Source organism: Apteryx mantelli, chromosome 1 (assembly GCF_036417845.1).
Source record: "Apteryx mantelli isolate bAptMan1 chromosome 1, bAptMan1.hap1, whole genome shotgun sequence".
NCBI lineage: Eukaryota > Metazoa > Chordata > Aves > Apterygiformes > Apterygidae > Apteryx > Apteryx mantelli.
The window spans coordinates 215,714,964-215,859,142 of record NC_089978.1 but is presented as its reverse complement, the minus strand read 5'-3'; the positions used below and the strand labels follow the sequence as shown (position 1 = coordinate 215,859,142).

The following is a 144,179-nucleotide window of genomic DNA, read 5'->3' as shown; positions in this document are numbered from 1 at the left end:
GGTCTGTTTAATGCAAAGGGGAAACTGCAGCCAAAAAGAGGTCTGTAATGGGGGTGGGTGTGAAAGGAAACATGAGGTTGTCAATCAAAGTGAAAAAGAACAGAATTTCCAGGGAGCGGGAAACACTTTATATCAAAAAGAAGCTATTTGGAGAAGACCGAAAAAAAAAGATTTCATTGGAGATGGACAGAAAAAGGACAAGTAGAAGAAGAATGGGAAGGAACTGAAAGAAATAAAAAAAAAAGATTGTAATTCACAAGGCCAGCTTTAAGAGGAATAGGCTGAAAGAGGTTACTGATGGGGGGAGAAGGAGATGCTGAACACCTCCCAGAGCTGGGACATGCATTGCATTTTTTGTGTGTTGACCTTTGCCACGCCAAGCAGAGACTTTGAAAACCACTTGTGATCAATTTATAATGATCTAGTTTTCTCCTAAATGGGCAATTTTTGCCACCACATATTAAAAATAATGTTTGAAAGAACTTTTCAGTGTATGACCATGAGGCACAAAGAACCTTGAGAAAATGAAAACAGGAAAGTGGGGAAAGCCCAGTCCAGGCCTAGTTCTCAGTGTCCCTCAACACTTACTGAATGCACAGAAAGCCATTATTTTTATTACAGTAGAGCCACAAAGCAGTGATCAGACAGATCATTGTTGTTTTAGGCAATATAAAAACAGTAAGCAAAAAGTGCATCACCACACTAAGCTTGTTACTATTTTATAAGTAAATATATTAATAAGCACAAAATTGCAGTAGTTCTTTCATGAGGCTGATGCTGAGAACTGAAAAGCCGCAATTACTACTACAGACAGAAGAAACTGCAGGGGTTCAATGGCCACTGGTGAAAATCAGATCCACTTTTGGAAACCCAGAAGTGCCTTGCAAGACTACAGCCACACTCACAAAAATGGGGAGATAAGGAAGTAGTAACACAGATTCATATTTACAGGGAATATATGCTGTAAATACATCTATCTGTTTTGAGTACGTAGGGCTCTGACAGAAAAGGGAGGCACAAACAACGGAAACTTGCATTTGCATAAACCACTTGACTTACTAATATCTTCCTCTGGCATTTAGGAAACGATGTGTGATGAGGAGGTGTGATGAGGGAAGAGCAGGGAACCATTTCAGGGGCATCCTGTATCCCCTTGAACACCGCCTCTTGGTCTCTGAGCCCGTCAGCATCTCACAGCAGATGAGGCTGTTTGCTAGGCACCTCATTCACACAGCTGCTTCTTTCCCAGGAGACTGCCTGAGCCAGATGCAAACAGAGAGAAGAGATCACTCTTGTGAGTAAACAGAGAACAAAAGAATGAAAGAAGCCTGAGAGGCGATACTGAAAAGTGAAATTTTCTGGAAGAACAATGGTTTAAACGATCAGGGTGTGCAGACAGTTGTGCATCTCTCAGACTCAAAAGATTCACTATGCAAGATGCCAGGAGGTAGCAAAGCAGAGCTTTGGGGTTTTGTAAAAACACAGACAGGAAAGGGAACCACCTCCCCAGATCCAGCCCTCAGGTATCCTAGACAAGACATCATATAATCCCTTTTAGAAGCTTCTTGAGCTCCAGCTTAAAATAGCCAGATTTTATCCATGTGACTTCCATTCTAAGGCTGTTACAATCTCACTGCTCTGATGGCTGCAATTCTGCCTCTTAACTTCTGGGTCAAATATGTTAATGTTCAGTTTATACCCATTTACTCTAGTGCCAGCATAGTTCTCCATCTTACATAGCTTTTTGCCTTCTCCAGTTATAAAATGCATGTGCTCTGGAGACATCAGTCATAATTTCTTTGATCTCTATTTCGCTAGACTCGAGGACCAATGCTCTCATCTGTCGTAACAAAGAGTCGCCACTCTACAACTATTCTCTCTTCAAGTTTGGCTTCTTGAACGTGCATGACCAGAAGCATACGCAATAATCCAGGTGAGCTATGGATGGTATGGATGTACCTTCACCTGTCTGTCCCTAAAATACATTGAGTCCTATCTCTTAAAATCACATAAAGAGATTTCACCAAATAGCTGCTGATCTTGTTATTAGTTCCTAAATATCTGACCCTGAATTTTGAGTACTGAATTTCATCCCCTGTCAGTTACTCTAGGCCTCAAAGTGATCTCATTCTTTCTGTATAACACAATTGTCCTCTGTACTGTTGGTACAGCCTAACTGCGTGTCACCAACAGGTTTTCTCAGCATAGTCCTAACCTCTGCCCTATGGTCGTAAGTGCAAACACTCAGTAAAATCCATTCCAAGACTAAAGTACTTGGAAACTTCACCAGTAACCTCCCTCCAACTTAATATCCCCAAAGGAGCTCTAGCAAAGAGATGCTGAAGAAACTGTAGTGACAATGTCAATATTTCCTAGCACCCCCAGCCCTCCAACGTCCCTTGATACTCCCGTTACTTAACGTCACCTTGCCGCCCAACGCAAGGCCGTCCCAGGCAGCCGAACTGGCTCTAGGTCACGCACAGATACTCCCGATCCCCCCTCAGTCCGCATCTGCCAGCCCAGTCAGGAGAATACACCTCGTGGGTTACTCTGCAGGAGGAAGCGGATCACGCTCCTGATTTTGTCAGCAACGTGCAGGCCGGTTTGGGAGGGGAGAGCTGCTTCTTCTTGCAGCCCTCGGTTCTGAAGAGGGAGCGATTAACACAGGCGGCGTGCAGGAACGCAGTAGAAATGTCTGCAAAACCTTTAAATGCAAGGCTCAGTGACAAAGAGCGTAATGAACTGTATATTGTAAAACACAGAAAAACGATTCCTCAACAGACGCGTGGGATTTATTTAGTCGCTTCCCCATGTTCAGTTTCCCAGAATTTCCCACCCTTGGTGGTTTCTCCTCCTTCGCTGTTCTTACAGCGAGCACGCCGGGGGCAGCCGCTGCCTCGGCGCACAACCGAGCCGCCCCGGGCCTCCAGCTGCTGACAAGTTTCCTCGGACCTGAGGCAAGCGACACCGCCGAGGCACCACGCGCCCGCGGCGCGGACGGGGAGGGCGCAGCCCGCCGAGGAGCGCGGCGGCCGAGGCGGCTCCGAGGCGGCGCGGGGGGGGGGGGGGAGGGGGCGCCAACGGCCGCGGGGCGGGGGGCCAACGGCCGCGGGGGAGGGGCCAACGGCCGCAGGGGGGGGCCAACGGCCGCCGGGGGGGGGGCAACGGCGGCGGAGCAGCGGCCGAAAGGCGCCGCCCCACCAGCCATCGCCATGGCCGCCGCCGCTGCCCGCCTGTGGCGGCTGCGGGGCGCCCTCGCCGCCCCCCGCGCCGCGGCCTGCAGCAGCGCCGCCGCGGGAGCCGGGCGGCCGCCACCGCCGCCGCCGCCGGAGAAGCCCACCACCAGGCGGCAGGCGGACGGCGTGCGGTGAGCGGCGCCGGGAGGGGGCTCCGCTGCCGCCGGGGCCGTCGCGGGGCGGCTGAGGGGACCGAGGGCCGCGGCGGGGAACGGCGGCGGGGGCGCCGGCAGCGAACGGTGCCTCCCGCCGCAGCAGCGGCCGCCCCGGGGCCTCTCCGGGGCCTCTCCGGGGCCTTGCAGCTTGTCCCCTCCCCCCCTTGGCCTTGCCCTTGCCCGCCGCGGCAGGGAAGCGCCCACAGGCGGACAGCACTTCTGTGACAGGCTGCCCAGAAACGGCTTCTGGGGAGCAAAATCTAACAATAACGGAGGTGAGGCGTTCATTGGATTCGCCAGCGAAAAGGCCTCCAGTCCCCTCCAAAGCCTCATGGGGTTCTGAAATACAAATATATTTTAGCAGTGTCAGGAGTTCAGCCTTACTTTCGCTGAGGCTTTGAATGCAGTTTTTATAGTAATCCTCCTTTTATTTTTACAGAAACATTATCTTGAACAATCCAAAGAAAAGAAATGCTCTGTCGCTGTCTATGCTGCAGTCGCTTCAGGAAGACCTCCTGCATGACATCAAAAGCAAAGATCTCAGAGTTATTATCATTTCAGGTATTTCCTTGAGTTAAGGCGGATGGAAGAGAACAGGGGGGACAGAGGGAAGAAGAAGAAACGGGATAATACAGAGTTTAAAGCTAAGTGTATCACACAATTACAGAAAATAGAACAGGAAGGAACTTACATTTTATTTTCTTTACAACTAGCCAGGAACATAAAGGGTATCTCATGTGTGCCTTCACCATTCAGACTTTGCTTTCTTGCTGTTTTTTTTATATTCATCCCACGTTCCACTTCCATATACTTACTTCCTCATTCTTGAACATGACATTAACAATTGACTGTCTATTTTTGTTGATAATTAACATTGCTAACAAGAAACACTGTAGAAACCCTTTTCAAAATGTTAGTATTTCAGTCAGGTTACATAGTATGTTCACATAAGCTTTCTTTCTTCTTTTCTTAAATAATCAGTAGATTAAATAATTGGTTTTAAAACTATATATAGATGACAGTTTCAACAATTTAAAAAAGGTTCTAATGGTTGTCAAATTACAGAAGAAACATTTCTAATTCTTTTTTGTGTGTGTAAAAAAAAAAAAAAAAAAAAAAAAAAAACAGGCTGAGCTTCCATCACTTTCATTGCCTTCAGTGGCAGAATTGTGGGATCACAATAAACAAAGTATAAAAGGTTTCTTCAAATCATGTGGTCTGTTCCCCTAGTCTAAACCTGCTCTAATCATAGGATCATCCTATGTTACCTTTGCCAGTGGTTTGTCAAAACTGTTTTTAAAACTCTCCAGCAAAGGAGAGACCATAATACTGATGCTGCAGTCACCGATGAACTGCAGATGTAGAACATTGTCTCTCAGAGCCTATTATAGATTTCTTCCAGTTAGGTATTTATCTGTAGAGTTTTTAAATACAATAAACATTGAGCTGTTCTTAAGCTATCTTTTTTCCTGTGATATTTTAAGATAATCTTTTTTCCCCCTTTTGAACATCTAGGAGCTTGATTAATTTAGAATGCTGTAGTTTCCTGTACTGAGAGGGAAACACTGTGCACACCTGTGTAAGTGCACGCATATGAGAATAGAAGTATGTTAACTTCTGAGGTGAGTTTTTTCCCTTAATTCTGAAAATCTATTCTCCACTTCCAGCTCTTGGAAGAATAAGTTCCACAGGTTAGACCCAGTATTATGAAGAGCCTGTGTCCTCTATTTTTATAGCCTGTGTCCTTTCTTTTTTCCCAAGAATGGATGGTTAAATGTACAGAAGAAATAAATACATACATTCAAAATTTCAAAAAGCAGTAACAAATTGTATGAAACATTTCAGATTCTTATTTGGGAGTACAATGGTTTGGAAGTGCAGTGGTTTGTTTTCCCATTTTAATTTCAATTAAAAATAAATTGCACGTTCCTGTTGATTTGCGATTCCACTGCTGAGTGGAATGCAAAAGAAGACCTCTAAAGAAAATGAAAGACTTGTCAGGGGATGCTTTGAATCTTTGACACAGACCTTGCAGTGGATTCTTCTTTAATGAGACGTAAACAGATCTGATTAGTTTTCAGATAATGTGTTGCTGATCCAACAAGTTGATGTTAAGTGTGTGGTTATTTCTAGATATATCGTGTTACAGTAATCTGGTCTATAAGGAACAAATGCATAAGTAAGGTTGTGTCTGCACAGTTGTTGCAGTTGAAAGTATCATGTCCATATAAATACCTAAAAAGCTCTGAAGGCTTCAAAAGCTTCAGATCAGTTTATTCTTACAGCAGATATCCTTATGAGAGAGGAATACTATTGTGGAGGTAGTGATCTATGCTTTGATCTTTGATCTATGCTGCCACTTCAGACAAGCAAATCCAAAACTTAGGCCCATAGTATCATACTCTGTTCCCACCCAAGCCCTGGAGAAGCCTAAGTTTCCAGCACTTAAGTCCAAGAGATGTCTGTGCATCTGTCCAGCAGCAGAACCATAATCAGCAAAGGCACAAAAGCTGGAACCGCGTGGAATTGCCTAGATGATGGTTTGAGCAGTGGAGGAGCAGAAGCCCAAACAACCTTTCTGGCTCTCCTCTAGCTGAAAGACCTTCTTGTCCATTGTCGCCTTGAACACCATGACACCAAAATCTTGATGTTTATTTAGCAGAAGTTAATCATTAATTTTGGATGCAGAGCACTAACTAAATAGGGAATAACTGTAGTTACTAGTCTGGAAGCAGAGCAGTCCCTCCTTGCTCCAGCTGACTAGTTTACATTGTGCCAAGAAGCAGTTTAGCACAGTATCTTATGAAAAACTGGGCTCGGGGGTGTAAAGTGCCTTATTTTTAACCAAGTTAACTTGGAATGGAAGACAAACTAGGCTTCTAAAAATGTTTGTTGGTGTTAATGTGGCTAAATATTTCATGCTGGCAATTAAAAATTATTATAAAAGCCAGAATGCAGTATTTAGGAACTCCATGTAAAATTCTCCACCCCTTTCCAGGCTCCTTCTTTTTACCATTATTGATAACTCTATACCTTTAACAAGTAGGGCATTGATACTGCCACTACCTCTGGTTTCTGAAGTAATTCAGATTGACAACTATTTTTAAACCTCCATTTCATGAAATCCTTTACAGCTGAAGGACCCGTATTTTGTTCTGGTCACGATTTAAAGGAACTGTCAAGTGAAGAAGATGCGAAGCATCATTCCAAAGTATTTGAACTTTGTGCAGAGGTAAGCAGTTCTTCACAAATGCCAACCCCTTTTGCCTGGTATTAAGAGCAAGCAATGAAATTGGTTTAAGTAGGATCAGCATTGCTCATCTGCTGGCTGGAGCACAGGCTGTTGCTCTGGATTCCCTGCTGTTTGCTGTTCTGCCGTTTTAATACCTGATCCTGGTCAAATTATGTTTTCCCTGGATTTCTTTCTCTATGTGCAAATAAAAATGCTAGAATGTCAATATATAGGTGTCGTAAAATGGGTACAGTCATTGCATGTTTCTTGCAGCTGAGTATTTGTGTAGTATCTTTCCTAAAAATACAGGATTATCCAACTTCACGCCACTTGTGATCTAATGTTCCTTCCCAGCATGTAGCTAGTAACTCAAGACCAGCTGAAACATTAAGTAGACTGTGAAAGTAATATATCAGAACACATCTGTGACTTTCTGGTTGGTTGGTCAGCAGAACACACAAGTTCTTGTTGCAGAGGCACAGCCCTGGAAGTCGGGAACTTAAAGCGAATCTGGGAGCCTTTGGAGACAATGGCAAAAAGCCCTTTGTAATGGCACTAGAATTTGCCCCCTAATCCTGCTCAGTGTGAGTACAAAAAATAATTTTAGATTTCTTTTCTGGTTCCTCCAATAGAAATAATGATCCTTATACACACTGTCAAGCTGCCTTCACTCATATTTAACAAATGCTCTAAAAGCTATCTGTGAAAGTTACCACTGAAGGCGCTTTAGTGTAATATGTAGCAATAATCCTTGCAACTTTGCCTGTATTTCTCACTTACAATTCCCTGCAACTGCAAAATTAATATTAAACTGAGACCTTTGCTCCTTTCTGATGACGGGACTAATTTGTCATTCAGCCACATTTGTGCCTACCTCTTTGTGGGCAGCATACTACAGTGTGGTCAGTGGAAAACTGAACCATACAGCTTCTGGGTCACAGAATAGGAAGGATCAGACAGAAGAAACGTAGAATTTATTCCGTGTAGCATGAAATCAAGAGTTTGTAAATTTCTCACTTTAAGAACCAAAGGAACTTAAATCATCCCTTATGTATTTCTAGCATCGGAGCTATATGCAGGATTAATGGCAAGTATAGCAAGCTAGGTTTAGATCTAATAAAGGAAAAAAGCAAAAAATAACAGAATATCAGTGTGTAGAGTTAAATGTTTCTTTGTGAGAACAGTGCACTACTGTGTAGTAAATTTAGTAAGGAAGCCATCATTATATATAAAAAATGAGGTACCACATCTCAGATAAATATTCCTGAGACCATGAAATTGGCAAAGAAGAAATGAAATGTTAGAGATGAAGTGACGTTTGATGTAATCCCTTTTCTGATGATGATGGTGGTAATGATAAAAGTGCTTTACACTTCCTACCTGAGATTCCTAAAGGGATTTAAATTTTTCTCATAAATCACAACTCAGTGTTATTCCTTTGTAGGAAGAAGATCTCATGATAAATAGTAATGACACTTTACAGACAAACTGAGAAATACAGAAGTTAATTTAGGCTTTGTATAGGATCCAAACCTATCTACATTTTAGTTGTCTGGTAAAGTAACTGACTTTGCTTTTTGGTCCGCAGAGAAAGACAGGTACTTTTGAAGGCTTCCAGAAAAGGGAGTATGTCTTTTCAAATTTAGATACCTAAGTTAAGTAGAATGGATCCTATCCTAAATGACATGCCCACAACTTTGTGGCCCCGTGGGTCCAGAGCATTGGGCTGGTATTCAGGCAGCTTGGCTTTCGTGTCTGTCTGTGACTGGTAATCTAGGGCAGGTCACCTCAGCTGCCTATGCCTCTGATTCCCCATGTGTATGACAAAGCTAGCAATAGTATATAAAATACAGTATCCAAGAACTAAGTGCTCTCCACACGCAAGTTCGAGACAGGTATGAATATCACTTCTCCAGAGGCTTTTCAAAAACAAAACCGTAAGTACCAGGGATTTTTTAAAGAAGCATTTGACTTAAAATTTTTAAAACCACAAACAGTATTCTCTCTGTGTTTCTCTGCACACATGCATGTACTCTTACTCGTTTGTTGTTTGCTTTTCAAGATGCGCTTAAAATTGTTTTTAAACAAAAATAGAAAAACTGAGACAAAGGCTGGCCAAATTCAAAACTGAATTTTTTTTTTTTTACCTAAGGGACGTAAAACTTACTAGGCTTCATCCATTGGTGAAAATGAATTAGCAAATGAAAACTTGTTATCTTGCTACACTGTGCTAATATGAGAATTCTTTAATCCAGGTAATAACAGTAATCAGTTAAATAGTGTTCTGTATCTGCAAGCATTAAATTAGGTGAGTTTGATCCCCTGCTTTTTGGAAGAAGAAACTGAGTTAGAAAAGTTAGGCAGATTCATCTCTCTTAACTTCAGCTCTCTAAAAGCTGGCTATCCAGCCTCAGAAAATGGGACACGCCGTACAGAATTCCTTGCCGCAATTCCTTGATTACACAGTCAGTTTTCCATTACAGGCGGTAATGAAGGTGGGGAGGGTTTGTCTTAGATATACATCTTAGCTCAGCCAGCAACACAGGGCCTACAGTGCAGAGACACCCGAGCTCCATGCAGAGCTAATACTCAGGTGTCTGCCGTTCGTTCTTGTGCTTTCCATCGGAGCTGCCAGGATTAACCAGTGCTACGTAAGCACAGCTGTGCAGCTCCTGGGCCAGCATTGTTTCTGTGCATTAAAGCAGACTGAGGCAGGTTTTGCAGGGAGAGCTTACATCTGTCATTAAACTCCAGTTGATGAAGCTGGGAAATACAAACAGTGACATCAAGCTTGTGAAGCAACTGCAAGTTTTAGAACATCCAGTGCTTAAACTTCAGTGGCTAACTGACTGCTTTATTTTCTGCCTACAGGTTATGACTTTAATCCAGAAGCTTCCAGTACCTGTGATTGCCAAAGTAAATGGCTTGGCTACAGCAGCAGGCTGTCAGCTAGTGGCAAGCTGTGACATTGCAGTGGCAAGTGAGAAATCCCAATTTGCTACTCCTGGAGTAAACATCGGGCTGTTTTGCTCCACCCCAGGTGTGGCCTTGGGCAGATCTCTTCCAAGAAAGGTAGGCATAGGCTTCCTTCCCAGTTATTCTTTGCGATTTTGCAAGAAGTAGGATCCGGTTAGGAGTTTTAGTTTCATTACCTAAACTTCATTTTCTGCAGTAGAACATTCAAAATAATCCATTCCCAAAGACATACTCAGAACAAATTCTGTGGACTGGGACTAAGTAAGAAAGGGATGACCTCTGTTCAGGGAGAGCAGCTTCCTACCATTCTGATTTCAATCAGCAGGGACTCGCACCAGCAGCACTCCAGCACAGCAACCGCTTTCCTTTCCAACAGACAGCTCTGGACTTTAGACAAAGAAAGATGTTCTCCCCTGGTGAGAAACCCCTGCAAACTCAGGATATCAGTCCACTGAGGTATCAACTCTTGCCAGGCAGTGATATTTCATTGTCAGCATGCTCTGCCTGGGTTTAGATCAAGATACTTTAAATAGTATCTAAAACCCTCATATGCCTCCCTCCTGCTCTATTTCCTACTGATTGTGACTACACATCTCTCACTGCATAAACAGTAGTATGATCTGAAAAGCCTTGACCGAGAAATGAAGTTTTAAGTTCTGATCCATTTGGATTCATGTGGGCAGACTCATGTTCTTCAAGGCCAGCAGGGCACTGCTGAGATGCAGGGACTTACCTGCACAGATCCAATTGCTGGATAAAAACTTTAATTTCCTATTTATAATGCTGTCATGTTCAAATGTAGCCTATTTGTGTTTCTGAAAAAGCATGCTAGACTGTACAGTTACAGCTGATTCTGAATTAGTGTTTCTGATTTTACAATTATCTTTTTAAAATGTGTAGGGTATACTTTTCTCTGCTGCTTTTAAGAGTAGCAAGAAATTTTCCTGCACTTCTCAGGATTACTGATTTTACCTCTTATCAAATGAAATATTGCCAAGATGATTGTCTGTAGCAACAGAGTGAAGATGCTAATAAGGATAATCGAGTCTTACAATTCATGGTATCAGCCAAGTGCATCTGGGGTCACAGAAAAAACTTCTCAGTGTATGTATAGCATCAATTAGTCAGCTGAGTATTTGGATATTTTAATTTGAAACTTCAAGTATAGGATGCTGGAAGCAACAGGAGACTGGGATAGGTACAACTATAAGAGGGATGTTTTTAAAAACACCCAGACCAAACTTAAACTAAGACAGATATTTTCAAATCTATGTATTGACTGAGGAAGTCTCTGTTTATTTACTATTATACGCTCAGTTTAAAATACTGAATTCAGTCATTTGACTTAGTGATACTAAGTCATGGATACTTAGTCATTTGACATAGTATCCACATCTCTCCTGATTCCTACTGCAATCACTAGAGGTTCTGAGCTTTTGAAAAGAAACACGGATGCATCAGCCTAGGACAACAGTTCTGAAAAGTGGGCAGTTCTGAAAAAAGGCCCACTCTAGACCCAGTCCTTCTCTTGTAGAAACCTCTTCACTTCCTTCAAGTACAAGCAACTTATACTTGAAGGAAGAAGCTGAAATTCCTCAGACAAACCAAAGCAATAAGGAAGCTGAATATACTTAATACAATTTTTTTTTTTCCTGTTCAGGTGGCATTAGAGATGCTTTTCACGGGTGAACCTCTTTCTGCCCAAGAAGCATTAATGCACGGGCTTGTCAGCAAGGTGGTACCAGAAGACAAGCTAGAAGAAGAGACCATGAAAATCTCTCACAAGATATGCAAAAGCAGCAAGTCTGTCCTGGCATTGGGGAAAGCCACCTTTTACAGACAGATGACACAGGACCTTGATACTGCTTATAAAATCACTGCCCAGGTCATGGTAGACAATTTGACATTGAGAGATGGGCAGGAAGGTATTGAAGCCTTTATTCAGAAACGTAAGCCTGTCTGGTCACATTCTCTGGATCAGAAGAAATGAATCCTGTCTCTAAGCTAAGCTTAGCTGCACTTCATGATTCTCCACGCAGTTGCCTCTGGGAACTATATTTTTGCTGTTACTAAAAGTAAAACTTCTTATATATGCCAAAGCCACAATAAATTCTTTCTAAGTATATAATAAATTTAAAAAAAAATCAAACCAAATGGGCCTTTTTAGCAGTGAAACTCATCTAATAATAAGTTTGGTATGTTCCAGGTTACTTAGGGCATCACAGGGATCAGAAGAGCACTCAGAGTCTGTCAGTACCTGTCCCTCTAGTTCTAGATGAGAATTTCCACTTGTTATTATTAATAGAGAAATAAAGGGTTTGCATTCATTCCAGAGAGGACAGTTGCACATAGATATATCGTAACTGATTTCACTGTTAATGTACAGTATGATACAGACAAAAGCCTGTAACAGAAGCCCATTTCTCCATATGAATGTATGTTTATGAACCTTATGTACTATTCATCTGTCTCCCTCAGCAAGTGCTTTTTTTTCCCCTTCAGTTCAACCTAGTGCTCTGCCTGTTCCAGCTCTGCAGAATTTTGCTGGTGACTCCAGTGAGGCCGAGCATGGCTTGGGGAGTTCAGTGTTGCAAAGGGCACACTGCAAAAGTCACTGCCTGTAGGCTCCAGCAGAGAATCTCCCCTGGTAGTGGTTAGACCAAGCCGTAACTTTCAGGATATGTCTTCAGTTTATCACAGAATCATAGGCACATTGTTTGGAAAGTCCAACCTTGTGCTCAAAGCAGGACTTTTACCGACACTGGAAGAGGTCAGCCACCAGTTTGAGGTCGTGACAACCTCCAAGGAGGGGGTTCCACTGCCCTGCTGGGTAAGCTGTTCCAGTGCTGTGCAATGCTCCTGGTGGAAAAGTTTTTTCTTAATGGCCAGTCTGAGCCTCTGAAGCAGCAGGGTTTGGTCTTTAACCGTTGTTACATTATCTGCCATTATTAGAATTTCGGCTCTATCCTCTTTGTAACTGCTCTTCAAGTAGTCACAGGCTGCTGTTAGACCAGCCTTAGACTCCTTTGCTGAATTAAAGAAGTCCCTCAGCTCTCCTTGGAGGTCATGTTCTCTCGGTTACCATCTAAGTAGCTCTCCACTGGACCCGTTCCAGTTTCTCAACATCCCTTTTGCACTTGGTGTACCAAAACTGACAGTATTCCAAATATGGCCTCTCTGGTGCTGAGCAGGGAGGAATAAAAAAATTCCTTCAGATCTGCTGGGCACTTTCAGCCAGTCAGTACTGCTCAGGATGCGTTTTGCCTTCTTTGTGATGAGAGTGCACTGTTGGCTCATACTCAGTTTGGCATCCACTGTAACTCCGGTTTACTTTTCAGCAGAACTGCCACTCAGCCAGTCAGTTCCCAGCCTGTACTGGTGCGGGGGGTTGTTCTGCCCCAGGGGCTGAACCTTGCATTTCTCCTTAGTTTATGAATGTCCTTCTTGATTGAAGCTGGGTCATTCAGTGTGTCAGCCATTCCCCCAATCATCTGCAAATTTGCTGAGGGTATTATCAATGAAGATACTGAACAATATGGGTCTCCGTATCAATCCTTGCAGATCACTATAGGAAGGCATTTCAGCAAAGGTGTTTTTTTCTGAGCCTCTACATAGTCAAATCATGAAGGCTCATCCATTTCATCCTTAAATAGGCATCTAAGAAAGATCAGATGAATCACTGGATGGATATCCCTTTTTCTCTTCGTCGACAGTAAAAGTAGACTAAAGTGCTAAAGAGTTAAGACTCAGATGTCTTAAGTTCGGTCAGATGAATCCCACCTGGAGCTACTAAAACTCACAATGTGAAGGTATCATGCATCAAGAGGGATTTTTTTAAGGTGTGTTTGCTCCTGTGTCTTGGTTCCCTGTTTGTATGTGTGTCAGCTCATTCCTCAGTTCTCCTCTGGAGTGAACCAAGCACCCAGTAAAGATCTGGGATGGTTATCTCCAGGGCTCATCCCTCCTATGCAGTATGGATGAGTCCACACCAGCTTTGGCTACCTTTGCTTTTGCAGTGCTCTGCTACAGTCCCTGTAGGCCTTGCACAACACTCACAACCATCCTCAGCATCATGCTATAAAACATCCTGGTGGCAGGAGTGCCTGTTATTTCAGGCGCTTTGAACTGAAAAACCTCCACAACAAAGAGTCAGCATTTTTGTCTTTGGGCCGCAAAGGGCCCTACGGAGCTAACGGACACCAGGCCAAGTGCTTTGCAGCGTAGATACAGCCAGTCTGCTGCAGAATGGCCTGACCACAAGGGCCTTCTCGTAAAGGCTGTCATTGGTAGCGTCAGCGTTGTGCTGATCCTCTTGTTATCAGCAATGGTCACAGTGCAGTCAGTCCACATGGCGTGATGGGCCTTACTCTGTGGGTGCACTGCCAGGAGCAGTGTGTTGAACAACACTCTGCTTCCTAAGTAACAGTCAAATTCTGTTCCTCCTTATACTGGGACAAGACAGGCTAGGCTGGAGCAGAAGTTAACCTCTTGCCTTTCTAACTAACTGACCCGTGTATTTTAATTCAAATCAGTGGTATCAATAGTCATTTATATGTGTATAGCCCCAGAAAGCTCTTCTCTTTTCTTGTCCACAGTGCATACTCAGCATGAAAAGAAGGTAATTTCCAATTCTCCTGCTATTTTTAATTTTAAAAAGGGAAACTTTAACTGTAATTCACCATTGAAAATAGTTTGTCTCATCGGAATGTGAAAAAATGTGGATGACTGGGAATAGCTGTTTTAAAAATATAAACTTCTATTGTAATCACTAAGAAAGAGTTGGGTATGTTTTATATAAACTCACATAGTTTGTATACATTATGAACTGTTTATGAACAGTTCAGAGAGAGAAGGGTTAAATCTGGGGCCAGCTGACCTTCATGATGTCCTTTTTAATACAGTAAGATGCAGTACTTAGACTGTGTTCCCACATGCTGCTCTAAAAGCATTAGGAAAGAGTAAATTGTTTTTAAGAATATTTATATTTAATGGGTGTCTTGCAACTACTCAGCAAATCTTTACTGGCTCTTTTGTTCTAGGCTTTTAGGAATAAGTACATTATCTGATTTTTGCAGAATAGGGCTCTTTCCAGCTAACTGCAGTAATAAAATGGTTTCACTGGCCATCTTAAAACATGAGCGACAGTTTAGATGAGCACATTCTTTCAGATATCTAGAACTCCTCCTTCTGCCATGGATGCCATCTACACAAGGCAGGGGTTGGCGTTACTATTGGCTCTGGGTTTCAATTTTTGAAGAAAAATTCTGCATTTTTTAAAAATAATTAGTTATACTGAAATATAATCAGATTCTGGTCACCCCTGTGCATGGATTTGTTGACTTTGAATGGCCTAGTTATGTCAGGCAGGCATAGAGCCTAAGAACCTAATCTTAAAAAGACATGTAGGTATCCTTGGTGGTATTCACTGCGAGCGGACTGTGCTGTTAATGGAAGTGCTAGGTGAAGTTAAGAAGAGGCACGCTTTAGCAAGGTGAACTGGTGGTGAGGGGGGAAGCTGAGCACCTGGGAATGTGCACTGGTTGTTTCTAGGGTAGACAGAGGGTAGGGGTGTTACGTTAGCACTGGCTTTCCATGTGAAAGACCAGACCCTACGATGCCTCGAGCCCCTTCACAGTTCAAATCTATGGAAGCTGGGGAAGCACAGCGCTGTGGAGGGCTGAGTTCAGATTCTTAAGAATGCAGGTTTTCCAGGGCTGTGGTTTTTTCAGACTGATTCACAGGTGTACTATGAGGCATGACAAACGTTTGTGTTGTGCTTTGAGATCTTTAAGAGAAAAGTATTTGTAAATACATTTTTAAATCAGTTGTCACTGTATTTGCTTGTACTAATTCATGCAGTACAGCAATTATGTAGTTAGGATTCATCAGTTCCAAAATTGGTGGCATCCCTAGGAAAATCTCCCTGTTACTTGAATTGCCAGATAGAGGAAAGTTTCAGAGGTCTTTAGAACATTCCTGTACTGGCCCCTATAGATTGACAAAGCAACGTCATTTTTCATTTCTGACTTGTGTGTGAATTTTTATTTTTGTCCGTGTCTTCCTTTATTATTTAATTTAATAGATTTACAGGCTATTCCTGGGAAACAGAGCGGTTCCAGAATTATTAATTAAGTTCTACAGCCAAGAAACAGCAAACCAAATGATAGATTGGGAGCCCTACCGCTGTGGCTATCTGCTGCCTGAGGAGAGAGTTTGTCCTAAAATAGCTAGGCGTCTGTCCCTTGTCACCCCATTCATTTTTATTAAAGAATCTGCTCTGCAGCAATGTCTGCCAGGTAATTAGCCTACTTTCAAGTGACCCTAATAGCATGTGGCATACACTCAGCCATCTCTGAAACGAAGTACTGTCTCCTTCTGTGTAGAGCCTCCAGGATGCAGCTTATTGCTGCAGATGATGACGGAAAGGGACAAGCTTTCAACTAATATACGCAGGAACAGCTGGAATGGAAAAATGGTAGAGAAAATGCAAGCAAGGAATTGCCACTCTGAATGTCATGAACCATCTGGCCAAGCGGTGTACCTCAGAGTGCCGCTGGGGAAGCAGCCTTAGAAGAACGCCTTTCAGCCTTTACCTGGAAATTTTAGGCAACGTATACAGGCAAAATCTGGAGGATGTGGGCATATCACCACTTCTGGTGTAACTTCGGGCTCCACTCAGGAACAAGGCAACAAACGAGCCAGGGTGCAGAGATCATTACAGTAACATCCAGCACAAGGTTATTCCTAATTCATGGATTCTGCCTCACCCCGTTATTCAGGGGATATATGCTCATGGTACAGTTAAACAGAGGCCTCAGGATGAGGGGCAAGATATCTGTTACCTTCCACAATCCACAGAGCTGGAGGGCAGACTGGGACTCAGTGTTCGCCACAACTTTGTATGAGCTTCATGATAGTCCGTGGTTTTCTTCAGGCCACCCAACCCAGAACTCAGCTGAGCGGATAAGAATTAATTTTGTGCTGGTTTGAAGTAATCTCCTGTAGCTGTGGCAGAAAAACTTGAAAATATGTACAACAAAGGCACAAAAAGTTGGGCTTAGTTAATATTAAAAATACACGATTAACTCATTGGCAAAAGTCAGCATCATAGTTTTTATGGTCCAGCTCAAGGGTTTTGAACATTTGGATGGCAATACTGTGTCCTTCACAGAATTGCCTTCAGGTAATTCCTCTGTTGTCATTCCTGTATTACAGATGGGGAAATTGAGGCCAAACATGTTCTGCTCAAGGTGTCACAGTAAGCCGGTGGCATTGTAACAGTGACATCCAGGATGCAGACACCTGCTCCTTGTGCTTCAGCAGCAAAGTTTTCAGTAAAATCAGCAGAAATGCAGGATGATTGCATGCTCCGAAAAGACTGCAAAAGCTTCCGAACAGGAATTATGAGCTACTGCATCAAAGGCCCCATGCTTGACATTTATTGGCTTTTTGATGAATGTTGGGGTAATTTTACTGTCAACAGTTTCTCATTAGGAGCCCAGCAATGTTCTTTCTGACCATTATCTTGCTCAATATCACATCAGGTTGCCACAAAGAGCAGAGATTTTATGTAAAACCCATCTATCTCTGTAGCTGCAAAATGTTCTAATAATTCTGCATTTAAATAATTTCATGGAAATGTTGGCTGCCTCCTCTAAGCGATAAGGCACATAGACAAATGGCTAAATTTCCATGAAGACCTAAAGCTATTGGACAAACCTCATACTGCAATGAGCAGGATTCATTTGTCTTGATTTCACTGGCATTGCACCTAGATTATACTAATTCTGAATTTAGCCACTGGGTAATGGGTTCCCATACTGTTTTACACATTTTTTAAAGAAGACTCAGGGGAAAAAACATTAGAGCTATACCTTTCACATTCCCTGTTATGTGATGTACAGTTTCCTGGCTCCTTGTTGTCAATATTAAGAATATGTACCTTGTCAAACCTATAGTTTTTATAAAAAGAAAACAGTAAAAATGTACCCCTAAGGCCATTGGTTATTTGACAAAGGTGAAAATAATTCATTAATCTTTGATGTTGCCAGCTGTATTAATTTTCATTATATGACTTTTAAAATGTTAATATTTACTTTAAACATTTGGGTCCTGGAGCCATGTGATAATGGAAATATCTGAGGGTTGTTGTATTTTTGATTTTTTTGTTGTTGTTGTTATACCTAAAAATGGAAAATAAAAGGCCTAGAATCTAAAAACCAGATGATGAATTAAAGAATCAAATTTGTACTACTAAAATTTAAGCCCTTTTTTATGGGTTTTGGAATCTTGATCCATGATTTTTCAACAGTGCCAGCAATATAGACACTCTGATATTTTAACATAGTTTTGTCATAGCTACTTAATAGAACGGACTTTATTTTTTTCCCCTTAGCAAGGTATAGTGTTTTAAATCTGCCTAGACTGAAACTTGTAATACTCAGAGTTGACTGAAAATAGGAAACATTCCTGTCGCATAGGTTGAATCACAGCCAAACTCTTTAAACTAACTTCCTTAGCAGTGAAAGTTAACCTGTTGCATTTAATACAGATATTGATAAGACATTTGATCCTTTCTGCCGGTCCTGCTGAAGGGAAGCCACCTCCAGAAGAGGCAGAACAGGGATGGATGGCGACATCTTAGCCTACTGCAGCTTGGCTCATTAGAGCAATCTGTCAGTGTGATCTGATGTAATGGGTCATGTCTAAGAGAACGGAAGCTGTAACTGTAGTCTGCTTTCTGAAGGAGTTTTTAAGGACGAATTAACTGCAATAACAGAATGTTGACATTCAGGCTGCCTCAGCGGCTGATGGCGGCGAAGGCGTTAGGTCTTCCAAAGGGCCACTCGGGTTTTGTTCCAGACCTGTCTTCTCTAAACAATCACAGTGGATGAAATCATTTTAGGAAAGATGATGAGTGTTGTTTTCCCTGCTAACTGTCCCCCATCAATGTCAAGGGTAATGTGATAAATACCTGCTCCAGTCTCCTCCATTTTCTGGCCCAAAAACACTCTCAGTTTGGACACTGAGTGATGCTTCTGGGAAGAAGCAATAAAGAATTAGTAAGATGTATATAGAACATGGGGGAAGGGAGAAAGCAAATGAATACATAGCAATTCTCCCAACATGGCCTTCAGGCCGGATATAGTATTTTAAATCTTTGTACCTGTCTAATTAAATATACACTTCATGGAGTTACTTCTATAGTAAAAGTCTCTATTCTGTGTAGTAGGATATAATATAAATATATACATGGCCAATATTTATGAGTTAGCCTCCCTTCCCTCTCAAGACCTCACTAGATCAAGTTAGAAATAATATTTTTTAAATGATTGTGCTTTTTCTTGCTTTTTTGTTTCTGAGTCCTTAACATGAAGTCAAAACAAGTTTCCCTTTTTTTCTTCTCTTCCCCTTTGGCTGGGGGTGTGTGGTGTGTGTGTTAAATGAATGCTGAGATTCTTATATAACTACATAAATCTGGTAATCTTTACAAAATACCACATATCACAATTTAACAACTGGTAACATTCTCATAAATACTGGAGTATTTAATACTGTGTGGGAAATCATCAGGTTTTAATGCAAAACCCATAAGAGATGCAACAGATGACAGAGCAGGGTATTGAGAGACTGTGATTCTCTGGAAGAAGGCCCAGCAGGAAAAAATTCTGAGGTTCAGGGAACTCTGTGGATTTTTACACCAAAATGTTTATTCAGCTGGAAGGATAAGGAGTTTGTTTTTTCCTGCCCACAGTGCGGCTGAAGCATGGACTCCTTTTACAGCACAGCCTCGGCGCATTGGCATATGCTACAGCAGCCTGGTCATCTGGACTGTAAAGGTCTCGCCACACATTTCCTGCCCATTCTCTTCTGCCTAGCTTATCCCCCCTGGCAAACATTGCCAAGCTTCCTTAGGGAAGTTTCCGTCACACAGCCTTCTGCCTGCACTATTCTCTATTACTAGGAAGAAACTGTGGTTTTGCTGAGGCTGAACTAGGTTCTGATGCACTGCCCCTTGTACATTGACCGGAGATTATTGTTAATTATCAATAATATTACTTGGTATTATTGTTGTTATTATTATTGCTACAACCTACTTAATGCAGGAACACCACTACAGTTTGGGGATTGAAATTTTGATGGCTGCTCTCCATACTTGGGCTTGGAAACTGTGGTCTTGCTTGCTAAAAGCATGAGCCTCTGCTGCTTGGTTTAGGGGAAGAGTATTTGTCTGGCAGCAAGAGAAAACTTTTATCCTTTATATAGCCTGTGAATAAAGAATATACTTAGTGTAGTATAACGGAAGCTGTCAAAGATAACAGGTTCCTCTTTGTTTTGTCATCTGTGGATATTCCTGAAAGCTTTTAGTCTTTTTCAGTGTGAATATTTATTCAGAGTAGACAACCCAGGAACATTTCTGTGGACAGCCTGAAACCTTTTTGAGGCACTGGATAGCTGAAATAGAATACCAGTTTATTAAGATATCTGCTCACTACTACCAAACTACTGAAGTCCAAAGAATAAATTTTACCACAGTAAAAGTCCTGGTGAAGAGCTCAGTAGCAGTACATAGGCTAAAAAAATCTATTAAGCTGTCTTAGCCCTTCCTGTCCCATTCATCACTGTAATATTTAAATACATTCCTATAAGCCATTTGTTAGATAGTTCTGAAACATAAACAAAAAAAAAAGCCCATGTGTTTAAAGCCCTGGACCAGAACCAGAAAAACCCTGGATTCACTTCCTGGCTTTCTTACAAAGCTCCAGTATGACCTTGGACAAGCAGATTTGATAGAGGCAGAAAAGAAACACCAGACTGTCTAGTCCAACCTCCTCTTATCAATGGTCATTGCTTCTGGCCTGCTTACCCCAAACTGGTATTTGACTGAAGTGCAACCTTGTTTGAGCTGAGTAAATGTATAGCCTTAAAAAAAAGAAGAAGAAGAAGAAGAAGAAGAAGAAGATGTCAACAGTGTGATCCATTCTCCTTGCAGTTAGAACCTGAGCCTTATTTCTGCTTCAAACTCACCTACAGCTTCCAGGCAGGGTAAGAGAGCTGCTGTTTTGTAAGCTCAGCTTGATCTTTCGGTACCTCAGCAACCTATTCATGAAACGGGGCTGACCATTCTTTTTGTTCCTATCTTTTGCCCAACTGGTCTCTGTAGACTGCGAGCTCTCTAGGGGGAAATGGCTCTCACCATGTGCACACTGAGTGCCTTGCACAACAGCTTTTTCACCTAGGACTCATCTTTGATGAGCGATGAGTGATTCACAGCATCTAAGTTACAACAGTGGGGAAAGACACACAAAATCAAGCAACGCCAAACCAAAATCTCTGCCTGAGAGAAGTTTCTTTCATTTTCGAAAGAGCCTCAGAATTCCTCGTTTCATCTACAGCAGGAAATACTTATTTTTAAAGTGAAGGCACAATGTAGCAAACTGTCAGCAGAGGGCAATAACAGCTCACATCTTGAAGCAATTCCTGGTCATTACTTTACGCCAGTTCTGCCAGTGTTGTTTTTGTCCTTAACTGCTCAAAGGGAATGAGCCCACGATTTAATCACACAGCTCTCAGCCCAACATGTGTGAGAGAGCACTCCTGTAAGTCAAGAACTTACATGGGTCTAAATTCTCTTCTCTTCCACTTTCCCTGCCGCTCGTGTCTTTGCACCCTCTGATTATGCTGGGGGACCAGTTGCAAACCAATAGTCAAGAAGGGCTATTTGGTACCAAATTCTAGAAGGATCTTTGGAAGCAAGAGCTGATCCTGCTCTGCTCTAAATACACCTGAGAAATACAGATGCATTAGGGGACCTGGACCGTTAAGTTGAGCACAGTTTGGGAAAGCCTAGCTGTTCTAGGCTTTCTAGAGTGTTTTAGCTTTAGATCCAAATGAGGTTGTGCAGTGCTGCATCAGGTTGGTATGAGGCTCTGGAGGGAACAGGTAGTTTGCAAAGACCTTCCAGGAGAGCGGGTCTGCAAGTCCAGCAGAGGAGGTGAGCAGAGTGTGACTATGGCACCTCTGATTTGCAGGAATGGGCATCAGCTCAGAGGACAGTTCCCTCAGCCAGCTCAGCCGACCAGGATCTCATTCCAGGCTCTTCCACCCTTTTAACAGGTGACCTAGGAGTCATCATCTCTGCTCTCCATGACTCAATTTCCCCATCTGTTAATGGGATGCGATAAAGTTATTTATAAAACACTAAGAATAGTGAATGATAAAAACAGATTAACCATGCTAGTCATTGCTTGGTGATTAACTCATATGCTTGTCACACTGCTGGCCCAGAGTCCACTGAAGGTGTCAGTCCAGATGGACTGTAAATGCCAAAGCACAGCAGGAACTGTTGAAAAATAAAAATATTGTCGCAAGTCCTCTCCCCAGAAGAACAATGTTCCAACTGTAGTGCAGATATCCTGCCAGAGTCATTCCAGTCCCTCAGGGCAGGTGAGCATTTTGCAAGTCTGCAATGGTAATCATTAGACTTTTGTAAATATTGAAGTACACAAATGCCAGCTGTCTCTTTATCTGAGCTTCAGTTTTATGCCTGGCCTCATGAAAAGTAATAAAGCATCACTGCCCCTGGTCATACCATTAATAATACTTGGAATTTCAGAGAACACTCATTGTTTTACCAACCTGAATTAACCAAACCTCCTTCTGTTCCCATAGTGTAGGAAAGGGATGGGGAGCATGGTTCAAGCCCACCACTCAAAGCTGCTTCAAGTATCAAAACAGTGCAAATGCTGGGCTTTGCTGAAACTGCAAAGGAATTCAAGTGAGCAACATTCAGTTCTGTAATGAAGCGAACCCAGGCAGGTCAACCAGCACACTGGTAAGTGCAGAAGGTGACAAGTGGGGTCCAACCGCGGCTGATCCTCCAAGAGCATGGGGTAATGGGACAGAGCTTATGTCAGTCTTGTGCGAGGCAGTTTCTGGACAACTCTCACGGGTTGACTGAGTTGAAGATGTAATTTAGAGACTGCTTTGTCAGCTTTTACTACTCAGACTCCACTCAGAGCAGTCTCATCTCTGCCAGGTGTGATTCAATGCCGTTCCACTAGACAACCTCCAATCCTGTTGTACTACTATGCAGTTGCTACAGAGGTAATCTGTGCCCTGTTTTTCATTTCCCTCTCCGCCACTTTTGATCCTTCTCTGACTCAGTGTGGCAGCTTAAGCTAGTTCACACGGAAGCCAGTTCAGACTATGGCCGTTGGTGAAATTGAGTCACAGGCAGCAACATCACTAAAAGCAAGCAATTAAAATTTTGAAACAAAAAGAGAATGTTAAATAAGAGTGATGAGCAGCTTGCCAGGCTTGGCAATACAATATCTTAAGCCCAAAAATGTGCCAAAGAAAAAGAAGTATTGTTGCAACTTTTTTCAAAATCTTTTCTTCAAAAAAGCTGAAATGTTGGTTTTAAGGAAAAGGAACTGAACATCTGTTTTTAGCAAAGCCAGTCCTCTTTTTTGCTTAATTGAAAACTTACATTTTTAAAGGTCTAAAGCTTAAACAAAAGTTTCCATATAGATGGAAAAACACATTTTTTGTGTGGATGGAGAGCCCATCGAGGTGGTGGTTGCATAGGGGATATAAAAATGGCTGGTAACAGAAGTATATATGGAATACCATTAAGAAATCAGGTGATAATGAGATTGCTCAGGACTGATTCACAGCTGCCCAGTGGCCATTCCATGAGGCTCTTCCAGGAGGTGTCTCTGAAAGTCATGAGTCAGATAAGTGCCTCTGTGTAACTCCTTCTGCAGGAAACTCCCATACCGAAAAGTTGGCAGGTAAATCCTTAAAGGCAAAGGAAGTGTAGCCAAGGTCTTCCTATGCCTTAGCTCTTCGAACTACCAGAGGCAGCTTGGAGTAAGGCACAGAAAAAAGCGGCATGAGAAGTCTCTGTACACTGGCACAGGCAGGAGCCACTCAATATTGTAGAGGTACAAAAGAAGGCGGTGAGCCAGCTTTGCTCCTGTTGGTCCCTGAACTTACGTTAACTCTGACACTCTTGTGATCTTGAATGCTCATGCCTAGAAGACAGACTTTCTATTGCCTGAATTAAATCCTGCCCTCAGTTACCCTAGGCAAGGTTAATGACTATAATCTATTAAAAGGCCTGTAATAGTTTGTTAAATGATGTTGAAAATGGTAGTTTCATGAAAACAAGTTACAATGTGCCATTACAAAAAAGGCGTGCACTGCAATTCCTTTTAAATGGAACCAAACAGTTACTGGAAGTGATTCATGTCTCCCCCCCCTTTTTGCCCCCCCATACCATTTGCTGATGCTCCACAAGACACTGCATGATGGTTTCCTTCCCAACATCTGCACTCCATGGACTTCAGAACTGCACCGATGGCAGAATCTGCACAGAAAGCAACAAATGAGCAAGCCATAATCCACCCTTTTCATTACCATTTTCCTCTAGAAATGTGGTCTCAATGAAGAAGCATCCTAAGGGCTACCTAGGGCTACCAAGAGAGGAAGAGCTTAGACCTCACCTGTTTTGTTTGTACTGACCTTGTTCATAAAACACTTCTACAACTCTGAAAGAAAAACTCTGTATTAAAGACGGGTAATGTTACTTAGGTATTTAGCATTTGCAAGAGACCTTGCATGGCTGAAACTCAAAAGAGCCTCTAGAACCGAAATGATCTTCTCCTGTTCCCAGGGTTGTATTCTCTCATTAGTTTATCTCATATTTGGTGCCTGCATTTTAGGTGCCTGGCCAAAAATGAAATCCAAATCCAGAGCTAATTGTCTAAGCTCCTTCTGTAGCTGATGAAGAGAAATAAGTACTTCAGAAGAGTGATCAAAAAACCCTGAAATGTTGGGGAAGACCTGCCTAGCAATAGCCTGTAGGGAACTGATGTCCCTGAATGCTTGACGTTCACCAGTGAGCTGGTCAAGGTTACATGAGAAGCACCTCCATCTCCTTGGGAGCTGGAGTCTGACACCTTATCCTAAGCATACAAATATTTTCAACAATAGCACGTGGCTATTGTTTTCCTCTTAAAATCCATGAAAAAATGTTAAAACACACTTATTTTATGTTCTTTTGTGCTTATTTATAGTGACTAAAGTATTGTTTTTTTCTTGATAGGTCTGCCAGGCTTTTAGTCAAGAATGTCTCTTCCACTCCAGTTTTGCAGGTAACATGATGTTAGTATCCTGACATTAGGAACCGAGCTGTTAGTGCAGTGTTAGTTACTAACTGTAAAACCACTTCTTCCATCTTTCTTTGCACAGCATCAAGAGGAAGAGGAGAAAAGTTGGTAACAAATGTGCTTTCTTTCCTCACTTTTAAGGGTGAGATTTCCCTTTTTGGGGGAGATCTCCCAAATTATTTACTATTGGAAATGGGTGTTTTTAATGGTACCTTCTTTTAACAGAACAAATTAATCTGTAAAAAAGCCAGTACTTTGCTCATTGCCACTGCCAGCTGCATGCAACTACAAAATTACAAAGCACTCACTTTGATGAAGTGAATACTTCATTAAACAATTAAGCAATAAGGCAGAACAAAGGCTGTGGTTTCCAGGCCTTATTCTGTAATTGTATCCAACAGCATTAGGAGAACCAATGCTCAAGCACAGAGCTGCAGTTTAGGCTAGGATTATCCTCTAATAACCTTGTCCCATGAGATTAGAGGATTGCTGCAATGGGGAATTTTTTATCCATTGATTGTTTAATGTAAAATACATAATTTGTCCTTGAAGAAGGGACTAGAGATGAGGATTTCCATTCCTCTTTCCTCCTTTCATCTTCTTGCTGTAACTTCTTGATTCCAAGCTTTTATCTGTGCTTTCACTTTCTGAACCATGACAGTTATACAGCAGCCCAGTTTCTTTGAAGATAGGGTGCATGGCAACCCAGTTCATAAGTAAATATCAGCAGGTGTCCCCAAACACACTGCAGACACTTTGAGCCTGAGCTACACTGAGGATGAAAAATGTGCAAGCCATGATGTTCAACGGGGTTAAGTTCCTGCTGAAATTTTCTGTTCACCTCACACAGCGTGTGTAAATAGTGAACTTTCAGATCAAACAGATGCACCTATAGAGCTAAGGTACATGCAGGTTTAGATGGCTGATAAGAAGAGGTTGTTTGGATTGCAAATGGAATTTAAATGTCTAAAGTCCATCTGTATTCTGCTGCAGAAGTATAAATCCTTTCCTTGATCTAGTAAAAGCTTGATTCAAGTCTAAATGAAATTACCAGGATTTGTTTTACTGACTTGAAGTTGACCTTGCATGGAGCCCTGCTGCCCTAACAAAAAGCCTGGAGAGAAGCCCTTTCCTGAACGGCTACAGAACATCCTGGATAACAACGACGAGGCCTTCCCTCAACTGACATACAAGAAATCCCTCTATGCTGCTGTCCTCCTGAAGCCATTCAGTTGTGCTGAAACTTCCAGCAAGTATGCAAAATACAGCTCACTATGTAACAGGACATCCTGTCCTTGGAAACTGGAAATAAAGATCTTCCAGACTCATGTCACGGGCCAACAAAAGGCCATCAGAAGAATTAACTTTCATTCTGAACAGGAATCAGACCACAAGTCTAAAACAACAATGTAAAAAGACAAGTTTATTTTTGAATTTATGTGTTTTACTTTTTTTAGAATAAATCATTTTACACATTTCTTTGTTTATACTTGCATTCCTCCTCTTTGGAAAAAAAAAAAGATTAATATTTAATTCAATTCAGTGATATATTTTTCCATTCCCCACAGGAAAGAAAGTCGCACCCATTTCAGACTTGCTGACTCTGGTAAATAACTAGCTTTATACTCATCAGGATATACAGGAGAGCAAACTAGCATTAAACCTCAGAAAATGTAAGTTTTAAATAGAAGAAGCCAAGGAAAAGCTACTAGGTGTACCTTTCTACCACATTACTGCTATGGGAGCCTGCTAAAATTGGACCACTTTGAACTGGATACTGCAAGAACAGTAGAAGGCAGTCCCACCTCAGTCTAAATAGACAAAACTTAGGAAAAGGGAAGTATTTGCACTAAGAGTAGGATCTGTTGAAGGGGAAGATTAAGGACTGGATCCAATAAAGGATTTAGGTGCCAAAAGCAGGATTTAAGGGCAGTTGAGGTGCTGAATTCCAAAAATACGACCCAGCTGCTCTTTGTCTGCCCCCAGGAGCGCTGCAGACAAACGCTGAGGGCAGCCCACCTCACAAGGTACCTTCTGCTTCTTTGAGGAGAAACTCATCTTCTGTGAGTTCTCCTCACACCTGCAAATCTTGTCCCACCACTGAGGTGCACTAACATTAAAAGTAAGGTGTGGAAATTCAGTCCAATGTACTGTACGTATCACACTGTGTGATACGTACACATCCAGATACACATCCAGTGTATCTGGATCCAACTCCACGGAAAAGGGACAAGAAGGAAGCAGCTTAATGCAGAGAGAGGAGAAGGCAGCGGTAAGTCACTAAGGCAATATAGAGATTTCTGCGGAAAGAGGATGGGTCAAGAAGCAATAGTGGATGGGGGTGAGGAGGGAGGAGGCAGAAGAAATGGTCTGGGGACAGTGAGATGGCCTCAGCAGTACCGGAAGGGGATAAAGTGCTGAGGAGAGAATAGGGGGAGCAGCAACCTGGGGGATCTAGAAGACGAAAGGAGGACTATGAAGCCTGGCTGGAGGAAGGTTAGTAAACACAGTTCTCGATGCCAAAAGCTCTGCTTCTGTAGATACAGAACTGCACTGGCCACAACAGCTTCAGGGCTATTTCCCAATTAAACTGGAACAGGACCCAGAAATTAGGTATTCTTCTGGCATAAACTCAAACCTGAAGAATTCCTGGAGAATGCCTAATAAACACTGATTGGCTTCACTCTCCAGATACTATCTTGGCCATTTTTACAGCAAGTGATGGTATCTCAAATGTTTGTCTAGGAAGTGCCAGTCTAGGAGGTTCAGCTGTCACTTAACTTTCAGACTGTTCAAACTCATCTCTCACTTCCCACAGAACCACGCTAGTCACCCGGCTATATAGTATTCGGGGGAGGAACAGAGGTTGCTCTCTGCAGCTCAGAGAAGGCTGGGATTTTAGATGTTCCATCTTTTCTTATTAGAAAATTAATTTTCGTAATTCTCTTACTAGTTCTTGACGGGTTTCTGCTTGGCCTGCAGAGTTTCTTGGATCACCATTTTTGGAGTTCCATATTCCTAACCCTATGGCAGCAGATCTGGTTTAAGAGATGTCTCCCTCAGCCTAAAGTGTTTGTCCCGCTAAACTCTAACCAAAATCTGAAATTGTCTAGGTAAAACAGATATAGTCCCACCCCCAAAGCGTTTGTTTGTTTTAATCTAGATCACTACTCAGACCTTGCAGCGCCACAAAAGCCACTGAACTGGCACAACTGAGGCAACAGTGACATCTGGGTTAGGATGTCACTCTGTTCCCGAGTCACAGACAAACCCCAAAGTTTTGAATACTCCAAGTTTATCTCAGGGTTTTTGAACTCATTGTGGCAGCTAGGCACTGAGAAGTTAAGTGTGGTGCGGCACCTAAGTCTTTCACTGGCTCTAGCTGTAAGTGTCTTGCCAAGAAAAGGGCATGGAAAATCATAAGGAAAAGTTGTGTAAATAAATCATGAAGAGTATCTCCTGTGGGATTACTGCTTGACTGTAAACAAGAATAACACTGACTATACAGTCTACAGTCTGTGTTTGTACAGGACTTGATACAATAAGCCATGATCTTGTCTGAGGTTTCTAATTGCTGCTCTTGTACACATAACAAATCATAGTATCATGTTTATCACAACAGCAAGTTAACAATAATGACCATGAAAGTAACTCAACCTACACTTTGGCTAAACTCTGTTTCTTTCATGGTTATGTCATATCCCAGTGCACATTGTTCCCTGTCTATTTTGTCTGTCTGTTGCCTCAAGTTGAAAATGTAAAATACCGCTTTCTAAAACAGGAACTTCTAACTTTATTTATAATGTGTGGCACAAAGAGGCTCTGAATTTTAACTGTCAAGCTGCTTTCCAGGCCTACTGAAGTTCAAATAAATAACGGATAGCTTTCCAGCATTTTACATTTTCACTCTGACTGCTCAATTCTACCAATTCCTTGTCAAATCAGGCCACATGTAGAGAAAAAAAGACCCAAAATGAAAACCTTGTGAAGAAAGCCCAAAATAGGTCAAGAAGATCCTCTTTGACCACAGTTCCTTAGTTCAAAGTGTCTAGTCTCAGCCATTTGCAGGAATAAATTAACAAGCACATTCTATCAGAAGAAACTTGAATTTTGGTCTGTAACAGGAGGAAAAGGAGTCAGCTTGCCAGGAGGGAGTTTTATAAACATGGGCTTGATCTAGCGGTGAAGGTTCTGGCAATATTTCCAGGGGGATCTGCAGGATGGACTCACCATACATAGGGCTGTACTGGCACTGACGGTTGGGTATGCAGTGATGTTGATACTAGAATAAAAGATAGAAGAGGCTAGAAACACACATAAAATACTATCTTGCTTTATTAAGTAGCAACCAGAAATGTCAGTATCACATGTTAATTAATGATTAATGGTACAGGAAGGAGATGCATGCCTGACATATTTTTAAACTGGTATAACAAGTTTTTACAGTGCAGAGGAGGGAAGTTCTCCATAACACACAGTAATGGGCTGTGCACTTGGAACCAAACACCATAAACTTCTCCACCTTCAGGACAGAATGTGTCAACACACAGTTGCTCTCCTTGAATAAATTCAGCGCCGGTATTACCAGTTGATAATGTGAAGAACGAGGAAAGAAGGAAAACATACAAATGATCAAAAGGAGAAAAACTCTTTCAGACACACCTGTTGTAGAAAAATGTTGACAGAACACATTTTTTTTATGTGAGACTAAACCTGATATCACACGGTGCTAAGGAGAAATCAAGAAATACGGCAAATGATACTGTGGTACTGATGAAGGACTGTGATACTGTGATACTGATGAAGGACTGAAACTGTGTGATCTTCCCCAGGGTGATCTCCCACTCAGCAAGAAAAGCTTTAGCTCAGGCAAGGTGAGTTAACATATACTTTAAAATATGCTGTAAGAATAATACATTTAAGTTATCTAATGTCCCACAGTGATGAATCCCAAAGCACTTTGCATCTACGTATTAATGTTCCCCCACAGGAAATCAGCAAAGTACATGCTTGACTTTAAGTATATTCTTCAATTAAATTTGCGCTTCCCGAACGAGGATGCTTTCCTTAACCAGGGTCTCCATGCTGTACATCGTAGACATCGCTCCCACTTCGTCCCTTGACAAAATGACGCACTTTCTTCTCCTGTACTGCTGTTCAACATATGTTATATGGGATAGTCATAGCCTCTAGTCCTATACCAAGCTGCTGGCAGAGCGAAAAATAAAAGGTAGAGGTGGGATTCGTCTAACCTAACGTTAGCTAGCTATAAACTAGGCCTCCAGTCAAGCGGGACACCTAGCAGCCTGGTCACTCCGTAGCCACTGGAGACGCATGCTTCCTCCAGACGTGACTTGTCCAACCCATCTTAGACCTGCGGAGACACCCTCACTCTTGATTGTAGAGGGAGGCTGACCAAGCAGTTCAGACCAGACACCAATTTCAAACTAACTAGCATTACCCACGGTAAATCTCTCCCTGGGAATCCAACCATTGCTGTCCTCGCGGACACCGCTCCCGCCGCTCTAGAAAGCGCTGGGCGCGTTGCAGCGGGCTGGGGACGGTGCCACGGCTTCCCAGCCCCTGCCGAGCCCCGGCGCACTGCCCCCCCGTCTCCCTTCTCTGCCAGGCCGCTCGTTGCATGGAGGGTCACGTCTTTGCGAGACACCTCCTTCTCCCGCACCAGGAGGCACTTCCCGCTCCAGAAGTGATTCTGCCACCACGGCCTGGGCAGGGGTAAATAAAGTATGGTAAACAAAACAAATAAATACCTGGGAGTATTTGAAACACAGTACGGTCGGTACAAACAGGCAGCGTTTGCTGCCGGGCGGTCAGGGAGGTCAGGGAGGGGGGCGGTTGTGTGGCGGTAGTGCTTTGGGGTGAGTCAGTCAGGGAGGGGGCGGTTGTGCGGCGGTGGTGCTTTGGGGTCAGTCAGTCAGGGAGGGGGCGGTTGTGTGGCGGTGGTGCTTTGGGGTCGGTCAGTCAGGGAGGGGGCGGTTGTGTGGCGGTGGTGCTTTGGGGTCGGTCAGTCAGGGAGGGGGCGGTTGTGTGGCGGTGGTGCTTTGGGGTCGGTCAGTCAGGGAGGGGCGGTTGTGTGGCGGTGGTGCTTTGGGGTCAGTCAGTCAGGGAGGGGGCGGTTGCGTGGCGGCGCTTTGGGGTCGGTCAGTCAGGGAGGGGGTGGTTGTGTGGCGGTGGTGCTTTGGGGTCAGTCAGTCAGGGAGGGGCGGTTGTGTGGCGGTGGTGCTTTGGGGTCAGTCAGTCAGGGAGGGGGCGGTTGCGTGGCGGCGCTTTGGGGTCGGTCAGTCAGGGAGGGGGCGGTTGCGTGGCAGCAGTGCTTTGGGGTCAGTCAGTCAGGGAGGGGGCGGTTGCGTGGCGGCGCTTTGGGGTCGGTCAGTCAGGGAGGGGGCGGTTGTGTGGCGGTGGTGCTTTGGGGTCAGTCAGTCAGGGAGGGGCAGTTGTGTGGCGGTGGTGCTTTGGGGTCAGTCAGTCAGGGAGGGGGCGGTTGCGTGGCAGCAGTGCTTTGGGGTCGGTCAGTCAGGGAGGGGGCGGTTGTGTGGCGGTGGTGCTTTGGGGTCGGTCAGTCAGGGAGGGGCAGTTGTGTGGCGGTGGTGCTTTGGGGTCAGTCAGTCAGGGAGGGGGCGGTTGCGTGGCAGCAGTGCTTTGGGGTCGGTCAGTCAGGGAGGGGGCGGTTGTGTGGCGGTGGTGCTTTGGGGTCAGTCAGTCAGGGAGGGGGCGGTTGCGTGGCGGTGGTGCTTTGGGGTCGGTCAGTCAGGGAGGGGGCGGTTGTGTGGCGGTGGTGCTTTGGGGTCAGTCAGTCAGGGAGGGGGCGGTTGTGTGGCGGCGCTTTGGGGTCGGTCAGTCAGGGAGGGGGCGGTTGCGTGGCAGTGGTGCTTTGGGGTCGGTCAGTCAGGGAGGGGGCGGTTGCGTGGCAGCAGCGCTTTGGGGTCGGTCAGTTAGGGAGGGGGCGGTTGCGTGGCAGCAGTGCTTTGGGGTCGGTCAGTCACGGAGGGGGCGGTTGTGTGGCGGTGGTGCTTTGGGGTCGGTCAGTCAGGGAGGGGGCAGTTGCGTGGCGGCCCCGCGAAGCGCCCCGCGCTCAAGGCTCCTGCCCTGGGCAGGGAGGGAGAAGCGGCGGCTGCGGCCCTGCCCGGCGGGCCGGGGACAAAGGCTGCGGCTGCGGTTGCCGCCGCCCGGGCGAGGCGGAGCTGCGCCGGGCCCGCCCCAGCCCGCCTCAGCGCAGCCCAGCCCGCTCCGCCCCGCCGGCCCCTGGCGGCGGCGGGCGCAGTGCGCATGAGTTGGGGCCGGCAGCGCGCCCGGCCTGAGGCAGCGCGCGGCACCTGCTCGCAGCCGCCTTCCGCGGGATGGCGCCGGGGCTGCGGGCTTCCTCCTTCCCTCCTCCCTCTTCCCGCGGCCGGTGAGTGCGGCGGCGTCCCCTGGGGGCGGCGGGAGCGCCGAGCCGAGCCGAGCCTGGGCGCTGCGCTCCGCGGGGCGCGGCGGGGCTCGGCGCTGCCCGGCGGGAGCGGGAGCGGCGGGAGCGGCGCTCGGCGGCGGGGGAAGGCGGGAGCGGCTCGGCTCGGCTTCGGCTTCGGCTGCGGGGGGGAGAGTCGAGAGCAGCGTCTGCGAAAAGTTTTAGTCTTTTCCCCGCTGCTGAGGTAAGAGCAGGGTGGTTTTCCTTTTTTCTTTTTTTTTTCCTCTTTTTTTTTCTTTTTTTCTTTTTTTCCTTTTTTCTTCTTCCCTCCCCGCACGCTGTTTAAAAACAACTCGCTACTGAGCGCAATAGCTGGCAACTTCCAAAAAAAAAACAAAAAACGAAGAAGTGGGAGGGCAGGCAAGTCTGGTACCAGCGCGTTGTTAACATTCGGCCGCGGCGGTGTTACCGGCTCACTGAGGGCGACGGGAAGGAGCTGCCCTGCTCCTCTCATCGCTCCCTGATCCCGCACGGTTGAACGCTCCTGGTTTAATGGCTTGAAGGGGAGCAGATCCTCGCGCCCAGCATCTCGTTCCTGCCCTGCGCCAGGTGTCCTTTCGCTCCGGAGATGGTCGGCGCGAGGTGGCTGCTGCTCCTGAAGATCCTCACCTAAAAAATCAGTTCGGGGGAGGCCGGGTATGTGTAAGAGCAACCACAGCCTTAAAAACATTATCTGGATTTTGCAGTAATCCAGGCTCTTAAGGACGTGTTTTCCTAATAGCTTTTTTGTCTTAGCATTGCACCGAGAGGACGTAGCTGGAAATAGAGCTCTGTTGTGCTGGGTCCTGTGCAAGGGTGTAGCAAGAGACAGCCCCTACTTCAGCAAATGCAAAACAGGCAAGAAATGGGGGAGGGCGGCTTTGTCCAATTTCTTTAGTCCTCCAAGGACTCTAAAGCTCTAACAAAGTCTCAAAAATACAAGCAGCATGTTTCTCCTTTCCCCTTGCTTTTACGATGAAGGGAACAGAGGAAAGACCTATTTCCAAACCCTCTTACTTATGGCATAAGTCTGAGTCTTTACAGCTTTTGCAATTTCTGGCTTAGGCTAATAAAAGGTATTACTTTAAGACTCTTTATAGATCCTTGACTAATGCATAATTGCGGATGGACTTCACCTTACAGAAACAGTTACCTCTGTACAGAACAGGCACTGGGGTTTTTTTTGCTGCCTTTGCAATAATTACTGCTATGTAAGGGGGGAGCTAGTGATTAAACAGCAAATTGTTGATCACTTGCAACTCAGACAAGCTAAGACGCTAATTACTGCTCAGAAAAGGAGTAGACTTTCCAGCTGTGTCCTCTTAATCGAGAGTTTGCTTCAGTTTTGTAAAAACCGAGAGTGAATGAGTAACAAGTTTTCCTGAACAGAAGTACAAATAATGGCTGAAATTGGAAAGGAACGGGGTAATTCTGCATTATGGCTCTCTCCTCTGTGAATAGCAAAACTGTTCTCCTCCTGTCGGTTGTAGTTGCTGTTTCTTGTTTGTATGCATGCCTCTGAGAGAAATATTAACCGAGAGTGCTGGCAGAGGGGCTCGCTGGTTGGCTGTAGTACCTGAAATGACTTAACTCCTTCGCTGTGGACATGGTCTCAGACTGACTGACCTCCTAAAATACTGGAACATGGGAATAAAGGAGGCTGTGAATGTGGTTTTCAGAGCCAGACAGGGATGGACTGTCAAATACTGTCATCAAGTCCCTTTTTTTAATTTAAAAAAAAAGGGTGGGGGGAGAAATTCTGATTTCCAATATAACCAGCTGCTTCAAGATATCCCTCTCAATTAGGTATGTATTGATTATCCCTATACTAATGAAAGAATGGAGCAAGAAGTTGCTGCTTTGTTTTGCCAGTGCTCTTTTCAGCTCTGCCTTGGGTCAACAGACCTCTGTGTTATGGTATAGGAAGGAAATGAGTGTTAAAGTAGCTCCTTTTTGAGGCAAACCTCTCTGCTTTGTGCTTCAGCTGTCTTCTGCCCTCCTCCCTATTCCCTCACAGCACTCACCAGCAGAAATGCAGGAAAGCAGCCTAAATCCAGCTGCGAGACTGACACAGAAGCACTGGGGGCTGAAAATTATCTTACCCTCTTAAATGCTTTGTAAAACAGGATTTGCTTCACCTTTGCTATGACTGTGCCATTAGAGTTACATAATGAAACCCTAAACCCCAGTGATGCTGCTGTAACGAGACAGAAGTTGGCTAATTACAGAGAAGTCCATGCCTGAAATTGTTGATGTACACTTCGTGTTTCCAAAGCGTTGGTTGTTAGAGAGAAATCTCCCCTGGTTAACATCAGGGTGGTGCTAAAACGAACAACTTAAAGAATTGGGCACTTTTCTTGTTGAAACTTTCATGAGCACGTCTGAAGTCAGAGGAGACCTCGGCTATCTCCTGGGTGTGTTTAAAGCCCCATGTGATGTTGGACTAGACAGTATTGTGTATAGTTTTCCTCTTAAGTAGACGCTGGCTGTCAAATCTCAACCGTAGACTATGAGTGAGAGCCTTATCGTTATCCTTGTGTAAGACATTAATCTAAGGAAGAGTAATTACTCGTCACTGGGTATAGTTTTATTTTTAGTTGGAGCAGGGAGGGGCCCTATTACTGCAAATGCATGGGAAATGAGAGCACTTGAGGGATCTTTGTGTGGTTCAACCTACTATTTTATGTGTGAGCCTTTGCCAGTGGCTGCCTTGGCTTTGTGCAGCAGGCTTTAGCTGAAGCTACTGCTGATGCAGTGAACTGGGGACACAGTTTTCTTACAGGTTTTTTTTCCCCCCCGGATAAATCCTCTCTTGAGGCTGGACCAACGCGCTGAGTGTCCTCAAATCCTGTAAGGGTAGGACAGAAACCTGTACTGGGGTTCCAGTGTTTCTTTTAAAAGAAGTGGCATTTCCCAAGCACCAGAGGGAGGATGAGGAGATGATAATTATCTAGACTTTTGCAAAAGGTTTCTTGTCTTGCCTTGGTGTAGTCACCTTTGGTAGGTGAGGTAACAAAGTTCCAGAATTATAGGGTCTCAAAAACTAAAAAGGCTCTTCTTGAAAATCCAGAAAGCCCAGTTAAGAATGAAGCATGATACTGAGCCCTCGTTTTGCTCTCTTGAGGCTTGGATTAGTTTGGTCAAAGACGCGACCTTAAGCATTGGTTTTAAGCAATGAATGATTTGGAATATTCAGTGTAATAATTGAATTATTACTTAAAGGAGGTGAGGAAAATGTTGGTTTGTGATTGTTTTCTTTCTAAGGGGGTTGCTACATTTAATTTAAGATCCGATTTATCAAATCATTTAAGCATGTGATGAAATATCCTAGTAAAGTCAGTTGGATTTAAGTTTTGCTCAATTGGTGCCTTACCCGTCTAGTTCTTTAAAAACTTATGTATGAAGGATTAATTATTTTACTGTTGGCAGCTTTTGCATGTTCTAGTGAAAGCTGCATGAATGACATCCAGTGTCTCTTAAGCCTGAGAGAATCTTTGTTTTTAATTTTGAAACTAACGGATTTTGCAGCTCTCAAGTCTGTGGAGGGAAAACCTGGAAAATTGTCACAAATGCACTATAAAAACCCAGGAAACGGATTTAAAAGCAAATTTTGGGGATGCTCGCACTGAAGTCCCTGGCATTCTGGGAGCCCGCGTGTTTGTTAGCGCTCATATTATTTAGGTTGTGGCTCTGAGGACCATGCTGTCTTTCCACTTGGTTGAATGTACTATGGTGACAGTCGCTCCCTAAACAAGAGCAGGAACTTTTCCTGGTTACTGGATGTTAAGCAGCCATAACTCTGTCCTGGACGGCCAAAGGTTTCGTGTGCCCATTAACATGATGCACGTTCTCTACCTGCTAATGCGTTTTAGTAGGATGGTAAGCATCTCCGTTTATGATACGGAGAATGCTCAGAATTTAACAGCGTTGGCTAGTTTTGGCTGCCCTCAGCTCACAAACATTGAGTCTTGTCAATTGTTCCTTTGCTTTTTTGTAGAGAAAAATATGGGATTAAGCAAAGCAGTTAATATGTTCTAAAATGGGCTGAGCAAAGTGCACTGAGATACAGTAGTGCTGTAAGTTGACCTGAGAACAGCTTGTAAATTTACTGTTTGATTTCTAGGGTTTTAGGTTATTAGATACAAAGATACCTGCCCTGTTCTAGGAAGCCCCTGACCACAACTTGCAGGAGGATGAATGGGTTATTCTTAGTTTCTGCTCGCTTTGCTTTATCTGCTCTTCCCTAAGCGTCCACTGCTGGTAGTGATACAGGTCTCTGATCTGCCCTGTACCATCATTCTTATAAAACCTATCATACAGTAAGGTTTTGAATGACCTCTGAGTAATTTCAGATGTTTTCTAACATGCTTAACTCTCCAAACTCAGGTACCGCTGCTGAGTACAAGACTGAGGGTGTGCCTGGAGCTGAGCGTGTGCGTTAGCATGTGTGTGCACAGCTGACACGAGACAAACCTTGAAGTCCACCGGGTAGTTCTTCTGTTTGAGTTGTATCACTGAGAAATGGTGGTTTAAAAACAGTAAAAAGTGTGTGTGATGGGTTCAGAGTAAAATCTACACTTGGAAAACTATTTTAAGAAACTTTCTTGCAAAGATTGTTCTGGAGATTGTGTATAATGGAGAGAGAGGAAGATTAATATTGTGTCCTTCTGGATGCGTGATAGTTCTCTAAAAATTGTAGACTGTATTTGCTCCAATATGTTGTGCTGTAAATGGGGTGATGCTGTATGTTTGTTGGCTTTTGGCTCCTGGCTTATGCAGTGGTTGACTTTTGACCTTTGAATGTCTTCCATTTTTTTGTGGAATTGATCTTTTGCCTATTAAGCTAGTCCTCAAGCAGGATTATTAATAAACGATTTTTTCCCCTTCCCCCTCGTAATTCAGAAATCCCAGTCCCCTGTAAATATTTCTCCACTGAAGGTCAATTCTGACACTCTTAGTCAGAAGGACTATTAAAAAAAAAAAAAAAAATGTACAAAAGACCTTGTAGCAACTTTGTGCAGTCTCTCTGAATTACCTAACTTTGACAAAGTAAACTTAACGCTGAATTTGACCTCCAAGAATTTAACTTCAGAACATTTCAGTTTCCTCCTCCTAGCCTGTGACTAACATTCATGATTTGTGAATGATGTGGTTTTAAATCTCCTGCAAAAGCTAACTCTGGAGTGCCTGGGAAGTGATCACTTGCACTGGTAGAACCACAGCTGCTCTAGGATGGTTTTTATGCTAAGATTTGGGGTATTCTTGCCAAATATTACGTTCCTGTAAAACTTCCGCACTCTTGTGTCATGGTCTGGTTTTTTTATCCCTAATGGTACAGGCAGCACACTTTAATAATATTTCTATAATATGTGTTGAATAGGCCAACAAACAGGTCCTGTGGTGAACAGCTTCCATTTTTAATGCCTCTCTGAAGGTCAAGAGGAGCAGCTGCCTGTTGTCCTGCTGTTCTGCCTCCCTGAGGATGGTTGCCTTATTTTTGAACCCTTGCTGGTTACTGAGGCAATCCCACAGAAACGTACTGCAGGGTCTTTTTGAAGCTGGTTAGATTCTTGGCTGCTTCTATCCTAAATCAGCATTCTTTCAGTTGCTTAACAGAGGAGACTTAAAACAGGTGAGGGCACTTCTGCGTTATCCGGAGTTAGGAAGGGAATTTGTCTGTAAAACATGCTGTATGTGTTGCAGCAGTGCTGGGCAATGTCAAAACAACTGTCACTGGTGCTAGGTGCTGTACAAATAGGTAGGAATAGCTTCTCCCTTCAGGCATATTAAAAATGGTGTGAAAGGTGTGCTTGTTTTGTTTTTCCCTGTCTGCAGGCTCAGTCTATCACACTGCTCCCGAGCCGCTTCTGAAGCGAGTAAAACCTCTAAAGAAGTGGCAGCTACACCACCAAGGCAGGACCATCACCATGGTGTCTGCTGCTTGCTCTTGTGTGGGAGGCTCCTACCCAGCTGCGGTCACTGGGTTTGTTCATTGTTCAGGAGCTTTGTGAAACATCCGAGCTTGAACTCCAGGATGAATGACAGGAACTTGCTGGAAGCAAAGTAATTCATTGTTATTTAGAGCTTCTGGCTTTAGTGTTTATCACTGCTGAATCTGGGTATTCCTGCTGTCCTGTATGCAGATAGCCCACTGCGAGGCTCAGACTGGTTCTGCCAAGGTTTTGCTGTTGGAAAAAGCAGAACAGTACCCTTAAATACTTTCTCGTCCCACAAAATCTTGGCCTGCTGGTTGGTTTCTTGGTAACTTGAATTAAAGTCTTCATTAGGTTAGTCTTTAAATTGGGGTCTTGTCCCTGATGTCTGCAGTAGTCTAGGTGCAGTGAGCTATGAACTTTTGTTATAAAAGGTTTGTGGTAGTGTATAAAATGCTCATGAAGAGCTGTTGAGTATGATTCTGGAAATCTAGTCGTTGTCTGTAATGCATCATTGAGGGACAGAACAAATATGACATGTTCAACTTGTGCTGGGACTCCTGGAGAAAGATTGAGGTAGCTTCTTAAAAGTGCCACTGAGAAATAATACCCGCCCTATGCCAGATGTCAGTAGGAATACTCACTTCTCGCTGCTTCCTCCTTGGAAAGATATTCTTCTCCATCTATACATCACCTGTAAAGACGTGGGAAGAAATTCGAAGTCTGTGGGCATCTTCTGTGAACCTCAGAGGGGCCACGATTTTCACCGATAATGTTGCCTTCTAAAATTGTTGCTTTCATTTATGTGCTGCCATTCTAGGCCCCAGCGTTTGCTCTTGAAGATGGAGCCACTACTGCAGTTCTAGGCTCGGGTGGCTTTTTCTCTCATTTAGTTCCCTCTAGCACAGCTTCTTGGTTTGAGCCTAGGTATATGGCAACCAGAGCTACAGCAGCTGCAGCAGCGCTCTAGTGTGTGCCTCTCTTGTGTGATTACAAACGCCATGACTGAGAGCGTGTTTCTACCTCTGCAGCATCACCAAAAAAAAATTATCCTGAGGATGCATTGTAATTATTTATAGCTAATGTTATTAATAGAAGAAAGGAAGGATGTTCTTTCCCACGTGAAAGCAAGCTGAAATCTTCATCGTTAGACTTAATGTTCATATGAAGGGCTATCAGATCCTTCTGTTGTGGAAATCCAGTGCTCTGTTTACTTGGGTTGTGCTCGTACGACTGGCGGGACTACTGCCTAGCTACACCGCGTGGGAGCCTTCCCGCAAAACACATGTTGGCGTAGATGAGGGAGTGCTCGTAGGTACCTCTAGTAATGTCATAGCCCTCTCCAGGGAGGAAGCGATCAGCAGGGTGGAATTGTTGCTCCGTATTGGTAGATGTTATCTCCTCGCTATGAAACGCCGATCAGCTTACCGGGAGGCTCTGGTTTCCCAGCCCTGAGCTGACAGGGCTGGGGAGGAAGGAGAAATAATCCAATTGAATTGGAAATGCAGACTCGACTTTGCTTCTCATGTCACCTCTCAAACCATAATAAAAGGAGAAGCACTTGGGAAGCAGGACCATCTCATTTTGTTTGTGCAGGGTCGGGGTAACGGTATCCCGTTGCCAGCTTTTTGCATATAATGCGGTACCTCAGAACTGACTGTTTTGAGGAATGTCACTGCTATTTCCTAAGCAGGACGGTTGGAAAGAAGGGCTGTCAAAGAGCGAGGCATTTCACCCTGTGGTATAATGCAAGTTCATGTTGCGAAGGATGTCTGAATGCGTTGGAGCAAGTTGAGGTTCCCCCTTTCCTTCCCTCCCCCAGCTTGCGCTGTTACTGCAAAAGGGTGATTTTTGTCTTCGTGGTAATTTGAGAATGGAGGAAAAAATTCTGCCAGTGTGTTTTGGGAGATTATAACAAATCAGAGAGGTATTACAAAACTGAACATTAGGATGCCTTTAAAAAACTGGTGGCTTCTGCCTCCAGTAAATGCTGTTGTATGTCTGTTCCCCTAAGCCTCTTCCAAATGTGCAAGTGCTGTTTTTTTCATGGCTGAGTGAAATAAAAGCTCTATAAGCTTTTAAATTGCAATTTTGCTATGTAATGTGCTGGCATAAAAATGGCACTCCATTCTGTTCATGGATCTCTTCACCAGAAGTAGTCAGCATAAAACCACTTGACCAACAAATGAGTTAACCTCAACCGTGCTGGGAAATGAGTTAGACTGTTTCCCTTATGTGGTCTGATAAATAGAAACCTCGCCTAAAAGCTCATAAAAGATGAAGGTGTTGAAGCAGAGGCAGTAGGTCTTTCAACCTGTGGGATCTTATTTCTGTTAATGATGTATCATAATGGAAAACCCAAACTGAATCTGTAGGACAGGTGTGTATGTAGGGTCCATGCTTGTAAATGGAGATATCTGGTTTGGAGGCGTGTGAGGTGGGATACAGAGCCCCGTTATATCAGATTTTATTAGGTCACCTTCTAGAATAAGACCTTTTCTTTTTTTTTTCTTTCTTTTCTTTTCTTTTTTTTTAAGATGTCCATAGGTGGTGGACATGTGTTCTAGACCACTGAACGTAGGCCTTTTATTACCTTGCTTAGGACCTTTTCTTTTACTACTTAGTTTCCCCCGCCCTTTAAAGTATTTTAAAAAATGAATTTAAATATAACACACTGTTCTCTGCTTTCAGAAATGAATACAGCTTACAGCCCTACGTAACACGCTGATGACGTTCTGCACTGCATCGGGATCAATAAGTCAAGAGGGTGTGATGCCTAGAAATCTCCTGTCAGACTTTTCTGAAATGGCATCCGAAATCTCTCCAAATCATGTGCTTGGGAGCATGGAGAGGGGTGGCAATGTGGAGAATCGCAGCACCCAAGCTAGGTGCAGAAATGTTGCCTTGGTAAGTGTTTAATGAGCCTTATGCTTAATGGTACAAGTTACATCAGTAGCTTGGTTTGCATCACAGTATTTTTTTTCTTAAATGTTGATCTTTGTCAATTCTAGTCTTGAGTGGTTGGTTGCTAATTGCTATTAGCAACCCGGTTGCTAACACACTGGGAGGCCAGAAATAACTGCTGTGATCTGGTGCAATGTCTCGTTAGTCTGGTCAGGTTGTCTGTAGCCTGGAGAGTGCTTCTATCTGGCCATCGCTTCCCAAAGAGCGGGGCATGGCCCTTAGGAGCACGCATTGCACCGGGCAGCTCGGCGCCACCGCCAGTACGTGCCTTGGATGGAGTTCAGTGAGCATCTCTGCCCTCGCTTGCATCAGTAGCTCGTAAAAGGATCTGAGGATAGTGCTTGCTGCTTTGTGCTATTTCTTGCTTAAGCTTTTTGTTGACACTTCTGAACAAAGGTCTTGGCTTATTCCACCTTCGTATAATTAGGTGAGTAACAAATATATCACCGTAAACAAAGCTGTCTTCGCATTAGTGAATATGAGTGTGTGGCCATTTAAATAGTATGTGAGTAATTGAGGGAGTAGGATGCGCTCCTGCATTTTTTCCAATTAGCAGGATGATTCAGTGAACTCGGCAGTACTGTTTTGCTCTGTGACAGACCAAGCCTAGAAAGCAGGTATGGTTTCTTGCATGTTCTTTGATTATCACGGCCATTTGGAAAGCATCCACTTTTAACTGAGGAAAGGGCACTGCGGTTAACATGCTTTTCCTAAGTGGGAACCTCAATCTGTCTTGCGTAAAGCACTGAATTAGATTGTTTTCATATTTTTCCCTCTGCTGTCCCTCCTGGCTTCCTTTTAGTAAAGTAGTTTGTTGCTACAAAAGCATAAGTGCTGAAAATAAGTAGACAAGTTGATACCCGTATTTATCTGTCTGCCTCAGAAATGCTTAGTGTTTTGTGTTTCTTCTCAAACTTTTTGGTAACTGGAGGTAGTTCTTAGGGTGTTCCTTCTTGGTTGTTTCTAATAAAAATATTACAGCTTAGTTAATATTTTGCTGTATCCTGCTGTTTGTATTGCTAGTTAAAACACAAAAATATTGCTAAATTTAGTCCCTTAGCTGTTTCTGATCTGCCCTAGAAACAAGTCAGGAAGGCTTGGGGGTGGAGGGAAGAGCTAGCTATACTGTTTTTGACTTGGGTATTCACAGTATGTTGTTTATTATATGGAAACCGATTAAAATTTAGAATTGCAGTGGGAGTTGCATTTTTTTAATAAAGAATTACAAGTTAATTTTATGCAGTACGTTGACTCTAGTCTTCCAGTGTCTCAAGCTAGTAGCCAGTCATGTTTCCAGAGGGTTTTATTCTTAGCTGTGGTAGCAGGTGTTAGACTGGTCATTCAAAAAATCAGTACTGAATAACTAGGCGATGTATAAATTGGCATGTTGTGCAGTTGCGTACTGAGTCTCCTGTGTTAGGAAGTGACACAGGTTACCTTAATCTAACTGAGTCTTGCCATGTGATAATCCATGTGATGATGCATCAGCTGGAATTAGAAACCTTTCCTAATCGGTAATGAAGTGATTTATAGGTGGAGTAAAAGTTGGCTGCAGGTTTGGGCAGTTCCCATGAGACTTGTGCGTCAGCTAAAACAGCTCCCAAAGTCTGTAGTCCTGCAGTGTCTTGTATGGGTTTGTGCATGCAGAAACTGAAGCATGTGCTGAAAAGATTAATTTTAGTGCCACAGATTCCTTTCCGTGACATCAGTAGAAGCTCTTCCAGCAGCGTAGTGGGTGGCATGGCTGAGAAGGCGGAAGACTAGCATATGTGGCATAACAGATTGGGCAACCGGGACTCCTTTTCACTTGTTGAGGAGGGGAGGGAATGCCCTGCTCTCCTGGATTTCTTTGGATTCGAAAAGGGAATCCATTGCCTGTATTTCAACCTATTTTCCCTGAGTTTTCAACAAAAAGAGAAATACAACTCCTGACATTCTCTTCTCCATAAAGCTGTAATTTCCGCTTTGCGTTTGAGGGGGAGGTCCACGAGGAACAGAATGCGAAAGAAGTTCTGCCAGTTGTGGTTGAGTAACCAGATTGCAAAAAGGAAAAGTGAGAAGTACTAAAGATTTGAGATTTAAGAAAACTATTGTTCTGCTGGCTGATACCTTGTGTCTGTTCAGCACTGAAACAGGCTTTAGAAATCCTCAGGATAAAGAGTTGTATTCTTTCAATATTTCTATATATACATATATATATATATATATATCCTTGTGTGACTGTATATTAAGAGCAGGATTTTTGCAGTCTACTGAGTAGATCGGGGATTGGTAAGGGGAAAAAACTGATTGCTGGAACATGTTCCAAGAGACGTTAACTTCTTGCTTCAGTAGCTTTGCTCTAAAGGTCCAAAAGGTGCACAAGTTTTGATGTCCTAATGATATAGGAAGGGATAGGTAAGTTTGTGTGGACAAATGATTTCTTATTAGAGCAACTGTGAGAAAGGAGGTAAATTGGAACATTTTTGGGGGGCACACCAGATTTTTCTTAGGTCTGAAACAGAAACAGCTGCAGACTTCCCTGCCTCTTCATTTATCACTTTTGTGGATCTAGTCAACTAGAGACACAATAAGGAAGTTCAGGGTTTGTTTTGAATTCTGGTTATGGCCTTGCAAAGGGGAAAAAGTGCAGCAGTGGCTTTTATGGCTTGCCAGTGTTGCTGCGGGTTTCTTCTTATTTGACTACAAGAAAGAGGCTCTTAGGCTTCTCAGAGTGTCAACCTACATTAGTCACCAAATATAACCTTTGTATTATCTCTGTGGAATTCAAACAAACCTGGGGAAGTGATAACGGAGACAAACAATTGGACTGGCTCTAGCCCACGCCGGCTGTTTAGAACTGGTTTGGTTGTTGGCTGTTTTGCCTGCTGCGTGTCTACACTGGCATTGCATGCTGTGGGACTGGTTATCAGTTTAGGAATGACTAGGAGATGTGCATGAATTCCCATGTGCTGAAGTGAGCTTAAAACAACAGAATTAAATCAGCCTGGCTTTTGCCAGTCAGCTGTTGTCAATTTGGTTTCATTTTGCCAGATTTCTCAGCTTCAGCTGCTTCTTCTACATGATGGTGCTTTGAGTTAATCTTTGACAATAGTTGCAGTCCTTAAAGCAAAATACTATTTTTCAACCGCAAACAAGGTGCCAGTGTCTGTCCGATCTTGTTTGCAGTAGAATTTTTTTCCATATAAATGTTAGATGTTCAGGTTTGCATTTATGCTGCTAAATTTATCACAGCAGCTGATGACAAATGCAAATAAGATGTTATGTTTAGATGGGAAGAATGCTTGCATTGATGTCTCCTGCCACCACTTAGGGTTTCTTCCCCCTTCTTTTTATTGTATCTTATGACCATAAAAGTTCTTATTTGTGAGAACAGACTTGTACACATCTCCTGGCCTTTTTTAATAAAGCTGGTGTCTAAACATATCCTTGGCAAAGGTGTGAGAGAAGTTTACTTCTCAATACATGGAATCCATTGCACTATCCAAGTGGGAGTGTAAACAACCTTACTCTATTCTGCTTGCGAATTCTGACTTCTGAAAGCCATTCTTGAATGATATTCTCTCTTACACTGCTGTAAGAATTAACTTGCAGTGAAATACAGGTGCGGAAATTTAAGGACACATAATATGGAGATAAAACTAGGTCTTAGCTTTTTTGGAGCCATTTGTCTTGTTCCATAGACCAAATACACACAGGCTGACTTCTTAAAGCCAGGCCTTCTTTTTCACTGCTTCACTCCTGTAATTGTACTGTGTATCTATCCCTGGCAGTGAGTAACTGCTGTAGTTTCTAGGTGTGAATAACATGCTATGCTAATATTGTCACCTGCTGAAGCCATACCAGAAGGTGCTGGGTGTACCTCAGGTGAGCTGTGCTGACTTGGGACTGCATTAGTAAGAAGTTATATCGGTGCTTTGGATCTGCTGATATGATTTCAGTCCTTCCCTTACTTACGTGGACATGTCTTACGAGTACTGTGAGTGTTCATCGGCTGCTTATTACTGTCAATAGACCATGCTGTACTTCTTTTATTTTTTTGCCTTTTGTTCAGACAGCTGCTCAGTGAATGCCACCATTAGCCACCACTCTTTGGGGGTGGGCTTGACTGCCAGGATTTGGTCAAGTGACTGTTTCTTTTGGTCACTGATCAGGTGGCTGAGATTGGAAGAGGCTTGGGACTGTAAAAAGGTATCTTGCTTGTAACAGGCTTGCTTTTCAATTATGTGCCGAATTACCAAGCAGTTGTATAGTATTCCATCTTTCGGATGGCATTTCTGATGGCTTTTCATATTTTGATTTCTTTCTGTTTGTTATTCTTCAAACCAGCTTTCTTTGCAGTTCTGTAGCTCTAGCAAGACATGATACCTGGTTACTGGAAATAGATTGTCCCCACCACCTTTTATAGTACAGGTGACACTTTGAACATTGGTTAAATAAATATGAAGAGTATCTGTCTGAGTAGTTTGATCTGGCTCAGTGTCCTGTTTCCCACTACTCAGCCATTTAACTTGGGGTCATTTTGCAGTTACAATGTCCCTTGGAGCCTAGAAATTAGTTGCTATGACCTTTATCCCTTTTGGATCAGTACAGGTAATTCAAATGCAACAGACTTTTTCCAAGTGCACTTTGTTGCTATATCTTTGTCCCAGCCTCTCTAGAGAAGTCCTGTGAGTCAGTGTGGTTTTAGAAATTACTGGGAAAGGAGAGCTGGTATGTGTGTTGACCCAGTGCCTTTGCCTTCCCAATCTGAGAATGACTCCTCTCATAAAATCTGTGGGGGGGGGGTTTTTTTGTTTCTTTGTTTTTGTTTTCCCCCCTTGCTACTGATATTCTGCAGGCTTTGCTGTAATGCAGCCTCTTTCACCATGTCTAAATACTTTGCCAAATAAAGATGCACAAAAAATGAGAAGAATTTTTCTGTTTGATTACTTTCTGTGGGTACGGCTGTCCTTTGGGCAGGTGACAGGCATTCATTACAGGGCGTGGAGAGCGCCATGCTTCATCCACTTTAAATTGATATTAATATGACTTTGAAGACATGGGCATTGGAAAAATAACTGAGTCACTGTTGCTAGCAGCAGGGCAAGAAGTCAAGAGGGAGATGAGCTTGAGAAGCACTTGCTGTGGACCCTGACTGCAGAATTGGGGTAAAGAGCCTGTCTTCCAGCAAGGAATGATGCCTTGCTGGAAAATGGGCTGGTGTGAATGTTGCTACTGCGTCGCATAGGGTGCAAACTACCTTTAGGAACTATAAATGGCATCACTCTCGCTTCAAAGCAGGCTCTAGTGGATACTAGGTTGTTCCAGCAGGTGGGTAGCTCTGTCCTTAACCCTCCCTGATCGCCATTCCTGAACTTCCAAAGCAGCTGTCCCAGTGCTCTGGGACTTCCTTGTTCAAGGGAGACTTCTACTTGTCTCCCCTCCAGTGGACCTAGAGAAGGCTTGTTATAATGAAACTGGTGATCAGCTTTTTATGCATCAAAATACATACAGGGCTATGACTGCCTACCACCTGTTCTTCCCCATTTTTAATGTAATGTACCCCATTCTTTCAAGCTTCCTGTGAAGCTATACTTTCAGAGCTCTTCTTGCTTTGTTCCGGACCCTCCCCAGCTCATCTGCCTCCTTTCCAAGTTCAGCGACTGCATCTGAACTCTGTGCTCTAAGTGAGGATGCGATGCTATTTCATCACCCTCGTTAATATATCCCAGAATGACATTTGTGTACCTGAACAGCACTGATTTCCCTTCCTCCCCCTTTAGAGCAGATCTTAAACTGACCTGCAGATCCTCTGCCTTATATTGCCACTTGGACAACTGTTCATTGCTCTGCACTTGCATGCTTTTGGCTTTTCAATTGAATTTCATCTTGTGGGCTTCCAGCACATTGATATGGTTCATAAAGATCTTATTCTGTCCTACCCAGGTCTTGCAGCAGCATCTGCCAGCGTAAGGGCATCAGCAGATACTAAGCTAATTCTCTACCACTGTTAGTGACATATCAGATAATGCAGGAGTAGGGATAAATCTGTCCAGGGCTACTTTTGTTTCATTATCCAATTTTGGATACATCATGCTACTCCTCAAAAATAACAATTCCTTCGCTTCCACTTCTCCTCCCAAGTTATGCGGCCATTTTCTAGTAATTTCATCCAGGCTTAGTTTCCTTACCCATCAGTGAGTATATTGTTTGGGACCACGTCAAGGTTTGTTACACCTTGTGCTTATACCTATCAGCCAAGTCAGTAACCCTCTCGGGAGAAATTAGATTGCTGTGAAATGACTTGATTTTGTAGAAACTGTGTTAGTGGCTTTTGCCTGTAAGTCGTTCCAAATTTTCCTCAATATTTCCCCAAAACAAAAAATGAAAAGGAAGAAGTTACAAGCTGATCAGCCTAACTTTGATAACCAGAGAGATGTCTTCAAAGTTTATGTAGCTCTCAGATTGCTTTAGCTTTTTTGCTTGTTTGTTTTTTAAGTATGTTAGGGACTGATTAAATTAGTCCTTATAATGTTAATTTTAGCTTATTCTTGAAATATTTTTAGATCATTTTGTTTCAGCAAAGCATATAATCAACAGGTCATAACTGACTACTATGAAGCGCACAGGTACAATTATGTTAAATAAACTGAAGAAAACCGCATTCAATATTATAGTCCTCTTTACCAAATGAAATGGCATTATCAAAATCATCAGATAGTGGGTTGTAAGGGAAGTACTTTTGGACACAGCGCACGATTAAGCTCGGGAACTCATTGCCACAGAATGCCGCGAATGCCAGCCATTTAAATGGGCTGAAACAATAAGATGAATTCGTGCTAGAAGAGCTCATTAAGGGCTGTTAAATACACAGATGCGGTTGCAACTGGAAAGTCCTTAAGCCATGTATCGCTGGAAATTGGGAGGATGGGGACCAGAGTATAAATCCATCCACTTCTTACAGCAGTGCTCTCCCCTTTTCCCCCCATGCCATGCATCCATTACTGGTGGCTGCCAGCAGGATACCGAGCTAAATGGACTTTTGGTCTGATCCTGTACAGTAGTTCTTGTTCTTATCTCCAGTTCACTTGCTTCCAACCGAAGCAGTGCATCTGTACAATCCATTCTGTTTCCCTTTTCTATAAATATAATCAGAAGTACTTTCCTTTTTTCTTGCTCGCTGAAGCTTTTGTACCTGTTCCGATACTGTTCCTGCGTGCAGGCTGTTTGTTTTGGTTTTTTTTCCCCCGAGTAGACCTTTCTGCTGTGTTATCAGCAGGCTGGAGTCTAAGTGCTGCTCTATTGGTCTCATCCTACCTATTGGAACAGTTTGCTCCCTTCGCATTTTCTACAAAGCCTCCAGTCATTCTCCAGTTCTCCCCGTGGCACTGTGCCTAGTAAATCTTTGGCCTTCTGAAATGATTGAATCAGTTGAATCCAGTGTTCTGGTGGTATTTTGCTAATTGAAATGTAACCATTGGTTCTCTAGCAGTTTTCAGACTTTTTTTTTTTTTTTTTTTAACCCCTACAGATGTCTTGTTTTTTTTCCCCTGTTCTGTTTTCTGTCTGAGCTGTGCAAGTCTTAGGATTCTGGGACTGGATGTGGCATAAAAAACTTTTCTCGGATGCACACAGAGTCGTTCCAGGTTCTAGTGCACAATCTCTCATTCTGCTCGATCCCTTTTCTTCAAGGGTTGGTAGATGTAAACAGTTCAGCTTCATTAAAAAGCAATTCAGGTATAAATTAACTTCAAATTAATTGATTGTGACCATAAGGCAGCTGCAGGAGCTCCTGGCTGCTCTTTCCCTGGAGAAACATTAGAGGCAGCTCAGCTCCTACTAGATGAGAACTGAAGTACGGCAGAAAGGGCAAGTTTCATAACGTTCCGCAGTGTGAGCAACAGAATTGATGTTTTAAAGCTTTCTGTGGCCCTCTGATAGCCAGTGACTCTCTTGGACAGGTAGAAAAGGGATCTTTTCTATGAACCGGGCTCTCTTCTCTTTATAACCAACTCCATCATAGTAGACTCTTTCCTGTTTGGCAGGGGCAGGAAGTGTTTGGCTGCAGAGAATTCTAAAATATTAATGCCATCTGAGCATACTTGGCTATTTCAGCTATTTGTGTCCCAAATTTCTTCTGTCCAAGCAGTCTTTTTAATCCTCAGCGAAGACACACTTTTCAAGTTTCAAACTTAGACTGTCTTATGACACTAGCTTTTAAAGTGGGTGGTGTTATGTGTGTGCGATTTGGTTTATGGGAGATGTGTTTGTGTTAAGAGTAGGGAGTTGGTGGAAAGTGTTAGGGGAACAGCTCAAGTAACTGAAGATGTCCTTCTCGGCCTCTCAAAACCCAGATTCCTCAAGCAGAAAAGAGGCCTGGAAAATCAGCCCAGGAAGAAGGTGAACTGTTCCAGTATGTGGAAAATGAAGTTATTAGAAATAGACTCAGTAACCTTTGTTATAACTGGCACCATGTACCATAACAAAATTCATCCCATCTTTCTGAAAGCTTCTACTGTAATTTCAGTAAGAGAAGAAGGCTTTTAATAATACACCCCTGTTCTCAGACCAGTGATTGTGAATAGCTGTCACTGCTTGCTTTATTTCTCTGTGCTCCTTTGGTTTGACCAACTTGAATACTGGTAGGTTTATCTTCAGTGTGCTTGTGTGTCTAAAATGAAATTATTTCCCATCCTCACAACTGAAACATGCCTTTCCTGGTGGAGTTTCTAGCCAGGTGCGATGCCATGCATCCCAGTGCAGTGACCTACCATAGCATTGCCCATTCTCGAGAGCAGCTCGCTTTTCTTTCTGAGGAAACATGGTGCCGTTCATCTCGATCTCTTCCCTCATGCAGGTACTCCTCAAAGTGCTAGATGAGATGAGGTTGGCCTTTCAAACCTAGGTATGCCACAGGTATAACTGTAAAGGGCTGGTAACTCCTTTCAGATCCTTCACAGAAAGGGAACCTGCTCATTTCTGCAAGATCAGTGAGGGGTGGTAACCTTGGCTGAGCCCTGCTGGCCAAGCCTTCCACAAATCCTGCCTGGCACGGAAGTGCTCAGTCTTGCAGCATGGAAGCGAATGGAATGAAGGGCTTCCAGAAGCCTTTGCTTCAGCTCTCGTGCTGCTTTTGCTCAGCTCTTGACCAAAGGACGTTAAGCTAGTGTGGGAGCTGTTAAATAGCTGCACCACACTCTGGATCTGCTGCCACCACAAACCTCTTACCCCCACTTCTTTTGCATGTGGAAGTCTGGCTGTTGCAATGAGTTCAGCCACAGCAAAAGCCTTTTTGAGCCCTGTTGGGCTCAGGTTAGGACCTACCTAACAAAGGCTCTTTTCCTGCCATTCTCTCACTTACTAAGCATAGCAGCTGTATGAGTATTTGGGTGGAGAAGGAAGGAGATTGCAACATCCATTAAGGGAAAGAAAAGAAGGCTTGTCTTTCTTTCACTTTTTCAAGTGCAGCTGTAAAACTTTCCTTGGACTTTGAAAACTGAACTCTGCCATGTGTGTCTGCGAGCTGTGGAATACGTCAGCCTTTGAAGTTAGTGCTTTAAATAACCACTTTCTAATGGCATCTAGCTTAAAGGTTTTGCAGCAGTTTTCCTCAGGCTGGAGTAAGTTGCCCATTCTGACAGCACGTTTTGGATGTTAAGATTCAGTTACAAGTACCCACACCTCTGTATGCATCTCCCAGCCATCAAACCCCGTTCACCCTGATGACAATAAATCTGAATCTCTAGAAATAGAGCTGTGGTATGAGACTCTTACTGAAACCAGGTTTGTTTTTCCCTGCAAGACCTCAGTCTTCTGTTTAATCAAAAAAACTGTGCCAGCTGTGACTGAGGACTGCAGGGGGTGGGGTTCACATGATTGCAACCCCATGTAAGCACACCTGTCCTGAGATGACTGAGAACTAAGAATGGTTGAAGGGCAGTGAGATCTGTATTTCGTTCATTTTATTTACAGGGAAAATGTTCTGCTGACCACATGGGAGAAGGCAACTAAGTGCCCAAAAGCATTTACTTTCTCATCCACAGTGTTTTAAGTGCTTAATTGCCACTTGGTACAATGAAGCACTTCATAGTTCTTAATCTATAGACATTACTGTTCTACAGAGGGACATTGTTCCCATTTTTAGTGCTGGGGATGGAGGTAAAACTTAGTTTGCACTAGGGTTTTAGTTAACAGATAGAGCTGCACATACTTTTTTTTTTTTTTTTTTTTTTTTCTTTCTCTTCTAATGTAAGATGATTTGAACAGGCACGATGGGTTTGAAGCAAGTTGTGCTGCCCTAGCAAGGAAGTGTTTACCTCTTAGATATTTGTGCTGCCTACCTTTAGGTATTTGCTACCCTTAATGCCTGATCCTCCATTGAGAAGCCTTGCTACCTGCATGCACAACATTATATCCCTGGAGAAGCTAAAGGCAGAGATGGGAATGGACTCTGTCTTCTATTGCTTTGCTGGTGCCCTATTATTAACTTACCGATGGCAAAGATCCCAATATATGCGTGGTGGGAGAGAAGTGCAATCCAGAAAAGGGAAAAACTCACTTGCTTTTCAACAATACTCACTTGCCTTCCGGAGCTTACATAGCTCTCTTGGGTAAAAGTCTTTCCTGTGTCCATTGTCTTAACGCGGTGCCTTTCCTAATCATTCTTTGTCATCTCCAAGCTTCTGGAAAAGTGAGTGTTTCCCAGGGTGTAGGTGGTGGGGGGGGGGGGAAGTTTGCACACTGCTGCCTAGTCTCTCATAGCAATGTTATGTTAATCAAGTTAATAAAGAGCGATGACTCATAGAAAATGAAGACTGGATGATCCAAGTGGTTATTTATCATTTCTGCACTATATAGGATTGCTTCCTGATGGAGAAAATAACCCAAGGCACTCTACTGCTAGGGAATACATCTCCATATTTATTGTAATTTTTTTTCCTTTCCATAACTTAAAGGTAAAATGTTCATAAATCCTCTCCCTCCTTAATATTACATTGTTGTAATCCACCATGTAATTCTGGATAGTTCTGAGTTTGTCGTGGTGGAGTTGGATCTTGGCTCCAGCTCTGCCTCTCCAACAGCAAAGTCCCTCTTTGGTCCAGAGCAGAAGGGGAACCCACCCATCTGTTGGATTGTCCTGAAGGCACCCTTCTCATTGCATGCTGCTCCCAAGCCTTGTCCCTGAACCTCATCCGGCAGCTGAAATACCTTACTCCAGCTTGGAGTGTGAAGAAGCCATCTGATCATGTGTAAAGGCACAGGCCTGGGTTTTTATCTGTTTTTATGATCTTTTTTAGCCATTTGTCCCATCCAGCTCAAATGGACACTTGTCTGCTGAACTAAAGCTAGATACTTTAAAGGATGAAATATCTATCACTGTTCTTCAGTCAAAACTAACTCACTGTAAACTCCTGGCTTCTGTTGCACTGTAGTAGTCGAATGTCTGTTATTGGAGGGAGAGAAACAGCAAGCACGAGATGCTTCTGATGTGATTGGTGCCTGTTGCATCCTTCCTCTTTTTATTTTTGTAAAGAGGGTGCTGTGTTTGTTATAAGTGTATTTGCCTGTACTTGCCCTTGAGGCTTTAATCTGTATGGCTTTTTTTTTTTCTCCCCTATAGGATGATGAGAGTCTGAAATACTTAACTCATGAAGAGAAGGATGTTCTCATGTTCTTTGAAGAAACCATAGATGCCTTAGACGATGACTTGGAGGAACCAGTCCTACCTGACAGTGGCATCCACTCTCAGTCTCCAAGGTCAACAGAAGAAAATGTCTCCAGTCATTCAGAGACTGAAGATATCATTGACTTAGTGCAGTCCACACCTGACAGTAGTGACCATGAAGGCCCTCCTACCAGAGATGCAGAACCAGGTAGTGGCTCTCCTTGAAAGTGGGACTTTCCCTGTGACTTAGCCCTGGCACATTCCAGTTCTTATCAGAACCAGCTAAAGAAATTCTGTGCCTCCTTTACTGCCTTACTACTATGACTCTGTTACATACCAGGAGCTCTAAGGAGCGTGATTTAACTTAACACTGGGATCGAGGAGTTGCTGAATTGCTTCCTGTCACTGTATACTGTGCACAGCTTTTCACATGGGGGTCGTGCATGTGGTTAAGTTGCTGGGCTGCTATCTCCATCTTCTACGCAGTGACTAAGTTGTAACAGAACTGAGTATCATACAGAGTCATTGCAACCAGGCAGACTAGTGTTTATCTGTGTGTTTATGCACACTTTTTTTTTTTTTTCTTAAAGACCTCTTAAGACCTTCTCTAAGGGCTTTAAGATAGTGAATTGTTCGTGATACTTTGTGTGGGACTTAAAGGCATGTGGTCCTATCCAAAAAAGTCTGTGTGACAAGAAAAGGGGTGTATGGCATGGTTTTCTCCTCACTGTAGAGCTGGCTCGCTCCACTTTTGGAGAGAGGATTTTTCACTTAGTGCATACTCTGTTAGATAAGGCAGCATCTCCTGGCTGTTGTAATCAAAAACAAGAATGTAAAAAAAACTGTCATAGGTGAAGAAGCCATTGAAACACAGTGATGCCAACATGCAAATTGTGGCTTAATGGCAAAAGGAGGACTTCCAGCAAATATGTCACAAACTTGGGTAATTTGAACTATAGCATCTCCTCCAAGATGGTTTCTTCTGGCAACGTGGGCTGAGTTTGAGTAGAAAGTTTGGGGGAGGAGAGTATTGGTGGTTGCTAATCCTAGTGAAAGAAAGCCTTGTATTCTCTTCTGTGTGTGTGAGGACTTAATGAGATTATTGCTGTTTTTTCTTTTAAGTGTTGGATTCTGCCTGGAAAACTGATAGCCCTAATCCAGTGGTACCTGCTGAACTTCCCTCACATCCCCCTGTACCACCACCACCACTGACGCGTGAGATGCTTCCTCCTCCTCCTCCTCCACCTCCTCCCCCTCCAGTGCAGCACCCAAAGCTGCTTCGCTCTATCCCCACTCCACTTATTATGGCCCAGAAGATGTCAGAGCAGCAGATGGAGAGCAGGGTGCGCTTCCCCAGTGCACTCAAAGAAGGGAATTCTGAAAGGAAGAAAACCCTAGTATCCAACGGTGATTATCCTGCACCTCCTAGGCATCCTCCCCCACCTGCACCCAAACTGCACCGGTTTCCAAGCAACATTAACATAACCAATGTCAGCGGTAAAGAATTCAACGAGACCATCTCAAAGGCAGCAGTTAACGTGCAAGAGCGGAGAGCTCAGGTGCTGGCCAATATCAATGGAGGAGCCTTTCTGGCAGCTGAACTGGAGGAAAAGCTGCGGAAAAATGATTTGTTGGGACGCAACAGGAGTTCTTCCTTAAGGGATCTCTCCTCTGAACAGACACGTTATGAGGCCCTGACAAAACTTGGTCTGGTGAAAGGAAGGCCAGCTCAGGACCAAGTGGATCATGCCCCAGGTACTCAGCAGCTTGATGATATGCAGCCCAAACAGGCAGACGCTGTTCCCAATGGATATCAAAACATCCATGAGATTTTAAGAAACGAGCCCAGCCCTTTCCTTCCTCTGGGCAAAACTGTAACAGTCAAACCTGAGGTGGCTCTTGCTGCTAACAAGGTCACTCAGCAGAACACAGCAAAAGGTTTTAATGATCATAAACAACCTAATCTAAACCTGGATATGAGAAGGAGGTCGGGTTCGCTGCCTCGTCCTTCAGGATTTCGACCCCAAGGGATAACGGTAAGGTTTTCTGGACGTGGCTCAACGGAAGAAGCTAGGAGAGAGGCACTTCGGAAACTGGGACTACTGAAAGAGACTGCGTAATCCACGCAGGAATGCTGCGGCAGTGGGGGGCAAGTCATAGCTTGACTTTGTGCTAGAACAATCCCAACAGGATTGGGATTAAATGGACTGGAAGAAGGGGGAGTTCTCTGCTTCAGGCAAACTAAGGAGGTACTAAATACTGTGTCATGACAGCTAGTGTTTAACCCAGCAAGCTGGCACATGTACAGTCATGTACAGTGGTAGGTTTCAACCCTCCTTGCTACCGCAGTACTCATTTGTTGTTCTTTGTGACTATGAAGAATTTTATTTAAGTAATGCTGGACTACAGCAGAGGGCAAAAGATGCTGTTAATGAAGTGTACAGTGCAGTATTGTTGTACATAGCAAATTGAATGGAGAATCTTCCTTTTGCTCTACCTTTCTCAAGCCAAAAATGAGAGCTCCATTTGTCTTGCACATGTGTGTATGTCTGTATGGGAGCTCGAGATATGTCAAAACTGAAAATTTTGACCAGTGCGACCAACTTCTGTGACTGTTTGTCTTGTCTATATTATCCAGCTCTGCTTCCTTCCCTATCCGTGGTGGGATCTTCCCCTTCCTTGCTCTGTGTCCACTCGACTGAAGACTGTACAGAGGGCGGTTTCCATTTTGACCTTCCCTTTGACAGAACAGCCCTAGCTTGGAGTTGGCCACTGCGTCGTTCTGCCACTTCAGTTGAAGTCTGCCTTTCCTCCTGGCCACCTGCTTCGTGGTCATGCTCTAGCAACCTGCTTGTCCAGTGAAAGGCACCAGATAGGCCCGAAGGATATGCGCAGTGCGTCGCTTTTTGCACTGACAGCCAAAGAGTTTCTTGACAATCTGTAACCCCAACTGTTCTGGACCGGTGATGATGTTACTAGCGGAGAAGCCATAGGAACAAGTTAACTTCGTACCAAACGTGAGACCCTTAAGTCAAAAGGCTTGCCTTTTACATTCGGGTTCACAGGAAGCGCCTGTTACTTTTCAAACAATAGCTGTGCTACACTGAACGGCTGCGATGAAGTTCTGTTATTTCCAATAACTATCTCATGATCTTCCCTGTAGCTTGAAAGCCCTAGCGAGCCTGTGTTCGGAGACAGCCTTATTTGATTCTGCCCTGCCAATACGTGACAGAAGTTAGCCAAAACTCTTGCAGGCTAAGTGGAGTTACAGAACAGATCGGTAGGTAAGAGCCTATAGCTCCTGAATGGTCCAGGTTGGCACGTTTTGCCTTTATTCGGTAGATGTGCTTTTAAAGATGGTCCAAAAAATATATTTACATGTTAGCTGGTATGATTTTTGTATATGGCAAAGCTGCTCTTCCAGAGGAAAACTCCCTTCCCTTCTCTTTCATCCCCAAACCTCACAAATAGCCATTTTAAAAACAAAATGCCAAAATCGACACCCTCTGAATCCCTCATTGTTACTCCTGCATGTTTGAGAGTCCTCAAACTTTTTGCTAAAGGGAAAAAAAAACTTGCTTGTTCTCTGCACTTTCTAAGGCCTCAAGCAACCCCCTCTTTTTTTTTTTCCCTTGGAAGCTGAGTAATAAGCCTTGGAAAAGGGGAGGGGAGTGGCTGTACAGAAACCAACACACCCTTCATGCAAGAGCTCTGACATAACTGTGATAAACAACGTTGTATTTCCTGTGATAAAGTATTTCAAACTTGCTGAGCTGTACTTGTAAATGAAGCTGTTGTGAAGGAAAATCTTTCCGTAATTGTCAACCTGCCTCAGAAGTTAAAGTTTTGTTTTGTTTTTTAATTATCTGCTTGCTGCTTAAATTTTTAACGGCATTGTTACGGTATCTGGCTCCGTTCTGTTATGTAGTTTTTCTTGTCAGCCTCTTTGCAGGGTAAGCGATCATGTTGCTCACTGGGACAGGCGCTCCATGCAAAGCAGTCGGTAATTACAAAATGTGACCAGTCCTCAGTCTGGCCGAGCACTTACGCATGCATAACCAAATGTGAGAAGTCCCGCTGAAGCAGAAAAGGCTGCGTGCGTGCTGAAAGTAAAGCACATGCTTACCTTGCTAGGATCGGAGTCGGTAGGCTTAAACCAGGGGGATGAGGAAGCCCATAAATCCAAGCACCCGCAGCAACGCTGTCCGCAAAGGAGTCCCACGCGTGGATAGTACAGTGCCACTCTTCAGAGTAAATTTAAATGTTCCATGGCTTCCTGTGCTTTTAAATCCTGTTAAAGATAATTTTACATTATAAAGGTGAAGTGTGTACAAAGCAATCTTCACATCTAATCATTTCTTGCCAGTAACAAGCTCTTCTCATGAGTTGTTTACAGTCGAGAGTCCATGCTAAAAAAAAAAAAAAAAAAGACACTAATTGTTTCATTGACATTCAGCCTTACTCAATAACTGTGTAACATAACACTATTTAAAAAATTTTTAATTTAGATGTTCACTAGGTAAAGTATAGAGTTGCAGTACGCTGCATTAGCCGGATCGTGTTCTTTCATCCTTTGTGTAGGGCTGTGTCTTCCACTGGGGGGAAGTGAGACTTTCAGCCTCATTAGATACATCGATTTCTGCCCAGTGCGGAGCTGGAGCGAGGTGTTCGTTGTGGCCCTTCACAATAGCAACCATCCCCTTGGTAAAACCTTCACTGTGCCTGAAACTGTAGTAAGTAAAGCCATGTACTATATGAAGTTAAGAGTCTAGCTGCTAATAACCTATATATACATATATATATATATAATATAAATTTAGCTCTATTTTGTGTATCTTATTTTGTGTGTATATGTTGCTGTGATTTCCCCCCCCACCCCCATGGTGTTAGAGATCACTGTCTTGCACAAATCTGATAAATCATCTAATTAAACTGGGATAAAACCAATGGCACTATGGCTGATGGAAAGTGAAATTTCATCCTTTATCACCAGTAGCATGCATCTGTCTTAGATAAGGGAGGAGAGATGTGATTTTTTTTTTTTGAATAGTTAATACCAATTTAATAACTGTTGTCTTTGCAACTGTGGATCTGTGAGCCAAGGCTCAATCCTGCCCCAGGGGAAGAAGAAAAAAGGAGGGTTATGTCACACTCTTGTTATGAGATGTGTGTTCTCCCTGCGGGGCTTCAGGAACTGCGATCACCGTGTCCTTGCAGGAGGGAAGTAGCATGCTGAACCGCGTGTTAAACAGGCAAAGTCCCCTTCTCCTCCACCCTGTGTTTTGCAACAGTGAGAGGACTTTTCCAAGGGGAATATTTAATACATGAAAGAATAGCAAGTCCTCTTTGTGTTTCCGTGCTTGCAAGAACGTTATTGTATTTTATCATGCGCGAGTGCGACCATGCTGGGGTGACCATGCTGATGTTAGTCTTTCTCATAACACAGGACAGGAAGTTCCCCTGAGGGCTATTTAGCTTTTGTGCATTTTTCTTGCGTTTCTCCCTTTTCATTTGGATGCTTGTACATCAAGATTGCTGAGATCCTTCTGACCACATAACTAAGTGTTGGCTCTGGCATGCATTACTGTAGTTACTGCTGCCAATTAGAGCATGGACATAAAGGTTCCTTAATGAAATACTACATAGCTGCAGTGGTAGTTAAACTGGTCCTGCAGTTGTCCCCCTTCACGTGGGGAATTTAGGGCCCAAATTAATGACCTATGATTTAAAAAAGGAAAAAAAAAAAAAAGTCCTGCAGAAGAACAGGTCTTCAAGAATCACTGGCTTCTTTTTGCCCAGATCCCCAAAGGTAACTGATGCCTCCGGTGGAAGTAAAGCATCTAAACTCATCTGTGGATTGAGCCTCTAGTTCTTTGTGCAGCTTGTCTCAAGTAATAGGCTTGAGGGTAGGGCTGGGTTAAACCTTTCCCCTGCTCCCAAACAGTACTAGGGGCCAGCTGAAACCCTTGAAACAAAAGCACTATTTTGAAGATGAATTTTTTTAATTGCATTTTAAATATAGGTGCTCTTGAGCATTTGTGCAAATATTATGTGTATCATAAAAAAAAAAAGACTGGAAATCACTCTGGAACAAATATTAATCCTCATTTGCAATAGCTGTTTCCTCGCCAAGCAGAAATCTGTTTGCAGCAAAGGACGCTGAACCATCAGCTGTGTCTAACAGACTGTCCTTAAGCTTTCCAAGCCTGCCCCAGGGCTCCGATCCTTGTCCAAGTTAGGGCATGTCAGCTCGGCTATAGTAACTGTGTGTAGCTTCAGCCTGTAGCCAGTGCAAGATAATTCAACTGGGCTTACTCTATAACGAAGGAAAGTTAAACCAAGTTACCTTGCCTCGTGCTTGCTGTAGGGTAAAACATCACACAGATGGACAGCTAGGGTGATCCTTCAGTGTGGCTGCGGCTTTGGGAATAAGTTTTCCATGTTTTGATGACTCCTCCGTTGTTGAGCATGCACACACACTAGACAGTGATAGAGTCCAAATTTATTTGGTGTCTTACCTCAGCAATAAACAGTTTCTGAAAGCATTGTCCATAAGTGCCATCTGGGAAGGCCTTGAGTCTAAAAGTAGATGATCGTGTCAGCCCAATGACGCTGTCTGGTTTTCTTTATTGCTGGAGGCGCAAACAGAATGACGGTGATTTACAGCACTCTGAAGTGAGCTCAAAACATTTTGTAACTGAACCCACCCAGGTAAAAATTACAGAACACATTCTTTAGCTGTCTGCTCGCGCGTAATTATTCTTGGCAGAGAAGGAGCCCAGGGTATCGCAGATCAAACACAGCAATGAGCTCTGCAGTGACTGTACGGGATTGCTCACAGTCTGCTTCAGAGGCAGCTACAAAGCCAAGCCATTATGTTTCGGTTTTCAGGTGTATCGCATGCCACAACAGTGCCCACAGCTTGAAAATAACTTGTTTTTGATGACTTGGATGCTAACCATATAGGCTGATGAATTTAATAGGTCAGCACTGAAAGAAGGGAAAACAGGGGGAGGGGGTGAGTGTGGACTGTGTGGAGTAACTTCAAAGTATGTTTACTTAAATATGTTTACCATTACATGCTACCTTTAAATTTACCTTTAAATTTAACCTTTCTTTCTGCTCAAAGAATGTGACAGCAAGTTGGCTTTGCTCCATCTACCAGTCTACCTTTAATACTTAGACACTGAGCTTCATATATTAGTTAAGAGTCTATGTGCATGCTCAAACAGCAATAGATATAGCTGCGTTAACAGCAGTAGCATCAACTGGCTTCGCTGCTCTCTCACCACCGTGCTGAGGGGTTGCAACACGGCAAGAGCGGGGAGGAAGGGCCCTGGTGCAGGAAGGTATCATCTCCACAGTTGCTGAGCTCGGCAAGAGAAGGACATGGCACCGGTCCCTACGGTAAAGGGGTTCAAGCCTGCCATCCTCTGGGCACGTCATGGACACCTGCTTGGTCACTGCCAAGAAGGTTTAAGGAAGGCCCAAGCTGTGTCATACGTGGGTGTTGTTATGTACATAGTTTTGTATGTACTTTTGTCCTGCTGTTGGACACAGCTATGCCACTATATTGATTCCTCTCAACTTCTTACAGGAACAAACTCCACCATCACAAGCTCAAGCTGCTTGCATGCACCCCTTCACCTGCGCAAGGTCTTGCTTTTATACAAGTCCTACGGTCATTTACAAGCCCAGCCAAAGGCAGACAATTATCATGGAGCCACCTTCCAGCTATAAATACCATCATCTCCTTGTTCCCGACATAGGAAGGGTCGCGAGGCTGGATGAACCAAACCCTTCTGAGGGAACACACCCTCTGCTCTTGCATTGCTTGTTTTTGGTTGGCCTTTTTTTCCCTTCAGAACTGGGCTCTCTCTTCCTTTTTAACCAAACCCCTCCCAAATTAGGAAATGCTGTGCTTGAAAAGTAGCTGGTGCATCCCAGACTAAGTTACAAAATGGTCAGATGGGTTCCTACCTCAAGGGATGGGGAAAGAAAGATTATTTTAGTTACTAGGGCTAGCCTTTACATCCCTGCCTTCAGCAGCTTTTTCCTTGGGGATGTAATTACCTCCTGCTCTTTGCAAGCTGCACAATAAAACCAGAAGCATCTTCAGTAACTTTAGGCTTAAACTGAACAGGTGCAAGAAACAGGAGCGAGACCAGCTGGCAGGCTGGAAAGGGTAGTTCAGCTTCGCTTTGGCTTTTGTTTGGGACTGGCTTTGTTCCTTCTGCTGGGCTTTAATGAATGTTTTACTGAGCCCCGGAAACTGCCAGCTGTTCCCAAAAGCTTGTGGGTGGGGTGGCTGCCCTTGCTGTACAGGGGTCTGGACCTCCCTGAAACATTTTTTAGGAGTGATGATAAAGTGAAAGAGTTTGAAGAAGGGAGAGCAGCACGTAGGAACTCTGGACTTTGAGCATCAGCACGTGGCTTTTTACAGTACTTGACACCCAGAAGCAAGTTTTGGGGCTGCGCAGTGAAGGCAGCACTGGCCAGGCTCGGTGCCAGGGGCAGCAGCAGGCTGCCAAAACACTGCTTTCATTAGAGCATCATTTTTCTCTGCAAACAAGGGTCTCTGTATCACAAGTGCTGTTGTTACAGCCTCCTCACAGGGTGGGAAAACACCGTATGATTTTTTTTTTCCATTAAAAAAAAAGGGGGGGTTTCCTCCCCCAACTAAAATAACTAGATACAAACTAATGCTTACATTGAGAAGGCTCGAACGTAAGAAGTGCATTTGCTTAATCACCAGATTAGGAGCTGCTCCCATTTCCAAAGCCAGTAAGATGGACAGCTTGAGTTTGCCTGTGCTATGGGCAGCCCCAAAGTCCCTCAAGCCACTATTCAAGTTTTATCGCAGCTCTTCATGGCCAGGCTCTTAACCTGCGCTTGCCACACACAACTCAGCATCTCTGCTGTTCCTGAAGAGGCAGGAGACTGAACTTGGAGGTTTTGGAAGGTCGACTTCACCATCAAACACCCGTTCAGATCCGTGACGGCTTTTTTTGTAGTTTTAATTGAAGCTCTCCATGCTTAGGGCTTTTGTTATTGTAAGCATCGGAGAATCGTGCCGTTTTTATCCACTCTTCTCTGCCTGCTTACCCATCCGCGTGAGGAAGGGCGAGCACTGCATTTCGTGGCTGGGGAACCAAGGCGGCGATGTTAAGAAAAGGAGCAGAGATGATGCTGGCCTTCTGCTTCCCAGGTGTGCGCACCGACCCTGCGTCACCCTTCCTCTCCAGCTACCCCACGTACCACTCACGTAACAACTAGTTGCCAGCCCAGGAGAAAAAAAAACCAAGAACCTGGAAGCCTAGACCCACGTGTGCAGCGAGTTGTTTGTACGTTTTGATTAACGTAAATAAGCCACCCCTTGTGCTGGTGCTTACAGAGTGGAACGACACCGAAGAGAGTACTCGTACAAGCCGTCACAGCAGGAGGGAGACTTCATAGATAAACCTCTACCGTGAAACAGTTCCCAACACGTTTCTATCATCTCCAATATACAAGCCAGTGCCAGGGCAGGAGATCAACAGGGTCTTAAGATTTCATGACACAAACAAACTTCATTACTGTGGAACATTTCCTGCCTTCCTAAATGGATTTAGGTTGCCTGATCAGGCTTAATTTTTATTTATGACATGAGTTTTCTAGTGCGCTCAAGTCCAGGAAATGGGTATTGTGTGCACAGCAAAGCGTTTCCTCGTACGTCCTATAATAAACCTCTGGGCTTCGCACCAGGCACCATGAGAGCGGAGAATTTCCTCTGCAGCATCTCACCCTGCAGACAGTAGTGATGCTTGCTGTGAAACCAAAGGCTGGTTCAATTTTTCTGTAGGCAAAACCCGCAGCTAATAATAAACCCATAATTTGATAGGGCATGGGAGTTGTTAGGACCAGTCTGAATAATTGACTGCAAGCAGTGATGCCTCGCAGCTGTCACTACAAAGAAAGGGAGAGTTTGCCCAAGTCCTGTTACTGCATGCCTCATCTTTCCTCTGGAGAAGAAAGGCTGTTGCAGGAGGGACCATAAACTGGTGTCTTCCTGGAGCAGCTCAGATGAATTCCCAGCAAGGAATGGAATAATCCTCCCAGGGCAGTCTGGCTGCACGGCCTTCCTCTGGAAGGAGAGCTCTTCCTGCCGTTAGGCTGGGGAGGAAGCCTGAGTCCCATCACCACATGCAGTTTCTCGGAGATGAGAGCCAAAGACATTGCAGAGCTCTCCGAGATCCCTCTTGCTCCTTGGTTACGTGGGAGTCATTTCCATCATGCCAATGACGCAAGTTCCAGTGGCTCATATCAATTTAATAACCACTTATTGGATTAATGTAATAGAGATGCCAAACATAGCTTTGGGTGGACTACAAATGACTGTCTTGCCAATGCATGAGTCTTGCTTCCCAGGAGAGAACAACAGGCTCTTCTGATCTTTAGCTTAATAGGAATAGATATATATTATCTTATATATATATATACACGATAATTATATAATCACATACATATATATATTATTACATATGTGTGTATATGTATTTATATATAAATAATGATAAAATTGGCTGCTGGCATGACAAGGAGGAGAACCAGCTTGGCCAGACACTGGCACTGGGATACCCACCAGCTCTGCAGCCAGAAGAGCTGCTCCCTGCGCAGGAGACTCAGGCCGCAGTCGTAGCCTTCCCTTCCCAGCTAGAGGGGCTTCCAGTGGCCGTTTCCTCTGGAAGGGATGAAAGTAAAGGCAAGTGGTGGCCATGCCAAGCCCACGTAGCAGTTGTGGCACCCTGGCCTCACTGGTGGGGAAGGGTTTCAGAAAGTGGCTTCTTTGGGTCATCCTTTGGCTTGGGAAAGGTGGCCACAGTTTGGTCCATCATTGCCATTTTCAGCTCAGCATTAATGATAACGTATTCCACGAGCTGCCTGAGAAATACACAGCAGGTTCAGAAATGAATGCCTCTTCTCAAAGCTTCGCAGGAGGCAAGTGAGATTCTCCTGGTGATCAGGCAGGCAGGATCAATGACAAAATTCACAACCTCTGCTGAGAAGCTGAAGAGATGCTTGCAGCAACAGTCACTCACAAGGTTTCTGGGGGGAACAGCAGCTCCACCACCGCAGGGGCTGAGGAACGGGGCCTGCTGGGCCCAGCTCATTTGCCCACACGTATTTAGGGCCATCTCCCACCTTGGCATATTGTACCTAAACCTTAGCTACCCCTGGAGAAAGGCAGGGTCTCCCCCAAGCCCTGTGTGATATCTGCTGGTCCCATACGGATGCCTTGGGTAACATCTCTGATAGCGTTAGACACCTATGGGACTCAGCTCCACATTAAGGCACCTGAATTTAGGTGACTACACACATGCTAGACACCAGACTCCCATTACAGCCAAGGGAGATCTAGCCCACACCACCCAGGCAGCGACTGGACTCACCCCGAAGGAGACACCTATCAGCTGCTCACTTGAATGTAGGTTTTACTGACCTGATCTCCACGGGCTGCAGCAGGACGCAGAGGCCTCATGCACAGTGTAGGCATCTTGGCCAATTTCCATGCCCACAGACTCAGACATTTGTTAAAGTCAAGAAGCAGCACTGATGCTAACTTCGCCTCTGTTCAAGGCCACACAGGTACCAGAGGGCTTTTTTCTAGTGGAAACAGCAGGATGCAACACATCACTCATTACAAAATCATTCCCTGAATGGTTCCCAGAAAGCCAGCTTTCTGCACATCACCTTTTTCCGCAGGAATCGTATCCCTTCATATATCCATGTAGCGCACGCAGTGTGCAAGGGCAACCTGTGGTCTGGTTTAGTGAGACACAAACTCCTAAAACAAGCCGTGCCTATGCAGAGACGTTCGTCACCTGTATCACTGCAGGATGCCGATGTTGGTACAGGAGCAGGGACAGCCGAGGAGCCATCTCCTGCCGCTGACCTGCCTCCTGACAAGCAGCCCTGACAAGCTGAGCAACGCAACTTCCGAACAAAATATAGGTATTTCCCCCAAATCAGATCCCTGGACAGTCTAGTTCACACTGTGATCCCAGAAACAGCTACCTTGGGACAAGGAATAGGGGCAGAGAACTGAGGCAATGAGGTGTAGCTGAAGAAGGTGGAGGGGTAACAACTTTATAAATTGGCTTTGCTTTCAGGGGAAATGTGCAAGATTAACAGCACTCAGAAAACAGGACATGGGAGCAAACAGACAGACCTTCTGCAGCTCTTCTAATGCTTTCTAACATGAGTCAAGTCATAGCATTTGTGAAGTGCAGCAAGCTGGGGAGAGTCTACTTAGCTGCAAAGGCTTCATCACACCCTGCGGTGGTGCCTGGGAGGTGAGCGACAGAATTACAAGGAACAGACATTGGGTTGCAACAACCAAAATGACAGGATCTCCAGAAATTAAAAAAAAAAGAAATGCCAACAGTTATATTGCAGCTAAAACCAGGTTAGTCCAAGGACTGCATGCCACCAGCCCCCGAGGTCTCCTCACCGCCAGCTTCCCCTTGCGAGCCCTACGGCCGCCAAGTCTGCTAATAAGCCCGCAACAGAGGTGGCCTTGCCAAGCTAACGCTGAGGTGCTACCAAAAGTGTTGCAGTAAAATTAATGGGTAAATACTACTAAGTTTTCAAGCTATTGGGTTGTCAACCCATTACTTGTTTCCATCAGGAAAGATACACTCCCCATAACCCTGTATATATATATATTGCCCCCCCCCCCAATAGTTAAATGTTGAAGAACACATCTCTTTGGAATAAACATTAGCAAAATCTCCTCCTCTTAAAACACGTCACGAACATTTTCTATTTGCCTGACAGCTCGGATTCAGGTAACAGAAAGCAGGAAGGAAGGAGTCTTTTTAACAAAACAGTGTTTGTTCTTCTGACAAGGATCATAAACACCAAGTGTTTTAAAGTCACAATCACACCCCAACAATAAAAACTTAAAAGCAAAGTTTATAACTCAAACAATACAAGTAAATGTTTTGACATTTACTCACTTGTTTGATTCCTTCCCAAATAGTTTCCTATTCACAGTATGCCTGGAAGCGCCTCCGATGGGTGAGAAGAACCTATTTATAGCGGGGCTCTGGGAGGAGACACTGAAGTGTCATCTCGGAGGAACATCGCTGGCGGGGCAGAGTGGCATGCAAGCACAGGAAAAACGTCACGGTGGAAAAAACAAATCACGACATTCGAAAAAAGGCAAAAAAATAGGCATTTATTCATGGTATTACTGTTCTGAGAAATATCCACTTGCCTGGCTGGGATATATACTCTTACTACTGCAGCGTCGCTCGCTGTGGACAGTAGCAGGTAATAAATGAGGAGGTTGGTAAATGGATTTGCTCATCTGCCCCTTCAGAGCTGCCGCAAGTGCGATGCCTCGTTAGCTAATTACCCTGTATTTGCAGCTAATCCTGCAGCCTCACAGGTCAACGCAGCGCTGACACCACCAGAGCTCTTCCGAAGGCCGCTTCTCCCTGGCGGTCGCCGAGGCCTCCACGGCTGAACATGCACCGACTATTAATTGCTCCCCCCACAGCTGCAGTCGTTCAAATCAGCGCTTGCTGACGGGCTGGGAAACGCAGCACTGCCGGCCTGCAAAGTCTCTTTTTGGAAAGAGACAGGCCGCTTCATTCCCTAGGGCTGGCAAGTCAGCGTTTTCCAACGGCACCGCGCTTGCTGAAGTCAAATGCGGTCGCATTTAAACTCCGGAGAAGACGGTATCGGCAAACGAGTGGAGCCTCGAGTGGAAACTCCTCACAAAGCTCATCCCCTTGCCCTGCCAATATACAGTTTCTGCCCCGACGGAAAAGGCGAGCTGCTAAAGAAAAGAACCCCCCAAACTCAAATGAGGCAACCTTCACAATACAGAGCCTTTCTAAACCTTATTACGCATAAATATACATACTGCGCATGTGCCAGGGTCTGTGCATACAGGTGCTCGTATATAATATTTTTATTTGCATAACAAACAGCAGAACTGAGTTCTTTCCTTGAAGGCCTGGGAAGCTAGTGAAACTCTAGTAAGTCTGAAAATTCAGAAAAAACCAAACCAACCGTTTTTCCCTTTACCAGATTACAACATTGCAGGTAGAAAAAGGCAGCAGATGCCACCAGCTGAGGTTCAGGTGTTGCCCACGAGTATTTACACTCTTGAGTGAACCTGCACTCCCAGATTAGGAGCTTCCCAGCCCTCCCGGCCCCGTTCGGGCAGCGAGGACGAAGGCAGCGCCGCAGGCCGTGCAGGCTTCGGAAGGGACCTGCCCCAAGTCGCACGATGTTTGACGACTCACCATGCCAGCTCAGCGAGCCGCGCGTCAGCCAAGGCTCAACTTCAGGTGCCTGCGCCTGACTTGGAGTCCAAATTCTTCCTAGCGAAAGATAAGACAGTGCCGAAGTCCTTTACACAACCAAGGGCACGCAACAGTTGCTTGTTCGCCTGCGTACGCTTTCCTGGATGGGAAAGCGCTCCACGTTTAGCTACCTGCACGTGTTTTCGGGAACGCCGTTCCAGGGCACACTCGCTTCGGCGAGCGTCCGCCCCGAGAAACCCCCACACCAGGGGATGTCCCCTCTCCCCCTCAGATGGTGCCAAAGCTCAAATTTGCAGCGACAACCTCAGTGACCGGCTGCACCCGGAGGCCAGCGCGTGGTGGGAAGGGGGCTGAGGACATCGGCTACAGCTCCATCCATGAGCAGGAAATGTCCTGGAACCTGGAGAAGAGCAGCAGCATTCACAGACAGCAGGAAAGCACAAGTCGAGATGCTCAACGCCTAGGCACCTTGCTCAGGTTAAACCGTCGTTTAAGAGACAAATCCACCATTAAGGGAGCTGGGTTTCCTCTCTGCGATTACCGACTAGAGCAGAATAACCCAATAACCCAAGCAGAAGTAACACGGTTACTAAGAAAGATGTTCAGGAATTATTCAGTCCACCTATCCTCTGGCATCCTCAGAGCAGACCCAAGCACTGCTTTCTAAGGAGCATCTTCGAAGGACTCCGATCCCTTTTAGGCAACAGTTGGAGCAACTTACTTTTTACGTTGCTCGTACTATTTTTGCTAACTGCCATCAGCTTTTGCAAAAACTAGCTCATCCCTTGCCTTGATTCACACAGCTCTGGTGTCACAAGGTACGCATAAGTTTCTACAGAAAAGTAGATGGCAACTTGAGCATAATTATACCGGTGTAATCATGGGATGCAATTTTATCAATTGCAAGAAAAAATACATAAATACATAAAATTATTTTATGTATTTAACAAGGAAAATATAGATATAGGTATTCCCCTGTCCCTGCACCAAAAACATGCTGTGGGCCCATTTTAATTAAGTGTCCTTTAAAGACAGACAAACCAGTCTAATGACAAAATTGCCTGAAGCTGTGCAACCCCTATAGCAACAACCTGTAGGCAAAGCAGGTAGCAAAACTGCTTCAGAAGAAGTCAGAAGGCATCTCGTAGTACCGAAACACAGTGCTGTAGGGCCAGTAAACTGAAAAGAGAAGCAACAAAAAATAGGGTATGAACATATTTTTCCACTGTATGAGAATAACTTGTTCAACTCCGATTGTTTCCCTTGCAATGATTGGACATCCGACGTTTTTATTCAACAGAACTTCAAAAAAATCATTCTAAAATTAAATTTCAAAAGTTTTAAACTGTTTTTTTTATTTCAACCTGAAATCAGAGACATCTCCAGTTTACCCCCAAACTCTCCTTAGCAAATAACTTTGTAAAAATATTTTCATAGATCCAAACCCAAATTCATCTAATGCATTAGACTGATACAAACAAAATACAGCTAACATTGAATTCATGTATTTTATTTGTATGCAGTTATTGAATTTGGATAAATTGAATGCCTTTGAGCCTGAGCAGCATGTTGAGAAAAGGAAGTCCACTTTAGATCGGATGACAATTAGACGCTTAATTTGCTATTAGGAATTGGCATTCTTCCACCAGGAAAAAGTGGAAATTAGATCTTACCCATGGATATAGTCATATTGCTGCAGAATACATATTTGAGGGAAGTTGGTTAGAACTGTAATTTAATGCAGGCATCACCAAATTAGAAACAGGAAAAAAATATGATATGAAGAGCACCACAAAGGCTTGTTTCTGGTTTATACACAAGACTTGAAATGAAGATTTGGTCTCCCTACTTCTTGCAGGGGACTTTGCATCCCATAAACACGACGTGGGACTTGTCTTCCCCCAGCACGGGCAAAAGTGCAACTGTGGACATTAGTTACCGCTTTGAAGAGGTGGGTTTTGGGTAACCGCGCACTTTTAGAGTACTTGCTTTCTTACAAAAAGAAATTCAAGTTTTGCAGAAATCTGGAGAAATGTATCTAAATATAGTGTTCTAAAAACTTCCCGAGCGGCACTCTCCAAGGTGGAAGCTGGAAAACACGCTGCCCAGGGAGATCCTCATGAAAGCGTGTGCTAATCGGTCTATGAACTTCTCCATCAGTAAGTACTAGCAGGACACGTCTATGAGACGGAGCAGATTTAAAGTTGCACTAACAACCTCGTTCTGCCATTCTGCATCCTTGACTCCGTGCTCAACACTAACTTATTTAAGTAGAGGTAATTTCCCCCCCCCCCCCCCAATAAAAACCTTGAGTTCTTCTCAACAAAGTGTCACCGGCAAGCTTCAGTATTTTAAAATTCACTGCAACGGCTTGAGCTAACAGCATAGCTCGCCAAAGTGAAAGGCTGCCATCTTCGATACAGGACTGCCAGACGAGGGAAACAAACGCACTGAGAGGCCGCAATTTTGGTTACGCTTATTTAAATCAAAATATCAGCAGCAGCGAAAAGAGGAGTTGCGCCCCCCTCTCGCTCTGCTCCGTGCACGGTGCCACCACTGCGTTGCACCCTTCCATGTGCTGGCACAAGGACAGCTATGGCCATGCAATGAGCCCAGAGAGGGAACTAGTCTGGATTAAGATTTATCTAGCCAACAGCAACAACACAACCTTCCTTTAGCCCAGGTCAGTTTGGTGATCCAGTTCACCCCTGGCCCGCACAACACCGAGTGGAAACTGTTGACTCTTGCAGCCGGGGCGGTGCTGGAGCCACTTCTTTCAGAGCCCCTATCCGCATACGACAGCTTAATAAATTACACAAAAAGATGGTCTCAGCTGTTTCACAACTCTCTGCTAAAGAGCAAGAAAATCTTGCACTTCCTACCGAGTAGCTAAGTCTGTTTTAAAGCCAGCCAGTGTGCTTCTGGGGGCAGCAATCCTCCTGCTCTGGTAGGATGCCACCTACCTTTTATGCTACGGGTACGAAGTGCGGCCCAAGCTGGAGCCCCTGGGTGTACCACAGACGCTTCAGAAGAGCGTTTCGGAGGAGCACAGTGAACGTAAGGAGACGGACGCCAGTTCTAAATTACAACACTTTATTGCAGCATTGGCAAAGGTCAGATTTCTGAAGCTGGTGAAGATCGGGCGGCATTTCTGTATGAAATGTTACAATTTTACAAGTCTCTCTTCCTACATGCAGAAACCAAAAACAGTGGTAAAAAGAATTTTAAAAGAGCTAGAAAAAAAAAAGAATTAGTAACATACAGATGAGCTCCTTAACTGAATGAACTACCTCTACCTGAAAGCAAACAAAAACCTATGCTAATAAATAACAGATTGTCAGAAACAGACCAAGAAACCTCATTTCTACTTAGAAAAAAAATAGAAATTCTACTTGTTTCCAGACTTATTTAAATCTTTCTTTTTTTTTTCTTTTTTTAAAACTTGTTTGTTTCAATAGACACAGAGGCTTATCAACCCATGAAGATCAACAAAACATTTGGATCCACTCCTTGACATCCTCCTGTCATGCTGACTGGCACATTTTGGTTTTCAATGATACTTACAATGGGCTCAATTATATCCCTGTTCTTAGGCTGGTGTCAGGCTGTTCTAAGCAATATGGGTCAACACCCTGTGTTAAATCAACTTCACATTTTGTTTTAAACCTCAATAGACATTTTACCTCCTTGGCTCTTAAGTTTTTCACCCCTCCCCACCCCAACCCCTCTTTCTTGCTTGTCTTATAGAAGAAAAGTTATTCCTTAACCAAAAACTTTCTCTCTGAGGAGTATCTGATGTTTGATAACGCCATAATTTTGTTGTCCTATGTGTCAGGGTTTTCTGTTAGATTTTACTGTTTGCTCTACACTTGTCTGCCGTAGATTTGGAGCCCCCAATGAACATCCTTCGAACAGACTGCTCGATTAAGAGAGAACATAGCTTGCATCAAGTTCAGAACTTGGTTTTCCCACGTGCTGAGCCGTCAAGACCTCTCCTCTTCCAGTGTAATCCATCCTCCTTCCGAGTTGATCTTTGTTTTCACTTAGCTGCTCACTGGTCAAGTTAACCATCTCATTCGTGCACTTCCTTGTCTCATGAGAAGATTAACCCTCACACAGTTCCCATAACAAAATGCTTTTTTTTGTTGTTTTTTTGTTTTTTTTTTGGTAGGCCATGCCTGGAAGCTTCCACTTGTTCTGTGCGGTTTTTTTGAGGGGGGGGAAGAGAGGAGGCTGTTTCTGCCCCACGGCCCCAGCCTGTCCCAGGTTTCGATTCTGAACGCTCTAGACTGACATGCTGAGATGTGTCCACTGCTCTCATTTAATTGCTGGAGGACTCCACTATCCACAACATCAGAGATACAGGACCTAATGAAATGACGCTTGCTGCTGGATCAACGTCTCCTAAGAAAAGGAAGCACAAGAGAAGCAGGTTAATATCATATATCCGATACTGTACAGGTTTGCAGCCCTGCAATCAATCGACAGTGGTTTGATAACTCTTCTAGCCTCCACATTTTAAAGTTGCACATTCCTGTTAGCTGTACGAGTTTTTAAAGAGACTGCACCTGCCAAAAGGCGGCAGTCGCACCAGCACAAAAACCCTCCACGCATCTCAGCATCTAAAGTTTTTCAGAAGCAGACATCTGCCTTGTTCTCCCAGAAGAGATGCCAAACTACCTAAAGCGCACAGATATCTTGTGCATTCGTAGAAATGCAAGTTATTTCAGAGAGTTTCATTTTTCTGCACAATTTCTTAATGTTCAGGGGAAGTATTTTAGAATGGTTAGAAAGGGCTTTCTAGAGCCAAATAGTTGTTCACAACAACATTTTTAGAGAGACAACCGCTGTATTAAAATCTTTGGTTATCCCTTGTACATGAAGAACAGTTCTACCCAGGAAAAATAACATTGCTATTTCATAAGAACAAAACCGTGCATCGAACAATCACGCCGGTTTGCAGGAAGGTGATATAAAAAGACCAGATCACTCTGGACGCAAGGCTAATCTAGTGGCACTAACTTCAGCAGAGCCAGCAGGTACTATCTGGACTGTTTTTCAGTTGATTTCTAGAACGTAAATTAAATTTTAGTGGTAGAAACCAAAGCATAAATTAGACAATATTTACAATCATAAGGAATCTCCAGGGCTACATAAAATCTTTCACCAGGTAAACGAAACCGCTAGTATTCTTTACATTGGTGCATATACCTCAAATATTTGTCAAGTAAGATAAGAAAGCTGAATTACTGTAGCAATCATGTATAAATATGATGTGTTTTATTTAAATACACTGTGTACTTTTGTCAAGACGTACCGAGCTGATGCATGTCTGGAACTTAACTGTGGCATTGCTTCTATTCCTCGATTCTGGTTTTAACTGTGTTTCAGTATTATGCAATATTATATTCCAGTTCTTTGCAGCACACAAAACGTTGGCCACGTGGTTGCAAAGCAAGGAACTTTAATACATTCAGTAAAATGAAATTTAACTTGTAGAATGCTAAAACTGACAAGAAACTTTAAACATCAATGTGTTACAGAACATGGACTTTTACCTCTCCGTTTCCCCCTAAAAATAATTTTACCTGTTGATGTGGAGGGAAGGAACAAGGTTAGGACTGGCTGCATGTATCTAACTTAGCAGCTGCCACGGCATGTTGGCAGTAGATAAGGCAGTAAACTGTGTTTCAAAGGATTAGGGCAAGATGCTGCTGGTAAAAAAAAACAACCTAGTAGTGGTATTTTCAAAGACACATATTTCATGTTACATGTCTCTATAAACTAGCAAACAACACAAAATTCCTGAGTTTTACACAGTTTAAAAATCAGTCATGACAAAAATTAGATTTTTTTTAAACAAGGAAAAGCTATGCATATACCACCATATCACTTTGCCAGCAGAGAGAAAAAAAAAAGTATTAACCCTCCTTCAATTCAAAAAAAAATTTAGCCCCAACCTGTACGTGGCAAGATCAAAGTTTGTACATAATTATAAACCCCTTAAACTGAATGTGCAAAATGAATCAAATTCTTGAACCAGCTCCCCGAGCTCCCTCCCCTGCCAACACCGCAGTTATTGAACTGTGTAACAGTCCCATACTCAGCTTCTCCGCAGCACTGCACAAGCAGTAATACCGCTGCACCCTCCGCGCGGCGGAGGAACACAAACACGTTTCACCCACCACAGTAACTTAACCACGTCTGGAAAAGAAAACTGGAACTTGTAAAAATGCACAGAAATATGCACAGAAAATGCACAGAAACGCACCACGTTATAGGTTAGGAAATAATCCAGACTCCATTGCACACGTGAGGCTGGGAGACTAAGTCAGCAAGACAAAGTAAGGACGCAGAACTGAAATGGGTCCAGGATAATATATCTGACTTATGAAATCGAGTCCTTTCTGCACACTGTTGACATGCCAACGTCACAAGAGAACTCTTATAATTTCTTAACATACGAGATCTTCAAGATGAGGTTACACACTTCTCCTTAATCCCTTTACGTCCTCCACCAACCCACAACGCTCTTTACATTGCTGGAGCAACTTATTTCTTCACGAATTTCAGGCGCCTTCCTTCCTTCTCCTCCTCCAAACACCTCTCAAGACTCACTTGCTGCTTTGCTTCCCATGACTAATCTCAGCTTTGGTGCTGTCTGTTCCCTTCCTCTCTCCTAATCACGTTAAACAAAAACCAGGAACATGAAACAAAACCACAGCGAACACCTAAAATGTATTTTTCCGTTCTAGACGTAATGCTTTCTCGCCGGCAGTTCTCTTGTTTGCGTGTCTTATTCTGCCGAACACGGTTTCTTGCTTTCTTGCGTGAGCCGCAGGGGCAGGGGCAGGCGGTTTCGCCATATGGAGAGGAACCCGGAGAGCACCCGGAGCTCAGACTCCTGCTCCGACTGCTCCCTGCAGGGACAGCGGCGATAACTTGAGGAGACTGATCTTCGCCTTCAGCTCTCCTCCCCCCAAAACGGCCTTTGAGAATAAACAGCACACACACATTTCCGTATACTGTATACACAGGAAGAGAAGAAAAGTACTGGAGAGGGCACTAACTTAAATCCTGGGAAATTTAAATTCAGGTACCTCTCACGCCATGAAGTGTCAGCTTATTTCTTGTCTCAGAGCTATGGAATTGGACAAACCATCGCTTTTATTCCGCGTGGGAGTGTTAAGTGTATTGGCGTGTAACACTGAGGTGACTTGATTCCTCAGTGATGACAGCAATAAATATTTTATGATACAGAGATTACAAACATATTCTACCTTAACACGGATGGAAGAGAAATTTCAAGAATTATAAATGCTTGTAGACTCAGTCTAAATACATTTCTACTGCTGATATGAGTAAGGGGTCTGATTAACAATATATAAAGAGCAACACTGGACTTTAAATAATGGTTATCAATTTAACTGTGCAAAAATATACTCCGTGGACCAGTTATATTTCTGAGTGTGTTTCTGGACTACTGAAACTCTAAGGTGCCCTGGCCATTTTCTGCACCCTAATTAGTAACTTCTGCACTGTAAACATTACAGATTTAGACAATCCACAAAACCTAGACTAGTCTGAGTACGTGAAGTTTACGTTACATAAATTATTTCATAATCTCTTCAAGCCATAAAATACTCTGAAAGAAAATCAAACCAAAGTCGTAGTATACAAATCAGCCGGTACGAGGAAGGTGCTTTGAGCACTGGTAGTTTCCAGATGGCCTCAAAACTGCAGTTTTGAGTATACAAGTATGCTTAAACATCCTTTTTAAATAAATATTTTTGATAAATGGGTACACTAATGAATATAATTTTGCCTTTCTTTCCCTCTAAATCATTATTGCCATCAGGTCTCTTCACCTACACTATGCAAGCTGGACTCATCTCCCACACTTGTGGTGCGAGTGCCCCAAAGCACCATCTTGCTAAGACAACCATCTCAGGGCCCAGCTTCTTCTCGTTATCCCTTACACCCTGTTCTGTTTCCACCGAGCCTGCCAAAAGAAGCTGCAGAGTTTTGGGAAAAAAAGAAAAAGGAAGGGAAAAAAAAAAAAAAGGAAAACCCCTGGCTTTCCTCCCTTCAAAGACCCAAAAAGGGAGGTTCGCATTTCACTGCCAGGTTTGAACGGCTTCCATGGAAGGTTACGCTCGTGTAGACGTCTAGGAGGAGAAAGAAGGTAGGACAGGGTCAAAGATGACACCTGAGAAAAAGTCAAGATTTAAATCCTGGTGAAAAAGACGGCAGAGGTAAGGTGAACAGAGCTAGCCCACAGAACTAAATAGAGCACTGCATTTTTAAACATTTACGACACCTAGAACGTGAAGATGGGAGCGATTTAATCGCAAAAATCCCTGAAGCAAGAGCAAAGTACTACTGCTGCGCTAGTCCGGGACGGTCCGATGGACCGAGGCTCACAGAACGAGAGCAACCGGATTTAGCCTGACCGAGACTTCTGGTATTTCAATAATCAGTGAATCGGAAATTTCAAAATATAATAATGGTCAATACACCAACTGTACAGTGAGTGACGTATAAAGCGTTCCCGCCCCATACCAGAAACAGGAAATCTGGATGTTAAATTCACATTTTTCCTTATTATCCATGCTTTGATTTTTCAGCATTACTGAAGCACTCTTTATTATGAGAATATTTGGCTAACAAAATCTTAGCATCCTGTTATTACCTTTATGCTTCATTTTTCTTTATTAAAGGGGTTAAAGAGAAGTAAGAGTCGGATGCAAACAGATCTCAAGTTATCAATGAACTTGAATATGATTTAGTTTGTCAGCTTAGTTGTCACTCTGATAAGGGCTCCGTTGTACTACGGAGAATTATTTGAGGTTTCCTTCAAAACTCCTCATCCTAGGGGCCTTTTGACATCAACAGCTCCTCTTTACTAAAGTTTCAGAGCAGCAGCGAGTCTTGATGCTACTGCTTTTAATAGTGTTTTAACGTTAATGCATTAAAACTCTTTGGTAAGGCCTGCTCTCTGCACTCAAATTTCAGAAAATGTGGTTATTTATGTTTAATAATCGAGCCATTTCATGGCTCTCGATACTCTTTAAACAAAAGGAAAGCAAGTCTTTTTAGTGAAGGAGCTATTCTCCGCAACTGTACAGGACTGTTTTCACGATAATTCTATCACCAAAATAAAAAAAAATGCCTAAAGGGACTTTTGCAAACTTTGCGTTTCCGGAAGGTATCAGTTCAACAGTTTGATGACCAAAGTCCTCTTTTAATACACGAATGCTAGAGAACGGGATGCAAGAGTGAGAACTGTTGCCTTCCTGGCTCTGCTGAAGCTTTAAGCGAACTGCATTACAGGACCCGCCACGAATTCATTCTTCCATTTACTGCGGTTTCAGCATAGGTGAAGGAGTTGCCAAATTTGTTTCCTTTTGTGAAAGTTAAACTCATACCAATAATAACCTCCCGGACCCTGGCAGAGCAAAATAGAATCACAGAAAAAATTAGGTTGGAAAGACCCTCTGGCAGTCTAAATTCCTGCTGTGAAAGCAGGGTTAACGGAAAAGCTAGATCAGGTTGTTCAAGACCAAAACCACCCCAGCCTCCCCCTTGTGCTGCCTTACTTGATTTTTGAATCATCTGTTTTGATAGGTAGATTTGAATATCGTTCCTAAAACGTTTGATGTTTAGGCCATGTTTATTAATACAAAAACGAAGGGGAAAGACCAAATCTGTTTCCTTACTCTCTTAAAGTTACTTAAGATGCAAGAAACTCCCCATCCAAACATTTACTTTTGGGATCTGTCAGGCTGCACGGTGCAACGGAAGCAGCCAGGAGATTTGCTGGCTCAGGCCATCCCTCACCTCCGGGAATTTGGAACAAAAACTTATGTACCTTAAAGAAAGAAGCAGTTTAGAAAAGTCGTACCTTAAAGAAAGTAGTATTATTTCCAATAAACACTAAAATTACTTAGCTTTGAGTCACTATTGCAGGAAACTAACCTACCAGTCATCTTCACATCTAAGGAAGAAGAAACCCAAAACAGCTCACTCAACATGTAAGCGATAAAATCTAAATTATACAGATTACTTCTAATAAAGTGAACGCACCCTCAAACAGCTATCCAAATTGACAGCTCATAGTATGAAAATCCGGCTCGCAACAAATAAGGAAATATTGTAGTGTCCGCCGTGGAGCCGGGGGGAAGCAAGGCAGCCTGAGCAAGGATACTGCCAGTTCGCCCCTCAAAGTCGGAGCACGACCTTCAGCGTACGCTGTAAACCAGCAGCCGTACAAGCGTTAATGGCCGTACAACCTACCGCCGGTGGCGAGCGATGGGTGGACACAGTCTTTGGCAAATATAACTCCGCTTAAATATCTTCCACGGAGGGTTAAGAAAAGCAACATCGCATTACTGCAGGCTGCGGTGGCTCCGCGGACACACGACTGCGAGCGCGAGCATTGCGCTATACGACAAACTAAACGTGCCCGCTAACGCAGACCTCCCCGGCCCCGCTCCGAGGAGCTTACAGATGAGCAGCCCAGAGAGCAAACTACACAGCCCAGAACGACAGCGCAGCCGCAAGTGCACGGCGTGGACGTCTGAGCCGGCAAACGCGGCTTCAACTGCTCGCTGGCCAACGTGCGACCTGGTTTACTGTGAGGTCCCAGATTATTTTTATTTGAAAGTGTTCGAGGGAAAAGATTTCAGAAGAACTGCATAAAAATCCCCAAATCTCTCATCTACTGGCCTGGCTGCTACATTTAAAGGGTAACGGCAGGGTGCTTCTCATATATGTTGCAAGAAATCTGTAAGAGATGACTGAAACAGAGCTAACAGAGCTAAACGGTTATTCACGAGACGCCTGTACATACTACAGCAGTTCACTGTAACCGAATAGTTTGTATTTCTGTGACAGTATCAGGCCATAGCAATATAAAAAAGCTCCATGGACAGCACTGGTTATTCTATTGAGTTACAGCTGGTTAAGGTTTTTCTTTAAAAATATATTTGTTTTAAAATGCAGTTTTTTAAAAAAAGGTTTTTTGTTTCTTTTGTTTTTGTTTTTTGAAAAATACATGCTGTATCTGTATAGGGGTTCAGTGGAGTAAGAGATCATCAAGAAGCTATAAAATGCACCAGAAAAAAGTTGGCAATGTTACCATAACACAGGATTAATATATGTAAGTGCTGAACTTCTTTCCAGTTTGTAAAGACAGGCCAATTTGTAGGAAAACTTTCTCCTCCCCCCACTAGCTGCTCCCATCTATCTACCCCCCAAAATTAACTTGTAAACAGAAGAAAAACATGAACACACTGCATTTCACCTGAATCTCCAACTATCCAAATTTTTGCTGCAGTGTTAATCTGAATAGCCTATACTCAAGCTTACCCTAAGTGAGAACATACATGCTGAGATCTATGAAGCTGCAGAATGACTATTAGCAGCCGCCAAGTTATTAGACAATTCCGACAGTAACTTAAACCTTTTGCTGATGGGCAGTTGCTCCTCTTGGGTGTTAGTTTGCTTCAGAAGCAGTAATCACACTCCATTTACTCTTATTGCCAGTGACCCATCCCAGATGGATAGTATTTCAGATACGTGTGTTTCTGCTCACTGGTCTCTCTAACCATTTCCGTTAATTCTTACGTACTCATCCGCAGGATCAAGATCGCTTGATAAAATGCCAACCTAGCTTCCAATTCATTTGGATTTTAGACTCAAAGGGCAACCCGGAATTGTTCTTTCATGCTAATATTGCTTTTGGTATGTTCTTGCACACTATAAACCAAAGGTTTTCTCCCTACCGCACTGTATTTTCCCCCTATTCCGGGCTTCAAATACAGAGGTAGAGCTCTCAAGCTCACAGAATTGAAACATCACGATGGAAATTTCTCTAGAGATTTTTGAACATTGTCTTCCCCCCTCACTGAGGGCTGCATCTCTTCCCCTATAGCCAGGGGCTCAAACTCTGCTAACCATTTAACATCTAAAAAAAATTGCATCTTCCAAGCCTCCATCAATGACACATTACAGACATATTATAAGCACAAAACACTGACTTGCCAGTATTTTAACAGTACTTTCCATTCTGAGGTATGCTAACAAACTCGCACAATGCAGATCATTAACTGTTTCAATTATGAAGGTAATCGCTCGCCTAGAACCAGAATTACCACATTTAAAGAAGATTGTCCTACCTCCCACCAGTTTTAAAGATTAGATCTGCATTAGGTGCTCCCTTCGGATGCTGGTAACGAGGCCGCCGCTCACGATTAGTATTCGCAGGAGCTGGACGCTGTGCCAGAGACTGCAACATCTCTGTAATTTCAGAACAGAAAGTTAAATACATTTTGTGTGCATCTTTTCAAAGAGGAATTTAAACCTTTTAAGGGGCATGATTTAAGACTTTTTATGTACGCTTTCCTATACTTGAGAGTTAACATGCTTTATGCTATCTCACATATCCACAACAGTTAATGTTAAAAAGTTATTAAAATTGCACAGACAGCTTTGACAAAGTCAGGCGACCCTGTAATGTGAACTTGCATTTCCAAATGTTCCTGATGTTCCCACAGGAGCAACCGAAAGCGCTTGTGATGAAAACCACTCCTTAAGAACGGAGCCATGACCTTTCGTTTCTTTACGTATTAGCCACCACTGACTTTATCCATCAGGGACAAAGGTTCACAGCAGCACGACAGGCCACAGCATAAAGCTACTCGGAAATAGTAACAACTGCACAACGCTGCTGCCAATTAAAGACTCGGGGAGAGACTTGTCCTAATTTAGGCATCTAGAAGTCAGGTATTTAAGTCTAAGCTAGCCATAATAGGATCCTTTTATAGGCCAGAGAAACGGACACCTGGAGAGGGTGACTCAGCCGACCCATCTGATGCCAGCTGTCTTGCAGATTGAATTTATCATTTTCTGCACGCACCCATTTCTTCCCACTGATCATAGAGGAGCCTACACTGGCTAGTTTAGCTCTGCACATCCAACCTTTGGGCAGTTAAAGCTAGGTAGAGACATCCAGCTTCTGTCATTCGGTAAAGGTTCATTTCTCCAGGAATGTGAAATATTTATATATTCTGATAAAAAGGCTCCTGACCAGACTAAGTTAGGGGTTATTAAGTATCTGATGCAATTAGGAACACATCGCAGGAACCTTCCCAGAACCTACTGCCATACGGTGGCACGTCTGACCGAGAGCACTTCTGACCTTCCACCTGTGCAAGAATCTACATTGCTCAGCAAACACAGACAGATGGAATAAATGAAGGGGAAAAGTGGAATAAGCTGTTAAACAGATTATGTTTGAAAGTCTGCTCTGTCTGGTTCGCTAATCTCCGGTAATCTCATTGGAGACACAAGCCCATCATCTGCTAGAAACAGTGTTCAACTACTCCAGCAAAGACTTGCACAAGTCATGAAACTGAAGTCTTTAATGAGGTTCGATGGCCATTTACAAAATGCGGGCAAAGCGCTGAGTAAATAAGCTATCCACCCGATCTCTGGGAGACAGGGAACAACTACAAATGATTTAATATACAATACTGATGTCAGTTATTAAACCAGGTATTCATACTCTGTCTACTCCCCTGCGCACAACTGGATAAGGCAAAGGAAGCCGTTCAACACGTTAAACGGTCCATTTTTGTAAACATCAGGAAACCCCATCTTGCAAAGCCAGTCTGTGCATCAGGATAGGTCTCTAAGAGAATGACTAGACACGGGAAGAAAACAGGAAGAGATTACGGTATGTTGGCAGCCAGGCGCGAGAAGCAAGCAAGCGAGCAAGCGCGTGCACGCCGGTGTCTCTCCCCTTCTCAACACAGGGGGAAAAGAAAAGTTTGGGGTTTGTGAAAATCCAGGAGCAGAGAAACTGAGTAATTGAGAAAACAACAGACAGAAGGCAGGCAAGGGAACACAATGTATTAGCTGTGCTGAGGTCACACCACCACCCAACCTTGTCCTTAGTGCAGAAAAAACACCCCTGCATGGAAAGATATCGATCTCAACTAGAGATTCACCCTGTTCTCAATGCTATTTTTAAATTAAAAAACTCTTAAGTATATTATTGAAATATTAAATGATTATTTAATACTACTTTCAGCAGAATGAAGCAGAAGGAATGCAATTTAGCCTGTTTAATCAAATTAAAATATCATTTTCAGTTAGGTTTTTAGTGTATATGTTACCCAGATTAAAAAAAGGGTGAAAAGCGGTTTTTAAAATTTATATGAATAATGGAAAAAGCTATTTTGCCTGTGTTGATTTTTCCCCTCTATTAATGCTTTATACATAGCACCCAGAAAGTCTATGGGAAAGAGCAAAATTGACCACTACCAGTTATCAATTGGTATCAGACGTCTGATTCATTTTATTATGACAAAATAAATGGGATCCTTTCTTTGGATGAGAAGTACAAGAACTCACCATAAATTACAGTTAGTCCATTTAATGTAGGATTTTATGAAGAGTCCCACAAGTCATATGACAAGTCATAACCCCCCAAATGCTCTGACTATTGCAAAAATATCAGAAACGTTCTTAATGAGGGGCTGGAAACACGTTGATGCTCTGAGACCTCACTCAAAGGTCTAGGTTGGAAGGCTCTTGCCTTTCTGCCTTTTCACGAGTGGGCTTCGTAAGAGGGGAGTGCCTCGGAGAAGAAATTTTGAAGCAGATTATGATGTTTAGTACTAAATATGAGTTGCATTACTGTTTCAGAGCTCTGTATGCACTCGCTTTGGAAGAATAAGCTTTTTTAAGATTATGAATTTAGGTCTTTCGTTACTCAAAATCCTGGAAGTGTTTGATTCCATAGTGTTTTTATAATCAGAGCTGCTTTAAATTTAAATTCCCTGCTTCTTGATGAATTGCAATCTTTCACTAAATACCTTAAATGGGATTTCCTGATATTTTACTACTTATATTGTGATTACCACAAGATTGCAACATCGGGGGGGGGGGGGAATAAAAAAAGAAAAAAAAAAACAAAAAACAAAACACACCCAAAACACACAGGATGAACTTTGGAGATGTTAAATGGAAAAACCAACCTAAGAACTGGGAACACCATTAGTTTTATTTGGTTTGGCCTTGTTTATCATCAGAGTAAGCCAAGGAAAGTTGAGTCTGACAAAATACATCAAGTGCACTGGTTTACAGGCTATTGCTGATTTCTTGTTTTAACAGTTTGCTTCAATTAGCCCATGTTCCCAAATACTCGATTTACATTATATATATATACACACACAAACATATATATATATATTTTTAAACTTGGATCATGTAATTAGTATGACACCTTCATTCTGTTAATATAGTCTCATGCTATGCATGTCGGGCTCCTAGAAACTTTAGCAGTATGAGGTTGAGCTCTGACCTTTGTGATTTCTTAGGCAAAGGCTACCACCCAGTATTTGAAAGTCTTAGCATGAAGATCCTAAATATCTTTCCCTATTAGTAAATTATTCTTTTTTTTTTTTTTTTTTTTTTTTTTAAGATAAGCTGCGCAGAATGAATTCCTCTTGTATCCAACTCGCTTCTCTTCCAGTAATAATTGAGACAATTCCATCAACAACAGTTTCATTTTGTGTTACATTATTTTATTTTCAGGGAAACAAAAAATCTCAATTCTTCCCCTTTCCTAAACTGAGTAGAAATGGTGAGATTTATTGTGGCCCGCTTAAAAGCTCTCTTTCATGGAAAACCTATGTGAACTTCTACAAGCACAGAATACAAGGAGTAAATACAAATTACTGAAACTGAAGTATAAATTTTCCATAAAGTATTAAAAACTAATATTCAGAGCTTGAACTGCTAGTTATTACAAATAATATTTTTGTGCTCATACCTTGGTAGTCCTCTTGTTCTTGCCGTTCATTGATATCCAAAGTGAGCTTTTTCATCCTCATTCTTTCCTCCTGTTCAGCTTGTTGTTGGTTCCAATGGTTTGCAGCAAGTTGGGAAGACATTGGTACATTCAGGATCTTAAACTGCAAAGTAAAAGAAGCCTTTAAGCACCCAGAGAAGCGAAGGAGAAGAGACAGACTTAAATATGTTTATTTCTAGGCTGCCTTGATGAGATACTTTCTGCAAATTTTTCTACTGGGAAGCATGCTGGTTTTTTAATCTACTTCGCACAATGAAGCATGAGAAAATAAAATATATTTAAATGTTCTGAAGACATGTAGAATGCACAAAAAAGGTAGATGTATTGTTAAGATAAAAAACTATTAAGCCAGAGTATTTATGGGAAGAAACCGCACTAAGTTTTCACCAGGAACAGATTGCTGTATGTTTTGATTCTTATTCTGATACAAGCTGCACTGTCTAGCTACCCTGCAAAGAGATCAACCGCCCCCGAAAGCAGAATTTCTACTGTTCTCTCTTGTGATAACGGAGGGGAAATGCTCTACAGTTTTCAAATACCTTCTGCCATTCCTTGGTCATGACTTCATATTTTATGAATGACTCTAGCCCCTCAGTGCTTATTGGTGAAGAGACAACTGCGGGGTCAAGTTTAATCAAATTTGATCTTCCCCTTTTCACCTCCTCCCCGAGCATTCACACCACCCATTCAACACGTTACATCCGATTTAAGTTACATCAAAGGCAAACTTGCTGTCTCGGAAAACTCTAGCTGAGATTTTCAGAGAGAGGCATATGGAAGATGCTCCTCTTTCCTCAGACTCCAAAAATGCAGGGTTTTATTTTCACAGGAGAATATTTTAAAATTATTCCAAAATAGAGAAGTGATAGTTTTCAGAAGTTCTGTAACGTTAAAGTTTGAAAATATTTAGAAAAAAATTCCACTTCCCCTTTTGATTGCATCTTCGCTAGAAACAAACGTTTCCCTGCTATACCTATGGCAGCGTGTTTAAAAATAATCACTCCCGGTATTCTAGGAACTACTGTGAATCCTGGTGCCTGTTCTTGTCATCTAAGATCTGTATCCACAGAAACAGAAACAGGCAGATTTGTACATGTTCTTTTTAGCTGCACCGTCAAAAGCTGCTGACAAAAAGATGTATATTATAAGGACCTCTAATGTGATGCTACGTAGCAAAAGCAAAATCCTCATAGTGCATCTTTTGCATTTCAGGTAACAATCACTGAAATCTCAAAAGTATCTATCACATAGCAGTGCCCCACTGGCAGCAGACTAATGAGGGACATGAGAGGACGCTGCGTACTCAAATGCAACATCTGAAAATAAAGAATGCAAATGACTGTGTTTGAAACGGCTAAGATCGACTATTACAAAGACTTGAGGGAAAAAAGCTGAATACAGTGAAACCGTATCAGCTAAAAGACTTATTTAAATGAGGCAAAGGATTTTTTTTTTTGCTCATTAGCAAGGTATCTACCAGTTATCCTGACTATAAATGCAAGCTTGTTGGATGTTGGGGAGGAATGGGAATAAAAATGAAAGTTATTTTAATTACAAAAAAAGTAAACTTTAGTTATTCATTGCTGAGCAAACGAAGCCAGTTTCCAGATATTCTGAAATGAACTTCAGGCGAATTACACAAATAACCATCTAATCCATCAGCAGCATCTCAGGGTAACAATCATTTCCCAGGCAAGGAGCTTAATGACATGGCTATCTTCATATATCCTTTATTTTTGGTCTGTTCTCTGGATTTATCAGCCTAATGGGATTGGTAAGTGTTTTCAGACAGAATGCTTAAAGCAAAAGAAAGAAAATGTGAAATACAGAAGGGGGAAACAAAAGAGATCCAGAAGACATATCACCGTATCGCAGCATCACTGATCTCAAGGCAAGCTGATGGCTGCCGTCCGAAATCAAGCCATCGGTGACTATTACTAAAGCATACGACGACCGCTGTGCCAACGAAACATTCCCAGTTTACAAATAAAGGAGCATACTTAAAACTTCTTATAAAAACTACAGAGAGAGAACATAGGGATGTCTTGTTCAACTGAAAAGATGGCAGACTTGAAAATGGTAAGAAATACTTCTTCCCTTCAGAAGACTGCATTAAGTTACAGAATTGATAAAGAGCGTCACCGAGATAAGAACGTAACACTCAAGGACAGATTCGACTGTTCTATGGGTATTAGCATCACTTTAAGTAATCTTGCTAAAATCCTTCAAATGAAAGGAAACCTGCTCGCTAAGAGGATACCTTCCTTTCACTGTCTAAACCTCCCTTTGGTTCACACCTACCTGGCATAAAATTGCTTGGGCATTGCCCCAAACGAACATCAGCAGACGGACCCCAGCTCCGACATCTCATGGTCACGTCTGAATTTCTCCATTTCCCCTTGTCCTCTCACACCTTGGGGATAATTCATCGTGCTATAGCCCGAGTTCGCTAACCACGGGGGAGCAGCAGTTTTACTGCTAAGAGTGCTGTAGGTTTTGTCATGCAACGTCTTTGCTGTAGCAGACGGGTCAGAAGCACCATGACACTGCTCTACCTGGCAGCCTGGCTATCACGCATTTTGGTAAATCACAGTGTGACAGCAACGGATAAAGCACGGTGTCCTTGCTCCTATCAACCTGCGGTGGATTAGTAATTCAGGCTGCAGGCAGCTGGTTAGCAGCAATCACGAGGAGCGCTACACAGCGTTGCTCTCGTAGCCTGGCACGTGAGCCGAGCATTTAGTGACCGGCCCGCGCTCGCCAAACATTAACCTCTGGAAGTAAGAGCAGCACATTTTATTATCATCGATAAATACCTTTTTTTTTTTTTTTGGACATGATAATGAGGTGGTGCCGCTTGTTCTTCTAGTGATTACTAGGATGAGAAATAACTTTCAGCCTTCCAGGTTGTCTGCGAATTTTGTTTGCTTGTTTTTAAAAAGCTGGAATCAGACGGCTATCGCTTAAGGGTAAAATACGCATCCATCACTTTAAAACTCAGTGCACACTGCTCACTCAGATTTAAAATTAAGTAGTATAAGAAGGAGCAACTACTTTCTTCTCAACTCCACCTCTTCTTTCCTGCTTATTTTTTCTGTTAAAGCTGTCCATTAATGTATTTTGTCTGAACACAAATTCCGGACAAAGAAGCCTTTCACTGACTCAGGAACTGAAGTATTCTATAAAACAACCATTTTTTACATTTCTAGAAACACCAAACGGAGCTTTGGCAGGAAAAGCCTACTCCCAAAAGCAAATACTGGGGGAAGGTGGCAGGGGGACAGGACTCCCGAACAAGTTCGGCTTTCTTTTTCAAGCCACAGGTTGTCAGCAATATTTTCCCCTCACGCAGAGTATGAAGCTCCTAAAATTCCTGATAATTGCAGATATTCCCAATAAATCATCCTGAAAAAGCTGAATGCAGGGTTTTTTTTTTTTTTGAACAGAGTTCTCTCAAATCCCTTTTCAGCTCAGTGACAACAGTTAGAGCTCCCCACTCGAGACTTCTGCAAGAATTTTAATGCACTGTTCAAGTCCCAGGAATCAGAGCAACCAAACAAGTTTAATAAGGAAATCAATTAATCATCACTACTAAATCCAAGTATGGATGTGCCCAAATAGGTAGCACTCCTGAGACTTTGAAAGCACTTATTTAACACAGCATTTGCATAAGAGAAGGATTAAAACTTTTAAAAACAAACAACCCCCCCAAACCACAGACGTGCAATCACAAACTCTTACTGCTTCAAGACTTTTACAACAGACCTTCTCACGTTCTGCACAGATGCCATGAATACAACACGAACTCCTATAAGCTCCTGCACAATTCATTAGATTAAAAAGCAAAGTAAAAAAACCCCTCAAACATTATTACAAAAACCAGTAGCCCCAGTAAAGGCAAAGGAGAAAACATTATACAGAGCAATAGGAAGAAAATGATCAAGCAAAATATTTTTAGCCCAAGAATTTTGGCCCCTTTATTTTCCTCTCAACAAATATTTAACAGATGAAATGACATTTTGCATGACTAACATCTCATCATTTTATAAGATTTTCCTCATTAATGCACCAACTCTTACAGCTATATTCTTGTTTTATTGTGCATTCACACTGCAGTGAAGTTTGGGGATTTAATCGCTGTTTCATGTCTGCAAGTTTGCGTATTTTTGCAGCACGTGCCAGAACCAACTTTCCACCCATCCTACGATCAAGGTTAAATTGTTTTAATCAACAGCTAAGCAATGCATTTGGTCTCCGATAACATTTCACACCAAAACAAAGTTCTAAATCTACACCAAACCCAATGCTAACTAATTGTCTGCTATAAAAAATGTCTGCAAAGGCCTCTTGGTGAAGTGAACCACGCAGCAGTCACTCTATCAAGGTGTGCTCCATAGCAAACTCCACCATTTCCAACTTTGCCTGGTCAACCACGACCCTGCACGGCATTTTTGCAGCTGGGAACCAAGACTGCTCTGAGAAGACTACAGAAGCTTAAACTACTACTTTTCTACTATCCCACTCTTTCTACTTAAAGTACTATTTTTATTACTCCTACTTGTTACACAGAATAAATGATAAAGCTTCCAAAGGTGCCTCCTAGCTGTGCAAGCTCTCTTCCCGAGGAGAAAAACCGAATGGCAGTTTTACAATTAGTAGAAGAAAGCAAGCTCACGACCATTCCTCACCCCACTTAAAACATTAGACCACCACAGTTTCAACAGTAGTGTTTTTCACAGCCGAATAATCTTCTTTCTAGACCCCTGCGTACGAACAACACTGAGGTCTTAAGGATGCTTCTTACCTACGTTATTCTGGTTCACCGTGTGCACACAGATGCAACAAATGTGAAACAGCATCAAGGTGGATTTCAAACAACTTGCTGAAGTTCATGCAAGTTAAGCTGAAATATCCTACAGCATGTGGTTATTTAAGGTTTAAATTTCAGCCTGAACAGTGCCTAAGAATAGCACCATGAGGTTTATTACCTCACAGATTTTCACTTAAATCATGCTAAATTCACACACAATTTTTAACTGCCTGCTCAGAAGACCCAGTCTATATTCACACGGGGCAGGTTTTCCTCATTTCCTTCCAAATACTTGATACTAATATTAAGGATGCAGCAAGGCATATTGTACCTTTGATTCCACCACCAACTTATCTGCAAACTGTACAGATATAACTGAGGACACAAATTAATCTCACACACAGATTAAGTTAAATTAGATTTTTAAAGTGTCTTTCATTCACAAGAAGAAAAAGACTACTTCAGTCTTACGTCCCTCAACCGTTCTACACTACTGTCAAATTTCAGGTAACGGAAGTCAGAATAAAGTGATGCCGTAGGTCTGAGTACTCGAAAGGTGAAGACCTATGGAATAAAACACTGGTTCGCTTTTGCTTTCCCCATTAACTCCAATCACTCATTCTCATCATCCATATACACAACTGAAATGAAAAGGCTTCTTTAGAGGCCATAAACCATGATGAGAAAAGTGTTTTCAGTGTTAGGTATTTATGTGTATACTATTCATTTGCATACCCAAGAAAATTCAAACACAAGCTAGAGAAAAGAGCCAAGACAAATGTATAGTTTGGCTGCTTGAAGTAAGGATTTTGTTTTATCAGTGGGTTTTCTTTGTTTTATCAATATGATATCCATTCAAGCTGCTCGGAGAGACTCACTCTGGAAGAATCCCCTAAAAGAGCCTTTAAAAATAACAGCTGTTTCCCAAGCTGAACAAATTCAGCCAAGTGGCAGTTGTGCAGAAATTTGAATGTAGCAAACATATATCTTGATTTGAAGCTGAAAACGCTGCCAGCAAAATCTGTAGAGTCCTCAAGATTTTGAGATATCCAATCTCCTTTGGTTTCCTACTTCTTTTAACTTTCAGTAGCAGTCCGCCAACTGCATGGGTTCATTTCCAACAACCATGTTTAAAATGCTTGTGTGTTGTACACACAAGACACATTGCTGTCCCTTTGGTCTAAGGAGAAATTACCATAAATCACAAAATAAAGTAGTAGTAGTATTTAATCAGAGAACTGTTTTATGTGATTTCTATTAACAACCAAGAAATCCAGGAAACTACATTTAGTATTTTCTATTTACAAAATTAAGATGCCTGCATCCTATTTTGAGAAAAAGGATGAAGAAAAAGTTTCTGGGACTTTAAAAGTCATACAGAGTAACTTTTCAAAAAGTTAAAGCATTGGGATTTTTTTATTTTAGCAATATCTATGTAATCTCTTACCTGCTGCTTGTTGCCTTTTCGTGTTAACATGACAAACGGCATTGTGTCTCCGGACTCCGATTCTCCTTCCCCACCTCCAAGTGGGGGACCCTTCTTTAGCTGACTTTTGAGATGCAGAGGAATAGCAACATCCAACTGATGCACTTTAACAGATTCTCCACTCCTTTGCTATTAAAAAAATAAAGAAAAAACTGCAAGTGATCAGATGCTAAAAATACCAGAAAGCCTGGCAATGTTCACATTTTCATGACTGAGAAAAATTTAACCTCCCAAGAAAACAGATAGTAACAGACAAATAAATTCACTTGGTTTTATTACATTATCCTTTGGTTTCCTTGCTTGTGGAGAAGAAAGTTACAGGTACAGAATGTTTCAAATCTTAAAGGAATTTTGGAAAACTTAACCTTTGAAGGAAACAAATCAAGAGATTTGATTTGAGACACTTGAGAATGCACAGTTTAGATCCAGGGTTTTTTGTAGGACGTTATTACTGCATTCCAGATTCAGGGCTTGCAATACTCAATACTGAATTATTTATCAGGTGCAGCTGAAAAAAATATCTAGTATTTACAGGATTTAAGATATCAATGCAGTTACATTTTAAGCATATTGTATGCCAGGCTTGGATAGCCTATGGATAAAGTCAGAAATGTTGTACAGTATCTGATGCAGCTGTTTTTACTGACTTGTCTAATAAGATACCTCTCAGCATCTAATATAATTAAAAGCTGTTTCACTATCTAAACACTTCCTCCAGTCTTCAATCTCAGACATGGAAACAAAACACTTTTGCATTTTTCCTGTATAATCAGCGACTACCCTACCTATGGGAATTTCAAATGAAGTTTTGAAGTTCTGTTCTCTATGTTGTTTCCATACCCTGCCTCAGTTCTGTTAACTGTAGCTATTTTGTCTGTCAAATTGTTTTAATTTAATTTAATCCCACAGTCTCAGATTCAGCATCAAATTTCTGAAATACATTGATCTCACATGCCAGATTAAACAGAAAATGCTAGTCTGAAACAAGGGGATTTTTTAAATAAATAATTATTTTCTAGGAAAGAAAAAAAATTTTAATTTAAAAAAAATACCTCAGAGTTTTTTCTCTTTACAGAGAATTAGTGAAACAAAGAAAACCAAAAAACCCCACAAAATACAGTTTCTAGCAAAAGCCACTTCTAAGAAAGTCCACAATTGAGTGCAGCAAGGATTCAGCATGAAGGTGTTTCTAAATGCTTTACTAGTTAGATTTAATTAAGGCTTCAGTGAATCAAAAAAAATTTTTTTAATACAAAAGAAAGTCTGTGGATAATGTAAAGAAGTCCATTTAAAAAAAGGTATCAGCAGATGAAATATCAATTTTATTTTGTTATTTGTTTGCTTGGGGCTTTTGTTTGGGGCTTTTTGTTTAAATCTTTGCAAAACTACTGACACCGTTTCAACAATCAGAATCAAGTCAATCTCTGTTTTTCTCTGCTCCTCAGCTGGCAGGAGACAGATACATCTGAGTAGTAAACCTACTCAGAGACAACAGTTTTGCTCGGTTTAGCCTTTATATCTAGAATATTGTGGTTATAAGGCAAAAAGAAGAAAAGCAGCCCACTATCAAGCTGTTCTGATTTTCATGACAGTTTTTTCCACTTCAAGAGACCTTATCTAGAAAGGAGGACAGCACAAAGCCTTATTCAGAGAGGGAGCAACAGACAGCAGTTGTGCAGAAATGGAAGTCCACTATGGCACAGAAGAGGCCAAAAGTAAGGAAAAGAATCCATATTGTTTGGTATAGTAAACTATGCATTAGTCACTTATTTTCTTAAAAATCAAATATGGTCCATTAGTGTGACAGTAAGTCACATTTATTTAATACAAGAAAAAAAATTAAGATTTATACCTGAAGATTTTCCAGCATCATTTTATCTAATGCCTGAATGAAGTCTTCATCTTCTGCACAAGGGACATGCTTGAGTCCTCCTCCTTTAATCATTACTTCCTAGTACAAGGGAAAAAAAATGCATTAGATTCATTTCAGAAATATGAATATTCAGTCTAGAAATGAAAGAAAAAATACCCTCATTGCTTCCATGACACATATAATCAAAAGTTTCAAAATTTTCAAAAAATAAAAAAATTTAAAATAAATTGTTAGAGAAAAAGGTTTCCAACCCGGACTATTTTCTTCCAGAAATACTTTCTGAAGTTTACCACTACAATTATTACGAAGGTGGACTACCAAAGATATTCTGACACACTTGCATATGTCATTTTAGATATGACAACAATACAAAGAAAAGTCTCTCTATTCCCCACCTACATGTAATTTATTCAACTATTTTTTCCTTGAAGTCCATATAATTAGCCGGTTTCTTCAGTAGGAAGACTATCCTTCAGCATTTGGAGAGTCCCAGCTGACACAAATAGCACTTAACATGCCTCTTAGTACACAGATAATGCTTATACAATGGGATCTGCATCACTGTCTCATAGCTTTTGGGAATCTAACTCCGCACTATTCCTTTTTTTCCAGTTTTAAAGCGGGGGGAAAAAGAACCCAAACCCCAAGACTTACAAAGAAATACCTTCCTAGGTCAGCAACATGTACTATTGTAAAGGCATTAGAATCGAGTGGGTTTCAACAGCTTACTAGGACCAAGCAAAAGCCATCACTCAGGAGATACTGGAATCAGCTTCCCACTTCACTCATTTCAGCTTTTCACAGCAATGCTGTTTGTTCCCATGCTCTAAGCAATACTGAAGTCTCTTCCAAACACTGATTAACAGCACAGACCACAAAAAACCCTGCTTTTATATACAGCTTTTCAAGTTAGCACCTCAACACGTTGCTCTGTGATGATCATTACTTTCCTTACTATGCAACTGCAAGTTAGGCGCAATTAGAGATAAGTTCTTTTGCTATAGATGTTATGATCTGCCTCTCCCAAATCTATATTACAGGAATCTTGCTCTTCTTGGTTTGCCTCCTTTTCACTTCTGAGATCTAGTGCAGAGCAACTCATTTACTTTGTTGTACCACATCAGTTTGCCACTATTGTTGGCATGGCAAAACCATCATTTACACAAGCTTTTCTAGTCCAGCTACCTGTGAAAATGCACAGTCCTACAACATCATCTTGTAATAAAGTTGATGGCATGAATGTTTACAGAAGGTAATAATGAAAGCTTGTAAATACAAAAATAAGCTCAAAAATGCATCTGAAAGAACAGTAGGGAGTGTTCTTACTGTGTTTTCCTGAGGTAAGTTATGAGCAGCATTGGCTAAAAAGATTCAGTCAAAAAACAGAGATGCAAAAATCAGTTCACTTATCTAAAGAAACCATACATACTGTATTCTCCTCATCTGTTTCATTTTCCTTATTGGAGTCTGTAAGATAATCAGTGTTTTCTTCCTCTTCTTCTTCACCCTCTTCTTCCTCATTGTCAGAGCCCTCCTGCAATATTCAATATTTAAAATTTGACAGTATAAATTTTGATTATTTTAAAGAGAGAGTTACACATATTCACTATTTACACCCCCCAGAATACAAGGCACTATACAACTGATTTACTTATCTTCATCGACAATGTGCTGCTGTCCGTTTCCAATGATAAAAGCACCCAACACACACTTTGCTTGAAAAAAAATCCACTCGTGTCTGATTCCTTGCACATATTCTGTACATCTCCCCCTCACAGCTGTTCAGTTCAGTCAGTAAAGCTGCATGTTGTGTTTTGTATTTAATGATTCATAGTAATCTACAGCCTGAACTCAGTCAGCCTTATCTGGCATTTTCAGCAGGAGGGTTGGATGAGACAGTTTTTAAAGGTCCCTTCCAACCTCAACCATTCTATGATTATAATGATATCAATTCTTGGGTAAAGGCACAAAACCAGACAAACTTCAGAAACTTTAAGGCTGGGAGGCATGGACTGAAGGAAAGCTTACTAGTAAACCAATCAACCAACCCAACTATAAGAAGGAGAGAGAAGAGAAAAAGTAAGTATACACTAAATCTCTACAAATTAATCAAAAAAGATTCTTCTGCAAGAAATAAGATGATTTTAATACAGCTACTTATCCAGTAAATTCTCTGTCTCAGGTCATAAATTGCCACAATAAAATGTTCTATTTGCTTCAGAAGTGCTTCCTATTTCCTGAATAAATTCATTTTCTCATAATATTAGCATTAGCATGTCAACTTTGCTGTGTCACAGTGACAAGCTGGAATTTCTACGTACACGCCTGCTTTTTTACTGGCTACACCACTTTTAGTTCAAAAGATTAGTGGTACAGTAAACAAGGAAGGCTGATACACATTATAAATCCTTTATTTATTCATATTATACAGGCATACCTTGGACACCTGTTGTTCCTCCTACGATTGCTTTGACATCTAGTCAATACATTTGCTCCTAACAAAAGTTACAGAAAGTGCTCTGAAAGTGTTTTTACACCAGAACACTAACGGCAACACACACCCTGATGGATTGAGCAAAACGTCAGGTTCAAGTTTCTGCCATAATTTCTCTGGAATAAGCCTCACTTTGTATTCAGTTTGCACACATAAGTGACTAGGACAAACACTGTTGCCAGAGCATTGACTTGGTTGTGCATATCCACATTTCATCTGCTAACTCTGACACACAAGAGCTTCAGGGAGTCTCAAATTATTGACTACTGAATTCTTTTTATGCAAGGCTAACACAAAGCAAGGAAAATGATTGAGCTCACCTCTTCCTCTGGTTCATTTACTTCACTTTCATTGCCAGATTGTTCCTCTGTCTCTGCTCCACCTTCTTCTTCCTCTTCATCCTCTTCTAGATTCTCTCCTTCTGTAAGGGAATCTTTGGAATCTTTGTCATTCACAAGTCCTGAAATTTGGAAAAAAAAGAGAAATAATTAGAACAAATAATAACCTTTGCCTGTACCATTAAAGTTGTACCATATGTGTAAGATCACTTCGAAAGCCCATTGCTACTGAGCACTAAGTAAGCTTCCGATGGGTCATAATATTTGACTTTGGAGTGAAACATTTTCTATATATATATATAATTTGTAAATAAATGGTAGCAAGGATAACAATTTCCTCTCAAAAAGGGGGAAAACTTTATGAAGAATGTTTAAAATCTTCCGTAGAACAGCGATCAAAGCACTGCGCTACACAAGCGGCTTTGAAACGTCCCAAAACTCAGCGTGCAACCTTACTGAAAGGCACACTGAAATATGAGCACTAAAATCACAGTATGTGCAAAAAATGGCAGACTCTAGCAGGCACCAGGCCTCGGCAGTATTAGCTTTAGTACTTCACACCGCTTCAAGAGAACCCTGAGTTCTTAAAAGAGCACTTCAAAGCATTCAGAGAAATGCCTCTTTAACCCAGCTTAGGTACTCCAACTCCTCCACTGTTTTTGCCAACACAGAAATCACAGCTGATGGTACTTCAACTTGTTATAGGTCAATCAGCAGTTTTGAAAGAGCCATTTCTCAGCCTACAATCAAAGTGTTTCAGAAAGATTTATTATGCACTTGAACCTATGAGGATGAACTAAAGTTCCCTGCATAAAGTCTGAGAAATCAGAGCCCCTTCCAAAAACATTATCTAGTGTCTTTACCCTACTTGGAGACAGGACCAATAGATCTTTCACCATGTTTGAGTTCGCCCTGCAGTTTTCCTTACTGACCTGCTTGCCACCGCTACCCCTCAAATCATCTGAGTTTACTTTGTGGGCAGGGAGTCAAGAATAACTCCCTAAACCTTTGCTTTCCTTCATTAAAGTATGCGTCAAGGTAATTTCCCTTATCTATACTGTTCTTTCAGTAGTGAAAAGCAAGCTTTAACACCTTGACACTAACGTCTGAAATTTTAAAGGCTTTTGGAAAGTATGCTGCAAAGTAATTTTAATTCTGATTTATAGCATCACATTGTGTTACACAACTGCAAGAGAATTGCGCTCCATTTCAGTGTCCAATTTAGTCTTTGAGAGAGATTATCAGAATTGTTTTCAGAGAACATATTTAAGAATTGAGCATGGTTCTGAAATTCAGAAAAACACAGTTTTTAGAAAACAGCTATTGCAGGCATTAAGCTATCCAATGCAAGACAGAACAAACTTCCAGCATACCGTACTCTTTTCATACACTCTTTTAAATTTTTTTCATTAATCTCCAAAGCCACTTAATCCTCCAGAGGATCATGGCCTGAGCCCGCAGAAAGTGGCGCTGATGCCAGCCTTCTGCAACAGCGCAGATCCAAGCCAGTAATTTTTCAAAGATTTTGTCAAGGAGTAAACACGCTCACTATACAGTTTGTCCTTCATATTTTAAAATTATACAAACTATACACTTAGGGCTGACTGTTAGCTTAGGGCTTTGGAACAGCAGAGGAATACATAAAGTCTGTGCTCCTAGCACTCCTTGTTTGTTCTCTGCTATAGGAAGAAATACTCTAATCCAATGAATCAGTTTAAGGCTTGGAGACTGCGGTCACAGACCATTCACTCATTTTCTGCACGTGTGTCCGTACATACATGTTTTGGGAAGAATGTCTTGGTTTTACAGTAGTTATGACTCTTACAATGGGACTTGCAGTGGAGCTCAGCTCACTGAAGACTGATCCAAAAGCCCTGTCTATCAGTCCCCTGAGAACGTCATATTTTTACTTCCTAACTCTGGCTGATTTGTCCCGAAAGTTTTTTTTGGGGGGGGGCGGGGGGAGTAGTAACATGTACGGTATAAGTATTTAGGAGGTTTTCAGACCAAACAAGCTATCAAACAAGCATTATTATCCAAAGATATACCATGAATTCAACAGCAGAATACCTAGTTGTCATTGCATCTGTTCAAATAAATACTGTGGTTTAAACTACTTCTATTCATTGAGTGACACAAAACTGAATAATCCTTTAAGTTTAAAAGCAGTACAAAAATGGTACTGTTTAGGCACTCTGATACAGCAGTTACGGCCAAAATCATTCCTCAGTTTCACGAGGGAATGCAGACCTATACCGCTCTTAACCAGACGTCTGGATTCTCAACAGAGAAGTGGTTTGGGGTACGCAAGATCTTTTTTGCCTCAACTCCTGATGCCTTAAAGGGATGCGACATGCAGATACACACAGTCAGGTCTCTTTCAAAGACCTCAACACCTGACAGCTAAGATCAGGAAGATCAGCTTTAGGAAGAGGTGAATCTTTATTTCTGTCTAACTTAAGCATGGCTGTAAAGTGAAAAGCATGTATGGCCGTATGGTATTTAGTGAGGATTTCAGTTCTGTGTGAACACACACATTTCCTCCTTCATATACCAGAGGTTTCAAAGCATCCTTTTTCCTATTCGGAAATATCACGCTCTTCAGAATCTGCGCTGCTCCGTAATAACACAAGAGCTGCTTTGGAATGGCTCTCAGCGGTTTCTCACCCGCACACCACCACCAGCGCGGCACAGGAACCAGTGGTCAGCGCCCAGCTCGGGGGCTGCAGGCAACACGCCGCCCCGGTGTCCTGCCTGGTGTTACACTTCAGACTGCTGAATAGCAAAGCACGTCATCTCTAGCGCAATCCCAGCGTATATATAGGTTTAATGGCAAACGAGTAATATCAGAAAAGCAACTTTTTTTTTTAAAATGTTTCTTTTCCAACACTGGCCAATACTCAAGTGAGGAACCCCCACTGAACTATATTGCATTCTACTGCTAAAACAGTGATTCAGAGAACAGAAGTTATTACGATTTGCATGAAGGAAATGCTGAACATCTTTCAAAAGAATATTCAAATTTATGTAGCTAGTTGTAAATTACTGCTTGGCTACTATTTTGAGATCACAAAAGCTACCAATTTAGATCATACCATAATGAATTATTTACCTGCATCTCAGTTATTACATAGATAATTCTGAAGCATGTCAATTATAAGAACAGCAAAATTAAAAACACAAATTCCTCCCAAAATGCACGTCACAACATTTTACCTGGCAACTGCATATACTCATCCCAGTGGATAAAAGGATTATTTTGAAAATTGGACTTGTCTAACTAGAAGTGCTTATAAGGCTATAATTAACACTCTCAAATCTGAAATTCATATATAAAGGCCTGCCACAAAAAAAAGTCTTCAAATAAAAATTTAAAATTAGAGAACAGATCCATTTAATGAGAAATGAGCACCTTAGTTTCCAATAACTACTAACAAAGGCTGTATATGAAAGGTTTTAAGGTTAATACAATGACAAACCCTACCCAAGTGTCCTACACAAACAACAACCAATCTTTCTCCAGCTGAGCTGTGCTCCACACCTGACATTTGTTCCCCAAACTAACCAGTTTTAACACAGATGTCTTAGAACAGTTGATAAACAAACATCACTGAAGACTGAGCAGGATTTATTAGCTAACATGCAGCCTAGCTACTACATACGTTTTGAGAAAAAGACAGTTTAATAATGCAACCAAAGCTCAAACACATGAAAAGAAGTCATCCTCTCGCTGCTACTGGAACATAAGCCCATTTAAAATTATTTGAAGGGAAATATAAGACTCAAAGTATCTGACAGCATTTTAAAAGCAAAACATGTTCTCTCCTTATTTTACTGTAGTTTCACACTAGTCTTACTTTAACAGCAGCTTTAGTCAAGTCCAGAACAGGGGAAGGAACAGGGAGTTGCAAAAGCCAAGTAACTGAAGCACGAAGCTGGCTTGCATCAGTGCTCAGCAATCAACAGGCTCCAGGAACTGAGTGGGCAGATATTCCTTGCCTTTTGTAGTAAAGCTGGCTTGAACTTCCTAAATTTTTTCTGAGAAAATTTATAGTTTTCTTTCTCACCCTTTGCACCATACTACTATATACGCACCAAATACTACGTTCATAGTGTTCATGTTGACAATTTTTCTTTTTACTCATATCAATTTAGAGTTATGGGGACTCTATTTGGAGATCAGAAAATGCAAAAAAAAACCCAAAAAACAAACAACCCCCCCCCACACCTTCATCACACTAAAAAGATCAGAACATTAGAATCACAATAGTTACCTATCATTGTGATGCAAATGATAACTTTAAGAAATCCAGGATTTGTCAAAAAGACAATTACTCTTTCACATATCCTTACCTAATTTTATTAAGAATTCTCGTTCCAAGTCTTGAACCTGTCTGATAGCTTCTTCCAGAGAATTGCAGAGCTTTATCTTTGGTCTCAGCAGTTCCAGGGTATCACTGATCATATAGTCAATGTCTATAGGAAATGGATGGTCTTTTGTCCACACATCCAAACTTTTTTTCCACCAAACATACCGCTAGAATACAAAGTATTCAAATGAGTTATATGCATGTAGACATTTATAAACTATTTACCTTATTTAACTACTTAACCTTGTAATGCCTAGCCACATTTGTTCAGTAGAAAATACAAAAGATCTCAAATCACTAATCTTCTATTTCATACAATTATTAAATATTTTGAAGGTACTAAAGAAAAAACCATACAAAGGCTTATATCATTTAAAACCTGGATTTTCATTTTAATTCTGTCTTTGAGTTAGAGCCACAGACATTAAGAATATGCTCCTTTTATCTTAACAACTGCCGAAAGTTGGAAGACTAAACAAAGAAAGTGCTGACGGGAAAGTGCCTAAGGATAAATTCTTTCGATGAGAGATAAGCCCTTAGTAACTGTCCACTTCAGCTTTCAAATCCTCTCTTTACATTTTAAGGAAAATTCAGTCCCTTAAGGCATAGTATGAAGAAGGGGGAGGGGGGTAAGGAAGGGGAGAAACCACAAAAAAAGCAAGAGGTTTAAGACTTCAGCTGTTGTAAAGTGAAGATTTATCATCCAGTTACGGAAAGCTTTATAACAAATTAGCACATACACCTTACAATAAATGGTAAAAATTAAACGTTAATCTTAAAAAACCCTGAAGCTACCAGTAGAACCTGAGAACGAAGGAGTTGCAAAACTGCATCTGAAAATGGAGTACGAATAACAGTCTTTATTTAAAAGGTGACATGGTCAAAATACACACTTGTTCAAATGTTAAGGTGTAGCAAAAATATGACATCTTTGCTGACAAGTTTGTTTTAGGTTTAAAATGGTTTATTATAGGTTTAAAATACAGTACTTCAAAACATCATTTTACATCTCATATACAGGTAACTAAGTATATGCACCCCAAAGGTCTGAGATAAGTTATCACCTTAATTTGGTTCATTTTTTAATATCTCTGTTTTAGTATAGTTTAAAGAGAGAAGCAGAAGGAAAAAGAAACAAGTCCAATGAGTTTTAGCATGAACTCCATGGACAGGAATTCCACATCTCTCAGGGCAACCTGTTCAGGTGTTTAAACCCTTTCGCTATGAAATCTCCCCCTGCCCCCCTTATGTCTAAGTCAGGACTTGCCTTGCTGTGACGTGTAACCACGACCTCTCCGCCTTTCACTGGGCGCCCCGAGAAGCATCTGACTCCTTCTGTACAACACTGTCCGACAGTTGCAGCCAGCAATCATATCCCTCCCCCTTAGCTTTCCCTTCTCCAAACTGAGAAAACCCACACTGTAGAAATTGTGAGCCTCCTTACCATTGTGGTGGCCTTCCAGCGGACTCCCCCCTATTTGCCATGTTCCTGCTCTTCCAGGGAGCCCAAAACTGGATGCAGCACTCAAAATGTGGCCTCACAATTGCCAAACAGAAGGGAAAAAAAATATATATCCCTTCCCTTGACCTGCTGGCTACACTCATGCCAATGCAACCTAATATGCAGTCAGCCTTCACCACCTTAAGGGTGTGCAGCTGATCCTCAGGTTCATGCAGTCCAGGACCCCCAGCTCTCCTCCTGCAAGGCTGCTTTCTGGGCAGTCAGTGCCAGACTGCAGTGTCGCATGGGGCTATTCCATCCCAAACTCAAGAGCCGTTATTTACCTTTGCTGGACTTCATGAAATTTCCATCAGCCCATTTCTCCAGTTGGTGAGACCCCTCTGAAGGGCAGCCCTAAACCTTCAGTGCACCAACTGCTACCCCAGTTTTCTGCAGTTGTTGGACCAACACTTAACGTATACAACTGAAGACATATTTCATTTTGAAATAAAACGGCTACAAAATTGAGAGAGGATTTTAAAAATTATAGTTCTAGAGAGCATTCAGAGAAATATATAAGCATATACTGACCTTAAATACATTAACTTGTTAAAGAAAGCTATTGAACTATATAAAGTTCAGTTCATTTATACCTGAAAGTATACAAGGAAGCAATCAAGTTTTCGTTTGCTGGATCCTCTGTCAAAATACTGTCCACAGGTATCAAGGATGGTACAGACTAGTCTAATCCTGAAAAGATGCTCTGGAGGATCCAATGGACTAGGACTACCATCAGGGTTCACACCAAATGATGTGAATGAATATAGAGTTCGAAATATTACAGCTGATTCTACCATTCGGTAATTGTAAAGCTCCCCCAAAAACTTGGCACTGCTGATCCGCCGTTGGTTAAACTTTGGCTGGTTAACCTTTAACAAAGAAAACAAAAAGCCCGCCAAAAACACACATTTACTTTAGCATAGAGACCTAATAGAATCTTTATAAACATATTTTTTAGAAAAAAGCAGTATAAATACTTGACAGAGGTTGCTACAACAAAAGATTTTTTTTAGGGCTACATGCATTACATAACTTAACATTCAGAAGTACTGAAGACAGTTACGAAATATGGCCAGCTAGTAAGTATTACAGAAGTTCAAATACATATAACATACTCTATCTGAAGTCTGTAATGATATTTCATTCCCCAGAAAATTCTTATAATTACAACCTCTATCAAAATATGGGCTAGTCTCCAAAGTGACTTGAAGCCACATGAATCTGACTGCGTTGTCAAAGAAGAAATTGTACCCCCTTACCATGGAAAGGGGCTAAAACAACGGTTCATAAAATCTGTGAAGATTATTGGGACAAACATAAAGCAAACAACTGAAAGACAGGTACAAAAGTCCTCAGTCAAAAAAATCCAGAATCTAAGGAATCTTTTCTGTAAGCACAATTATTTTATCATTTTCTTTTCATCATGAATAGATTAGTATGGCTTTATAAAAATGATAATTTTTACCTCCATTCCTAGTCGAATATCCTCTAGCACTCCATCCACAACATGAATCCCAACATCTTCCTGGTAAAGGACCAACCCAGCTAAGAGGTTGGCTACACAGTGAATACTATTATATTTCACATTCCAGATGTTAATCATACAGCATATAACATAGTCTTTTACTTCTGCATCCTGCCAAGGCAGCTTGCGCATCTGTCTCAGGACCTAAATGGAATTTTAAAGTAAGCTTAACACTTAAGAGGTAAAATTTCATAAATTCACCTTCATCTCCCCTCTCTCACGGTTGGGATGAAATCCCTACACGCGTCTGCAAGCAATCTCCTCCTTTTTCAAACATTCCCCATCTCTACAAGAGCTATGGAAAATTTTCCGTATGCAACCCAACTGCTGTTTAAACCCATTTCATAATTTCTTTGCTCTTATGTCTCTAACTGTAGTCTCTTCTCTCTTACTCTGAAGGTAAGATATTTAGCACAAAGACTATTTTACCCTGTATTTGTTTTCATTGCTATGGAGAATTCAGGTCCATGGCTAGAGCACCTCTGCATTATGGCAGAAGAAATGAAACTACATGAACCATCAGGGATAAAAAAATGATCCCTTTCCCTTGCAATTAAAAACAATCATAACCCTCCCACCTCTCCAAAAAGTTAATACATCAGTTCCAATAAAACCTGAAACAAAGATTTCAAGCAGATATACCTTCTCTGTGGTGACCTTGGAGAGATCCTTGTAAAGAAGCTTACGAATATACTCCTGCAAGGGAGGACGTTTTTTCTTCACAGTTTTTTCAGCTGGAGGGGGATTACAGTAGTAGTAGGCATTTTCCACCATTGTAACATAGCGTGCATCAAGATGCATTGCTTGTTTTTTTCTCATCATTTGCTCCTGGAAACAAATGCAAATGGTCAGTTAAAAATGTTGAGCTACTACATTTTCAAACCAAAGGCTTTTACTTCTAAGTTTGGAAGAAAAACAAACATGAAAGGTTCCAGAAAAATAAATTAAAACTTTGAGTAGAGAGAAGAAAGGACAAAGCATATATATGGTTCTGTGCTGCTATTTCTAAGATCACTTTTATTTACAATCCCTGTTTTTATAAAGGATCCCCCAAAACAGGTTTCAGAAGAGTTATTTGAAGTTTGACTAGAAATCTAAATGTTCCTGTTTATACAAAACATGACTTTAGTTAAGTAGAATTATTAACCATTTGACTAACATTAAAGTAGCTGAGATATTGATTTCTTTGCACAAGCACAGCGAATCAATGCAAGACTGCCAACCTACATTTTATAGCAATACGAGACTCAAGAAAGTTTATACTGATGGTTTAAGCAATGGCATTTTTCTTATTACATGATCCGTTGTAGCCATTTACCCAAACAGAAGAGACTGCAACAAAAACAGTACCTTAAAGATGCATTTCAGGCAAATTCAGACAGGTTAAAGCTTACTACATTATCAGCACTAATTACTGTGCTTAATTGTCAGGATTATCCATATCCCATTTTCCTCACTGCCTACAATCTTTTCTCTGTACTTAATTTCAGGTATGTACTGTACATTTAATTCATGGCTATTACAAACCTCTTGATTCTAAAAAGTCTGTACAAGAATAAGGTCGTAGCTCTAAGATGCTGGATTTTACAGTTAACAATGAAGGTGAAATTTAATTTCTTCATAAAACAACATTTATATGTATGTATCTATATATATATATATAAATAAAAATAAAATTAAGTAACATTAATTTATGTACATCATTTGATTCCACATATTCTAAATGACTCAGGTTGTTCAACAAGGAAAGGAACTGCACTGCTTTAGACTTCACTGAATTTTTTAATGGGTAAAAAACAAATCAGTCATTTTATGGAAACTCCCTACACAGTAATTTACAGCATCAAACATCAGCTTTTTTATTGGTATTATGGTACTTTTTTATTCCTGCACACAAATGTTAGCACTGCAAACAATGCAACCTAAACAGACCGGAATAACTGACATTCATACGGGCCAGTAAACAAATTAAAACTGTTTATACCTTCTTCCAACTCTGATAAACAAGTACAATTTTTTGTCCTGGTGAATTTTCTACTAAACTTGAATAAGTTCAAGTTTCTTCTACAAGGCAGTGGTTCAGCTAAACTGAAATGCAAATGTACTCAAATAGCTTCTAAATGTCAATTTTAGGCTGCTAATTCCATGAGGAAGAACAGTTGTGCACAATACAGTAACCCAACATATAGACAATTTTCTTCCTAGATTGTGTGCATCTACTGCCGGGAAGCTCCGAATCTGACACAAACCCTAAGGCGTTTCATTTTTAACCTTTTCCATGACACAAATGGCCTCTTTTGATTCCCTAATAAGATTATTTCTTTCCAAATGGGAAATTTCTCTCGAGCGATAGCCAATTTACCTATGGTTGTTTAAGAGATGCACAGCATTTTAGCAAGCAACTACGTAAATTGTTTTTTGTGCTGTTTGCACTTAGTGAGGAAAAGCCAATTACAACAGAAAGTTCCGCAACCTTAAGGTGTCATACATACTACTATTATTTTACAATTTTTTTTGGTCTTTTCTAGATGCCTTATGAGAAAATACATCTTTGCTGCCTTATGACATTTATTATGCTGCACTACAAACTGAAAATTGAAGTGGGGCAAAATAAAACATGACAGAGTAGATGGCAGAAGGGCTTGCAAATAAGATCTTAAACTAAAACTACATCATTCGTATATTTTCTGGTGTTATAAAAGTTACACATTACATTTTACTAGCAGGCTATAATTAAAATGCTTTTTCTTCTCAGAGGAGAGATATGTGCTACTCCACTGTTCAAAAATCACTGTAAATTCTTATTTTTCAAGCATTCCTAAGCACGTATGGTAACTCTTTAAGTGGATATTATTAGGGTGTCATTAGTCTTAATCTCTATTAAAAGTCATCACCCTTTTAGGCAACTGTTTCTTTCAACCCTTCTTCATTTAAGGTATCAAGACAGATGGTCAGGCAGGAAGAAAACCCATAACAATAAGATGTCTACAATTAAAAAAAAAAAATGTGATGCATTCAGAGACAAAAAAAGCAAGACCTGCAGTCTAAAGTGTTTAAGCTAATCGGCTACTCTGGGCCTTTGTTTTACTAGGCTAAAATGAACACTGACTACAAAAACAAAGCCAAAACACTAGACTCGAAGATTCTTTTTCTTATTTTCCTTCTATAAAAACAGATCATAAATAACATTAAAATGTCCAGGCTAAAATGCCAAGAGGGTGGGGAGGGGATATCGGGCACAAAGCCTCTCTGCCCGTAGTGCGTAACGCAGACCCATCTCAAAAGGAAATCTGGTGAGAAACCGGAGGTGCTCCTCTGGTGGGAAGTCTCGCTCCTCCTCACCTCGTTCCCATACAAAAAGCCAATGACAGCAATTCACACTGCAATAAACCGATGAGAAGCAATTTCGGCGAAGCAAAATGAAAGACAGAAGTCACCAAGTAAAGCGTAATAGGCAGAAAGAGGAATTCAGAGAAGCATCTCGGCACATGACTGACGTTACCTTCTCGGCCGGCATGGAGACATTGAAAGGGTTTGACTCACAAGTCACCCTCTCTCCTCTTCACTGCCTGTAGTGCTCTGTCCTTCCACTTGCTCCAACAAGCAAATTTTTAAATTCCTTGGAAGCTATTTTTTATATTTATAGTAAACTAGCACATTCTACTTCTAATAACAACAAATAATTACTTTGCACAGTGCAAGACAGAGGCTGTGACAATCACTATTTTCTTACGGTTTCCACTTATCTATACAAGAAGCACCCCCAGCACTGAGCCACTGAGTAGCTTAAATTATAAATGCTGTAAATACAAGTGATATTGCATTAAAGCTGAAAAAGACAATTTGATACAGTTGTTTGAGCTGAAGGATCTTTCTTTAAAACCATATCAAAAAATTTGTTATACCAGAAACAAAGCTTCAAATATATTTTTAACAAAATGGCATAACACAAGAACTTAATATTTTAACATGATTAAGTTATGATAATCATATATTAATATAGTGCTAATCTTCTTTCTAAAACACCAATTCTAATAATCCACTTATCAGCAGACCAATCTGATAGTCAAGCCAGCTCCACAGTAATATTTTAAAATTGCATAAAGGATATCAAATTTGAAAGATATCCCAGGAAGAATGATTAATAGAAATAAACATTGCCCCAAATAAAATTAAGTATTAGCACAAATATTTTCATCCAAAAAAATTAGTTTTTCATTCCCCATCATTAAAACATCTTTAAATAATTTGCAAAACATCACATAGTTCAATGTGATCATTAAAAGTTTCTCTAGAATAAAGTCAGGTAGTCCCTCAGTAAGTCTGCAGCAGTCTTATGTAACACACACAATTAATTGAGGGAAAATTAATTATTTAAATTAAACACACCACGATAAAACAATATTATCTTTAATTTGGAGACATACAGCCTGTCCAGCACCTTACTACAAAATACATCTTCAGCAGTGAAGATTAAGGCTAATAATTATTTGGAAGGTCAACAGGCCTTAACTCTACCTGTTACACTCATTGGCAAGATTGGCTTTACACCTACTACATTTTTTCCACAAGATCCCAATTAATTTGCTTTGGGAGTAATCTTTTTCAACAGTCCACACTGACCAGCATCATAAACCTACAATCCAATTTGTGTAATACTATTTAAGTCCCAATCAGATTTCTGTATTTACTGGCAGGCAGCATGAGGACATGCACGCGCTGAGATAGTAGATGGTGGGACAGAATGCACCCGTAGCAAGTTCACAGGAGATACAAAACTGGCAGGAGCGGTTGATACAGCAGATGGTTGCACTGCCATTCAGAGGGACCTCGACAGGCTGGAGAAAGGAACTGACAGGAGTCTCATTACATTCAACCCAGGGAAATGCCAAATCCTGCACCTGGGGAGGAATAACCCCTCGCACCAGTACAGGCTGGGCCATGACCAGCTGGTCTACAGTTCTGCAAAGAATGGCCTAGGGCGACTGGTGGACAAATTGAGCATGGGCCTGCAATGCACCCTCATGGCAAGGGCAGCTAATGGTATCTGGGGCTGCATTAGATAGAGCATTACCAGCGGGTCAAGGGAGGTGATCCTTCCCCTCTATCCAGCACTGGTGAGGCCACATCTGGAGTGCTGTGTCCAGTTCTGGGATCGCCAAGACAGGAGAGACATGGTCCTGGGCAATCTGCTCTAGCCGACCCTGCTTGAGCAGGGGGGTTGCACCAGATTATCTCCAGAGGTCCCTTCCAACCTCAAAAATTATGTGATCCTGGCATCAGCTGACAAATCTTTTAAAAACCTGAGAGATTCAAAGCTCCTTTCAAGTTATAGAGCACTCTGTAACAAGTAATCGTGAGCCAAGAATTTGGAGTTCATTTGTTCATCCTTTTCCTTTTGCAACTACACCACTGCAATAGACTATCACACTCAGAGTTATAACTGGATGAACAAGAGATTCAGAAAGAAATGGAATTTGGGGGAAAAAAAATTTAGAGCAATATACCAAAGTACGCAGCAACTGCTGCTACTATTAGCTCTGCAGAATAAGTAGGGAGGATATTGATACAAGAGAAAGACCTATCAAGTGTAAGCCTAGTCTTTGCTAAGACAGGAGATGAGTACAGAAGAAACACAGTGATATTTCACAGCTTTAAAGACCTGTGCCTCTACATGGAGATTCCAAACACTTAAACCATGCACTTCCACAAGAGGAAACAACATTCCCTTTCTTCTCCAAGTTTAGAGAACACTTTCTTTAAAAACAGCTTGTTTACTGCAGATACCTATGTCTGTAGTCTTCCTTCACCGCAATGCACAGATTTGAAGGTCAGAAGGGAACACTGAACAGTCCAGCCAGACTTCTAATATAACAAAGTGGTCTATTAGTTGGCCTGTATCTGCTTAAGCTGCTTCTGGTTTTAATGCAATTTCCTAATGTTGATATCTGTCTTAAAAGCACTTTTTTGACCATGTTTGAATCAGTCCCTTACCTTGGACACAAAAATTTTATGATCCTCTCTCAAGCCAGGAAACATGTCGTTATTCAGGGCTAAAATTCATACACTAAAAATCTTCAGACACCCAAAGCTAATCCTTTCGTTATGTCTAAATCTTTGCTAGTACTTATCTAGATTTATGGATAACACTTCTAGTCTCACCTTAAGTACAAATCCCAATTTCTGTAACGCCTTCTTTTAAGTCTTCATAAACTTGTTCTTCATATTTATAACCCCAGATTATGTTACTCAGGGAACAGAAACCTCCTACTTGACCACCTCTTTACCTTCAGTTAAAACAGCCCTTTATTATTATCCTGTTTTACTGGCTAGCCTTTTATCCTCAAGTAGTATCTCATGTGTGTATTCAGGTTCAGCCTCTACATTCCTTCAACCTCACCCTCAGTTTTTGCCCCATCTATGAACAACTACGCATCATCCAAACGTATTCTTTGTAGCCAGAATGCAGCATCCTTTTACTTCAGAAGTTTAATCCTCTATTTATGCTTTCTTTGTAGTGGTGAACAGATTTATAGGGCAACTGGATTTCTGCAGAATATTTTCAGAAAGCTATTCTCCCTGGAGGGGCAGTCTGAGAGCTGAGACAGCACTGGACAGACTGTAAGTAACAAGATGACACAAGCCCATGGGAATACAGACAAACGCTGATACCACCAAAGCAGCCTAGGACTTGAACATATCTGAAAAACAGACCGTCTCAGCGCCCTCCCCGCCATGGAAAGGAACAGTATTTCTGGAAAATCGATTCTTTTTCCTCTTGTACCCGACTCAATTTTTATGACTCTCCAAGATGAGACAGGAATCTTGTGGCACTAAACCTGTATGAAAGTTTAGTATGATGCTGAAAGAGTCAAGAAGGTTATCCTCCCTGAGCATTCATGATAAGACTTAGTGAAGGTTTTCATTTATTAGTGACCAAATACCGTAACTGCCATTTAAGATATTAATTGCAATGATTGTTATAGTCAGAGCACATCACAAAGCCAGAAGATAAAAGAAATAATTCGTTTAGTTCAGTACATGCTCTCCCTCAATGAGACTCTTCTTCTCTTACCAAAAGAACACTGGTTCTTAAGTGGGATTCTGGTGATCTAAACAGGAATCTTCCACAGGTTTCCAACAGAGTACACGCCATTTCAATGTGGTGATGAGAAAAGTCTGACAGAAGCATCTGGTATATATTCATATAAAAAAAACGCAATGTGTTAAACATCTTTTTCCACTACAGAAAATAATATCTGCTTGACTTTACACAACTTTTTTTTTTCCCCCCTTCTTCAAAAGGTATATGAAATACCAAATTGATTTCACTCATTCATTTTCATTTTTTATAGTCCACTTTTAATTCAGGGCTTTACATTCAACTTTATCTTGAATGTAATCAGCATACAAATCAAGATGACATATCTAGAGATTAATGCTTTGCAAGGTTGATTTTGCTCCTCAACAAAAGTACTTGCTAAGATGGCATATAAGCCTCTCTTTGCAACCAGTGAAAAGCTTTCTGCCTCTACCCCGCCCTTACTGGTTAGTCATTAAAACATTAATTTAAATCAACGCAACAAAAAGAAAAGCTCATTTCCAGGTTTGCAACAAATAATGTATGTATAACTAGAGAATCTACCATTACTTTTCATGAAAAATCATTAGCAATTTGGTTCTAATGTTCAAAGATGGAAGTATATTTTAAATAGACTCATACTATCATTGAATTAAAACATCCTAATTTCTAAGAATGACTATAACAAAGCGTCCTCATAGACAGCAACAGCAGACAGTTTAAAACATCATATGCAATGAATTAATTGATAACATCAGCAGTAGAAATATGAAGGGGAATGGGATGGGTATGCATTCTCAGCATGTACTGTAGCACACAAATATTACAACACCTACCTTTAAACAGTGGAGAGTATCGTTTTTGGAGAACATCTTAAATTTGGTAAGCTCACCAATAAATCTCACAGTTTTATTCTTTGTTTCAATATTGATCTGGTCCTTTTTTCTCACCTAAAAAAAAGGAGAAAAATGTATTTGATTTTAGGCTGTCAAAAATACCTACCTCTTATAAGATTACTTTCATCTGAAAGTACTTGATAAGCTTGGGAATTGAGAAATATTTGGTTCCTTATGCTCTGTCTTTGGATTTCCTAAAACTTTCCCTACAATCTTGTTTCTTCAGGAGCTTTTGGACTTTTTTCCCCCCACCTCACAGACAACTCAGTCCTCTAACATATCAAGAGTTAGAGGCACACACCAACCTGGCCATTCCCCTTCGGCCATGGTGAACTAGTGGTTAGGTATTCTAGACTAAATCAGTAAGACCACTGGTATAGTCCCTAAAGGAAATACCAAACACTGAGAGCCTTATCAGGTCAGGTTTAACAAAGCACAAACTGTCTCCCCGCTGCTCCCCCCGCCTCTTTTTTTAAAAAAGGTGTCCAACATAATTCTAGTAACTTCAAAGCACAGCTCTTCTATTTCTAAGCATAATCATGTTCAGCAAAATACAAATTATGATATTCTTCCACAATTTATCAGTTTTTTCCTGAGAACAAACAGTTAATTTTGGATAGTTAAAAAAAAGACTTAAACAAATCTGAATAATTCATATACTACTTCACTGACAATATCAGAAAAACAAATTTTGAAATCCGTAAAATAAACCTCAGAAAACACTGAAGGAGTCATCACTGAGTACTGTAACTAATTCTATTACAAAACTTAAAACACAGTGGAAGAAACAACATTGAAAGATACATTTGAGAGCAATGAAAATTTTGGTTTCCATCATACAGCTGAACATTAGTATTTCCTGTTTAAAGGAATGGATGTTTTAGAATTAATGGATATTTTAATTAATCATATTACAACAAAAACCTTGTGGGGGAGGCTGCTATTAGTATAGGCCAAATCTGAATCCAATTGTAAGTTAATAAATATACAAAAACTCTGTAGTTGAGCACAATTTCTACTTTTTTGCAGTTTTGTCGTCATTGTTGCATCATGTTACAGTTCAGGTTTATTTTAATTATTTTAACATCAGAGACTGAAGTTGACACTACAAACAATGCATATACATATACAATAATAAAAAAGTTATTCAATGTACAAATGAGTCTAGTATTCTACAACAAATCTGCTCAAATGACCTAATAATATTCTAAATCACACCACTGAATTTTAGAATTAGCATCTACTTAATACCAAGCATTATTTTTTCCCCAGAAAAGACGTTATCAGATTGATTAATTTGAATGCAAAAATAACCAAACTAACAAAACATACATGAAATCTGAAATCCCCTCTCAGCATGGAACAAAGATCCTCTGCTACATCAGACATACAGGGATGCAACGTGGCAACCAGCCTTGCATAAAACGGTAGCAAATCCAACCTGCAAACAAAAGTTACACACATGTATAAACTGAGATGGCAAAATACACAGCTGATTTATGTTCTAGAGGATGACTGTGCATATACTGACAATTATGTACATACAATTTTACTAGCTCATACTTTAAGTTGCAATATCAATTAAAAATAACAGTGCAAAAAGGTGTACTACCACATCCTATTAGAATGCTCTATGATGACAGCTGATTTCCTTTTGATATCATTGCTTTAAGTGAAATACCAAACAGTCTTAACTATGGAATTGGTAACTTTTTCTCCATTCCACCTATTAGCTTTCAGAAATTTCAAAATACAAAGAAAATTAACATGCCTGTCAATAAGCAAAATGACAAAATTATTGAGACAATTGCACTAGCTATTACTCAGAAAATATGGTAACAGCAAGTATAACTATTAAGGTAAGAACTTCTTTATTTTTAAGCCAGTGAACTTCTAAGTGAACATAGTAGAGTTATTAAACAAAAAGCTCAGCAGATGATGTGAAGTGGTAACCCTTCTTCCCAAATCCTAGCTAGTACTCCCATATGAAATAATATTTCAGAATTGTATATTAAAACAAAAATTCCCTATTTTATCTTTTCTTGACTACATTCTTCATAGCCATTTCCCTTTCACAGTATTGCTTTTTTCTGTTTAGAGGATTTTAGCATGCAATTTATGTTTTCCTTAGTTTGTACTTGTTTCTTCCAAACAGACTCAATCAGTTTGTAAAAATGGGAGAGATGCCTTTAAACTCTGGTTCATGGCATCACATAACAGGAGAGAGAATGTAACCCAGAGCTGCTTTGCCTCAGTGCACATGTACACCACTTTCAGATGCAGGAACCAATTGCACAAATCTCATGCACAAGTCCTGTAATACAGTGAGGAAACTCTCAGAAGAAGTTCTGCTTTTTTACAGAGTATGTTATTGCTGTAAATAGAACATGAACTCTAGCACAAATCTACTGTTACAAATGGAAAGAGAGAAACATATTAAGTTTACATATAAGTAAAATGAGAAATTGTCAGCAAGGGGAAAAACGGATCTTCCTTCAGGTTACGCTTTATGAAGGATTAAGGTTTCCCTTACTACCAGACCAAAAAGATAAAAGATACCGCCAAAGAAGTCTGGAAAGCACGTTACAAATCAACATACACTAAGCTTGCCCTGTCACAAGAATGCAACTAGATTCAAGGACAGTAGCAAGACAAACCCCCCAAAATAAAGAGTATGTTGCACAACAGCAGTAAAAAAAGAGAGGGGAGGAAATGTTGCTGGAGCATGTTTCCAAGATCTTCAGCATCCACACACAGAAAAGATTATTACGTATTTACACCATGGACTAGGAGAACTGGAACATACCACTTGGAAAAGGCAAAGCTAAAGTGGCCTGCTAATAATGCATAAAACTCCTGGTGAAACATTACAGCTCAGTTACTTATTTAACAGGTTTTTATTCTTTCTTGTTAACCAATAACTGAACCAGTATTTACATTTTTCAAGCTTGTTGGAAAACACAGTCAAGGATGACTAGCCGCAGCAAATTACTACCATGTTATTAAATGTCTAGCTATTAACTCTCAGAGAAGCGAAGGTCTCCTTGCTTCACACACACACAAACTAAATTAAAGTAAGACTTTGGCTGAGTTGAGGGGGCACGTTTTAATCGAGGGGATTTCTTTATGGCATTTCTTTCAAAACAAACAGCAGAAAGTTTTATTCAGATCTGACCGGGTACCTGCCCACTGAGAGCTAATAATTTCATCTCTGTAAACTGAACACACCTGGGGAAAGACTAAATCTTAGAGCCCATTGTTGTTACTCCAACACAGAAGACAAAAGCTTTCTTCATGAGGAAAAATGCTACGACTGGATATTTCTAAATAGGTGAAATATAATATGGAAAAGCCTTGGGTCAATTACTGTGAAACTGGCAATCGGAGACCAAATCTGTTCGTGCTCTCACACAGGAGACGGTAGCATTTGAAACCGGAGAGACTGCAGTGCCAGTGGCACCATCTACTGGTACTTGCACTCGGGCTAATCGGACCTGATTTTCTTTCCTCTGAAAGATTTTCTCTCTTGAGAAAGAAGGGGCAGAAATCAATGAAAAAGCCACAGGATGGCTTTCTGTTCCTGCTCTTCTGCATTACGAAGCAAGTTCATGCTCCACGACAGTTGAGGTATTTGTTCTCTGAAGCCCATCTCAACCACCCTGAACGTTAGCCAACGCGGCTAGAAGCCACTACTCCTGACCATTTTCATTTCGCCCAGAGACCTTGGACTGAAATCTAGTCAATTCTGGATCTCTGGACCACATGGACCACACTTCAGTGAATTCCTTTTTGTAGGATTTTAAATGTTAGGTTATAAGCAACGTAATGACTTTGTTCAATTAAAGCCCTAATTGCAAGTTCTCCAGGACTGGGGCACCCAGAATTTTATAACAACAGAAGGATTAGGAAGGAGTGCAAGAGCTGTTTTGGGCGCTCATTATCTGCAATTCTGCTAGAAAGACAGCTTGAAGAATGAAGTGACAGCAAGACACAGCACTCCTGCCTTGTAAACACAGCCACAATCCAAACAAATGAAATATATTCAGAGGTCCTGAACAGGTACAAAGTGCCACCCACACTATTCAGTAGGAATGAAGCTATGCTATGAAATTTTCATGCTATCAGATGAGAGGGTTTTTTTTGTTTTGTTTTGTTTCTCTGCTTTGGCATAAACTCCATAACTTAAGCGTTTTTATCCTCAAACGAGAGAGGCCTCTGAAACACTGATGAGGCAAATTCAATTGAACAAAAAGGACCTTGTTATGGAGAAGTCTCTCAAGTTCAGAAGTTGAAAGACAGATATACAAAGGTTTGCAGATTCGCATTAAAATGCTCATAAGTATTTAATATTCAAGAAGCAGTTAACTTCTGAATTAAGAAAAAGCAATGTCAATGCTAAAATTGCTATACCAAGAACCTCCTTGCTTAGTAGACAGTTAACTTTATAGATCAGCACATATGGGAATGGAAGAATTTGAATCCCAACCAAACAACTTGTTTACTGTTTAGCATTTGCCTAGAACAGTTTAGAACTTAGAGATTTTAAACTTCTTATATTGTTGTAAAACAAAAAAAACTAGCAAGACTACAGTATGCAAATAAATAGTAATAATTATGTGCGTCTGTCTAGGAAAATAATTCAGTTAGCTAGCAAAGAATTACACAAAGCTGCCCTAAGACTGCAAGCAGTACTGGTTAAATCACTGCACTCTCACTTCAGTACAAATCATATTGTCCTGAATTTAAAAGCTAATATTTAGTTATAAATCAATTCTTCAATGCAAGTGCAAAAGCCACTTGTATACTAGCATTCAAAATCCTTAAAAAGGGCTTTCTGTTCCATTTGGTTAGAGGTTCAAATTGCAGCTGAAGATGTAAGTGTAATCCATTCATAAGTATTCAACAGAGCAGTGCAATGCTGTACTATTCTGACACTAATCTACAGTTAGTTGAGGAAAAAAATGCCTTCTTTTTTTGCCAAATTAAGTTTGCTCTCTTGCAGAATCATGCATTTGTCCCACTCTATCCAAACCTAATAGGAGCAAGAAAGTTCCCTGACAGCACTGCGTGATATAGACCTAAAAAAAATAAGTGTTTATATTAATTCTCAAACTCAAAAACATGTTTTTTTGTAATTTCTTGGTACAATTGTTGTGCCTGTACGTTTCCTAAAAATGTGATCTCTCAAGAGAATGAACAGAAGTTATTGTTATTTAAGCATCTCATCTTGGCTGCCAACATAATAGCTAGATTTACACTGTATTATCTGATATGCTTGGACCCTAAATACATCTGAAAAATATACAGCTTACCTACATCCTATGAGGACACTGTTCCTCGCTCCCTTAAAACAAAAACACCACCACACACACACACACACACCCCCCACCCTGCAACATGCTTTCTGGCATTTTGTTTCTCTAGTAGTATCCTGGAGGGATGTTGTAGAAACTCCTGGAATTCAGGGTGGGGAACAACAACAACAAAACCCAAAATACCTCAAAAACCCAAACAAAAAGCCCACAAGGGTGCAGCAATAATAACAGAGAATAAAGAGATATGAGTATGGCTCAGTTAAGAGATTCATGTAAAGAGAACACTTTTAATGCACAGTATACAACGTTCTGAAGATAAGTAGTGTGTTACATATTTTTCTAAATCAATTTGTAGCATTTTATAGCAACTGTCAGCACTGTAGGCTATGAACACACTTCGAGTTTCTCCACAAGTAATACAAATACTGACTCAAAGACAGAAAACAGAATTGCTCCTTTACCAACTGCAATAAATAAATATAAATATTCAGGCAGACTGCCCTTTAAAACCATCTGCACATACAGGCAGTTCAGCTGATATTTTTCATTGCGCCTGCAGTTCAGATTGAGAAGCTCAGTCAGCAAAACCCGTTTCTCCAGCTGAGTAGCCCTGTCAGAGAAGGGCATCACCAACGCAGGCAAAAGAACAGGGAGGCGTACGCAAGTGGACATCTTACAGTTGGATCTTACAGTGTTAATTAGTCCAGTGGGTCTCAGAGTGGACAGCAGAAAAAGGTATAAAAGCAAGGAGAGAGACAAAATTTTACAAAGAAAGGAAATACTTGAAGAATAACAACGAGGAAAGAAGTTGAGAAACAGCATCAGTATTAGTTCCAACTATGAGAGGACAGAACTGTTCAGAGATAACAGCTGGCAGAACCAACCACACTATCTATACTATGGATTGAGTTCCCACAAACATTAATCAGTTGATGCTGTTTTTTATTTTCCATTTTTTACAAATTAGTGGGATAGCTATCATCGGGAAGACAAAGAATCAGTGGCAAAGTGGAGAGCGTATAGCCCTGATCAAAGGAACGTCTCCTTTTGCTATAATGCCAGAATACGCTGGGAATTTTAACTTTCTTTTGATGGGATTTGTGAAACCACACTGCAAGTTTACAAGTTATTGTGTTGTTCTGCTCTAAAACTACTTATTCTGTTGTGCATAATGTTAACAAGTGCAATGTGCTCTAGGTGACCTGCTTGAGCAGGGGAGTTGGACTTAGATGATCTCCAGAGGTCCCTTCCAACCTCAACCATTCTGTGATTCCTTCAGCTCATCATCATCTAGTACACTTCAGCTCATGCAAACCAAACTTAATGCATCTTCTAACAGGTTCCAAGAGTTAGTGATCAATCTGAACAACCTGGTCTCTACAGCACAAGGAAAAAATACAGGGGAGTAGTACAAATATTACAGTATGTTCATAGACCAACCATTAAGTCACTTCCATTTTGCAAACATACATGGAAAAATTCTCTATTAAGGCAGAGCTCAAGATAGAAGTCTAAATCATCTTGCTGCTTTACATTTACATATGGCATGGTTCTAAGTTCTGAGCAAACGCTCTTCTCAAATAGTGCTTTGATGTGATTATCAGCCTGCTGATAAATAATAGAAGTTATTTCATTTACATCATAAGTTTAGGCTGAAGAGCACCTTGTTAGGTCTAACACAGAACATACTCAACTCCCAGAGCCTGAAATATTAATTAGTGATAGAAGAAGACTGATTAGTCAAATCCATACTTTCTGGAGAAAAGAGTAAGAGAATGAACAATTATAAGCACTTCCTTCCAACTGTACAATTGATATCAAGGTAGATTCAGGTTAATGCGATTCTGCAACAAATCACTGCTTTAACAGACAGTCAGAAGTGCAGGTTATTAGCACAGCAGATGCTTATTACAAATGGGATGCAAAAATAGGCTGGAAATAAAGTTGAAAACACAATACAAGAACAAAGGGCTTAAAAGTAAGGAAAAAATGCCAAAGCCTGTTTATTCAAAACAATTAATAGTCTACAAGAGTCTTGAGACTACAAAATAGACACTCAAAACATGGTTCTTTTTCCCACAATGTTAAAAAAGGGACTTGAATCAAAGTAGTGTGAACTATAACAGGAAATCCAAGATGACGACAAAACACCTGAAACCAAAAGCTGCATCAGAACGACCTCTCAGAAGAAATTAAGAAAAGGACAAAGCAAAGCAAGAAAAGTGACTCCTTTTAATTACACCTATGTAAATTGCATCTATTTAAGGTGCAAGTTTAGCACAGAGCAGAGACAAGTACATTATGCTGCTTATGTATGTTATTATTTCTTTAAGCAAGGCTCTTCATGTAAATGCAGGAACCTGTCCTATGCAAAGATGGAGACAGGGGAAAAAAATAGCAGAACTTTACATGGACAAATCTATAGATGGGAGAGGCCAGGCTCAAACTCCTATGCTTGCATTCTCCAAGCTGGCCAGCCAAGAACCAGCTCTACTCCAGAAGCTACAACGCTGTAAAGTCTGATGGCCATCCACTGCACCAGAGTTAATATATCACAAGATGTCCTCTTTCCTAAACTATATTGCTCTACTTTCCTAAACTATATTGCTCTAACCATTCACCGGATTATAAAAAAGGCAAGTTCTCCTGACTGAAATATATGCTCCTTTTTTGCCAGAATGCGGGATTTGCTGTTGTTAAAAAAGACACACACAACACAGGCTATGTTAGATAACCAAAGCTGGGTCCACATTTCTCACCTCCAGTTCTTACCTTTGTCTAGGAACTATGAAAAGTGCTCGTACTAATTTTCTTCTGTTGGCTTTTGTATTCATATTCATGCAAAAATCCATTGCTGCCTATAAAGAGAAAAGTCAAATTTTCACCTTTAAATGAAAGTGTCTATATTTATAGCAATAAAGCATATTTTTTATAAAGTATCTTTTACACAGTCAAGCTTGTTCTAAAAGCAGCTGCGTGTAACACAACCACGAAGAAAAATTCTTCATTCTGTCTAGAACTGACACAGTTAGAAAACATACAAAGATACTAGAATACAGACTGATTCCTTGGATTAAGAAAGAAGCTTTAGGTAGATGGAAAATTCTGTCAGGGAGTATTTAAGACAAGTCTGTTTCTGTTAAAACAAACTATCACATATGAGAACAGGCAGACAGAAACCAAACTCTTCTGTATCAGATGATACTTGGACAAGGGCTGACCAAGTGAGAGAGAGAAAATATTTCCTCCAGATTAAAAGTGAATTCAGCTACTGCTAGACTCCAAAGCTTCAAATCTGTATTTCTGATCAATTGATTTGATCTAGCATCATATGCTTGTAAAACTGGAAAAAAATGAAAACTATGACTATACCTTGTCTATGAGGTCTCTGTTCACACAGTTTGGAAGCTGCTGAAGAAAAGCATCTACTATAAGTTTTAAATGAGATCCAGTACTGGCTTCTTCATCCTCTTGTTCTAACAAAGGGAAATAAACAAGTGGCACACAACTTTAAGCTGTGAAATATAATAGTTTACTATAACATTCCCCAAGCATAGTGCATTTGTAATGTTCAGCTGTTAAAACACTCATCTATAGATTACAAATATAAAATAAAAAATTGTATTCATCTTTATGTTAAAAAAAAATCCATTGATTGCCTATACAGATGAAAGTCAAAAATCAAAGTTTTACCTTTAAAACATGCCTTCCTATTCCTGAAATAATAATAAATCAAAGTTTCCTACCTCCTAATTTATACTGTGGGGAACAACAACAAATGCATATTCCTAGAAAACTATGGTAATTTCTTTAGATGATATAAAGAGCACCATAAGAAGGCCTGAACATGGGGAAAATAAGCAAAAATTATTGCTATTGTGAATTCTACTTTTTAATGCATGTTTTCCATGCATGAGAACTAGAATTCTTTGACTAAAAATATCCATTAAGGACATTCTTTCACCTGGTATGCTCTTGACATCCCTTCACTTGAGGCTATAAAAGCTGGAGGCAGCCAACTTAATTCCTTTGGCCATAGAGAAATCAAAGAGTACCGAACCACAGAGTACCGAGGATGGAGGGCTGATTGCATAGTGACGGCAAGGCAAGTGACAACTTGTTTTTCAGGCAAATGCTGCACGCAATTTGCAATATAAGCAGCAGTGACAGTGATCTCTATCTATGGAGTATGTTAGTAAAGCTATTGAAGTAAAACATGGCAGGACAACACTGTTGGTGAAGCTCAGATTTTGACATCAACCACGAAAACCTCACCAGACCAGTCCCACTACATCTACCCTCCAAATGCAAAGCAAGTGGTATGCTTCAAAGAAGTTGCAGAATTTACTCAAATCTTAGAGGAGAACCCGATCTGCTCCATAGCACAGTATGAGCCAAAACAATGAGTCATAATGTAAGCACTTGGACAGAACCCATTCTTGGCCAAAGCGATACAGGAGAACACCGCTTCCTGGAAAAGAAATATGGTGAAAGTTGGGTTCCCTTCAGTTTGAGTGAGGATTTGGGCAAGCATGAGAACACCCAGAAGATCTTTGAGAGGAAAAGAAGGAGAAAGAGACAGAAAGGTAGACTTTAAAAATGAGAATTTTGGGGGGAGGGAGGGGAAGAAACCCCACCAACACACTTTTGGTAAGACCACTTCGTCTTTACAGACTATGCAATAAGGTAAACTAGCATAAAGGACTGAAGTTCCTTTAAGTTATTGAAAAGGCAAAGAGACAAAGCTGCTGTGTTGCAGGATCTGAATGAGATGAAGCGGAATAGCTTCTTGTTGCACTCTGAACACATCAACAGAATTAAGCATGTTAAATTTTAGAGGGGGAAGAATTTGAGCTCAGTTAGGGAAACACTAAGAATTGTTCCCTGCCTGCTCAAGGAACTGGGCCACCCTATCTTGAAGATGCTAGAAATGAAATTAGATGAGTGTCTCCTCTCTTGCCAATGTTTAGAAGTTGGAAAAACAACACAGACAGGAGAAAAAGAGGGGGGGGGGAAGGAAGAGAGACCCTCCAGATGTTCAGAGAAAAGAGGACCCTGAAGTTTTAAATCATTAATGGAACACTGACTCTGATCGCCCATATACTTAGATTTAGCATTCACTAGAACGCACGCTCTTGAGCCAGACATTAGCAGATCTTTTCAAAAGCATCTAGATATTTGCAGTCACATCATCTTGCTTCCTTCTAAGGGTCTTTTATCTTTCCCTTCTTCCTCTACTGCTGTCTGTTGGCATCCTTTCAATTTTCCTATACCACCAGTACTCTGGTCTAAGATTTTGATTTATGTCAAAAGCCAAACAGTCTTTGCCAATCTAGTCACTTTTCAAGATGATCTTTCAGAAGACCGTGCTACTCCATTCAATTTCAGCAGTTCCAAATATATCCCTTCCTTGACTGGTCCTCTCCTTCATTGGAAGACTATAGATACTCTCATGTCATATTCCTATGTATTTCTTTCTCATCACAGTCCTTGGGTACTTTCTGTGTAGACAGAATTTGTTGTAGTACCTTAAGCACATTTGCGATTTAAGACTGAAAATAAAAAAATCTGACAATGACAGGAAATGACAAAGCCAGGGCTTCCTCCTCCAAGATAAACAACTATTCTAAGTAGGCAAATCACGCTAAAAATGAGTTCAGTTCTTGCTTTTCTTTTTGATCCTCTTGATTTCCAGTCTTTCAGAATCACCCCATTTTAAAATAACACAAACTCTTTTTAAAAGTACTGTAATTGTTAATATCTAGTAATTGAAATTAGAATTTAAGTTTTCTTATCTGGTTGAAGATCAAATCATGCCATAAGATCACTGTAGTGACTGTTCTTGTTTGTGGTTTTTGGTTTGTTTGGTTTTTTGTATTTAACCAGAAATTCATGCAATCCTGCAATTTTCAGGGAGCAGAACTGAGAAAGCATGAGAAGACACTAAGTCCTACCCCTGCAGTGACTGGTGCCAAATAATCTTCTACTTCAGTAACAATAGTTATTTGCCTTCCCTTGTACCTATATGCACACTTTTTCAGAAAGTCCTGGCTCCTTTCCCATCAACATCTTTTCTATTTTTACAGATCTATAACACCACAGAGGGCCCTTCCCCACCTGTGCCACTGATCTCTCCCCCTCCCCAGAAACTCCACCCTGCCAGAAAGCTTCAGCCTATTTTGTGGAGCATCATCCAGACAGGAGCCCAGACAGTGGCAATCGAGAAATGGTTTTGCAGTGCTAGTATCTATCCCTCTGTGAAATGAGCTTCCGTAATGAATTTGATCCTGCAGGAGCCATCATATAAAAACATTCAGATGTTACTAACCAATACTGCAAGCAAATTGATGTCTGAGTCCCCCTTTTGCAGAACCATTAAGCATAAGCATAACATTTAAACACCTTGTTGAATTAAGGCCTCACCGAGTAAAGTGCCCAGAACCCAGTCTCCCAGGTCATCTAATTCCACAAAATATTTCCTAATAAAAAAACGTCTTGGGTTTTTTTATTATCATTCCCCTCCTCTTCTGGTAAGAGCTTTACTAGCTCTGTAAATAGTATACCAAGTAACGGTATAGTATGCCAAGTTGAGTGTTAATACTCATCTTCTGAGCATCCTCTCTGTTGCCAGCTACCTGACAAAAACTGACCCTCTGTATGTATAAACACCAGACTCCCCCTGATCCCAGTACCCTCAATGGCTTCTACCCTGGCCATTCCTCACTTTACTTTGTCTCCATTTACACAGTTTCATTTATTCCGTTTACTCTTCTTTTTTTAAACGCAACCTCAAAACTCACTTCTTTCAGCTTGTTTTCCGTCACTATTTTCAGCTCCGGTGCTATCTGCTCCCTCTCTCTTGCCTGAGCATATTGAAAATAAGAAAATTAAGATTCACTCAAAGTAAACATAATACAGAAGCAAAATAAATTAGCTGAATTCCTGATAAATAATACTCTTCAACTAACAGCATCAACTTTCCTGTTACATGTCATATTTTAAAATTATGCTGACTATAGACTCTCACTTTTAGAAAAAAGCGGAGAAGCAAGCATTGCAATGAAGAAGGATGCTGTAGCAGAACAGACTTGCTTAGAAAACACACACTTTGGAAAACTGAGATCCAGGTTGTATTTTGTCTCCCTCATTCTTGGACACAGCGGAAAAAAAAAAAAAGAAATGAGTCTCCAACTCTGCAAGGAGATGCAGAAGTAACAAAAGTCATCCAGAAGCTACTGTCTGCCTGTACTCTCTACCATATCTATCCTGTTTTCCCCTTCTCTTTTTTCTTGCCCTCCATAATTTAGCTTATGCCCTCTGCCAGTGAAACCCATGCTCCCAGATTAGCAAAACTAAAACCACTTTTCTTCATCTTAGGTCTTGCATCTAAACCCTGCAACACCTCATGCATTCTCTCTTTTTATACTGAAAGGCCTATATTGATCTAGGAATATTGTTTTATGTTCTTTAGAATGTCATAACATAAGGGTTTTGTTCTTCACTGGCTTTCCACAAAATACTATTATTAACTTACCTCAAATACAGATGCACAAAAATTTTCAGCATATATGAAAAAAGTTAACACTGCATTTTGCAGCTGAAAGACACTTAATTCCCCTCATTTCAAACCAAAGTGAATTTTAGTTATGAAGAGTAAGGATGGGAGGGAGGGGGGTTAATTAACCATCCCTTAGTTGGAAATACATCACAGAACTTGTAACAATGTCTCACTTTAGAACTTTGCTAATTACGTGCACCTGGTACTACCAGCTAAATGCATTCAGAATGTCACAAAAGAATTCACTATGTTTCTCTGTTTCAAGTAAAGTAAGGCTTACATAGTGCTGATTTTTAGCCTAGTTTTCTGAGGAAATATGGCTTCTGTGATTGTATTTACTGTCGTTTCCGTCAATGACTTCCGAAGCTACTTGTCAGTCTCAGACAAATTTGACAGAGGAATAGAAGTCTGAAAGAAACTCAGTTTCTACTTGCTTCACAAAACAAGCTGATGAGTAAAGACAGACATGAAGCAATAGTTCTCCACTATGAAAAAAACAACACCATCAAACAAATGACATTACCTTCATAAGGCAGAAGGTGAAAGGCTTTCTTTGAGGGTTGGCTGTTTAATGACAAGAAGTTCTCATTCTGACACATATAAGATCAACCTTTCAGATGAGAGTATGTTTAATTATAAGTCAATAGCTGCTTTTAAAAAAATTCCAGTACTGATGGTCAACATTTTGCAGTGTCACAAAACACCCACTATCCTACTTGTCACAATGAACAGCACGAGCAGTCCTTTTTGTACCACTGTACGTACGCAGACTGGCATTGCCTCCCAGTGAGCTAGAACTACACAGAGGCTGCGCCTTCTATTTCTGACTTCATTTCCTGTTGCTTCTTTCCTCACTTAAACATTTCTCAGGATCTTACTCTCGTATATTCAGTTTTGTCTTTATATTTGGAATAATTTTTATCCTATCAAATAAGGAATCCCTTCAAGAAACAAAAGGAGGAAATAAACATTAAAAGGAATTTGGTTATTACCCAAATATTTTTCACCTAGCTAGCAGGCTATGACCAGTCCAGAATGAAAGGCTCCTTTTCCTTCTGATTTCAAGATATCAACTCTGTGTACCTCCCTTACAGATAGCTGGAACCAAGTCCTTTACTGTTTGGTTGCTTGAGATCTGACAGGACAAAATAACTCACAAATGGCGAAGGTGCTGCTATTTATTAAAACTTTACTTCTTAATCAGCTTAATGAGTTGATCATTTGACTATGCACAGAAGAGGACAAAATGGAAGTGAAAACTTGTTCAAAAGGAGAAGGTATGACTTTTCTCATCTTGTCCAGGCAGAGAGAGGAAAAACATAGGGAAATATTTCAGAGTATTATCCTGATGATTTTCCTCTTGGTTTTGAAACTAGTTGGCAAACAAACTCTGAATTGTTGAATTTTAATTTGATTTTCCTAGCTGCTGAAACAGTTAGCATGCTTTCTAATTTCAGGTCTCTTGCAGCTCCTGGCATGCCAATGATCCCTGGAAGGGGTCACAACAGCAAAGTTGCTTCCTAAACAAGTCATATTCTTGGAGCAGACTAGGCTCATTTCTTTGTATTTGTGAGGCCTCACAGACCAGTGGAGCCCTCACCTTAAGTTCTATTTATCTAGCTTCAGGCACACAACGCAGTCATGTAATTTAAAAGCCCAGATGCTCTAAGTTGTCTCTACCATCAGCAGAGAGAGACTGGCACTTTCAGAGGTTGTTCAAGCTATTCAAAGTCCAAACCAAAAGATCCATGCATCAGCTTGCCTAGATGAACCTATGCTTTGAACACTGATACAGTCTTCTTCAAGCCCTGAACGTCTTTGTTTTGCTGTGAACTCTAGGGATTGAACTTTTGACTTTGACTTCTTAGCTTTTAAAGCCCAATGCAGTCGCAAGCAGGATGATTAGATATAAAATGATGAGATCGGATAAAATTCCCATTTTTATACTGCAGAATCTCCATCCAGCAGACTCAAGATGTGATGTTTTTACATTCTGGGCAGAGATGAGCTTCCTACTTCAGAAACCAAATAGCAGAAACTGCATTGGTCCTTGGAAATACAAATGAATATTGCAATATCTGGGATCAAAGAAAATGCCTCAGTTGCTTCTCCATCAATTTGGCTCCTAACACTTGATGCTGCTTTTCAGTAGGTTCCCAAAATTCAGTAGCACCCCAAAATTCAGTAGCACAGCAAAGAAAAACCTCGTAACTCTCATAAAAGAGAAATTCAAGAAACATTTTGCTGCTGTTCCCCCTAACATAGATACAGATTTTACAGGTGTAAAATTTGTAGCACTTCATGCATAATTAGCAGAATACATAAGGCCTAACCAGATTCCTCTATGCAACACTGTATCATCAAAAGAAAAATCTGTCACTGACAGTGATGAACAAGGAGGAAAAGCACAGCTGAATCACAGATTTTAAGATGAGTTACAAATAAAAAGATATTTTATTTCTACACTAACCATACTTGTTGAGAAAATCATTTGTGCACTGAAACCTACATACTTGTTTGTAGTCACTTTTCAGAGAGCTGCCTTTATATTTGTCTGTTTTAGAAAGCAATATAAAGGAATCTAGTAACTTTAACCACATAAAGCTCAGTACGACACTTTTCACTAGTATGTGACTGTCTTGCTAGAAATGCATTTTTGACCACAAGGTTAGTTTGAAGCAAGAAGCAGAACTCATTCTAAACAGTTTCTAACTGCTGAAGTTTTGAAAAAAAATTCTAAAAAGTCTCCCTGAAGTATCTATTTATCTAGTGACTAACAACTGGTCCAATAAACAGTCAGAAAGCAATAAAGGATTCCTAAAAACATCTCTTTTTACCTTGTTCATCGAGAAGTTTTTTTGTAAGATCTTCTGCCTCATCTCCACAGTCTAACTCCATGGGATCATCATTAATATCCAAGTTCTCCAGCTCCAACTCCAAATCTTCACTCCCAGGTGCTTCCTTATTATCTTTGGCATCTTTTGAATCTAGTTAAAGTTAAGTAGAAACATCAAATTACTAAATCTACGCCGTCTTGACTGGAATACAAGACAATTCATGTTGCTAAAGCTATGTCTCTCTAGTAGCATCTTCTTCACCGTATTTCCTTTTCACAAGACTGGTCTACTGCTTCAGACTATACCGTCTCATTTGTTAGGTCTCAGTGCTTTGACATCCTTTGACATGAGGCATTTTCCCATATGCCAGAAAAAACACACCATTTATTGCTTCCTGTGAAGGATTCTTAAGGATTACCAACATTTTTCAGCATTTTGGTTTGTTCTGAACTATACTTGCTACTTATCTCATAAGATCGTGGGCCTACATTCAAACAGGACAAGACGTTTAGAAATACAGCAATCTAAGTGGTCTCTGTGTTTGAATAGGATTATCAGGTCATCACATGGAAAGAGCAAGCAAAACAATCTTGCACAGTGGGAAGGACAAATCCAAAAATAGTATCCTCCAAAATCCCAATGAAAGAATTCACAGGCAAACATTATTCAAAGAGAATCAGTGATTCAAAGATATAAATTCTAATTCAAGATGGGTGCTGCATATTCTTCATAGCCCAACTGGTAACAAAATTGACATAGCAAGGCAAAGAGAAAATGTTTTACACAGATCAAAACTAAATCATGCAAAAAAAACAAACAAACAAAAAAACCCAAACAGAACAGAAGGAAGATACAGAGGAAAAACAGTTTAATCTTTCATGGAGGATTTTATAGTTAGAACGTTTGCCCTAAATCTTGTCAAATGAGACCCTACATTCTAACTCTTCTTCACAAAACAATGAATTTGGAAACATTCTGAAATTATGTTGCCAGCATCTCCTTTTCATTCCCCTCAAAACAATCAGCTACTGTAAATTACATGATGTGTTATGCATAACATCAAATAAGAATCTTATAATCATGTTTTTCCTTGAAAACTCATGAACCTCTAAATGAAGATTCAGAAAGGACAAAAAATATTTTCTTGTTGTCCAAGTAAATATTTTTCTTGGACAACACCAATCCAACATAGAGCTTTTTTCCAAAAGAATAAAATCTACAAAAATTCCCTATTCTTTTATGCCTCATTTGCAGGCTACATATACACTTCATAAAAAAATAATTTTCAAGATGAAGAATGTTATTAAAATAGTTAAGTTTTTCAAACAAAAATGTAATGGAACTTCTAAGCAGCATGCACTTTATATGGAAATAGCAGATTCACAAGGCAGGCAACGTGTTTAGAATCACAGAACCATTTAGCTTGGAAAGGACCTTGGGAAGTCTCTAGTCCAACTTTCTGCTCAAAGTAGGTCAGGACTGAGTTCAGACCAGGTTGCTCAGGGATCTTCCCACTTCAGTCCTGAAAAATCTCCAAGGACAGAGATTCCACAATCCCTCTGGGCAACCTGCTCCAATGCCTAATAATCCTCACAGGGAAAAAACAGAATTTAGAAATCAGAAAGAAGGTTGAAAGCTAGAAAGTTCATGTTATACTCCTAATCAGTATTGACCTTATTAGAAAATTATGTAGCCCATGTCTTTGCTTATTACCTAAATGCGAAAATAGCGCTTTTATCCAAACGTGCAACTTCTACTTTTAGCTTTAAGCCAGTCATCGCAATTATCATTTTTATCCTACTATAACTAGCCTGTCAGTGCCTGGTTGTGAACACAAGGTTGCATCAAAATGGAAGAACTATCCAGGCCTTTTCATCTACCATAATTTTATACTGAGACAGTTGGCCAACATTAACAATTTAGTGGAAAGACAAAACAAACACTAACATCTTTCAAAGACTAAATCTTTGGGTTCCTCACAAAAAAGTTAACACTTACTCACATTTGTTAATCACTGATTATTTTAAATTTAAATTACTATTACCATTAAATTGCACTTATGTTTTTTCCTAAATACCATACCCAGACAAACCCTATCCCACATACTTTCTTCCCTAAAAATTCACCTGACTTGGTGTACTGTTCTGATCACTACAAATTATTTCATTAGAGATGCATTATTTCCATCAAATTTGCATATCTGTTGGACAAGATAAATATGTTAAAAAAGACTTAGAAAGAATACCCATGCACCTAAGCATTTTACCTCTTGACTCATCCTTGCTGGAATCCTTGCTCTGGGAACATCTTTCATTATCTTTAAACAAAATTGCTGGCACAAAAGCCTTTAAGTCAATGAGATTCTCATAAAAATTTCTAGCATCTTCGTCTTCCCAGATACCCCCCTCCAGGTCATATTCTCCAGGCTTGCCTGGTGTGAAAATGTCAATACCAGGCCCATGCTCTGCAAAAAACAGTGAAACCATTAGAAAGTCATTTCCACAAATTTTACACCTTAAAAAGGAAGACACTGGTAAAGACAAAAAAAGGAAAAAGAAAGAAAACAACCTTTAAAGTCATGTTAACCTGTTTATTACTATCTTTGTGCCCACTTAATTATTATAACATATAACAATGTGTTTTTAACAATCTGATCGTAATATAATATGTATCAACAAGGTATCTTAAAATTGTAAATTTGACGCTGACAGAAAAAGAAAGTATCAGAAAGAAAGTTGAAACAAGTTAACAAATACGTTCTGTGGTATCAGAACAGACAGCTATAACAGACCTCATCCACATTAGTATAAAAAGTAAATCATTTTGAGCATGATGAACTGTATCCCATTATACTTTAAGAACAGAGGAGTTTAAAAAGTGTAATATTTTAAAGTTGGGGCATTCAAGAACTAAAGCTTTTTTAAGCTCAATATCACTTTGAACAGAAGGTACACAAGACTTCAACGTCTCTGTAAGTCTAAAATTTGAAATTCATTCACTTTGCAAATTAAATGTTGCGCTTCTCCTAGAGGACGGGGGTTGTCACAGAGAGCCACCTAGTGGCTTATTTGACACAACAATATGTTTCTGCTCATGGCAACGTCACGATCCAAAACATACTTCAAATTAATTTTTTGAACAATATCAGATTATAAAACTCTAGCATATAGTAGTTCTCTAAATATTAAAGAAATAATTCTTTCCATCATTTAATAGAATGTAAGTTGAAAAAGTTTATTTTCCATTTATTCCTGTATTAACTGAAAAGAGTTAAAGAAATACTAAACTTACCATAACTGCACAGTATATACAATATAGTTAACAAATTAGGTGTAATTATTATTCTTTAATATCTTTAAGGGGGGAAAATCCTAACCAGAAGAAATCAATAGGAAGAACATGTCAGCAAGAGGGTTGGGGTTCGCTTCCCCACCATGCCCAAGGAAAGTCCAGCGCCCCGTTTACTCGCTTTAGAAGACGGCCTACCCTCAGGTGTTGGTTTGTCTTGGGGAAGGTCAGGCATATTTTCATCCAAAAGATCAGCCAGAGACTGAGAATTTGCCAACAGCTTCTGATAGGACATTGCAAATTCCTCATATTGCTTGTGCCGATCTTCGCTCAGCTCTCCTTTGGAGTGAAGGATGCGCCTACAAGGATCGAATTTTAAAAGTTGCAGTTAGACAACCTTTTTCATTAAAGGTATTTGAGCTATAATCAGCTACTCCCAATTTCTCCACTGAGCAAAGCCAACTGTCCCTCTCTGAGGGAATTACGCGTGTTCTAGTTTAGACTGCAATGGTAACAGCAAAAATTTGGGCAATGCTATTTTTTCCAACTGTACCAAATAACCAACTTCAATATAATCAAGTGCAGTACAGAAGCTCTTTTGATGTCCAAAGACATAGGTTATCTGAAAAGAAAAAAAGCTCCTTATTTCTTAATAATTATTCCCTGCACTATAAATAGAAGACTTTTGTAGTAAAGGAAAACATTCAGCTAGCATGAAAGCTGGGTAAGAGTTGCGTTGCATCTGTAACAATATGTTTTCATATTGCTGAAATGAATAATTGGACAATCATCACCAAGAGGCTCAGAAGAGTTGCACATTAAGATGAATCCATTCATTTTTCCAGCAAATTATTTCAGGGCTATCAGTTGAAATTAAGAAAAGTTATAGTTGTTTTTTCACATGCACTTTGATTTCAAGATACTGACCCACAGTAGTTTTAAACCATAATGTTTCAAATACTTTTTAAAACCAAAATCTGTTTTCAAAAGCAACTTGTGTTTGAAATAGTATAAACACTGCTTAGAAGTGCACTATACACACTGAAGCCATTTCAGGATTATATGCAGGACAGGACAACTATTTTCTTACCAATTTAACAACAACTAAGGCCCATCAACTCATGAATGATTGCTCAAAACTCTTTATACCAGATTAAAAATAAAGTGTCAGTTGTTTTTAAAGAGTAGATAGTATAGTTCAAAAGTGTTATGCATTACATACTTAAAAAAAGCATTACATGCAAGTAATTATTTTTTTACACACCTCCATCTTTTTCTAGTTAGGAGGTGCATAATATACACGTTCTCCTGAAGTTCTGAGTGCAACAACCACACTTTAAACGTTCCTTACCAAGAAGCTATTTTCAGATCACAAAGGTTTCTGTAACTTTTTGAAACTAAAAGTTCCTTATTTTGAATTAAGGAAACCAGTGTCATTATACTTTGCTTATATTACTGACTTTCAAATGATATCCAAGATTCTAAATGAAAAACCAAAGTACGACGTTTTGTCAGTCTTCGGGTTCTACATTCAAAGTTTTGTAAAACTTCACCCAGAGTCTGTACAAGGCCAGATATTCTCTATAGGAACATACGTGAAAAGTCTAAAACAAAGACCATTTAAATCTTGTATGTGCTCTGAAAGACAACACATTTTAGATTGATGTCAATTAGTGAAATTATACAGTGGTTACTAGGTCTGCAGGTTGCAGACATATCTTTCATTTCAGAAAGAGAAATCTTAGCTAAATCTTTATCTCAACTTGCAGAGGATTCCCTTTTACTCCCTATTATATTTGCTTGCTCTGATCTATTTTAACTCTTAAAAAAATGGAAATAATCTAAAATTACCCATTATCTTTGGGAACACAAATATGATATTAGCATTATAAAATTTTAAATAACACATAGCTTTTTATCTCTATACTTGCTCTTGTATTTTCTAATTTAATTCTAACTCAAGAGTTGTAAAAATTTACTGTTCCTCAAGTTCCTGAAAACTCTTGGACTAAAGCTATTCTGATAAATATTGACCAATTACCATACCAATAGACTTTTGGGTTGTTTTTAACTAATAACTTAAACTATGTCTTCCTTCTGGTGTAGATAGGATGTTACATGACTTCCAAAATTAAATACCAGAAAGAACACAAATACCAAACCTCTTACAATACAGAGCAGAGTTCCTAGAGAAGGCAGAAATACAAAGCATTCTGCATTTTAAGCAAGAAAACCCAAGAACTTTCAGTACTGCGAACCAAATGTACAGAACAAATTAATCTCTGCTGGTACAAAGCTTGCCACAGAAGACTGATGAAAGATTTCAGTCATCTTTGATTTCGCGTCAGCTACGTATGAGCTGGTTGCTCATTAGAGATGTTCTAGTTTGTTCCCAACTATGGCTTCCAAGAAATATATTTTCCCCATCCCTGGCGTGTTCCACTCTGCATCACCAGTTCTTGTACGGACGAGGCAGCACAGTCGGTTCTTTACCACTAAGGGACATTCTGGAGCTGTTCTGGAGCTGTTTGGGGGCTGACTACAACAGGGCCAAAGAGAGTATTACTGGGCTCAGATGAAATGTGGGCTTTTCAAAGGGAAGCTGACAGAAAGTGCTTGCCTAGCAAGTCTCAAATTTGTTTTATAGTAGCTTGAATAATGTCAGTAACATTGGGCTGACTAGCTCTAACTACTGACAAATGCACCCTAAATGCGGTACTGAAATGAAAGCATCAGAAAAGAATTTGAAGTAAGGTGTGAATGTCGTAATTCCTGGGACTGGTTGTATCATCACATTATCAGTCTTTCATTAAGCAGTAATTATGCACCAATCACATGCTTTCAAAAAAACCAACATTTTATGGTATATAAAAAAATCTGTAAAAATTTAAGCAATATAAGTTCAGTCCTAGATATGTTTAGTTTCATCTTAATAGTAAAACAAAAGTCATCTTTGTATGTAACACATTCATAGGGCAAGCAACAAAACCCCTTATACCTGTTGGCAACCAAAACCCGGTATAGCTGTCTTGCTAGATGGGAAAAAGCAGCTGCACTAGCAAAAGCTGTTTCTTGTCTTCCAAAAACATACCTACATAATATTCATTACCTTGGCTTGCAGATATCTGACAATTTCCAAAATGCAGTAGTTTAGTTGGGATTAAGGAAACACACGTTAAGTGCTAACACATGACCTTTCCATGGAGACAGCTATCCATTAAGTATATATTTTATTAAGTTGAAATATTTACCTGTAGTCTCATAAATATGGCTCTGCACTATTATTAAAAAAACAAAACAAAAAACAAACAAAAAAACCACACAACTAAAGAAATCCATGCTGTAGTAACAGTAAAACTACAGTTCAGTTTCCTGGTCAAAGACAAGTGTTAACAAATTCAAGCAAGATAAAACATATCAAACAAACTTTAAAAAGCACAATCCATTTCTGCATACAATTAACAGTACAGTTTAAGGTACCTAATCTTTATGTCTCTTTAAAGTTTCATGAAGTGTCACAAAGCAAGTTCACTAGATCTTAAAAACATAGTTAGTTTAGATGAATTTCTTCCATATCTAACAATCACTTTTGAAAACCCACCCTGGAATTTCAGAATCAAGTCGTTTCTTTCCAATAATACGGCCTGCACAGGTTTTGCTGTGCCCTTAGCTGTGCAACCAGCCAACTGTCAGGTTCTGCTGTCAAGGTGCAACTCAAGACAGTTTTCCTAATGAACCGCTTGCAGAAACCTGTGTGTGTAATAATGCTTTTAAATTTTAACCAAACATTTCAGCAGGTAACATAGTGCTTCAGCTCTAGTTAGCAAATTAATTAATTAACAATTAATTCAACCAGTCCATACAGCTTGAGCCATTTCACAGCGGTGGCAACTCTCCTGATACAGATGGTATTTATTTGAGGAAACATCATAACCTGAACAAACGATTCTGTTGATGCACAAGGGGGAGCAGCTCCCTCCCTTTTCAGTTCATCGGTTCTGGAATAGTAGTGGGAATAAAAGCTGTTGCAATCAGTGAAGTAGATCAGGTTTTGAATACAGAAGACAGGTCTCATCAATAGGCTTACTACCATTTTTTTAGAATCGCTTTCCAGAAATCAGCAATTTAGGAAAGTTTCTGTGGTATCCACAGACCCCTAACTAGCCAAATTTCTGTGTCTGACTTTGTGCCTTGCACATCTGCAGCGTGCAACTGCCTGCCATCTCTCTTTGTTACAGGCATGCTGAAATCAAATCAAATCAGGCAGGAAAGTTTTTTGTTGTCTTGTTTCTTAAACAAAACCTATTCTCCAACTTTTAAGGAGCTAAACTAAATATTTAAAAGTTGATATAAAATAATTCTTCTTCACATTTCTTCCTCAAAAGAGAGCTTCGCACCTAAATTCATAGGATAGTTTAGGCTGGAAGGGAACCTAAAAGGAGGTCTCTAGTCCAATCTCCTGCTCAAAGTAGGTCAATGATGAGTACACTTCCCTATCCTAAAACACTTAGGTTTTTTCTTCTCTTGATCTCTTCACATCCTTTGGGATTATTTTCACTTAATTTCCTATCATACAGACTTTACAACATTCGCTCATTGAAATCCTAGCCAGATTTTTAAAAACTATAAATATATGCACATGAATTTTTGAGAATATTTTATAAAGCAAATACTTTCATAACCGTTTATAAGTGGCTGGTAGAAAAACACACCAGTGAACTAGATCATTAGTGGGAATCTCAGAACAGAAAAAATACTATTTAAACAGATATCCACAATCAAATGCTAAATGGTGCACTAGGGGTCAATTGTATGGAAACGAATTCAGTTAACCCAGTATCTTCTACTGTATCATGGTCCTGATTTGCAATTGTATCACATTTATGTCCAGAACCAACTGTAATTGTGAAAGTATAACAGTTTATATTCATTAAATTAAAAATGACAAGTCAATCCCCTTTAAAGGAATAAGGTACTTGGAGAAATAATGCTAGTTTGAAAGTCAATTTACAATCCTGTGAAATGCAACACATAAACAGAAACCAGATTAGGATCACAGCAAAATACCTGTCATCACGATGGACCTAAGTGTTTAAACCCTCGGTTTGGGAACAGCAGATTTTAGTGTGTTCTTAGCATATGTCTGGCCCTGGACTGAGTTTTCAGGTCAGCGTTTTGGATGAAGCCTGTCTACACAGTAATGTGTTCACTTCTATCTGTTTGAAATTCTTCCAAAAGGATGTAACCAAATTTTAAGACCAGCAGTTGGCTTTAGACTGGCTCCAAGAATGACAGTTCAGGATACTTCAAAGAAAAGCAAGTGATTATTAAACAATATGGTCAGGGTGGAAATTAAATCATTCAGATCGTAACGGTGTGTATGCTCATATCCTTCAATACTAATACTTCATATAGACATTTAAGGTAATTTGTATCAAATTGCCTATACCCCTAATTTTTAAAGCATCACGTACGCCTACATTAAAGTATAAGGGTATCCTTTAGTCTAACTAAATTTTTCCTCCGTACTCAGTACCACTGACAACACTGGTACACTAAATAAGCAAGCAAACCAAAGCCATTGTGGCATATGCTCCGTAAGATGTATGTGGGTGGAAAGGAGAAATCAGATTGTGCCAACTGGAAAAGGACAATACCAGCTGGGAAAGAAGCATTACTTTCAAGCTGAGAATTAAAGCTCAAGGTCTTTTTTTTCCCCCAACCTCCTTTAAAAGGTATTTGGAGACACTTTCTCTCCCCTCCCCTTTTTTTTTTTTGAATATTCAAAGCATATTTAGAAGTTTGGTTTGGTTTGGGGGGAGGGGGTTGGCTTTTTTTTTTTTTTTTAAGATATATTGCAGAACATGCTTTTCTTCTACACACCACTGACATGGACTTTTGTCTGGTGACAAATACTGAAACAAATCTAGGCATTTCATAATTAAACTATTTTTTTCTCCATAAATTAAAAGCAACATTTAAGTGTCACCTGTTTTGTCTTTCAATATTTTGTAGCTCCCTGTGGTCCCTTTTCAGGTGTTTGGTCAAAGACGTAAAGTATTCCTTCAACAAATTCTGGAAGGGCTGTTGTTTCTCTGGGCTAATTATCTCACTAGGAGGAAAGCTCAAGTTAAACTTCTCTGCAGCAGTTTTTACTTTCCTTGGTACCAAACCAGCAATATCATCTCCACAGTGCCGACAAAAGCTGATAACCACAGAAACATGAGTGTGGGATTCTCGATCAGCGTTAATAATATTTTTAAGCTGCTCATAGATTAAAGACAGACCTTCCTTGTCAGTGAAGATCCCAACTATTGTCAATTCTGCAATGAAACGCAAATCAGTTCTTAACTTGGTAATGTTGGGAGTCTTCTCCTCTTTCCTTGCTTCAAAATGTTTTTTCCAAGCCTGAAGTAATGAAGGAGCAAAATCAGCATAGCGCTGGTGAAAGAGGGAACACAAGTGCACAGCACAGTTCACATCCGATATTTTCAGTTTAGCTTCCACAATAGAAGCTACTGCTTCTGCAATGTATTTGCTTAAATTTAGGCTATTAAAATCATGGGACAAGGAGTCCCTCTGTTGCTCTGTGATCGTTTTTAGCTTCTTAACAAAAGCTGTGTTCTTCTTCAGACTGGAGTCCAGTCTGCTAAAGAAGTTTTCCTCAGGGCGATTGTCTGGTGCATTCTGGTTTTTGCTACGAAGTTCTTTTCTTGCTTGATGGCGTTCCCAAGCCTCCTGATGGAGCTGATGTGCTTCCTCTTTTTCTCTAAAATAAATAAATAAATATTACTAATTTCATTACAGAACCTGATTTTCAGGTTAACAGCAAAAAAAAAAAAAAAGTTTGAAACCTAGTAGCTCTAAACCCAGTAGGTCTAAACACAAATTTTCCTCCAGTACTCTAAAATACTCTAATACTCCTATATTTAACAAGTTAATCCTAATGAGCCAAAACATCTGTTTCAGTAAACTACTCTGACTGAATTCTTTCTGCAAAAGGCAAGTCCCACTTGCTACAAAACAATTTCAAGTATTTCTATGCAGAACATTTTAATTCCAATAAACTTACAAAATAAAAAAACATAAAATTCCCTTTACTCCAAACTGAGATACCTTTTAACAGGTTACTGTATTATGAAGTTAATAAATATGAGAAAAAAATCATCCCCTCCCCCTGATCACTGAAATTGCACAGAAATTTTTAAAAAGGCAAAATATACCTGTCCCACCTAGATTTTGGCTATAACATTATCCTCACTCTTAGAAAGTGATGTTATTTCATGCACAAGAATGACCAGAATCTTGGCTTTATTGTTCTAAAGATGATACCTTCAACACCGCAGTTCCTTTTGATATCACGCTAAGAAATACTGCCTTGGTAAGATCATATACTGAACTTTCGGACTACATTCTTTGCCTGCCATCCAGGTATCAATTGTCTCTGACTGATTAAAAGAAATTACAGCAATCACTCACAGCAGGTTTGCTCCCGTTATGATCTCTGGGCCTTTTGGACCCTACATTCCCATTTTAAGGACACTAACGCTTCTCCACCTCAAAATAAATTATGCTTCTTTATTCAGTCATATTTGCACATTACATGGTCATCACGAGGAGAACACCAACGATAAAACCCAGAGCAGACACCCAAATAATAGAAGGTAACAGGTCAAACTCAAAACTATGCAGCAGTCACAAAGCATACTTAGTTAATCATGTAAAATTTATAATACTAGGCACAACTCATAAATAACTCAAACTGTTCATCTATAAATATAGCCCACAGTCCTCATAGCAGAACTACAGCATTTGACATAATTAAATCATTAAAAGATGACTTACTTGAGTTGAGCAGCTGCTTCCTCCTGTTGACGTTTAACTTCCTCTTCTTGCTTCTTTTTCTCTTCCTCTTCAAGTTTCTTTTTTTCTTCTTCTTCTTTCTTCTTTTGCTCTTCTTCAGCCTTTACTTTATCCTCCTCTTTTTTCTTCCGCTCCTTGTCTTCTTTTTTCCTTTTTTCCTCTTCCAGTTTTTTCTTTTTATCTTCAGGAACCTTTAAAGTCTCTCTCTTCATTCCAACCTTGACATCGTCTTTTGGCTTTTCCCTAGCGCTCACTGGTCGCCTTTCACTAAACTCTTTTTCTTTATTATTTAACGAAGATTCTTTTTCTTCCATACTGGCTGGCTTTTTTCGCTCAGCTGGCATTGCGTTACCCAGGCAAGTCTGCAGAATCACAGGAAAGTAAGTGTGTTTAGCTTGCTGTTAATATATTAATAAATTCACTTTCACAGCCCACCCATATTCACTTAGTTCTTAACTGAATAAAATAATTCACAAACACTTGACTCATCAGAAAAAAATCCAGGTACTAAGTAACCTGAAACTAAGGAATAAACCTAATGACAGATAAAAATCAATTATCTTGTTACAGTGTTCCAAGTTATAATGCTTAGCTCAAGGTAAGAGGGAATGTGCAAGAATCATAGTTTCCAAATCTAAATTATTAAAATGATTATCTGAATATACTGTAAAGTTGTCTTCAATATGAACTGCGAAGTAAAGTATTTGAAGTTTCTACAGCCCTAGGAATACAAGATACTGAAACATAAATAGAAGTCCATCTCAAAAACAAAACAAAAAACAAAAACAGAAACCCCAGACTGATAAAAAAAAAACTGTTTCATCATCAAAACCTAATAAAACTTTGTTCCCCATGATTTATGTTCCATGTTACTCTGCACATCTGCATCTCACAGACCTTTTTACACACCTCCTAAGAATATTCCACCCTTGGATACATCTGTTTAGGATCATATGATAATCCAGGTTAGAAGGTACCTCAAGAGGTCCAATCTCCTGCTCAAGGCAGGATCAACTCTGAGGTCAGATGAGGTTGCTCTGGACTTTCACCAGTCCAGGCTTGAAAATCTCCAAGGAAGGAGACTACACAACTTCTTTGGACAACTAGTTCCAATGCTTGACTGTCCTCACAGTGAAAAGTATCTCTTTATTTCTCTCTCTTTCCTTACCCTTCCCAAAATTTCCCCGAGCATTCTTCCCCATAGCACAAGTACCAGCACAGTGCTGTGCTAAAATGCATGCCCAAACCTCCCTGCCAGCAGGGCAAATGGAAACGATAATGGAAAGGTTACAATAACCAAAAGTTATCAAAGGCACCAATCTGCACCTTTCTACTCAATCAATTTTTTTCCATAAGGCTCGTAGAAGCTTTATCATCTTTGGAATTTCCAGCCCTCTACTCTGGGTCCCATGCCAAATGCAACCACAAAGTTAATATATATTGAATAAGAAAGGATAGAATCATGGAATAATTTAGGTTGGAAAGGACCTCTGGAAATCACCTAGTTCAACCCACTGCTCAAAGGAAGTCCAATTAGATCAGGTTGTTCAGAGCCTTGTACAGTTAAGTTTTCAATATCTCTAAGGACAGAGATCCCACAGCCTACCAATTAAGAGATGTTTCTTGCACTGATTTATGTAACTGAAACCACTTAAGTCAGCATAGCTTACACGAAGACTAACATATTTGGCTCCCTATTGCTTGTCTAAAACTAAAAGTTAAATAGGGCCTGGTCCTCAAAGATCTATCTAGAGGATGCAAACCCCCTAAATATTTTGTTTCAAATACAGCAGTAAAAGTTCATTAATCTTTCGTCACTAATCTTTTCTCACTATGAACACATACTGGAAGTTGTTATCAGTTCAAAGCAGCTAAACTACCTCTCTCACTCTTTTTAAATAAAGGGTTTGAAAGTTTTAGCATTCAAACATTGCTTTAATATCGTGTTAGTAAGATTACATCCATGAGACCATTGCACGGGACTCTCTAAGATAGCTTTATTAAATTAAATACTTATGTTCACCAAGAAGCCTATTAAACACAAAAACAGAGCAACATATTCATTTAAAAAAACGTGTTAGATTCTGAAAGATAAACTCGTAGCTAAGTTTAAAAGGAAAACACTGGAAAAATGATTGTTTGATTGAAGAAATGCTGGAAAAACACGTTATAATTCCAATACTCTGGCTTTTATCTTTGTTCCCCACCTGTTGTTCATGAAGTAACTCAATTAATTATAATTTGGGGGGGGGGAGTATATATGCAATTTTTAGCATCATGGTCACTTACTAAAAGCAGTACTTATCCTCTTATCACTTAGAGAAATTCACAATTCTATTTTAAAGGGATGTCTGATACTTGCTTGTATAAAAGCAAGAGAGAAAAGATGGGATAAAGAAAAGGAACAGAGCACAATCCAGTACATTGTGATTTTGATCCCAAAGCAATATCATCTCCCCCTCCCCGCCATGAACATTGGTGCTAAAGAAACATACTTTCTAATGGATTTGTCATATATCACAGAACACATATGCATTGCAATACTCTGCGCTGCCCACTGCGTATAGCTCCTTATCTCTCCAAACCTTCCCACTGTTCTGCCAACTCTCTTTCTATCTACAACTACTGATTGCAGGAAGCAGCCAGTGTGGTGGCTGTCTCCAAGCTATACACACACTGATTCACTGGTCAGTACACGAGTGCCAACTAACAGCACAGAACAGAATTGTTCTTTGAATGTATGCTCCTTTCCCTCAGTGAAAATGTTAAATTAAGTCTTTTTCTTCTTCTCAGCCATTGATTATCACAAGATCTGTAGAAAGGTTATACCATTGAAACTTTTAGCTGTATAATCTGGCTGACACCGGTCAAAATATTCAAAAGTTACAAGATGCAGAGGAAAAAAAAAAAAAAAAGAAATGGACAGGCAGCAGGCTCTTAATTAAGTCTCATTTTCACAGGAAACCTATGAAAAAAGACAGGTTGAAGATACAGAGTCAGGTCCAAATTAAGGGAATGGTAAGGAATCATTAAAAGAAAGAAACTTCTATTTAGTACCTAATGCTTATGTGAGTGTACTGGTGAAAAGGAAAGAAGGTCAAAAGAATTTCAGAAGCCAACAGATCAGAAGAACTGGTGCTTCACAGCTCAAAATTAGACCAGAGATGACAGAAAGACAACACAAGTTCGATGTGCTTTTGGATCCTTTGCCACCGATACCTGTAGTGACATTTAGAAGTTCTGAATCTGTAACATCTTAGTTCCACCACCTACAGATGCTGTTTTTCCTAGTGAAAACTATTTATGTTATTTTTCCACTATTTTTTCCTACCTGAACTCAAGCTGAATTAAGAATTATTTATTGTTTTTGAATTTCTATTTACTTCTATTTATTTCTTTTCACGCCAATCTCACTCTGTGAAAAACTGATGGGATTAGGCAACATTTAATAGAAAACATTGACGTAAGGGCTTATTCTCAAGGCATCCGAAGGTTTGTACAAGGTATTAAAGATCAGCATCATTAACGTAACCACTATTCAGAAGAAAAGCATAAACACCACCGCCGCCTTGTCCTGAGCTGCTTAGTTCTCTCACATCAATAAAAACAGTTTATCACAGAGGGACTGGAATTCCATGAATCAGAATCTCAATCCTTACAGACACAAGCATGGGAGGAGAAATAGCACTGCACAAACATTAGATACAAAGAATAAATGTCTGCTTTACTAAACTTTTCCCCATTATTTTTGCACTGCTATTAGAAATTAATTTAATCATGTAAGTATTCCTTTAGGCAGCTACTCTATTACAGAACAGGTTAGGGAGATAAAGAATGTATGCAAGAGATCCCCCTGTCAAGTTTCTGGTGATGTGCTTTCTAATGGCGATGAAATTTGCCTGTTACACTTTTGAGTTTCTTCAGCGCATTAAAAGTTTCCAGAACTGAAATGCAATTAAGGTTTCCTCTAACGACAAGGAATATAAAACTATCACGGCCAGTCAGCAGAAAATAAGCTCAAACCTAGCCATAAGTTTCTGACAGACGAGACGCACGATACGAGAAGGAATTGTAGTGCAGGGAAAGAAGCCCCCCGGCACACTGGCAGGACAGCGGGGCTGCCTAACCAGCGGGGCAGTTTTACTTTCGATTCCACGCGTCTCGGAGAAAACGTTTTCCTGTCGCAGCCGCAGCAGCACCGCTCTCACCGGGAAACGGAGGCCCCGCACAAGCCGCCAAACGCACGCACGGCAAGGCGGCTCTCAGCAGCCCGCGTCCCCTAGGACGCCCCAGGCACGTCCAGCGGCGCCCGGCAGCGCCTCAGCCCCGGAGCCGCCTTCGCGGGCTCGGCCCTCCCCGCTCCCGGCGGAGCCTACGGAAACCTGCCCCCGCCCCGGGCCGCCTCAGCCCCGGGCCGAGGAAGCGTCGCCCCGCGCCGCCTCACGGCCCCCGCCCCGCGCCCTCCCTCCCTCCCTCCCGCCGCGCCGCGGGCCCCGGCCCCGTCCCCCGGAGCCGCTGGCCGCCCCCGCCACTACCTCCGCCCGCGGCAAACATCGGCGCGGCCTCCCGGGGAGCGCCGACTCCTCCGCCCGCCGCCGCCGCCGCCCCCTCCCCTGGCGCGCGAGGACCCCGCGCTCTTCTCGCCTCGCGCCGCCCGCCCCGCCGCCTGCCGGGGCGCCCCGCCGCGCTGCCTGACCCGCCGCGCCGCGCCGCCCCCCGCCAGCCCGCGCCGCCCGCCCCCCGCCGCCCGGGCCCGAAAGGCAGCGCGCCGCCGCCTACCCGCGCCGCCGCCGCCGCTCCGGCCCGCTCGGCGAGCGGTGGTTTCCGGCGGCCGGCGTCAGGCAGCGCAGGGGGCAGCCCGCGGCGGGGTCCTGCAGGCGGGCGGTGGGCAGCCCCGCTCGCGTTACCGGGGGCTGCGGAGGCGGAAGTGGCCGCGGGAGGGGAGGGGAGGGGGCTGCGCGGGGCGGAGCGAAGCGGAGCGGGGCCCGGGGGAGCCCGCCCGGCCCGGCTTGCTACGGCGCTTCCTTGGCGTCACCGCCGTGACGTCGCTTTTGGCAGTGCCGGAGGCGGCGTGGTGCGTCACGGCCGCCGTCACGTCAGGGGTCCCGCACGCGGCGTTGGCCGGGGCCGCCCTGCAGCGTGGCGCCGTCGTTTCCCTCCGGGACAAGAGGGAGCTTTCTCCACCGTTACGCTCTGGCTGCTGCCGTCACCCCTCCCCCCTTTTTTTGGCTATTAATACATACACACTTATAAGCACGAGCTGTCACTTGAGTGAAAAATCGGCATCTGTGTCAAACGGTGCGTTGCACTTACACTGAAGCTGCTCTAAAATGATGTTTTAAAACGATCTTTGCCTACCTATTAATGATCTTTTTTTCCTGAGGTTTGATAGTTTCGTTCGTCTCTCTCTTAATTAGAGGGCAAAATCCTCGGGAAATAATCGTGCCGACCTAGAGCACCGAGTGTAGCGAGACCTGAGTTTTTACCAGACCTCTTCAGCTGTTACCACGATGAAAAAACAGGAATAGCAGTGGCGTAATATTAAATTACATGGTCGGATGATGTTATGGATGTTCCCTATTGTATTTTAGGGTGTAACATGTATTACTTTCTATTGGATAATTAACAGTAGTAGAATAATGTCTTTTTAAGTACTTGAAGCTCCAAGTCTCTTTCAAAACAACTGTATATCAGTCAGTCAAACACAAACTTCAAACTGGCATATACGTTACATGCTAACATAAGTAATAACAATACTTTTGTTCACAGTATTCTCCTGAATCTGATTGCTTCCTGGGATGATCCACTGAAGGGAGGGGAACCATAAGCAAAAAATAAGTGTACATCAAAACTTTGAAATATATGACTGATCTGACCTGATACTCAAACGAGTTAACAAAAATAACCATCTCACTTCTGGATTCCACTATCCTATTGTGAGTTATCAGAATGGACTAAAAAATTCTGGTGTCTCCACTCTGTCCTGTTGTAGCAATATTACTGTCTGGATGTAAATGTGAAAGCATTTACAATTGTTAATTTAGTTGCACAAAAACTCCCCATTTACTTGAAAGGCTCGTGATCTGTGAGTCTGGCCATGCTATTGGCTATTATCCTGCCCTAAATTAGCCCAAACTGAAAAAATCCACTCTGCACAATCCAGAATATAAGAATATGAATCTGGTGTATAGCTGACATTTACAATCCTGATTCTTATTCCATGCACTGAAGTCTCTGATATGAGCTTTTCCTTAGTTACGGCAGTGTTTGCACCTCTTTAGACTTATGATGAGCACACAAAAATATTTGACCGTGACATCAGTCCCAGGCCTGGATGTGCATAATGAGGTTATTCAGCAGTTAAAGCCACCTTTTATTCAAAGGCAAGAGTTAGCCCAAATTTAATACTCTGTTTACTGTTTAACGATGCAGAGTTTTAGGTGTACTCTGCCAACCGTTACAGGATCAGACAGGTTTTTTCCAGAAAAGAGCTCTCCTTCCTGTTATTCCTCCTTCTTCCTTCATTGCTCTTTTTTGCAGACATTTCTAAAAACCTCTTTTTGGAAAAATTTATTTATGAATGTTTGAAAGGATGAAGTCTTGCTTGTTATTTACATAGATCATTTAAGTGTCCTTGCTACTCAAAGATTTTATGTACTTTCCAAATCATGTTGATTTACCAGGTCGATGAAACTGTTTTACTAGAATGGAGAAGATCCCTGTGCTAAACAGGAAAAAAAAAAGAGATTAAATGGGACGATATCTACATGTTATTGTTGGTGCTACATTTTCCAAATACACCAGTTATATAAGCTGTCAATGAACGCCTTTGAGTGAGCTGTTTTGTTCAAGTTTGAAAAGGCAGGCTCAGCGTTATCTTAGGTTTAGATTTCATTTTCAGTGGCATTACATCAAGCAATGTTGGCTTATTTTCTTTTGAAGAATGACATTTCTGCCTTGTCTAACATGAATAAAATGCACTATCACTAAAATTTTAAAAGGAAACAATAGCTCCTTCTTTATTATTTCCAGAGACTATCCCACATTCCCCACCAACCACAACTATACTGGAACTGTCTTTTGTAAAGACAGTGCAAGTAAATCTTGTTTTACCTTGGTCTGATAGGTCAAAAACCTTTTCCTTATGAAATACCTGTTTCATATGTGGCTACTTATGAACTGATCAAGTCTTCCTACCAATCAAAAAGAAAACTAAGCAGATGTCATTGCTTGAGTCTCAGATATAAAGCACTTCTTTCAATTTTTTAATTCTTGGAGGTCTTCTTCCCAACTTTTTCAATGTTTCCTGAATTATTGATACAAAACATGGACACAATATTTAGCGAGCAATCCCATTAACGCCAAACTAGAATCTGTATGTGTATTCAATATTGCCTTGTAGCCAAATCCAGAAAATGATCCTTTTGCCAAATGAGCTGATATTCACGTAACTTTTTCAGACCCATCTGTTTTATTCCCATGATTTTCAGAGATTATTTACAGTCACTGCTTCCTGAAAAGGAGCTCCATTTTAGTGCACATTCTTTTTTCCAGGTGTACAAGCTTATATCTGATTCTGTTAAAATAAATCTCATTTGCTTATGTATGAGATCAGCATGAGATTCAGATCCAAGACAGCCTCTCTTCATCACTTACCTCCAGCTGACAGACTTTGTCAGGGCGTACTTTGTGGGAAGGGTTTTCAGGCTGGTGTAACTACTAGAGCGTCAGGGACTACAATCCCTTTTGAACCCCTTTAGAAATACTCCCAGTTGATGATGATTTGCTGTTTAAAATATTACAAGTTTAGATCCGCTGGGTAGACAGTTTTATACTGCTTAATACATACAACCTTGATTTTGAACCATTCTTAATTTCTTAGCCCGGGCATCGGGTAATATTGAATCAGTGCCATACAAGAGTCATGCCTAGGACAGCCTCTCTTGTCTCTGCCAGCACAGCCAGGCCAGGAGAGTCCCCTCA

General features: G+C 41.2%; 3 protein-coding genes across 10 annotated transcripts; 2 read left to right on the top strand and 1 right to left on the bottom strand.

Moving 5' to 3' along the window:
- The first annotated feature begins 3,212 nt into the window (after positions 1-3,212).
- Positions 3,213-11,753, top strand: ECHDC3 (enoyl-CoA hydratase domain containing 3). Its single transcript, XM_067299594.1, has 5 exons — positions 3,213-3,367; positions 3,831-3,952; positions 6,526-6,623; positions 9,495-9,695; positions 11,260-11,753. The coding sequence occupies exons 1-5, from the start codon at positions 3,213-3,215 to the stop codon at positions 11,587-11,589; spliced, it is 906 nt and encodes a 301-aa protein (XP_067155695.1). The 3' UTR covers positions 11,590-11,753.
- Positions 11,754-32,088: 20,335 nt separating this feature from the next.
- Positions 32,089-56,625, top strand: PROSER2 (proline and serine rich 2). 3 transcript variants are annotated; one of them, XM_067317281.1, is made up of 4 exons: positions 32,089-32,186; positions 40,844-41,059; positions 52,719-52,971; positions 53,886-56,625. In XM_067317281.1, exons 2-4 carry the CDS (start codon positions 40,880-40,882, stop codon positions 54,881-54,883), a joined length of 1,431 nt encoding a protein of 476 aa, XP_067173382.1. In that variant the 5' UTR covers positions 32,089-32,186; positions 40,844-40,879; the 3' UTR covers positions 54,884-56,625. The 3 variants fall into 3 exon arrangements, with proteins under 3 accessions (XP_067173382.1, XP_067173387.1, XP_067173395.1); XM_067317286.1 differs by lacking the exon at positions 32,089-32,186 and adding an exon at positions 32,339-32,424; XM_067317294.1 differs by lacking the exon at positions 32,089-32,186 and adding an exon at positions 36,688-36,707.
- A 13,527-nt stretch (positions 56,626-70,152) lies between these two features.
- On the bottom strand, positions 70,153-141,085 carry UPF2 (UPF2 regulator of nonsense mediated mRNA decay). 6 transcript variants are annotated; one of them, XM_067317247.1, is made up of 23 exons: positions 140,976-141,085; positions 136,179-136,558; positions 134,323-135,102; positions 128,532-128,692; positions 127,312-127,509; positions 125,046-125,195; positions 121,451-121,513; positions 118,023-118,126; positions 117,423-117,508; positions 110,668-110,776; positions 109,276-109,389; positions 108,434-108,550; positions 102,001-102,186; positions 101,299-101,502; positions 100,427-100,702; positions 98,316-98,499; positions 93,945-94,084; positions 92,560-92,664; positions 91,110-91,208; positions 89,219-89,386; positions 82,923-83,064; positions 79,261-79,381; positions 71,397-71,485 (listed from the first exon to the last, which is right to left on the bottom strand). In XM_067317247.1, the coding sequence occupies exons 2-23, from the start codon at positions 136,538-136,540 to the stop codon at positions 71,476-71,478; spliced, it is 3,879 nt and encodes a 1,292-aa protein (XP_067173348.1). In that variant the 5' UTR covers positions 136,541-136,558; positions 140,976-141,085; the 3' UTR covers positions 71,397-71,475. The 6 variants fall into 6 exon arrangements, with proteins under 6 accessions (XP_067173362.1, XP_067173348.1, XP_067173341.1 ...); XM_067317240.1 differs by lacking the exon at positions 140,976-141,085 and adding an exon at positions 140,732-140,813; XM_067317261.1 differs by lacking the exons at positions 79,261-79,381; positions 140,976-141,085 and adding an exon at positions 140,732-140,813 and having other exon boundaries at positions 70,153-71,485.
- Positions 141,086-144,179: the final 3,094 nt, after the last annotated feature.

Coding starts and splice junctions, on each gene's coding strand:
- ECHDC3 (XM_067299594.1), top strand. CDS start 3,213: ATGGCCGCCGCCGCTGCCCGCCTGTGGCGGCTGCGGGGCGCCCTCGCC. Junction 3,368..3,830: donor CGGCAGGCGGACGGCGTGCG/GTGAGCGGCGCC, acceptor TTATTTTTACAG/AAACATTATCTTGAACAATC. Junction 9,696..11,259: donor GCAGATCTCTTCCAAGAAAG/GTAGGCATAGGC, acceptor TTTCCTGTTCAG/GTGGCATTAGAGATGCTTTT.
- PROSER2 (XM_067317281.1), top strand. CDS start 40,880: ATGACGTTCTGCACTGCATCGGGATCAATAAGTCAAGAGGGTGTGATG. Junction 41,060..52,718: donor GGTGCAGAAATGTTGCCTTG/GTAAGTGTTTAA, acceptor TCTCCCCTATAG/GATGATGAGAGTCTGAAATA. Junction 52,972..53,885: donor TACCAGAGATGCAGAACCAG/GTAGTGGCTCTC, acceptor TTTTCTTTTAAG/TGTTGGATTCTGCCTGGAAA.
- UPF2 (XM_067317247.1), bottom strand. CDS start 136,540: ATGCCAGCTGAGCGAAAAAAGCCAGCCAGTATGGAAGAAAAAGAATCT. Junction 128,693..134,322: donor AATATTGAAAGACAAAACAG/GTGACACTTAAA, acceptor CGATCCTTGTAG/GCGCATCCTTCACTCCAAAG. Junction 89,387..91,109: donor TGATGCTGGAAAATCTTCAG/GTATAAATCTTA, acceptor TTTTTTTAATAG/CAAAGGAGTGGAGAATCTGT.